This window comes from Asterias rubens, chromosome 2 (genome assembly GCF_902459465.1).
Source record: "Asterias rubens chromosome 2, eAstRub1.3, whole genome shotgun sequence".
Classification (NCBI taxonomy): domain Eukaryota; kingdom Metazoa; phylum Echinodermata; class Asteroidea; order Forcipulatida; family Asteriidae; genus Asterias; species Asterias rubens.
This window is the reverse complement of record NC_047063.1, coordinates 21,710,405-21,854,583: the sequence shown is the minus strand read 5'-3', so window position 1 is coordinate 21,854,583 and position 144,179 is coordinate 21,710,405. Positions and strand designations below refer to the sequence as shown.

The 144,179-nt window shown below is 39.3% G+C and overlaps 6 protein-coding genes and 1 long non-coding RNA gene across 9 annotated transcripts in view; 3 read left to right on the top strand and 4 right to left on the bottom strand.

The window, feature by feature from the left end:
- LOC117305522 (sperm-tail PG-rich repeat-containing protein 2-like) overlaps positions 1-10,624 on the top strand; it is a 19,540-nt gene extending 8,916 nt beyond the window's left edge. The window contains exons 8-13 of the mRNA XM_033790396.1: positions 369-470; positions 5,981-6,106; positions 6,693-6,797; positions 7,559-7,663; positions 8,577-8,672; positions 10,348-10,624. Of these exons, the coding sequence (XP_033646287.1) occupies positions 369-470; positions 5,981-6,106; positions 6,693-6,797; positions 7,559-7,663; positions 8,577-8,672; positions 10,348-10,505 (692 nt within the window). The 3' untranslated portion in view covers positions 10,506-10,624. The remainder of the gene's footprint in view (positions 1-368; positions 471-5,980; positions 6,107-6,692; positions 6,798-7,558; positions 7,664-8,576; positions 8,673-10,347) is intronic.
- A 3,021-nt stretch (positions 10,625-13,645) lies between these two features.
- LOC117305513 lies at positions 13,646-47,398 on the bottom strand. The gene is made up of 8 exons (XM_033790385.1): positions 47,287-47,398; positions 45,589-45,670; positions 44,813-44,980; positions 25,008-25,109; positions 23,528-23,646; positions 21,366-21,705; positions 17,554-17,627; positions 13,646-15,539 (listed from the first exon to the last, which is right to left on the bottom strand). The coding sequence occupies exons 1-8, from the start codon at positions 47,396-47,398 to the stop codon at positions 14,350-14,352; spliced, it is 2,187 nt and encodes a 728-aa protein (XP_033646276.1). The 3' UTR covers positions 13,646-14,349.
- Positions 47,399-53,318: 5,920 nt separating this feature from the next.
- On the bottom strand, positions 53,319-54,731 carry LOC117307444. Its single transcript, XR_004521092.1, has 2 exons — positions 54,122-54,731; positions 53,319-54,039 (listed from the first exon to the last, which is right to left on the bottom strand). It is a non-coding gene; the product is annotated as an uncharacterized LOC117307444 (long non-coding RNA).
- Positions 54,732-56,205: 1,474 nt separating this feature from the next.
- Positions 56,206-82,087, bottom strand: LOC117306943 (E3 ubiquitin-protein ligase ARIH2-like). Of its 2 annotated transcripts, none has more exons than XM_033791530.1 (13): positions 82,004-82,087; positions 77,802-78,024; positions 76,686-76,826; positions 75,373-75,523; positions 73,200-73,321; positions 72,040-72,149; positions 71,442-71,559; positions 67,319-67,369; positions 62,141-62,186; positions 61,177-61,304; positions 59,910-60,053; positions 58,275-58,427; positions 56,206-57,916 (listed from the first exon to the last, which is right to left on the bottom strand). In XM_033791530.1, exons 1-13 carry the CDS (start codon positions 82,024-82,026, stop codon positions 57,845-57,847), a joined length of 1,482 nt encoding a protein of 493 aa, XP_033647421.1. In that variant the 5' UTR covers positions 82,027-82,087; the 3' UTR covers positions 56,206-57,844. The 2 variants fall into 2 exon arrangements, with proteins under 2 accessions (XP_033647421.1, XP_033647422.1); XM_033791531.1 differs by lacking the exon at positions 82,004-82,087 and adding an exon at positions 78,363-78,444.
- A 174-nt stretch (positions 82,088-82,261) lies between these two features.
- On the top strand, positions 82,262-112,267 carry LOC117306808 (RNA helicase Mov10l1-like). 2 transcript variants are annotated; one of them, XM_033791332.1, is made up of 21 exons: positions 82,262-82,372; positions 83,744-84,597; positions 85,282-85,425; positions 86,404-86,601; positions 87,469-87,693; positions 88,804-88,918; positions 90,148-90,246; positions 91,683-91,820; positions 93,027-93,118; positions 94,741-94,799; positions 94,989-95,231; positions 95,936-96,139; positions 97,374-97,483; positions 98,457-98,534; positions 99,638-99,859; positions 101,291-101,455; positions 102,578-102,757; positions 103,528-103,677; positions 107,616-107,723; positions 108,501-108,641; positions 109,306-112,267. In XM_033791332.1, the coding sequence occupies exons 2-21, from the start codon at positions 83,768-83,770 to the stop codon at positions 112,222-112,224; spliced, it is 6,420 nt and encodes a 2,139-aa protein (XP_033647223.1). In that variant the 5' UTR covers positions 82,262-82,372; positions 83,744-83,767; the 3' UTR covers positions 112,225-112,267. The 2 variants fall into 2 exon arrangements, with proteins under 2 accessions (XP_033647223.1, XP_033647222.1); XM_033791331.1 differs by having other exon boundaries at positions 95,915-96,139.
- Positions 112,268-114,846: 2,579 nt separating this feature from the next.
- LOC117306787 (conserved oligomeric Golgi complex subunit 5-like) lies at positions 114,847-135,793 on the bottom strand. The gene is made up of 20 exons (XM_033791297.1): positions 135,682-135,793; positions 133,976-134,115; positions 133,333-133,445; positions 132,142-132,211; positions 131,353-131,473; positions 130,585-130,715; positions 129,087-129,252; positions 128,692-128,804; positions 126,941-127,018; positions 126,122-126,203; positions 125,458-125,638; positions 124,783-124,944; positions 123,912-124,011; positions 122,434-122,607; positions 121,527-121,630; positions 120,332-120,469; positions 119,590-119,698; positions 118,420-118,623; positions 117,832-117,911; positions 114,847-116,512 (listed from the first exon to the last, which is right to left on the bottom strand). Exons 1-20 carry the CDS (start codon positions 135,716-135,718, stop codon positions 116,380-116,382), a joined length of 2,436 nt encoding a protein of 811 aa, XP_033647188.1. The 5' UTR covers positions 135,719-135,793; the 3' UTR covers positions 114,847-116,379.
- Positions 135,794-135,857: 64 nt separating this feature from the next.
- Positions 135,858-142,209, top strand: LOC117306786 (ragulator complex protein LAMTOR5-like). The gene is made up of 4 exons (XM_033791296.1): positions 135,858-135,976; positions 137,985-138,046; positions 139,730-139,847; positions 140,728-142,209. The coding sequence occupies exons 1-4, from the start codon at positions 135,942-135,944 to the stop codon at positions 140,789-140,791; spliced, it is 279 nt and encodes a 92-aa protein (XP_033647187.1). The 5' UTR covers positions 135,858-135,941; the 3' UTR covers positions 140,792-142,209.
- The last annotated feature ends 1,970 nt before the right edge of the window (positions 142,210-144,179 follow it).

Genomic DNA, 144,179 nt, shown 5'->3' with positions numbered 1-144,179 from the left:
GCTTAAGCACAAAATTTTGCTTAAGCGAAAAAAAAAATCATTGCTTGTAAAATCAGATTACAAGAGTTCAGTCAATTGTTATGCTAAGTAAACACCAGCTAAATACCAGTCACAAGCAATGTATATTGCATACAATTTTGGCAAGAACTTGTGTTAAATAAGCGAGCTATTTTCGTGCTTAAGCAAACTTTTTGCTTAAGCAGCTCTATGGAATTGGCCCCTGTACACAACCTTGAATAACGTTGTACTACTTAAGCATAGCGAAGATGGTGCATGCATTATTATTTCAAAATCATCTCGGGATTTCTGATTTCGATTATTTAAGCGATATTAACACTTTTAACGTTGTTTTTAATTGCCTTCTTCAGAATACTGGGTTCCAAGTCCAAATACGTACACCCTGAGAGATCCGCTGAAGAATTCAAAAGCAGCATTTGCCAGCATCACCTACCGGCCATTCTCACCAACACGTGAGTGCCAGGAATCAAATAAAGACAGACCCATTTCTTATTCCATTTATTGCACACAAAAGCCTATGTTGACTAGCTCCACTGTGAAAACGGGCAGTTGGAGGGGTGGGGGGGGGGGGGACTATGTGAAATTCTGTCTCCCACATTTGGGACACGCTGATCTCAGTATCGATGTGCCGGCAGCAGCTTCTGCTCCCCCCCCCCACCAGTTTGAGGCACACTGACACCAATAACTATGTGCAACCACGTGACCAAAGAAAATGGCTGTCCGCGTCGCAACTCTATCATGGTGCGTTCGTTTAGCTTCCCTGGGTCAACCCCGGTGTGTGACGGTTTTTTTTCCGAGGACGAACGTGGGTAATTATCTGCACACGTTCATTCTGGAAAAAGAACACGCCACACACCGGGGTCGACCCTGGGAAGCTAATCGAACGCACCCATTACATAGACCTTATTGCAGATAGCAAAAATCCGACGTCCCGCAAAGGATTGTGGGAGATATTTGGCACCTCCAGTTGTTATACGGTCGTCACGTATCGTGTTCTACAAAGTTTTTTTGTAAACAATAAGTTTGTAAACATTGACATTGTTTGTGGTGGACGGTCATGCTTCTGTGGCGGAAGACAGTTTCACCAACGAATGGGTGTACCTCCATGCTTTATTTAGCCATGTCAGATGTGTATTATTAATATAAAAAACTACGACAATAATGCCATCGGACCAGTGTGTGCCTTTGCGACTCAACGGAAGAACGAGGGAGTGTACATGTACGTACATATGTAGGTAGGTCCATGCATGTTCTTTTGACTTTGAATGAACACAAAATAGTTTAATAAAATATCAATAAAGCTTGTTGATGATTTAATCATGACCGGGTCATGATTAAATCATCAAGCATGTCAAACCAACAAGCTGTAGGCTACAATTTGAGCATTGTATAGGCTAGATTTATGTGTGATTGGTGGTAGAAACTAAAAAAGAAACATAGGCCTATTCAATTATATATTCCTCGACATTTTTTAGAGATAACAGATATTGATATTATATTCAGAATATAATATCAATATTCTGATAATGATACTGCTCATTAATTAGCTCATGACTGACTTTCAGGGCAGAGTGTTTGGTTATGATTTACAAGGCAAAAGATCATTCATAAATGCCTCAATCAGTTTCGCTATCTGCATTCCTGTTGTGGTGGAAAGCGCTTCACGTGGGGTCAGGGTGTTTAAAGTTAACGAGTGATAAAGACCAGCTGGAGCTGTTTATAACCGGTTGTTTTCGGATATGTTTATGCATAATATGTGCTGGTCTTGGTGCTAGATGTTTCACCGATACGGGGGATGTTTGTGAGTTGGCCGCGCTGGGTATGAAAGCAAAACAAGAAACATCTTGCACCAATACTAACTACGCACACACCACACAGTGCATCCGAAAATTGTCTCAGTCATTAAAATGCAACACATGTCAGGTCATCAAATAAGATACGTAAAAGAGGAAACAAGGGCTGAACGACCACGACCCTGCCCGTTTTAAACGCCTTTTTAAGAACTTGTAACCACTCATTTATTCCCTTAGTTTTTGTCTGCTTTATCTTTCAGATAATTACTTGTGCATCAACATGCTTCGTGACAGGACTCATATTGGAAGCAGTTATTCTCCCAGTTCTGTGTTCACTCCAAAGATGTGATCTGTACTGTTGTTTTGTGGACTCGACCAACCACATCCTACTTCTTTTGCTGCAGGAGAGCTCATTGACCATCTTCTGAATTGACTAAAGGCTGTGTGTGTGTATGTGTGTCTTCATGCTCTTGAGGCCATTTTTGACTGATGACACGTAAATTGGCGATGAAAAGATAAATGTCAATTGCAGAGTGAACTGTGACGCAAGCGTTCTGTCAGCTGTTGAGCTTTGAAAACACCTAAAGGTATCGCAAGTGCTTCTTAATATGCCTGTGCGTGGCGTCCTGCGGTTGTAGGCTACAATTCTCAGAGAAAGTAGAATAATACAATACAATACAAACAATAACACTGTCCAAACGTCCATTTCCACTGTCTTGAAGAGTTTAAAGCTTCATTTATTCTGGTTACTTAAATCATACAATAATACTTCATAATGCAAAGATTTAAATAATACCAAGGGTTGCAATTGCAAAGATCTAGAGGGTTGTAGTTAACCGCCTCAGTACAGTCAACATGAACAATACCTGAGGCAAACAAGGGTAGATAATAATTGAGTAAAGTAAACTGCAATGTAAGTGTTTTTAAGGGGCCATGAAAATACCAAGTGTGTTATAAAGTTAATATTACCAATTTAAATATTTGAAGAAAAAAAATTAAAGGATGGAAATTGTAAATAAAAAATTGTTTGTAAACAAATATATGGAACAAAAAGTGTGACAGGTTTGGATTTATTTTCAGCAAGAGTTAAATTATGTGTACCCACAGTTATCAATGAAACCTTTAAACTCTCACCATAAAATGGGTCAAATAATTACAGATGCTTGTTAGATTGTGAACAATTGTTTTTACACCAACCCCAGGAGTTAAATTCACAACATGCATGATGTAGCATTCACAAACTAGAGTTTGTCATAGGTTTTATACATAGCTGCAGTTTTATCATGGCACAGTCATCTTTAGATTCCATTCCAACCTGTGGGTGTAGCAGATAGTCTGACCCCTCTTCTAGAGTCTTTTTGTGAACAAGGACTCTGACATGCATGACGTGTTTGCCAAAGGTGGCTGCAGCTTAATAAATATCAATTGTTTTAATAATGGCTTTGTGAAGTCATGAGACAGCTTAATACATAACAAATTGCCTCTGGCAGTACTGAACCCATTATTAGTGGGCCCTGAACCACCTGACCACAGTGCCAGTCTACTTACTTGTTAATTTAAATCCAAATTTTGAAGATGCAGAGTTTGCAGAGAATCACATTTAAGTGCTCACAATACTTCTTCTTTGATGGCAAGGTTTGAAATGACTTTTCACCCACTTAAACTACACAATGAGACCTATCAGTATATAAGTTTAGAATCAGGTTTAACAGATGTACAAATATAGATTATTTATAAAGAATATAAAAGCGAGTTACTGTATAAATAGTCTTCTCAATATGGCTTTTTATTAGTCTATCATAACCAAAAATGTATTAATTGGGATAGTTGCCCCCAAAATAATAAAGTTAAATGGTGACAATTTCCAAGTAAAACTAAAAAGATTTATTTTTTGAGTATGCCCAATGCAGAATCTATTTTTTTTATTGAATAAATCAAACTTATTTGAAAACAAACATTTAAAAGAAGTTATATTCTTTTTTCAAATTCCTACCTTAAGAAGGGTTTCGCTCATGTGACCTAGTCCTTGCTTTTCAAATTACAAACCTACAAAAACTCATAGTCTCATATCATATGATAAAATTATAGACATAACAAACATACCATTATTACAGTACCAGTAGGGTCTAACAATAAAGCTTACAACTTGATGCTTTATGGTACAGTGTACTAAAAGTATCATTTTTGTAATACATGCACAAAACAAAGCACAAAGTATGTAATTATATTATGCACAGAATCATGTTCGTACAATACGTGTACATCAAACTTGTATAAACTGAACCCTTGAATAAAAAATGTTTATGCAAGGACTACTTCTAAGTTCTAGAAACTAGAAGTATGCTAGGACCTACACCAGAACCTTGTCGTACTTGTCATGTCATGATCTACGGTATAACCATGGAGGTAGAAATAGATTTATATTAATAAATATAAGTATAAACCACAATTACTTAGTCACTTTTGGTCACTGTAATTTTGAACCATATCAGTGGTAGACCTAAAAAGTTGATGGTGTGAGAAATAAGGAAAAAGTATCATCTGCCACATAAAGTTTTAAAAATGTACAACTACCAAGCTATTCTATTTACGTCCACGTCATTGCTGATTAGTGGCATACAATTACAGATACAATCGAATCAAGACAATGTAACCATTGATGGGCTTTATTCACAGAGCTATATCTAGACTCTATCTAGACCAGGAATAAGAAATGTTTTTATTTTTTGTAAAACAGTCATGACAGTCCTCGATCATCATGACCTTGGCAATGTTTCTCTGTTTTGTAACAGAACAAAATGTCTTACTTTTGTCATGGAGGTCGTCCATGCTTTTGTCGAAGTATTTATCAGCACAAATCGGAGTCACTGGTGGGAAGTTTTGGTTGTTATTTCCGATCCTTCGAGGGTGACTGATGGTTGCGGGAGGGTCACTGATCCGTGTTGCAACTTTTCGCCATTGACCTTGTCAATGCAGTCTTCCGACGCCCTACAGACGTAGACGGGCAAACCTAAAAACAGTAATTTTATCACGAAAAAATGTCGCCTTTGGAGTTTGTCTTTAACTACTGTGTCTTGGCACATTCACTCTAGCTAAAGATTACCTTAGTTCGTCTATGCCAGAACTATTTATTCTATCAATCAGCTCTTTCTCGTTCACTCCTGCCACATCCATTTTGCAAACCGATCGATCGTGTACGAACGTTGAACGTTGTTTACTTTTTTGAGCGAGGTGTCAAATTTTTCCCACAGACCTTTGCGCGCACATGCGCAGTTGTTCAAAGTCGCTATCTGCAATAAGGTCTATAGACCTTATCGCAAATACCAATGCGCACGCGCAGACTGTTGAATGAGGTGCATTGTGGGATATATATGGATCAAATTTGGATACCAGCAAGACCACAATGCACCTAATTCCTAGCTTTACGCGCGCGCCCCGGTATTTGCGAAAAGGTCTATAGCTCTGTCTGATTTCGTCTGATAGCGCCCTCTTTTGAATAATCTTCCTTATACGGCCCTTGTTAAATTTACGGTATGGGGGACAACGGTTCACCAGACCTTTCTTTGTAATTTATTTACTCAGCAAACATCTTCATATTGATTGGGCGAAACTCATTTCCTTGTTGGTGTGCTCGACAAAGATTGAAAATATAAATGTTCACATATTTGTAGATAACTGATGAGGTAGCCTATACGGATGTTTGAAAACCATTGGTCTGGTTTAAAGGATCTGTGTACCTTTTCAAAATGTCAATAGATTTACATTAAACTTACAGGGTTGAAGGTAATGATAGTGGAAAGCTTCCCTGAAAATATTATCTACTGAGGTGCTGTAGTTTTTGAGAAATGAGTAAAACAATGTAATGAAAATACGTTTGTGAATTATCAAAATAATTTTTGTCTCATGAGACGAACATTATTTTCATGACATTGTTTTACTCATTTCCCAAAAACTACAGCACCTCAGCACGTAATATTTTCAGGGAAGCTTTCTACTATCATTATCTACAAACTGTGTAAGTTTAGTGTAAATCTGTAGACATTGTGTTTTTTGTCCTACAAAAGTTACATTGACCCTTTAAATCAAGCATCGTTTATAGACATTTGTTATAAATCTTGATTTTTATGAAAACATAATTTGTGTAATATAATTTTTTGTGAGTTTTACAGTGAAGACCTGGCCAAGTCCTGCGCACTACAAACCCTCCGATGGTAATTTACCGAAAGCCTCCAAGTTTTCATGCAAGAAATTCTGCAAACCATGTTTTCCTGATATACTACAGTACCCCGTGCAAGGTTTGTAAAAACTGCTGTGGTGACAATTTGTGCCCTTACTTAAATAATGAGGTTCTTGTACATTTGGGATGACCAAGATGACGTCATTCGATTGTATCCCGCACACTTGCTCTGACGTCACAGTGTCTGTCCAGTGTAGGCCATTTTGGAAAGTCAAAATGCATCTAACTGCCCGTGTGTCACCTAAAAGGCAACACGGAATCAGACTCCAAAAATGGCGCGAACAATATTTATTTGGTGATGACGTTTAATACTCTTCAGGACATTGTACGCTTACACAAATAGCCACAGAGACTGGACTTTCTACAGGCAGAAAGTGTTAACTGCTCAATGAAAGTATAAACATAATCTTACATTTTTAATTGTGGTAACAGCGTATGATTTTATTGTTTGATATCAAAGTGCCGTACTATTCGTATAGACGTTATACACATGACGTCATTTGAGAAGACCATAGAGGTAATAAAAAGGTTGCTCCTTCGCCCATTCTGTGTGATACTGTATGTTCAAGCGCCTTGAGTACCTTATCGGTAAACTCGTGTGCTACGACCAATTACAAATTGACTGTTGCTTCTTTTACTAGCAGCGCTTGATCCTACACCGGGACCAGGAACCTACCACAGCGAGAAGAAGTTCACTGATAACGATAACCCAGCCTACTCCATGGGGTCAAGACCAAAGCCAAAGACGAGTGAGTTTCATCAAAACAAATCACAAAAGTATTCATCCCCCACACAAAATGCTTATAATGCCTTTACTTGCACAGTATGTGTATCTTTTTATGCCTTGAGTTGTTGTCTGCACCTGCTAGTTTGCACCTCAACCAATGTGCGAGTATACTCCAGGAGAGGTTTCTGCACAGTATAGGAAGATGATGATGATGATGATGATGAAGGACCTTTGTCCGCTTCGCCCCTGTAGACCTTTCTATAAGCCTTTTTGAGATATTGCGGACACAATGCTTCCAGCGCTTTGTCAGTACACACCCATCAGACCAAACAGTGCACTCAATAGTGTTCGCCATTTTCTCAAAAAGGCTAAATGGAACGTCACAGCCCGAGTTTTAGCCAAACCGACACACGTTGAAGTGGTGTACTGGAAACTAAAACCATGTCACGAAAACATTCTAAACATGCATACAGAAGGTGGTGTAATGTTTTCTCCCCCAGATTGCATTTAAAACTTGGAAAGATCCACAGAAAGTATAGGTTAAAATGACATGGCTAAACCTGGCCCTGGCGTTCGTACACTTTCGTATTATTACTACACCGGGACAAGAAACAGCACAGAGGAAGAGTCATATAATAGGGCTAGGCTAAACCAATAGGAAATTAAAAGAAACGCTAGCGACTTGCTGATAAAAAGAACGACCCTTGAATTTTGAGAAATGCATATTATAAGAAAGTTCAGTTCACGATCTTGGATAACTTTTATACAACAATATCATTACAGATGACGTACCCGGGGCAAACCATTACAAAATTCGCGTCAACCACCGACCAGATGGAAAGAAGGCGCCTGACTTCTCCATGGCGAAACGCTGCTACCCGCCCAACAGTGAGTACTTAAAATAGTGCGCCTTTCGCCGTACTATACAATACGGTCAATAAAAGTCAGGAATCATGATGAGGTACAACTCTTTTTTCCCCCAAAAAATTATAAAAAGGCCCTACTACTGGTGAAGGACCCGTCAACTTTGTGATTGTATTGGTATTATTATATTGTCTGTTTTGGTGTCTATTATTATATTGTCTGTTTTGGTGTCTATTGTGACAACACCCGTGTCAGGTTTTACATCCCAGCAGTGTATAGCCTACACATAGTGCACAGTGGCATTCACCCTTTACACTGTAAAGGACGGAAGAGTCGGCGGTTTGTGGCTAAAGGTTTTCTTCTTCTGGAATTGACGTCAATTGGCCTCACGTGCTTCTGGGTTTCACTTTCTTGTCACATCATTCCTTTGCGGTTACCTCCTCCGAAATGATGATTGTACGCTCCCACGAGACGTTTCGTTACCACATCACGAACTCGAAAAGAGTTCATAGAAGATTCAAGACGATGAAGAAGAAGAAGATAAAAGCAGAAGAAGAAGGCTTTTCTGACATTCCAGTGACATCTTTGATTCAAAATGATTGAAGTCACTTGTATTTGAATGCACAAGTACAGGTAAGGCTATAGGCTATTCGTTGAGAACACAAAACACTAACCCGATTGAACAATAATTGGAAACTTTGGAACGCTAGGTGGCAGCAGACTTACCAGGTAAATTTCCATTGTTTACGTAGTTCTGAGCATGCACACATTACCGAGAACAATAGATTTTACCTGGTAAGTCTGCTGCCACCAAGCGTCCCAAAAGTCTCCCCGCCAGCAGCAGAGACAGAACCCATGGTCCACCCCTCCAATAAGAAGGAAGAAGAAGCTTCGAAGAGAAGTAGAAGAATAATTTTGTGTCTATTTTCTCCAACAGAGAACGAGAATCCAGGTCCCACAGTATACAACCCAACTCTTGACACTAACGACGGGCCTAAATATAGCATGACCAAGCGATGGAGTAAAACCACAAGTAAATAAACCAATTTCTTATACACGTAGGCCATTTTTTATACCTACTTCAAAAAGCAATTAAACAGGCAAAGTTAATTAATTATATTGCTATTAAGCGCAAATAAAATCCATTAATTTTAAAAGCTGAGCGGTTAAGAGCACCAGACTCCATGCAGCTCTGTTATTTCTGACCAGCAGAGTGTGGGTTCGAGTCCCTTTCGATCTCGGGTGTTTCTGGTTAACAGCAAACACTCTTCGGGTGGTGGCACAAAACTTATAAGGGGGTCTTTTAAAAGAGTGGCAATACAAACTTTGTGTAAAAAAGCCTACAGCATGCTTTCGTTAGCATAGGATTAAGCATTTGAGAAACAAAATCTCAAAAACAATAACATCTTTTGAATAAAAATGTTCACATATTTTTATTTCAAAGGCCTACATCTACCCAAGGTATACCCAAAGGTTTCCATTTAATTTTCGTGGACTTGATAAAACTAACAAGTTCCTTTCCTACTCTTGGTAGCCTTCGCGCCACTTCAATTGAGTTTTCACTCACCAGTGTGCTGATAGACCAATAAGGATTAACCAAGGCTAATTATTGTCTGCCATACGCGATAAAATTAGAGCCGCCAGGCCCAGAGCTGTGTATGGCTCTGGCCAGCCAGGCCTGGCCAGGCCTGTATCACAGCGCCCTCAATCATCACCTTATTGTAAAAATAACTCATGTTGGCTCGAAGTGGGTGGGAAGTAGGAATTAACAGTGCACCCCGCCCCTCCCCCTAAAACCCCGAGTGAGCAAACCACAATCTGACAAGAGAAGCCTATGGTGGCCGATTACGCCTTCTTCCTCGTCCCCTTGAGGCATCAGTGAATGTCAGTGAGTGTGGTATAGGCAGCATGACTCGTGACATCATGTTCATCAAAAAAGAAAGAAACACAAATTCCGGACTTTTGCAAGCACATCACAAAGAACACCTCAATGGGAGAATATGAAATGTTGAAATTTTACAGTTTGCGAAGCTTAGATGTTTTTATAAGATACTTTTTAAAATCATCTTCTGGATCAAGAGAGATGTCACAACCCCAAAACTGTTCAGCTTTTATTTTGACCATTTCTTGATTTTTTATGGATGTAAATTGTCCCTTTTTGAGCAACCTCGCCTGCTCAAATTGGAAATGGCACCGGCCCCAGTTTCATAGAGCTGCTTAAGCACAACCGAATCATGCTATATACCAGAATAAGGTTACCAGCCGAATTACCATGTCACATGTCCAAATTGTCACTGGTATCCAATTTCATAGAGCTGCTTAGATGCCAATTTTGTGCTTACTGTGCGATTTCCATTTCATAGTGCTGCTAACCGTAAGCACACGAAAAGGCACGCTAACCTTCCGGTGCTTACCGCACAAAAATGAATGACGTCACATTGCAAATCGACGGTGAACGCACAATATGACCGCCTAATTTTTCTTGATAACCTGTGAAATACGCTTTCACCTTTACCACATTTTTTCTGCTAAAGCACGAAAATCTGCTTACAATTGGGCGCTGCTGATTTCTGCCGGAATTTTGTTTTGTTAGGCCTTAAGCTCTGTGAAATTTGGCCCAGGTCAGTCGTTTTGTAAATAAGGGACATGATCTATTGACAGAATCAGGTGAACACACCGGTCTCATTATGACCCCTCTTATTTTGCAGAGAAAGCCTCCCCCGCTCCTAACTCTTACGACGTCACGAATGGCCAGACGAGGAAAGGACGCTCAACTGGACCATTAGCAACGGTCAAAGGTCGAGCTTCGTCATACCTATACGCGGGATATGCCTTGCAGTCGTCCGTTAGGCTGTATGATTCTTAAAGGGCCTGTATACGACTCCAAAAATTCATGGCAGCTGTGACGTACTTGGCTATTACTAAGAAGTACAGCAACTTTTTTGATATTATAGTGCATTCTGAGAAAACTGTCACTTTAAATTAGGCCCTATATACTGCTGTATTGGAAAAAGATATCACTTTTTATCCCACTACAAATTTGAATCTGAGAAGCGTTACAGACAGTTAGGTTTCTCAGATTGTGTCTTCCAATTGCAGACTATACGCCTCTCTTAATATTTATGCATGAGGTACGTCACAATGCTAACTCAAAACGAGGCGATGGGCGCAGCAGCTGCAAGTGATAGGGGACGTGCGCCCATAGCCTCATTTTGGGTAAGAATTATGACGTCATGCATAAATATTAAGAGAGGCGTATTCTTCGCGTGAACGTAACCGCTCCAGCTACTCTGCATGCAATATCTCAAAAACGCTAATAGCTTTTGAAATGAAATATTCACAGGTTAATTTTATGGTTTATCTGTAATAACTGCATAGGATTGAAGCAAACAGTGGGTTCCAATAGGGGACTTTCGGGACGCTTGGCGGACTTACTTACCAGGTAAAATCCATTGTTCTCGATAATATGCAAATGCTCAGAACTACGTAAACAATGGACATTTACCTGGTAAGTCTGCTGCCACCTAGCGTTCCAAAGTCTCCTATTACCAAACGTATATAATCCCTTTAAACTTTTGTGAATGAAAAAATTCCAAGCTTCCTATGATAGTTATGCCGATGATATCAGCCAGAGTGTGTTTATAGACCATGCGAGTATCGCACGTACTGGAATATACTTTGCAATGTGGCCACTTTGGTTCCACATGCTTTTACGCGTGAAGGAAACAAACTCAAGCACTTAAAAGATACTGGACACTATTGGAAATTGTCAAAGACCACTCTTCTCACTTGATGTATCTCAACAATATGCAGAAGAAAAAAAAAACCTGTGAACATTTGAACTCAATAATTGGTCGGCGAAGTTGCGAGATAATAATGAAAGACAAAATACCCTTGTCACACGAATTTGTTTGCTTTCAGCAGATGCTTGATTTCGAGCCCTCACAATCTAATTCTGAGGTCTCGAAATCAAATTTGTGAAAAATTACTTTTTTTTCTCGAAAACTACGTTACTTCAGAGGGTGCCGTTTCTCACAATGTTTTTTACTATCAACATCTCTCCATTGCTAGTTTCCAAGTAAATTTTTATGCAAACAATTATTTTGAGTAATTACCAACAGTGTCCACTGCCTTTAGAGCTCGCATGGTTTAATACGCGAAAGACTTGCGCAGTATATTTACAGAGTTCCGAGAACTAAAGTTTATAAGCTTTTTTCGGTCCCAAATCGCACAAATTAAGCAATTATTGCTTTTCAATAAGCCTTTAAGCTATAAATGAGACTATTATCTTAAAGGATGACAACAAGTTCATGAAATTTTCTTCCGGTTATTTATAGTTATTGATGGTTTACTCACAAATCATGGGCAATATTAAAAATTTACAAAGGTTTTTTTTCTCTTACAAAATTATAATAATATTGAACAATGTTTGTCTCTGCTTACCAAAAATATATTTTATGATCATGAAATTTATTAAATTTTATACAGTGGCAACGTCATCTATTTCAATCTACTTTTAAAGGAAATGTACAGCATCGATATTTATGACTTGATTATACAATTGTTTAATAACATTCAATGGAAACTATCTTCTTCTGTCCGTATTTTTGGACAAACCAAAATAAATTTAAACTGCAGCCTGATCAAGTGGAAAAGTCATTTGAAAATAAAAATACTAATGCAACATATTTTTACAAATTCTTGTGTGTTTTTGTTCTTCCTTGGGATTTAAAGGGACATCTCACATATAAACTCATGTAAGTATTCATGATTTTTTTTGCCCCCAAATCGCATATGAATATTCACGTTAATAATTATTTATAATAAATTTGAGGCACAATCGTGAATCGATTTTGGGCACAAGGAGACTTACGGTGAATATTCATGTACATTAGTTGAATATTAAGATTTCCCCAAATCGCAAATACAAACGTAAATATCTACGTGAATTTAGTGATTTGAGGCACGAATCATCAATGCTAATTGTTTACGTCAATAATATAATTATGTCAAATCTTTTTTCAAATCTTTTGAAAACATTATGTCCATGAAACAACGGACATCCCAATGACATCGCAAAAGTACATATTTTGAGCAACGTACTAAAAGTATAAACCAAATGTAATCAAATTCTAGAAAGCACTCTTGATAAGCTGTCGACAAGATGACTCCGGATTAACTCTTAAAAGAGTGATGTGGAAATCCGCTGGATTAGGATTAGATAATCCCTTTTAAACCCACATCATCAATCTAGATTTTAGTAGTATTAACACATTGTTTTTGGCCAAGTGCCACATTGCAATCAAGCCGCTTCTTTCAATATTGAAGCCTATTAAAGAGCCGTGAGCTTAGAATTTCCCCCAGAAACTTTATAATAATCACTGATTCTTTAAAGGGCAGGTGATACTATTGGTAATTACTCAAAATAATTATTAGCACAAACCTTACTTGGTTACGAGTAATGGAGAGCTGTTGATAGTATAAAACATTGTGAGAAACTGCTCCCTCTGAAGTAACGTAGTATCGAGAAAGAAGTAATTTTCCACGAATTTGATTTCCAGACCTTAGAATTATAATTTGGGGTCTCGGAATCAAGCAGCTGAAAGCACACAACTTCGTGTGACAAGGGTGTTTTTTTCTATCATTATTATCTCGCAACTAGCACAAATTTTCACAGGTTTGTTGATTTATGCACATGTTGAGATACACCAAGTGAGAATACTGGTCTTTGACAATTACCAAATGTGTCCAGTGCCTTTAAAGGGTCTATGTACTTTTTTTAGGACAAAAAACACAATGTCTACAGATTTACACTTAACTTACACAGTTTGAAGATAATGGTAGTAGAAAGCTTCCCTGAAAATATAACTTGCTGAGGTGCTGTAGTTTTTGAGAAATGAGTAAAACAATGTCATGAAAATAATTTTCGTCTCAGTGATCATGAAACGAAAATAGTTTTACATGTGAAAACGTATTTTCATGACATTTTTTTTACTCATTTCTCAAAAACTACAGCACCTCAGCAGCTTTCTACTACCTTTATTTTCAAACGGTGTAAGTTTATTGTAAGCAGTTGTAAGCAGTTGTATAAATGTTAGGCCTATTTATATCAATATTAACAATCGCTGTGTCAAATGATGAACAAACATTGCTTGAGTTTGTCGAATACAAGATCTGCAAAGAGTTACTCAATTTTTTGAACAGCTTGCAAAGACGAAAATAAATGCTGTAAATAATGTGCACATAAACTATATTACCATAACACATACGAGAACATTCGAACAAGGCAATTAGTTCACAAGATTACACAATTTGTAAACAAACATCAATGTACATACAATTCAACAGAGAAACTGTAACCCACTCCTTGCTATGACATCACATACCATCTCTTTTATTTTGAATATTAATGTAATAACTCTTAATGCATTTATAACTTTACTTTGTTTGGTTCAGGTTCATTGCTGTTAGACCATTGAAACTTCGTAAACTGTTCAAAATGTGTTCCGATTCTTCATTTCAAGCTTTGCGCAGCAGTCGCAGCCGTCAGAGAACCAATCACTGAAATTATTGTTTTGTCAAAAGGCGCCATTTTGTTCATCACCATAGCTTGTTTTTGTTTGAGCTAATCAGCCAACACGAACTCATGACGTCAGCAACCCTTTCCTCCTCGCTCATTGGTCAAAAGTAATCAACCCATAGAGGGCGTTTCATCCAAGGGATATACACTTGGAGGTTTGCTTCTTGGCCTTGAGTGCCACTGGAGCCTCAATGAACACCAGCTCCTTCTGGTTGTGTCTCGGTGTCCAGACGTACCTTTCTTCCTCGACCTCCTCAACCTCCTTAGCTAGCTTTATCTCTGCGACGCCCTCAGGGGCTAGATTCAAGTATGCAAATGTAACATCTGGCAAAGTGTCGCTACTTCGGCTTAGGTCCGGTGACCCATCACGGGAAAGTCTGTCGTAGTTATCTTCATCTTCAACGGTGAGACCGCTTGTGGAGGTACCTACGGAGGGCACCGCGTACTCCGGTGGGCAGTTCTCCGCAACTACGGGAAAGTTCTGCCTGTGCCGCTCTAGCTTGTCGTAGCCGTTCCCGCTAACCCGGTGCGGGAGAATCTGGTTAGACAGGGAGCAGTAGCCGACACTCGAGCCTATTGATGAGGATGCCGGTGAATGTGACATCATCCAGGGGTCATCGTCGTCTTCGTAGCACTCGGTCCCCAAGGCAACGCTGACCGCGTCGGGTTCAAGGGTCACGTAGACTGGGCGTGCATTTTTCCTCTTGTTATCCAACTTGACGTTGACGTAGGTCGGGCTGTGTTTTCGGACTGCTGCGTCTCCGATGGTGACGTCATCATCGGGTTCCTCCAGGATCAAGGACTCGGTGTCTTTGTGGGGCGAGATTATTTCGATCGGGGATGACTTCATCCAATGTTTCGATTTCTCCAGGGATGTGTATGAGTAGGGGCTCGGGGAACGCTGCTGGCGGACTGGGGACGAGTATTTAGGCTGAGATGGTTGGAGGGTCGAGTTGGTAGATCGTGGAGTTTGATCGTGTGTGACGTCAAGTCGACAAGGAATGGGAGGGGAAGGTCGACTCGTCTTTGGAGTATGAGGGAGGTTGTGTAGCGGAGCGCATTTCTTTTGCGTCAAAGTCGACACTCGGCCGGATTCTGTTGAGTATTTCTGAGATGACAGCGAGGAGGAGGTGCTGGAGATTAGACTTGTCGTGTCCTTCCAGCATTTTTCGTACACCACGTGCTTGACGATTCCAGAGTCGTCGTCATCGATGAAGGTCACCCCGCTGCAATCGGACATGCCGGACTGACCGGATTGGTCGGAACCGGAACGTTGGGTACGCTCGGAAAGACCGGAACGAAAACTGTCGTCGTTGCAATCTGTGGCAAAGAGGGGGACAATTCAACCATTATTAATTTTTATTTAGATAAGGTAGCCTTGTCGGTTTCCAACTGATACCCTTAAGGCCATTATACACTTTCGGAACAGAAAAAATAAATAAAAGTTCACAGATTTACAAATAACTTACAGGGTTTACAGAAGGTAATGGTAAAAGATTTCTCTTGAAATATTATTCCATGAAATGCTTTACTTTTAGAGAAAACATTAAAACAGTATAAATTCTCGTTAGGGAGAATTACGGATTTATTTTAAACACATGTCATGACACGGCGAAACACGCGGAAACAAGAGTGGGTTTTCCCGTTATTTTCTCCCGACTCCGATGACCGATTGAGCCAGAATTTTCACAGGTTTGTTATTTTATATATTAGTTGTGACACACGAAGTGTGGGACTTGGACAATACTGTTTACCGAAAGTGTATAATGGCTTTAAAGGCCATGTGTGTATACAGTACGAATTAAAATAATAAAGTTGTAATATACAGAGCAGAAAGTCAAGTAAATTTAAAAGAGAGGCAAATGTAAAGAGATAAAAGACTACGTTTGGTAGGCCTATAAAGCTAGAATAAACTAGAATAAATAGAAGCCAATAACCGTTGAAATGGCAAGATGCGGGCTCACCAATTCACATATATACACAAATTACTGTACTCTAAAATTGTGAAGCGAGCTAAAGTATTGCACAATGAACGGTTTAAAAAAAAATACAAGAAAAATAAATATACAGGGTACAGTGACACTGTAAACTACAAGGATTATTTAATATTCATTTATAGTCATCATGATTAGATTAAAGATTAATTTTACAAACAATCTCACAACTAACACCTTGTTGATATTGTCTCATAATCCAAGAATCAATTAAATACGGTTTTTAACACAGTTTTTTTTTTTTTTTTTAAAGTGCACTTTAAACGACGGCAGAAGCGTAAATTTTGGACCGTGTCCTATCAGGCGGCTATGGCTCACTGCGTCACCATGCGTTGAAGTATAGAACGTCCTTAGCAATAACCTTAGCAACAGGTGTAGCCGTAGTCGTAGCCGTCTAGTCAAATACGGCTTCGATGAGTTGAATTTGAAATGGACAATTTTGAAGCGAAATATCCAGGACGTTGTGTCCCCCATACGGTCAAATAGCATGGGCTTATTAGAAATGGGTATGAAACAACGCACATCCCAACCCACGGGTACCCCCAAAATGGACCCCAGGAGTGCGTTTTGGCGACCCCAACCAAAAACTGTTTCTGACGTCACAACCAAAACGGTAACCGAGCTCACAACTCGGTTGTCGTTCAGTCTGAACAGCAGAACCAACGACCAACAACCGAAACAGTTTTTGGTTTGGGTCGCCAAAACGCACTCCTGGACGCATCAATTCAGCAGGGTGTGGGCACCACTTGACGTGAAAACATGGCGGCGCCCACATCCAAAATGGCGATTTAACGATCATTATAGTAGGGGCCTTATCACTCAAGACAATCTGAAATATTGTTTAATCACTGCTCACTCTTTTATCAGCTGGTAAGAAGGCAATGAAGAGAAAGTCCAAACAACTTGCCAAATCTCTAAGTCGCGCTGCAATTCTGGCCTCAGAATATGCTGTTTTTTTTTACTCAAAATTTGACAATGGCTGGTCCATCGAGTAACATGCCTTTTTAATTGTGGCAGGCCGACTAACCAAAACATTTGTATCAGCTTTTAACCCCTTCTCCCTCTCTTTTATTGTCCTTTTTACCAAAACTCCGTTTGTCTGTATTTCCAATTTTGTTTTTGTCTGTCCTGGATGGCGGAGCCGCACGGAAGGAGATTTTCTCCAAATTAACCCGTTTTCTTGTCTGGATTTTACAATGTTACATTTTTAAACTTCTGTTTAAATCTGAAGTTAATAAATAAATTATAGAAGTTGATTTGAAAGAGGCCACCCTTACACATACATATTTGGTGAATCAGTCGATATTTGGGCTGGGTAATCGATAATCGACAATGCTCACCTTTGCTTATTGTACTGATAGCGCAATTTATCTGGCTTGCTTCTTCTTCGATGAGATTTTCTCCATTATTTAACCTTTATAAGAATCGACAAAACACACACAAACTAACATCAATAATCAATACATGTTAATAACCGATCAGTAAACCAAAGTTAAACTATCAATAAAAATGGATCTTAAACACCTATGCTACCAGTGTTAAGTTTGTCAACAAGATAATTTTCTTTAAAAATAAAGACATCCAGTTAGAAATGTGTTTGACTTGGGGGCCATTCAAAATATTCAATTTTAAAATATTTATATTTTTTTCCAAAATTGTTTTGTACCTACCCACAAATATTGAACGGCTTTATTACATAATCTATACAAACTGAATTTCGATTCTCAATTATTTCAGTAAAAACAAAAAGAAAAAAGGAAATTTTTAAAATTTACTATTCTGAATAGTCAATGTATTACTCGCTGTATATTATTGGATAACTCAACCGATATTGCTAGACTTGCCACAAGGCTAAAAAAGGTGCTAACCTTTTAAACTTGACTGTATTTAGAGCAAATCACTACGTGTTTTGGCTGGCTCTATAGCCATGTAGGTATACAGGCCAGTCAATGATAACATCAGCACAAGAAATGAAGACCAAATGTTTTAAAAAGTCACAGAGCCAACTATTTTTGTAGATGTATAACGGGTTATCGCTGCTATCAATTTAGATATCCCGCGGGATTAAGATAGCAAATAGACGTTTACAACACTCAAACTCCCTGTGCTGTTGTTAATGTAGTTGTAGCTGTGCTATTATTGGTATTTTCTCCACCAAAACAACATAAGTACATTAGTTAAGTGAGTGAGTAACATAAAGAAATACAGTGCAGACAAAACAAATTAAAGAACAATATGTAAATAAAAAGGCCTTATGTTTTACAAAATTAAGTGTTGCTGAAATTGTTGTTGTTGACTCTGTAGTCGATGTCGACAATGTCGTTATTGCTGTCGATGATGATGTTGTGATTGTTGGTGTTACTTGTGTTGTGTCGTTGATTATTGTTGTTGATCAGCACCAACAACAATAACACCACCGACAACATCAAGCGAAACAAAGACAGCAGCAACCAGCAATTATAGAGTTACACTTCTTCGACAAAATTAACAACAATTATATTGAAAACAATAACATAAATGGACTGTATCGACAAAACATGATGATGTTGATGTTGTTTGAGTTGTCGCTGTTGTTGTTGTTGTTGTTGTTGTTTGAGTTGTTGTTGTTGTTGTTGTTGTTGTTGGTGTTGTTGAAGGTGTTGTTGTTGTCTTTGACTTGTAATAGTTGATTTGATCTTTTTAACGAGTTGTGACTCTTTGTTGGTGATGTAGTTGCTGTTGTTAGTTTGATGTTTTTTACTTTGTTGCTGAATTGTTGTTGTACGAAAATTGTTGTATTTAATTAAATGATTGTTCTCCACAGCAAAACACCGATACAATTCTCTGAAGAGCTTGGGTGGGGCCGGGTGGGGGTGGGGGTGGAAACGAATGAGTATCTAATAATATCCATTTACTCATCATTGTTATAGATTCATAGCGTCGTAATTCGACCGTCATGAATTAATGTCAAAATAATGTGATTCATGCACACGACTGTTATTACAAAAACTCCACATCACTCAGATTGTGTTGACATGTGTCGTGAGCCTATGAAATAACTTGAAAAAATATAATGGCCTGAAGTTTTTACCCTGTGGAACAGTCTTTCTCGAAGGCTAAAGAAGTTGAAATAACAAACGAGAGTATGCCATCGGAAACCCTTGTAGATATTTGGGGAGCGGTAAAATTAGGGCAGATATTTAGGGGGGCACAAGGGTACACACAAGTTTTCTCGGGGCACTTTAATAGTCAATTTAAGCCGTGGTTTCCGTTCGCTTTTTCCCTGATGTCGGCGCTCTTGTTAGCATTTCATGATTTTGTTTACAAGATGATATGACGCTGAGGTGAAAGTTCAGATTTTAAAAAGCTTAGAAATGTGCTGCAACCCCCCCCCCCCCCCCCCACAGGTTTCCATTTTTTTACAGGTATCCTGAAAGCTTTGATAAGCTCAAGATGTGTAACCGAATTAGTCTGCTCGGGCAGCTCTTTAAAATTTGGCACAGGTCAAGACATAGTAGTGTGTCAAGTGGGAGAGCTTCTGCTATTAATTATAAAATATCCACAGGGGTAAAACATTAAGGTTTTGTTCTCTTTCGTTTTTATAATTAGGATTTGCTTGCTTGATTGCTGAAAAAATTATGATAGGGAACATGCGTCAGTCATCGAAGAGTGAATAGACGCAAGCGACCATAACACAATTTGTTGAGCTTGCGCCAACTTTTTGTAAGTTTCAATTCCTGTATTCCCAGCACACCCTGTGTGTTGCGGAAGTCTGAGTAATGTCCCACTTGCTTCATGTACAACTTGTCATTTTTTACCCATCAAGAAATGTTTTAAAGGGGCGCCCATTATAAAGAGTGGGGGAGGTGAGTGTGATTATAGACCCACTGTGAGGGTAGAGATGGTTCATGAGTTTGATTTAGCCGAGTTGCGCATAATTTTTGTTGTGCAAGCTGCAATACTTCCCAGGGAGCTGAGTCGGTTTAAGGAATGAATTAAATGGCCCACCGGTGAGCAGGGGTAGTACTTTAGGAAGCGCTTTGAGACGCCCTCCGGGTGTGTAAAGCGCTAAATAAAAACCGAATAATTGTCATCATTGAATTGTTGTCCGCCATCATTGATGTCCAACAAGGGAAACATCATGCACACGGATCCTGTTTGTGGGTCCCGCTATTGTTGTTCTATTATTCCATTTTGTATCAAATTCTCTTGTGGGGTCCTGGGGCCAATTTGCAAAAGAGCTTAGGTAGGATGAATACATAAATATGAATATAATGTATCTATCAAATTCATGTCATAATGTATATTAATCCTGAAAATTGTTATGTATGTATGCCCTTTACATGTATACTAGTGTGGAAATGCCAAGACGGTGATGTCATATGCCAGTGGTCTCATGACCCGACCCACTTGTAGGTTTTGGCTGTGGCTACGATCAGACCAAGGCACAAGCCTAGTCGTCAGCCGTAGTGCATAAGTAGCCACTGGCCATAGCCGTAGACGCTTCGCTTGGACATCTCCACATAGTCACATTGAACTACTAACAAGAATCAACGGTAGAAACAATGTATTGAGGCCATAAAGAAACTTAGTTAGGTTTCTATAGCTCAAAAATAGTTTTAAAAACAAAATCGAAAATTCATTTAAAATATTACTGAGATTGGCGTTAATATAAAAAGACCACGGAGTACCACGAACGCCTGAGTTTCGGTTGCCCTGGTCTTGGCATCGGTGCCCTCTTCACATGTTTTCATAGATTATAAGATTTCCCAATGGAAGTGCCCTTTGTCAAATGAAAACGATCCTGCCCTCTCAAAGACAAAATTCCAGTCCCTATTAATATAACCATGAAGAAAAATGTATGAAAACATGTGTAGCTATATTCATCATCAACAGGCCTATCAAGGGAGTGCATTTTTGTTTGAAGAAAAAAAAATGCGTTTTAGATAGTTTGTTTCATGTTTGATGTTGTTTTAGGTAAATGGTAGAATATTTATTATGCTTGTCACATCTCAGTAAAAGTAGGTCACCAAAACATTCTCTCGGTAACATTGTTGTAACAAGAGTGTTATTATGTTTGGATAATAATATGTCATAGCAATATTGAGCTACGTATTTTGTGTTGTATTCCATTCATTATTAACAGATCACCTGTGTATATTGCTATACTCACTTTGGCACACGTGGACCTCCCATGCAACACACCGGCCTGCCACCCTGTATGTGTTTGGCGAAGTGAGCAGCGTAACTAGCGACTGCAAACAAGACTATCAAAAGGATCAGCACCAGTAAGATGATGAGAAGTTTCATGTCAATTAGTCCGTGGGGCGGATTCTGATCCGGCTGAGGGGTGTGGCCGGAGTCAGGGTACTTGGTAATCCGGGGCGGGACGTTGGAGGGTGAGGTGCGATCCGGACCGACAGTGAGAAAGACTCCGGTGAGTCCGGGCGAGGATCCGGGCGTGTTTGTTGGGAGTGCGCCCTCTGGAACATCTTGAGTCGGACTAGGGGAATCTGTTTTGTCAAGAGAAAACAAAGACCTATGAAAATACAAACATAATCTCATATTAATGAACGGTCCTAAAACCCCAATCCAAACTTTATCGAATTGTGTTCTGGAAAGCATTTGGAGTATTATTGTCCCTGCACTTAACAGTTTCCCATAATCTTTATAAACACAACTCCTTGTGGAGCACCCAGTCTTTAGAATGTCCATTGGAGAACTTTCCTCCTTGCTTTCCAGAAGGTATCTAAAATAAGCCCGTCCTGAACTAAGATAAGATTTTTTGGTTTGTCTGCTGAAAACCTTAGGACGAGTCTGAACTTTCAAAAACCAATCATGTGATACAGGATTAAACTATGGAAAGGCTTGGATCTGGTCATGTGAAAGTCTTCACCACACACTCTCTGATGGAAAACACCACAAGGCATTTTTGTATGTAAATAAGAATTCTGCCAAGGTATTACGTTTATGTGATTCATTTTGGGCATGAAATTGTGGTCTAACTTGAGGCCTGGAAAAAGGGGGTCACGCTACCAAAAAGGTCGCTAGTACAGTTTTCCCCTATTGGGACACACTGTTCCTGATTCTTCTAAATGCAGTGCTAATGTGTTTCCGTGTAAATTATGTCCAGGTGGGTGAATAGAAACCGTACGTTAAAGGATGGGGGTATTTTTTGTAACACAAAACACTAATGTCCACAGATTTACATTACCTTACGTGGTTTGAAGATAATGATGTTACTAGAGAGCTTCCCTCAAAATATTACTTGCTGAGGTGCTGTAGTTTTTGAGAGAGTAGTAAAACAATGTCAGGCAATACGTTTTACATACTAAAATAATTTTCGTCTCACAGAAAACTATTTTCGTGACTTGTTTTTACTAAATTCTCAAAAACTACAACACCCCAGTAAGTAATATTTAAAGGGTAGCTTTCTACCATCATTATCTTCAAACCGTGTAAGTTTTAAATGTACGTCTGCGGACATTGTGTTTTGTGTCCTACAAAAGGTATTCACTCAGACCCTTTAAAGGAAAATTGGTTCTAAGAACCGTTCGATTGTTTTAGTCCTATGTAAATGTATATAATTATAGTTTGAGGCATTGCATGGTGAGGTATCAATTTATATTTGGTTTGCGGTAACACCATGTGTGTATCTACTTGCCAGGTAGAGTTTGTTCATGGAGAACTGTTTTACCTATTCGGATAAATCGGATGTTCGGGAGACTTCTCAGTTCTGAAAAAAACTGTCCTGCTTTTTAACTACTACCCGGGCGTAAGGTATAGAAACTACTACTTTAGCTGATATGATTGTAATAGACCGATCCATTAAGCTCCGCCCATTGCGTATTGACCAATCACAACGCAACAAAGGTCCCATGCGTGCGCGTATCTTGGCGCGCGTGGCAGAGTTGTGCAGAAAGGCATTGGAGAGCCCCACGTGTTCTTGCTCACACGTGCGTTGTGGGCGGAGCCTACTGGATCGGTCTATTAACTGTACTACCAAGGAGTCAGTTCTTGTTTAAATGTAGATGTTATAAAATACAAATAATCATGTGAATATTTCATGATCAAATAGTTAGTGGCCTGACGTTTTGACCCTGTAAAGTCTTTCTAAATTGCTTTTATTGACAGCACAAAAAACCAGTACAGGTGTTCTGGTGTAACAAAAACAGTCATGTGGTAAACGATGATAGGTGAAAGTGAGGAGGTTAAAAATAGGGGTTGGTTTAGGGGAAGGGGCTTGTTTGACCACAAAAGGTAGAGAACATAAAATGTTGTTATTATGGGGCGCCCTCTTTTGACCATGCCTCGAACCTATTCAATGATGCGCACCTGTTATTGATCCTTCTGGAACGCACACGTTCCCTTGCCGCCGGTAACCAGCGCAGCACATGAAGCCATGGACGTACACAGTGCGAAACGATTTCCTGTAAATCGGTGAGAATACCACCCTAAACAAAAACAACAACAACAACAACAACAACAAGGTTATTAAAAATCAACAATTTCCTCCAAAATCAACCCCTCCAATCTGACGTCTTTGTCAGGACTTAAACAGCTTACACGAAAGGTAATCCTGGATTTAAGAGACTTTCTGTGGCTGTCTGAAACCGCCTCAATTTCGCTTTAACTTTTGGAAAATCACTGACGTTTAATTTGAGCGATACCTTGGTACAAAATAACCCAGCCCATAATCCCAGTTTCCTCGCCCTTGACCCAGAAAGCAAATCTCTTATAACTTATTAAGACACAATTCTTGACGGTGTTGTTGACCCGACCCATTTTTTTCTAAGGAGCTTGTATTAAAAGAGTTGGTTCGCACTTTTGAAAGTCTGGCTTGGTATCTGTCTGTGATCTATTACTCTTTAAGAGTGAAAGTATTGAGAGTGGACAGGTATACTGCAAAAATGGGGTGTTAAATTGACACCATGGGTGTTGCCACATATTATATACACAAACCAAAGAATCAAAATGTACACCATAAGGGTGTTAAAAAATAACACTAGTTTCAAAAACAGTATTATTGGTGTTATGTTATTCACCTCTGGTGTTAATTTCGATACTCTGTTCGGTATCTATTTTGATGGTGAAAAGACCCATGGTGTCAATTTTAACATGCCAGATTTGTAGTCCGTGCTCCGAGTAAAGTCTCACTCTTTGCGTGTGGAAAATTAGGCTTGTGTCATCGTTACATTTAGCTAAGACACTAGACACTATTGGTATAATTGTCAAATTAGTCTTCACAGTTTGGTATATCTCAACATATGCATAAAATAACAAAACTGTGAAAATTTGAGCTCAATCGGTCGTCGCGAGATATTAATGAAAGAAAAAAACGCCCATGTCGCACCCTTGTCACACTAAGTTGTGTGCTTTCAGATGCTTGATTTCGAGACCTCAAATTCTAAATCTGAGGTCTCGAAATCAAATTCGTGGAAAATTACTTCTTTCTCGAAAACTACGTCACTTCAGAGGGAGCCGTTTCTCACAATGTTTTATACTATCAACCTCTCCCCATTACTCGTTACCAATGTAAAGGACCCGGATCTATAAAACGCACACTTGTAACTATAATACTAACAGTTAACATTAAAAACACATCAAAAAACGGCTGTTGATGTTACAAGGACTAAGATGGCGGCTTGATGACGTCAACTCATAAAGTCCTTAATCTGGTAAGAATAACTTTGTTGGTTAGCTACTTTTGTGCATAAATCAGCTCTGTGAAATTGGGACCAGTGTGTAACATTATCATGCAAATGTCTAATTTACATGTTGAATAATGTAGGTATGACTAAAACATTGTTCATACTTGTATTGTTGGCATCCATTCAGTTGCAACCACGTGCATAAGCCTCCTCTGACGTTCACCAATGAGCTCTGGAGTTTCGACTCGGTGAAAGATTCAACTTTTCTGAAAGTAAGAAAACCAAATAATTAGCAAATGGTATCAGTCAATACCAACCATTATAAGAACTTTTACATTTCTTTAGCATGGTATCAGTCAATACCAACCATTATAAGAACTTTTACATTTCTTTAGCATGGTATCAGTCAATACCAACCATTATAAGAACTTTAACATTTCTTTAGCATGGTATCAGTCAATACCAACCATTATAAGAACTTTTACATTTCTTTAGCATGGTATCAGTCGATACCAACCATTATAAGAACTTTAACATTTCTTTCGCGACGTCGCAGCTTTGCCAAGCAGTGGTTGGCAAATTACGGGCAGCCATCACTATTCTTAAACATTTATAAATTTCGTTTTTTTTACCTGTAAATTGAAGTTAAAGATTCATTTATTAGTTTTATTTTGCCCGTTTTGACCAGCCTCATGCTGGCTGGTGACTTTTACGAAATTTAATTAACTTTAGAAAAAAAGGGGGACCTATAGGGCTTCACGTCCCGTCCAGATGAGGAAGCAATAGTGGCTACGTTTATTTATGTCCTGCTAGAAGGACCCCTGTGTCAAGACCGGGACTCGAACCCACACTCCGCTTATCAGAAACATTAGAGCTTGCGTCCAGCAGTGGACTTGGCCACTCGGCCACGACACGGTAATTATCGTCTCGGCATAGCAAATTTGTCAGCCTCTTGATTAGGAACCAATTTCATAAAGCTGTTAAACAAAAAATACTGCTTGGCAAGTTTCATGAGTGGGGCACCAGCCACAGAAATTTAAACTTAATGTAATTTTGGCTGGTAATCTGTTTCAGTGTGCCTATTCAGGGTTGTTGAAATTTAGCACAGGTCTTGTATGGTGATCGGTTTTGGGTGGGGGGGGGGGGGCAGGTAGGGAGGGGAAGGCTATTTAGCAGTTTCTTTTATAGGCCTATAAGACATTTCCCAAATACATGAATCAGTCGGAGGAGTGCAGGTACGAGGCGTAATGGCTGGCGGTCTCTAACGCCGATCGATCGGCCGCGATACTCACGGGACTTCCCGTCATACCCCAAGTATGCCATAGTTACACCACAGAGATGGGTTGTGTACTGTAAACTGTCGATTTCTGTTTTTAGCTTTAATAGGAGAATATGCATTGCAACGCCTTGTGACATGAAACTCCAATGGGAGAGGTGTGACCGGCTTTCTTTCTCTCTTTTTTTGAAATAATCCTCCAAGATGGAAAATTTGCATAACGGCGTTATTAATAACGTAGTCTCATCTCAACACAGGAATTGGCAGTGGGGCCATGTCACACAAGGCAATTTACATGCAACCAGTTCCAGGCAATCTCAAAGAAGAAAAAGCATTCACATTTGAATATTCACTTATTTTTCTTGTGAATCGTAAGACAATGTTTGAAACATGGCCCATTTGCTACCAAAGTGGTAAATGTAGTATATGCACTGCAGTTGGTTGCCCCCAAGTTGCCTGCAAAAGTTGCCTCGTGTGACAAGGCCCGACATGTACAGAAATATCCCATAGAGAAGTTCTAACAGCCCCAAATCTTGTCAATCTAAGAAGGGATCTTTGATGAAGATTCATGAATCGAAAGATCTTGACATTCAGACCAGAGTAATACACGTGTAGCTGACAGTTTCCGGTGTATGCGAGATCTTAAACAGGTGTTGCTATTTTGCCAAACGAGTCATTCTTATAAGAGAGACCATGCGGGGGTTTACTGTCAAATTTCCCGGGGAAAAATAATTAAAGGTATCATTGGTTTATGGGAACTCTTTCTATTCCTTTAAACTCATTCTACAACCAATTTGCAACCAATATTTATTGTATTTCTTCGACCAACAGCAAGTTTCACGTCTTTAAATTGCAGCTTAAATTCTGCAAAGGCATTGGGGGTAATTCTAGCAACACAAAAGTTTAAATGCCATATTTTGTTGTAAGAGGCGAGCCGTTTTATTGCTTATACGACATTTTGCTACTGAAACAATATATGTTGTTTTCTCGGAAGAGCATTTACGGGCACACTGTGTGAGCACAGTGATGACGCCAGGTTACTTGGGTCAACATGTTTGTCTTTGGCATTTTTTCCCCGGCAGAACGGATAGTGCTTAAAAATGTTGCTTGCTTAGCAAAACCTAACAGGACAGCTGTGTACGGTTACTGCTGTGAAAATATTTTTCGCTAAATTAGCAAAACTTGGACCAAACTGAACTGTCAAAAATAAGCAAATTTTTGTGTTTGCTGTCGCAGACAATGTTGCTAAGTTGTAAGCGTATTTCACAGGTTAAACACAATTTGGCGACCAACTTCAGTGGTCACTGGATTACGCTATTCAATGTTTACGGTAAGAGCCGAAAGGTAAAGCGTGTAAACCTTACATGTTCTTACGGAATAGCAGCACTATATTCTGAAAGTGAGCACAACACTATAGCCTCATTGAAATTGAGGCCTTCGCCGTGCTCGGAAAATCAAAATGCTTAACAGCTTCATGAGATTGGGACCAGCTGTTCAAACCCCGCATAAAAATAAGACCGGACACCCGTAGGTGATCCAACCATAACTCAGATGTTTTACTTCATTTCCACATGCCCTGCTTTTAAAACTTCATCATACGTAGATAAAATATGACACGGGGGATGGAGGCCTCGAAGCGGCGTACAATCGGAAGCGGCCGAGGGTCCAGGGCCGCGCTATCAGGGGCTGCAAAGGCGACTAGCTTCCTTCCATATCATTTTGAGTCACACCCTCTTATGGACAGCTGAGCGGAGGGGTGGGTGCATGTGCAAGGGGGTTAATGGGTTATACTTGTAAACAAGTCGTTTATGGTCCCACGCGGTGAGATAGTCACGAGTTGCACTGGTCTTCTATTTCGCAATTCTCTCAGCTTTTGATTCTGCGCTTATACGGCCCATAGGAGTACAAGAGCACCACAAGCGTATGCTGGTTTCATAGAGCTAGGACCGGTCCTAGCTCTATGTTGGTATGCAGTGAATAACTATTGGACCCTGTTTGCAAAAGCATTACGTAACAAGCCTGTATGTTTCTTTTTTGAAAGGACAAGAGCACCAAGGCATTTTCTCCTTGGTATTAAAAGGGCACCTTATGAGGAAACTGTGAATTTCTACTGGAACATTTTAAGGGCACCAACGCAATGACCAGGGGACATGGAGGCAATCACATTTTGTTGCCTCCATGAAGTATCAGGCCTGACGTAAATCCTCGTTATTGCAAAATAAAAACTCCTTGTAACGGCTACTACCTTGTCCATAAATCCAACCAAATTTCCTTTTTGGGAAAACTTGATTACTCAGATCACGGTCACGGGCCCAGTCCACCCTCCCTGATCCCCCTGCACGTGAACTTGATCACTGTTTGCTAAAGGAAACCTACAAACAACGGTGCTTGATGTGATGTGAACCAGAAACGCAGGGTTTAACCCCAAAACTTTCATGATACGTGTTATTGGTTCTTGCACCACCAATCATATAGCACAAGGGACCTACGCCTTAGTGCCCCACCATTCGAAGGAAAGGGCAGGGTACCACGACTGGGACTCAAACCCACACTCTGCTGATTAGAAACACCAGAGCTCAACGCTCTTAATAACCGTTCCGTCACGATATGCCACAAACGAAAGATAGAAAGGTAATCAATTTAAAGGATTGTATGCAGTTGCAATTAGTGTGAAAAACAAGATGCCAGGACGGTCATTGCGGTCATTTCAAATACCAAGTTTGGGCCACGGCCCCACTTGGGATACGTCATCAATGTGGCAGCAGTGTTTTGCGCAGTGCTTCAAGACCAAAGCAGATCCCGAAGCTGGACCATACAGTTCAGGGGGTGGACAAATGCCCAGCATTTGAAGTCGAGCCCGTTTTGTCCCATTCTAACTCCATTATTATTTCTGCAGGGCTTGAATGGAAATAGACTGGCCCCTCTCGAATCTTGATTACGACCGCTTGATTATACACCACTGGACACGCTGGGATCAATGCACATGGTATCGTCTATTTTAATACGGGAAACACATGCATTAACTTTGGTCACGTAATATTATACTTTGCACGCCAAGAAAAGGTGAACCTTATGTTTATATATTCCCAATAAAAGACACGCCCAACTCTGTGTAATCCCATGCCAGATAGTTCCTGTTCCCCTGTAACTGATTTCTTCCCGTTCAGCCCTCTTTGTTAGCGCTTGATAAAGAGACTAGCGACCTTGGCTTCACGCCTGCAAGACTCTGATATGGAGCAAAAGCCATGTATACATTGAGTTGCCTCAGCTGCCTCGATTCAATTATCAGATAGTCTTTCTTCAAAGCTTTAGGCCTACAGCCTTTGCTTTATTTTGGATTTCTGAATTTTTTTTTCTTAGCTTATACTAGGCTTGCGTTTCAAGTTTGGTTGTGTTTACGTTTTCGTTTGTATTTAGTGCCATGAACACTTTGATGGATTTGTGCGTTTCATAAGTGCAATATAAGGTCGTGAACGCGAATTTTTGAATGTTTTTAAATAAACACAAAAAATCTTATATTTTGTTCTTATTATTATTATTTTGTATAGGGCTCCATGGTTGCAGGCTTCATTAACTACTTAGATAGTATTTACTCAGTGTGTTGCTTGCAGGCCAGGATTAAACGCCAGTGACATCGTGTCCAGGGGTAAGTCATCCATCATGATTCGTCATCCGTGAATTTCTTTGTTTAGCTTCTTTGATTAATAAAATGATTACAATGATCTTATCATGCTTGTTGCTAAGCAGTTTTCCTATAAATGGTATATCTGATTTGTCTTATGCCAATAATGCAATCGTAAAGTTGCGAATTTTATGAACTAAACTAATTCCAGTGTACGCTGTTAAAAAAAAAATTAACATTTGCCTATGATCTTATAAAGTGTTCTTGTGGCAATTTTAGTTGAACATACATTAATTTGCAAGACGGCCCTCCTATCCAGGTATACTAAAGACTGTCACAAAGTACCATCTTCTTCTGTTTGCACACGAACAGCTATGGTACCACAGTCCACCACAAAGTACCACATCTTCCAGGCTATAGTAGTGGACAGACCTACATGTTGTTTCAATCTGTTTCTACAGCCGCGACACTGGTACCACACACTGCCACAAAGTACCACATCTTCCAGGCTATAGCAGTGAACAGACCTACATGTTGTTTCATTCTGTTTCTACAGTCGCGACACTGCTACCACAGACTGCCACAAAGCACCACATCTTCCAGACTAGCAGTGGGCAGACCTATGTTGTTTCATTCTGTTTCTACAGTCGCAACACTGATACCACAGACTGCCACAAAGCACCACACGTTTCAGCATTGGGTACATGGTGTTTCTTCTTTTTGAACATGCATGGTAGGAAGGAAATTCATGCTGTAAAGCTTGATTTTACAGTCTACCACAAAATACCACACATTGCGGGCTTGCATTGGATATTGGTTTCGTCTGTGCCTATTAATAGTGACTTTTCGTTTTCGACGACGGATGGTTCTGCGACGGTAAAGATGACATTTGGCGTCATCTGCGCATGCGTCGGCTTTGAGGACGGTCGTCCCTCAATTTCTACGACAGTACTTGGGATGAATCTTCGTTGTACTGAAAACGACAACGTTTAGGTGAACAACCGTCGCAGAACCATCCTTGTTCTTGTTGTCGTCTGCAAATCCCGCCTTCAAGCGCCCCCTTTTTTTATTTCTTTTTTTTTATGTAGTGGGATGGGTGGTTTTTAACTATGGGGTGGGTTTCAGGGGACATCCTTTGTGGCAGGACGGCTTTGTAGAGGTGCTGGTCACTCCTCCTCGCCACTCACTGGCTTGGTATTTTTAAGCTTTTTTGATTCTTTGTTTCTTTATGTATCGATTTGTATATTTATATTTTTATGCCAGTGTAAAGTTTAATAAAACTAAAACTAAACTAATCCGTCGTCGAAAACCAAAAGTCCCTAGATTGCCACAAAACAAAGTTCGCTTTACTTGTTTTGCACAAGGGGTGGATTTCATAAAAAACTAGTCTTATCTCGAGTTAGGACGAGTTACTCGTCCTAACTTGGGACTAGCCTTAGTTTTCAATATCTCATATAGGACTAGTCCTAAGTTAAGACTTGTCCTAACTCTTTGTGAAATCGACCCCTGGTAATTTTGTTTCACGAAGGGTCACCATGCGGTCAAAAAACCGCATATCTTCTGCTGAGCCAATAATTTGCCAGAAGCTGATTATTTTTCTGCTTGATTTTATTGGACCCCTGATTTGATGTCTCACTCTTCACCACACGCCAAATGGTCAGCAGTCTCCACATTGTACCATCCACTCAGTCACCTGCGGTTTCCCGCCTTTTCAAAAATTATTTCAAAGACCAAACACACCACGGGAAATGCCGTAATGCGGTGGCGGGATGTGCGTCATTAATGGTCCCCTCAAAATGTCCCTAAAGTATACCCGCTCGACAATGCCTCAGGGTTTGTTTATCGCTGCCAGTAAACAGTCTTTGGCAAAAAATAACTATTTTTATTGTCATCATACCTGGGGAGGGTTGTCAAAAACTGTAACTGGCTTTCTGGAGGGAAAACCTGGAGGTCACTTGAATGGCAACTTTTTTTAGAAGTTGGTGGGCTGGACTGTAAGGGTGTGGCTTTTGAAAGTGTTCGTTGTTGTACGAGCAAAAAATAATGTTTGAAAGCTCCCGAGTAAAATCATTTTAAAGTGGAAATTAAAATTGTAGTGCTGATACATATCATCGAGTACAGTGTTGGTCCTGTATACTGCATGTAGTATTATGTATACTGTTTCTGTAATGTTCTGTGTACTGCTTCTGTAATGTTCTATTTACTGCTTCTGTAATGTTCTGTATACTGTTTCTGTAATGTTCTGTATACTAATTCTGTAATGTTCTGTATACTGTTTCTGTAATGTTCTGTGTACTGCTTCTGTAATGTTCTGTATACTGTTTCTGTAATATTCTGTGTACTGCTTCTGTACCGTTATGTATGCTGCTTATATGGACACCCATACTTTTACCAACCAGGGTCACTTGGTGAAACTAGTGGCTGTGACGTCACAACAGAAATGTAAATAAAGACGTTTTAAACTAGACTTGAACCCAAGGCTTTAATTGCTGTAATTCGTCCAATTTCCCTATTGGACTTCACCACCCCCCAGCAAGTGACAGTTTAAATGGATTACGTCGTTTCCAACTAAGGTGAGTTACTGTAACCATCGACGACTTGAATGCAAGTCTAACATCTACAGTAGATGTATTTTTATCTTGTTTTAAAGCGATCAAATTTCAATCAGTATACCATTAGTGAGTATCATCTTTAAGTAAGTTCGTGCACACATTTTAGTCGACCACTAGCTAGCAACGTACACGCGCCTCATACCCACTTGAGCGACTCGATGAAAGTCTACCATCTGTATGGTATTTTGAAGTTTTCATTTCCACCATTTTGTTTTAGTGTCGCTGGTCCCCTTCTGTTCTCTACACGGGTTAGCATGAAACAAGGCTATACCGGTACCAGGGAGAAACCATGGTCATGAGGCTGGTTTCAAATGGTCGACCACAGTAGTTAACCAATGGTCGACCAGCCTGGACCAGCCTGGGTTCGAGTCAAAATAGTCAACCTTTAGTTAACCATGGTGCACACTCGAATTTGCTCTTTAGTGTCAAGGTTTAACGCACCCATCGGTGGGACTATCCACTTCCTTTTGATGGTGACAGTTCCTCAAGTTGGGGTTTAACTGCTTTACAGACACTAATTAGGGGATTACAAAGGATCTGTAATGAGTCGCTCACAACCTTGTTCGTTAATCCGTCAATCCCGTAGAGTGGTTTAGTACACTGTGCCATTATTAAAGGGTGATTATGAACAATTATAGGAACTCAATCACTAGAGTGCCTCATGATGAAATATAAAACACGTTGAGGGTCCACGAGGGAAATATTGTCTCCCGTTAATATAAAGGCATTGGACACTATTGGTGATTACTCAAAATAATTATTAGCATAAAAACGTACTTGGTAACGAGCAATCGAGAGCAGTTGATAGTATAAAACATTGTGAGAAGCGCCTCCCTCTGAAGTAACGTATAGTTTTTGAGAAAGAGGTAATTTCTCACTAAACAAAATAAAGACTTCTGGCCATAAGCCATTTATAATGCATCTGAAAGCACACGTATTTAATATGCAACAAGGGTGTTTTTCTTTTCAATATACCTTGCAACTTCGATGACAAATTGAGTCCAGGTTTTCACAGGTTTGTTATTTTATGAATATGCTGGGATACACCAAGTGAGAAAACTGCCACTTTGACATTTACCAAAGATGTCCAGTGCTTTTGAAAGGTTGATTCCTTTTATGTTTTTTCTGGGCTCAATTTCATAGAACTGCTTAGCACAAAAAATTTGCTAAGCATTTCTTCCCAGATAAAAAACAGGATTACCAGCCAAATTTCCATTTGTTGCATAGTGCTTGTTACTGGTACTCAGCTTTTGTTTGCTTATCCCGAAAGTCACATGGACATTTGGTTGCCGTCCGGTTTTTTATCAAGGAAGAAATTTCATGCTTAGCAAATTTGTGTGCTTAGCAGCTCTATGAAATTGGGCCCTGATGTAACACTTCGAGGCTCCTTACAGATAAAGACAAAAGAGATCGTGTCCAATCAGTATAGGCCTAGCTTTCCCCCATCATCATAAGGTGCGTTCGTTTACCTTCCCGTATGTGGCGGTTTTATTTTCCCAGGACGAACCTGGGTAATTATCTGCACACGTTCGTCCTAAAAAAAAAAAACCGCCACCACCGGGGGTCGACCCGAAGAAGCTAAACGAACGCACCCATTGTTATGAAACATAGAGTTGCATATAGTCATCGTCACACACTCAAAATTGAAAATTGATACTCTAGCGGATTAAGCAATGGGATATGTGGGATTCTATAAAGAATGGACATCACAGACAATGCAGGAAGTCATTGTGGTAATGTTTACTCTTTAGGTTTTCAAAAAATTCATTTCTCAAACACTGATGTGCAATTTGTCATTCAATTCAAAAATTCAAAAATTACAGAATTGTAAATGCTAACCACCGAAACAAAACCAAACTAGCCACTATGTACAAAATAAACAGGCAGGCGTGGTAGTCAAAAGACGGACAGCCGAAAAAAATCTTCATCACATGAAAATATCCTCACAAACAAGAATATATATATATCATTAAAGACGTAAAACCAGAAACGAGGAAAAAGCTTCAAGAGCTTTTTCAAACAAAATAACTACAGCGACAGAAGACAGCTTTACGTCAGCTTTAAATACATCAGTAGCGTGAATGAAGTACCTATTGTTTATACAAATAATGCTGGTATAAAAAGGTTCTAAAACTAGTTAAAAGACTTACAAAAATACTTAGAATTTACTAAACAAGAGGGTTGTTGGCACAGAACCGCGGGACGGGTGCAAGTTTTAACCAGCATTTTAACAGTCATGACCGCTTCAGAGTATAATAAACTTCCTTCGTAAATCGACATATCCTGAAGTAACAAAATACTCTGATCAACCTCCTTCATGCCAACTGGCAATGAGTAACAGAGACAGCTATTTTCACAGTAGTTAATTTTTTAAGAAGAAGAAGAGTGCAAAACGACAAAGGCAACCGTTCCGAATAGTTAAAGGGACGGATGGTGTTGGCAAGCCGACAAGTAGGCCCTGATGTCCGTTGACAGTTTACATTAGCACACACCCATGAGACAGGCGCCTACCGTGTCTGCACAAGGGAAAAAGAGGCACTCTGTTTTCAGATTACCATGAATTGGTGACAGAAATATACACGGATTTTAATAATCTGCCTTCAGAACCACCCCATCCAACTCATTTGAGATAGTAATTATACTTGGTGTTACCGCAAACCTTTCCTTATCGTATTTCCATCATGCATAGTTTCAAATTATACTAATTAACTTTGTACTCAACCTTAAAACAGCGAAAGTGTTTTTAACCAAAACAAGAAACTCGTCGAATAACTTTGAAAAAAGAAACATGTTGTATGCCTATAATGGATGCATTCCGGAACATTGGCAGACCAGGGGTCAGTTTTACAAAGAACTTGTGTTAAGACTAGTCTTAGGAGATATTAAAAACTTAGGCTATTTAGTAGTCCTATTTTAGTAACTCGTCCTAACACGTCGGGATAAGACTAGTCCTGACTCCTTGGTCCCCCTTTTTTTAAGGATAAAGACAGGCACTGTGGTTGATTTCACATAGAGTTAAGGCATAGTCTTATCTCGAGTTAGGACGAGTTATTCGTCCTAATTTAGGACTAGCCTTATATGATTGGTCCGAAGTGATGTAATTTGCCAGCTTGCACTTTCGGTCGTCTGCATGCAGCATGCATATATTGTTTTGTATCACAGTGTTGTTTTATTCACTATTTCGTATTTGATTTTGAATGCTTACAACGAAGTAACTTTGTGGTACATTTTCAAGACGAAGTTGAAGTACCTTAATTCAAACCCCTTCCCCCGAAACATCTGGGTATTTCTGTACCTAAGAAAACACTGGAGGGCTTTAGGCCTATCTGGGAACATGGTTCTCATACCCTCGACTGTTTCCTGTTGGCTCCTTTCTTGGTATCGTTTAGTCTGCATCTTGTGCCAAAGAGGACTTTACTTATTGTACAGCCTTGAGGCAAACTCCACAGAGATTGTAACTCAAAACCAGATTTGCTCAGCATGTAGCTTTTTGCTATGCAGGTTACCTGTGTGACATGTTAAGGTACACTACCCAAGACTGGTATCCCGCTGTTTTCGTGTGCTTAGCACAGTGGTTGCTGTAAGCATGTTTCCCCCCTGATCGGCAGCGCTATGGAGCTGCGCCCAGGTATGGTTGATCTAGCCCGGGCAGGCGGATGCCAGACATCCGCCATGTCCCGCAGACATCACTAATCTCACGTTCACATTACACACCGAAAAGGAAACCATAATCTTGAAGCAAATCCAAGCCATGTTTTGACTATGTTGATAAAAAAAGGTTCTCCTTTTTGAGAGGCAAGGACCTCTAAACTACCCCCGGATTTGAACCCCCAAATTCAACCAACTGTTTCTCATTAAGAGGTCAATCCAGTATACCACGTAGTCAGGGTACCAGTTGTTAAAGATGTTAGAATGACAAAATAAGCACAGATTCTAATGAATAGCGTCTGCAGGTATGTTTTATGAAATGCTCCTTGTAAAACTTCAAGAGCACGGAATGAACGATGTACCTCCCTAAAATCTTAAATAAGGCCTACATTAAACAGAATAACTAAGATGCTTTTAAACGGAGAATACGAAGATGTTCTAAAATTTCGGATTTTTATGATTACTTCAGTGAAAAAACAGTATGATTTGAAAATAGCAGTTTATGTTTTGCTTCAAAGCAAAACATCTCTTGTCCTTGATGGATAGTACCCCCCTCCAGTAGGCTTGTTTTAAAGTGAAATTATTCATAACAAATCCTTTATACTACCGAAAGCTGCGGTAGACTACTTCTAACCTAGTAGTATAAGTTGTTGTTGTCATTAATTTAAAGCGAGATTACCTAAACGTAAAACTTTCTTTTAAGTTTTAGTTTTAGTTTTGTTATATTTTACACTGGCATAAAAATATAGAAATACAAATCGATACATAAAGAAATAAAGAATCAAATTAGCTATAAAAAATACCAAGCCAGTGAGTGACGAGGAGGAACAGGTGACCAGCACCTCTACAAAGCCGTCCTGCCACAAAGAATGTCCCCTGACATCCACCCCACAGTTAAGAACCACCCATCCCACTGTAAAAAAACCCACAACTATGCAGGTTTATTTTTCTAGTTACATGGCAAGCTGATTGAAGAGTCGCGGGACAAGAACCGAACTTCCTTTGACTCTAATGACTGTGAACCAATACAGGCTGTTACAAACAGGCACGAGGGGAGGGAGCCAGAGGTAACCCCATACGCTACTCACCGTCTAGTTAGACGGAAAGTAAATAATATCATAAATAATAATAATAATAATAATAATAAGAAGAAGAAGAATGCATTTATAATGCGCCATCTATCTAGTGTACAAGACCCTATTCCGAGGCGCAGAACAAAAAAACATACATATATGTATTATATCAACAAAAAAGAAATACATACATTAAAAAAACAACAACTATACAATGAATAATGTACTGTCAAGACAAGTAACGAGAGCTAAGTGTATGAGGATTTAAATAAATGAGTTTTCAGCAAGTTTTTAAACAATGGAAGAGAACTACAGCATCTTGGCCCAATTTCATAGCGCTGCTTAGCGGCCGATTTTGAGCTTACTGTGCAGTTTCTAGTTCAAAGCGCTGCTAACTGTTAGCACACGAAAAAGCATGCTAACCTTCCGGTGTTTACCGCACGAAAATAAATGACGTCACAATGTAAATCCACGGTAAACACGCAATATGGCCGCCCATTTTGTCTGCTAACCTGTGAAATACGCTAAGGCTTAAGCAAATTTTTCTGCTACAGTAAGCACGCAAATTTACTTACTGTAAAGCAGCGCTATGAAATTGGGCCCTGATGTTATTAGGTAAAGCGTTCCAAAGTTTAGGAGCACAAGCAGAAAAGGCACGATCGCCATACGATGAGGAAGTTCTATGAATAGTTAAAAGGGACTTAGCAGAAGAACGAAGACACTATACACTATTAATAATTGTGAAAGACCAGTCTTCTCACTTGGTGTATCTCAACATAATGCAATGCATAAAATAACAAACCTGTAAAAATTTGAGCTTAATTGGTCGTCGAAAATGCGAGATAACCATGAAAGAAACACCCTTGTCCCATGAAGTTGTGTGCTTTCAGATGCTTGATTTCGAGACCTCAAAGTCTAGTTCTGAGGTATCGAAATCAAATTCGTGGAAAATTACTTCTTTCTTGAAAACCATGATACTTCAGAAGGAGCCGTTTCTCACAATGTTTTATATTATAACACCCCTTGCAAGTATTCTGCCTGCTCATTGGTTTAGAGCGCGTCACATGACATGTCTTAGTTTTGCTAGACGACGGCCGTGTGATAGTGCGTCGGTTTGCCATGCGCTAGTCCGAAGACTAGCACACGGCGTGCAGTACCCAGACGTCCGTTGCGTGTACGAGGATGATAAATTAATAGTCTGTAACCATTTCGGATTGCACGACACTACATGCAGCACAGTAAAAGTGTTTGCAATCTGTATTCGCTTCGTCCGTGGATTGTAGCATTCAGGTCTGTAACTTAATACTAATAGTACAGTATTTATAAATGTTTGGGGTGTTATAAAACAAATATTGACTGCTTTTACTCGTGCAATGGTTAAAAACTATGAATCCCTCGGTGATCCCTGGAGCGTTCTATTTTCCCTCGGCTTCGCCTCGGGAAAATAGAACGCTCCGGGGATCACCTCGGGAGTCATAGTTTTAACCGTAGCACTCGAAGCAGTCAATATTTGTATATTATAACACCCCTTGCAAGTATTCTGCCTGCTCATTGGTTTAGGGCGCGTCACATGACATGTCTTAGTTTTGCTAGACGACGGCCGTGTGATAGTGCGTCGGTTTGCCATGCGCTAGTCCGAAGACTAGCACACGGCGCCGTGCGCTAGTCCGACAGACTAGCACACGGCGTGCAGTACCCAGACGTCCGTTGCGTGTACGAGGATGATAAATTAATAGTCTGTAACCATTTCGGACTGCACTACACTACAATGCACACAGTAAGTAAAAGTGTTTGCAATCTGTATTCGCGTCGTCCGTGGATTGTAGCATTCAGGTCTGTAGCTTAATAATAATAGTACAGTATTTAGAAATGTTTGGGGTGTTATAAAACAAATATTGACTGCTTTTACTCGTGCAATGGTTAAAAACTATGACTCCCTCGGTGATCCCCGGAGCGTTCTATTTTCCCTCGGCTTCGCCTCGGGAAAATAGAACGCTCCGGGGATCACCGAGGGAGTCATAGTTTTAACCATAGCACTCGAAGCAGTCAATATTTGTATACTATCAACCTCTCCCCATTACTCGTTACTAATAAGGTTTTATGCTAATACTTATTTTGAGTTAAAGTACAAACAGTGTCCACTGCCGTTAATGAATTTGTTTATACTAAAGTAACTTAGCATAAACTGCGCAATATTCTATTGTTAATTCTATAGACCTTTATCACGGTGCAGCCATCTTGAAGTTCTCCCATTGTTATCAATGTAACCAAACCGAGGCTGGATGAACAAAATAGTCTGGTTCCTTCTTGCAAAATGATTATTAGCATTCATCATTGTTATTTGTTTATGAGGAACATGACCAAGATGGATGCAACATGATAAAGGTATATTGTCTCTCGAGACAGACAGATGCCAAGACGGTAACGCAAGGTTTGTATCTACGAGCTAAACTTAGTGATCTTTTTCAGTGAAGAGTGAGGTCATATTACACATCACTATGGTAATACAGACAATTTGTCTTGCGATGCATTTTAGGTTAAGTATTGAGTCATATAGTTTTTATACTGATTGTGCACACTTCTAATTTGGCCAGTGGATGTCAAGTTTCTATGTTTTTAACTAATTAAAAAATAAAAAAATAATAATAATTCTAATTCTATCATTTGTGTATCTACTTGCTGGGTATGTTTGTTTTAAAGAACTGGTCATAATGCTTTACATTAAGCCCATACCGCGAATACGATTTTTAGAACACAGAAGACATATCATTTCTTAAAAGGAGACTTTCCAGATCTGCATAATTGAAAATCTGAAATTCGACTCTGCGGTAGTAGAATATCAATCACGACAAGTTCCTAAAAGAACATACTCAACATATTATGGCAAGTAGATATCCAAACATGGTGTTACCGCAAACCAACTAAAATAATTATATTGAAGCCTCACCATGCAATGCCTCAACCCCCATGATATCAATTCAACCTTTGGAAAATTATATCATCAAGAAAGGCATGACAAAGGATAAACTTTGATTGAAGTCGAAACTAAGAGTCTCCCGGTCTGGTGACAACATTAACGTTACGGTCAATTGGATAGTGAGGAAGAATAAGATTTTGGATGGGGGACATGGTCTGTGCTTTCTCCCCGGGGCCATCGAAGCGTTTGACCGCCAAGCTCATGGCTCAACTGGACCGTCACAGACCATGAACAACCACGGAACATCGCTATATAATTTTTAGTTAAGATGACGCTGCAGTGGTCTATGTGTCTCGTATAATTGATTGCCCTAATTAGGTTCCTAAGGGACAAGGGATTTCCCTCCCCGGGGAGCGATCCCTATCTTTGAAGGCATGTTCACTCGTGAGTGAAGAAGACTGAGGTGAGTTAAGAAATTCTCTCATTGCACTGAATATATCAATCAGAGTAGGTAAATGATAATGTCTGTTGTGAAAATAGTTTTCTTAAAAGACACTGGACACCTTTGGTAATTGTCAAAGACCAGTCTTCTCACTTGGTGTATCTCAACATATTTTATGCATAAAATAACAAACCTGTGGAAATCTTTAGCTCAATTGGTCGTCGAAGTTGAAAAGATAATAATGAAAGAAAACACACCTTTGTCACACGAAGTTGTGTGCTTTCAGATGCTTGATTTCGAGACCTCAAAATCCAATTCTGAGGTCTCGAAATCAAATTCATGGAAAATTACTTCTTTCTCGAAAACTACGTCACTTCAGAGGGAGCCGTTTCTCACAATGTTTTAATCTATCAACCTCTCCCCATTACTCGTTACCAAGTAAGGTTTTATGCTAATAAATATTTTGAGTAATTACCAATAGTGTCAACTGCCTTTAAACATAAAAGACTGATGCTACTTTACCCAAATGTGACCTTTTGTTAGAAAAGAAAATTAATTACTTATTAAAAACATATTGACAATATTGACAGTTTTCAAAGATAGTGACCTAACAAAAATAGTATGAAAACATTAACAACTTGTAAAACATCAATTCGTCGGCCTCACAAGAAATAAAGGAGTAAAAACAATCGTATCATTTATATTTTGGAAAAATTATAGCATTACAGGTAACACAAATTTAAATGGAAGTTTCCCCCCGACACATACAATGTAAATCTATGAGAATTTCTATTTCACACCCTTTGTGCACACCCCTTGAATGCTACACTACTCGACTTGCAGTGTAGTGTTTCAGACTGACATGTTACTCTGGATGACCGTCACTGATCGAATAAACTTCATAATTATGTCAGCTTCCGGATTTGAAATTAATAAATTCTCGCTAATTTCCAGCTCTCTGTATTGCCCTTTAACATTAACAATATTAAGCGCATTTCTGTATGCTTCAGAATGATAAAACATGGCATTTCAAGAACACGTTGTGTGCCAATCTCAGTCTCTCAGATTATGGGCTGTGCGTGTGTACAAACGCGGAAGGACAAACCCAGAAATCGGCAACAACCCGCAACCCCTATAATCCCTTTAAATTCATTCTGATAGATTTGTTTTTGGAGGGTCCATCCTGCGGCTTAAAAATGATCTGAAATCGAGAAGTCCTATTTATACAGCGACTGGAAACTAAATATTTAGGTCTGTTTCGGTTCTTGAAATAGTTCCATTGCACACTTTTGCCAAATGCAATATTTCCGCATGCATCACACAGCATATAGGGATTATGCGTAATTAATTCCAGATATGAAAGAGTTTAAACATGCCCGAACCATCGAGGATCTACAATAGACCCTCATCATGCTGTCACCACCTTGGTCATGTTACCTGTTCCCCCACAATAGTAATGAGTCATAACATTCATTGTATGAAAAGGAACCAGACTATTCTCATGCCAGTCTCGGTTTGGGTTGCATTGTTTTGAATTGAGAACATCAAGACGGCCGCCTCATGATTAGAGTCTATAAACCTGCCAACTGTGCCTTTTAAAAGAAATGTGTGGTGTCTGATAATATTTCTAGTAAATGCACTAAGGTAAATGTATCTTAGGAGGTGCTCCACAGTTTGTGGCTCCGTATTTAGGCAGGTCACGTCTTCAAAGGTTTGGTATACCAACTTCTTGAGAAGCAAGATGCAAACAATGACGAGGGCAGTAAAGAGTTGGGGTACAGGGAAGAGCGAGTTATATGTGGGGACATGAAGCGATAAAATCACAGCGATGAATAAAGAATATGGTGATAGAGGCAGGGGTAGAGGGAAGGGGCTGGTTTCGACCACAAAAGGTTGGGAACACATCAGACAAAACCAGTGGTGGGAGGAGGGTGACTAAAACAAGTGAGTTATCTGTGGGGACATAGAAAGAGATGAAATCACACAGAAGATACCACAAGCACAATGAAGAGAATGATACAGCGTGGGAGGGGGGGGGGAGGGGCAGGGGTCGAGGGAAGGAGCTGGTTTCGACCACAAAAGGTTGGGAACACATCAGACAAAACCAATGGTGGGGGGAGGGTGACTAAAAAGAGTGGGATACATGTTTTCCTCTTTTTATATTATTTTGCTTCACTCCTCGTCACACTTCACGGAAGCCAATGTTAAAGTAGGCTAGACTTGAACAGCCCCTTAAACATTAGACTTGTAGACAAGTCGTTAAATCGGTCCCACGCGGTGAGATGGTCGAGTTGTGACGGTGCTCTCGCGAGATCACTGCTCTCGCGCGAACTGCTGGCTCCCCAATTTCTACTCCTCACTGCGCGAACTGCTGGCTCCCCGATTTCTACTCCTCACGAGGAGTAGAAATCGGGGAGCCAGCAGTTCGCGTGAGAGCAGTGATCTCGCGAGAGCACCGTCACAACTCGACCATCTCACCGCGTGGGACCGATTTAACGACTTGTCTACAAGTCTACCTAAACATGAGCCCACTGTACATTGATCCGTTTCCCCCTAAGCATAAGGAATAGAAGATGTGGAGGGGGAAATACAAATTAACTCACGAGTTTGGAATTACACGTGGGAACAAAATGATGTATTCCACCTGCTGTAGAAAATAAACTTGTTTCTCAATACGATGACTGATGCAGTGTGTGGGATCAAAAGTAACAATTGTTATGTAGTCTAAACCTTTCAAAAACATGCAATATTTTTGAATTTTTAGAACTCAATATCTCAATACTCACTAATTGTAATTTTCTTAAGCATTCTTAATCTGTTTATATTAAATTTTCCATTATTGTTCTTATACTTGCTTAAATTAGTCGTTTGTATCATCATTCTTAGGCATTCTTAATTTTTTTCTTCTCTTAACTTGATTAATATTTGTAACCTTTGTGAAGCGCCTCGGGGCCCTTTGTGGGTTAAGGGCGCTATATAAAAGCCGTTTATTATTATTATTATTAATAATTTGAAAACCCTGCAAAGAGGTACGTCGTATGATGACATTATACAAATATTTCCTTTGTCTTAACCACACATTGACACTGATTATAGCGCATACGCCACGATATCCTAAGTTAGACCGAGCCACTTGTCCAAGAGAGGTTGTCAATCATTGCTGGACAGTGATTTGGTTAGAAGGGTAGGATGAACAAATTTGTGTGCACAATTTGTGTATCATTTGTTAATTAATAAAACCAAATTATAAAGCTTAACTAGTTAAATACAACCATTTCATTTTCGTGCACGCATTATTTCGTTTTTCTCATTCAGATTCGTTTAAAGGCACTGAACAGTATTGGTAATATTGTCAAAGGCCAGTCTTCTCACTTAGTGTCTCAACATAATATGCATAAAATAACAAACCTGTTAAATTTGAGCTCACTTGGTCGTCCAAGTTGCGAGATAATATGAAAGAAAAAAGAACCTTGTCACACGAATGAGATGCTTGATTTCGAGACCTCAAATTCTAAATCTGAGGTCTCGAAATCAAGCGGAAAATTACTTCTTTCTCGAAAACTACGTCACTTTAGAGGTAGCCGCTTCTCACAATGTTTTATACTATCAACCTCTCCCCATTACTCATTACCATTTATGGTTTTTATGATAATAATTATTTTGAGTAATTTTTTTGACCAATAGTGTCCACTGCCTTTAAGTCATCCTATTTCGTTTATAGGCGTTCAAGAATACTTTGACCATTCGTAAGTTGAATGTCTACAACCCATTTACAATTGATGAAGTTAAATGGATAACCAGCCCTTGCCGCTGTTAAAACAAAATAAAAAATTGAATGATTATTGCGGCGCAATGAAATTAAATGATATAATATTTGACAAGTGAAAGCTTAACTGTTGAAATTGAATTCACTCCTCTTCACTGTTGAATGCTGATTCAACGGAGCATGTTGTACAAAAGGTCCGCAATTCAGACTGCTTTCTCCATCAGAAGACGATCAGAGCATACTGATCGAAACGTCGAGTTGAAACCAACGGTTCCTTTTCAGAACCACCCCAACTCATTGAGAGGTAGTCATTACATGGTGTTAACGCAAACCTTTCTATATCGTATTTCCACCATGCAAAGTTTCAAATCTTTGCATCACAATGAGAGCAATAAAATGATTAATCAAACCAATAGTATTACTTAATTAGTCTGTAGGGCGCAATAATCACCCATTCTTAACACATACGTAAACCAATCTAAAGAACAATAGCCTTGGAGCAACCGAGAACTTTGACAGCCGCAAAAAGTGACACACAACTTTTGCCGCCCATTTTTTTTTTTTAGATTAGTCCTTATTAGTTAATTCCAATTGACTTTATACAGGCACTCACCTTATGATCGAGCGGCACACCCCAGGTATGCGCTGCGATGGCTTCGTAGCCGAACCAAGCCTCGCTATCAACCCAAGAAACAGTACACATCCAATGATGACACTACCAAGTCCCCAGCAAGGTCTGTGGTTTTTGCAAACGACCCTAAGCAACATGGCGACAGACTGTCTTTTAGATGAACAAAAAACAGACAAATTGAACTGAAATCCAAGCTCTTGAATAGCCCAGCTGTACTGCAGCAACAACCATAAAGACTAAGTCAGCAACGCACGTGAATCGTGTACCCCTTTTGGTCTCGCTATCTAATTTCACCGGGTATGGTTGAAGTTGATGAGATCTGACTGCTGCCTGAGCGCCGCGGGAAGTGAGCACTTAAACTTTACCCGATGGCTCGAGCTACCTTCAACTTTATGTTTCAAATAAGCTCTCAAAGAATCACAGAGTACGGAAGCGTTTCTTCAAGCCGAGTCCAGTAGGCTGAACGAGGTTATCATGTATGTTTCGCATGCTAAAGTTGTTCATGCTAACTCAGGCTAGCACGGCCTCCTAGACCAATGTGCACTGCAAACTGGGTGAAGTTACTTTTTTTTGCCGCTCTGCTTGTTGGGGCGGAGTAATACGGATGCATATAGGGCAAACAAATATTCGTGATTTGCAGTTAACTTTCTGCGACTGTAATCATCACGTGGCGTAGCATAGTGCGTTCAGAATATAAAAGGCACAAACTTGTAAGTTTAACTGACGCATAAAAAGTTGCAGGCCTAAGCTTTATATACAATTCGTTGACATGATCTTCCCGTCGAGGGAACTCGGCAAACTCCCGAAAGGGGATGTAAACGCCGCATGACAGCAGAAGATCTATTTAATACAAACATTGGTTACAAACTTCTGTTATGAATTGCCCAATAAAGAAACTGGGGATTCAGTATTGACTAGACGACAATACTTTATTCTAGTCATTGTGAAATCAGCGGTTAGCTCAGTAGGATTCGAACCCACAGCCATGTGATTGCAAGTCCAGCAGTCTAACCACTAGAAAACGGTGACATATAAATTTACCTATATAATTATCAAAATTAGAAAGATGCCCCATATTGAACACCAAATACTCCGTTTGGTTTCGACCTGCACTGATTTGAATCAAAAATAAACAAGATGGCGGTTACATCATAGTCACGTCATAGTCACACGAGGCTATTTTTTGCAAGCAACTGGAAGGCAATCAACGGCAGTGCATGCTGCAGGACCACTTTGGTAGCACATGTCTGCGTAATTTTTCAAAAAATGTCTTACGATCCCAAAGACCAAAGAATGTACAATCAAATGACTAAATTCTCCTCTTGGAGATCGCTTGCGGCCGATTTCAAGAATTGATATGATAAACAAGATAAGAGATGTTAAATTTGCATCGGGGACAAAGAATATTAATTTTTTGTTTTTACCCATACACCGTTGTGTGTTTTAATAGCACTGTATACTCAGTGCTTTCCCGAGTCCTTTGAAAAAAACATCACAGGCATGTTACTCGGGTGGGATTCGAACCAACGACCCTTGCAATTTCAGAGCAGTGTCTTACCAACTAGACTACCGAGGTTGCCCCGGTAGCTAGAAGCAGTTCGAATGCTATGTTTTGGCAGCAGGTACCGCAACGAAACAAGAGATGTTAAATTTGCATCGGGGACAAAGAATATGACTAACCATATCTCAAGGTCCTAACTTAGGATGGGTTCAATGCGTCGTAACGTCTATGGTGGAACTTAACTCGTTCCGAGTCCTAAGATTAATCCCAAGAAAGGGTGGGTTTGGTGAACTCGACGGCTTGAAATGGTTAATTGCCTGTAAGTTGCCTCACGCGAAACAAAGGTAAAGTGCCCAATCGCGAAGTACACACCTGGCGCTAGAGTATATGAAATGGTGTCATAATCTCCCATCATCGGGCGTTCACACTAACACACGTACCGTGGATACCACGGGAATACCAGGTGCGAAGTGGATTGTAACCGGTTAGAAAAGTTTGCGGTTGATGAGTGGTTTAAACCAGGTTCTTCATGCATTAAACCGATGTAACACCATATAAGACAGTGTTTTAAATTTTGGCTGTGGCTATTGCGGGATTCTAGCCGTAGCCAGTACTAAAGCCGTTAATATTCTAAGGCCGTATCTGATGTAGACTTGACTCAAGTCTAAACTCCGTGCCATCGCCGGAAAACTATATGTTTTGTGATGCTATTCATTGCTGTTGTTGTTTTTGCTGCTGCTGCTGCTGAGTTGATGCTGTTGTTACTGCTGCTGCTGTTGTTGCTGTCGTGTTGCTCATCAATGTCGTCGTCTTCGTTGTTTTTTGTTTTGTTTTGTTGTTCGAAAGAATAAAATGGTTTTTTATTCTGCGCACTTTTGCGCAAGGTCGACTCCACAAAAGTACACATTCTCCTTTGGCGTATTTTGAGCGTCGGTGGTGGGGCGCAGTGACTCACCTGTTGGAATATCGCTGTCAATGTCGCCCCCTAAACATGAACGTCCCACGTTCAAGGTCAACACAGTTATGGAAAGCTCAGCATGTCCCAAGAATCCCTCAACATGTCGCATGGAGGGGGTGGGTTGTTCAAGGCGCCCTACTTTAATTAAGAGATATCTTGTTAAATACACCATGAAAGGGCTGTGTTGAAAACTTACTCTCAGTCTGTATAAAGTTAAAGCGGCAGTTGTCGACATTCTGGCGGCAAAACAGTAGACCATGATATGACAAAAAACATTATCCAATAGAAAGTAGTGCGTCACAAAAAGCGCATGAGAAATGGGAAGAAAAAATACGAGTCTCAAAAATAATTGTTCGTCTCACTCTCAGTTACACGAAAATATGTTTGCATGTAAAAAAGTATTAACCAGTTATGGTATGTTATGGTAAAATACCGTAACTGGTTAATACATGATAAAACTGAGACTAAAATAGTTTTCGAAACATTGTTTTACTCAATTCTCAAAAACTACAGCACCTCAGCAAGTAATATTTTAAGGGAAGCTTTCTACTATAATGCTTCAAACTGTTTAAGTTTATTGTAAATCTGTGAACATTGTGTAAAAAGTACCCAGACCCTTTTTAAAACCGTGTTCAACAAGGAGATCCGAGGTTGAACTCCAACATGGGATCTTTTTTGAGGTTAAACACTACATCCACTGAAACTCCTCATAAAAGTCAATTTACTATCTTACTCATGAGCATCATCCGGGAGAGACAGTTGTGACGTCAGGATGACGTCACTTTAGTACCGCAAGATTTCCATTTTCAAGTACTCCGTGCGAAATGTCACGTTGGGTAACAAAGTGTATGAAGACGCCCAGGGCCGAATTACATAGAGCGGCTAAGCACACAAATTTGCTTAGCATGAAGTTTCTTCCTTCTGATAAAAGCAGGATTACCAACCAAATTCCATTTGTTGCATATTGTTACTGGTATTCAGCTGTTGTTTGCTTTTTCTGAAAATCACGGAGAAATTTGGTTGGTTATCCTGTTTTTTTCAAGGCAAAAGTTTCATGCAAAGCAACTTTTTGTGCTAAGTAGCTGTATGAAATTGGGCCCACGGTAAGAACTTCCCATCCACGAAGTGCGTATTTCAAATTGGGCAGTAGTTACATTTGTATTTTAGTTCATCCACTTGGATTTCGCTGACCTCAGTATACGGTATGTTCTTTACGTCACATAATGTATCCCCTATTGGGAGCGTGAATATTCCCCTTTTTAAAAATGCACATTTTGAATCAAAATTTAAATTCATATTCATGGGACCTAAATGACCTAACAGTATTTCGGCATTTCAGAAAAAAAATGAAAGATCCTCAACGCCTTTTACGGGATTCTGGTGCAATTTTTTGTTTACCGAGTTAATAGCATACAAATTATCTTGAATTTCTCTGCCCAATTGAGAATCCGTAATTGGGCAACGTCAACGAGTCTTGAGTCTCGTGCATGCAAGTGCCTGGCTAATAGTCGTATCAGCATGAGGTATGAGCCACCAATAATCATGGCACTCAATCTGGGCTTGATTTACAACTAGGTAATGGATACTTCCTTTAAGGGTTATGTACTTCGACAGCAAACAAAAAAAGTTAAAGGAACATTACAGAATTGGTGAGAAGAAAAAACTCGTCTACGATTACAGATGTAGGCCTACAAACACGCACCACGGTCTAATGATGATGATAGTAGAAAATACATCCCTTGAAATATTTCTGTCTGAAATACCAAATTTGATGAGAAATAAATAAAACAATTTTCCCGTTTGAAGTTTATCGCTCGGTGAGCGCTAACTCATTTTTTTTTTTGAATCGGTGTCGAGCAAAAAGTGTAATCGTTTTTCACTGTTTCCTGCTGGCCCAGATGACATAAAGTGCTTACACTGCCAGGAATGTTTTGTCAGCAAAAACCAATTCTGTACACTATTGGTATTTTTCAAAGACCAGTCTTCTCACTTGGTGTATCTCAACATAATATGCATAAAATAACAAACCTGTGAAAATTTGAATTCAATTGTCGTCGAAGTTGAGAGATAATAAAAGAAGAAAAACACCCTTGTCGCACGAAGTTGTGTGCATTCAGATGGTTGATGTCGAGACCTCAAAATCTAATTCGGATGACTCGAAATCAAATTCGTGAAAAATTACTTCTTCCTCGAAAACTTCAGAGGGAGCCGTTTCTCACAATATATTATCAACAGATCTCCATAGCTTGTTACCAAGTAAGTTTTTATGCTAAAGGTTATTTTGAGTATTACCAATAGTGTCCAGTGCCTGTAAGAGAGACGACAAAATTTGCAGAAGGTGGAAACTGTTCCAGTGGATTTCTTAACACGCGAGGTAACTTTCATTATCGAAGAGGAACTGGCTTGGCACTTTTAAGACCGTCAGATAATTTAATTGGATAGTTTATACGGTGTTTTAATTAAGTGTAGAATGACATGTTTGCCTATAATTGGCTTGTAGTTTTTAGGTTTTGAAATTTGACATAAAGACAGCGCAAAGAATTTTTTTTAGAGGCAGTGGACACTATTGGTACTTACTCAAAATAATTATTATCATAAAACCTTTCTTGGTAACGAGTAATGGGGAGAGCTTGATGGTATAAAACATTGTGAGAAACGGCTCCCTCCGAAGTGCCATAGTTTTCGAGAAAGAAGTAAGTTTCCATGAATTTGATTTCGAGACCTCGGATGTAGAATTTGAGGTCTCGAAATCAACCACCTAAACACACGCAACTTCCTGTGACAAGGGTGTTTTTTCTTTCATTATTATCTCGCAAGTTCGATGACCGATTGAGCTCAAATTTTCACAGGTTTGTTATTTTATGCATATGTTGAGATACACCAAATGTGAAGGCTAGTCTTTGACAATTACCAATAGTGTCCACTGCATTTAACTGTGTGTGTGGTACCATATGCTGATGTGTGTTAAAGTTAAATATAGGTTATTTTTTTAACCATTCGATTGTTTTCATCCAACACTTAAATAACCTGGACAATATTGGTAATTGTCAAAGACCAGTCTTTTCACTTGGTGTATCTCAACATATGCATAAAATAACAAACCTGTGAAAATTTGAGCTCATTGGTCGTCGAGGTTGCGAAATAACAATGAAACAAACAAAACACGAAGTTGTGTGCTTTTAGATGCTTGATTTCGAGACCTCAAAATCTAATTCTGAGGTCTCGAAATCAAACTCGCGGAAAATTACTTCTTTCTCGAAAACTACATTACTTCAGAGGGAGCCGTTTCTCACAATGTTTTGTACTATTAACATCTCCCCATTACTCGTTACCAATTACGGTTTCATACTAATAATTATTTCGAGTAATTACTACGTTTCTCAAAAATAAACAGTATTGTCCAAGTCCCACACTTCGTGTATCACAACTTATATTTAAAAGAACAAACCTGTGAAAATATAGGCTCAATCGGTCATCGGAGTCGGGAGAAAATAACGGGAAAACACACTCTTGTTTCCGCGCGTTTCGCCGTGTCAAGACATGTGTTTACTATAAATCCGTAATTCTCGCTATCGAGAATTGATATTGTGTTAATGTTTTCTCAAAAAGTAAAGCATTTCATGGAATAATATTTCAAGAGCAGTCTTTCACAATTACCTTCTGTAAACCATGTAAATTAATTGTAAATCTGTAAACTTTTTTTCCTTTTTTTTCTGTACGGAAAGTGTATAATGGCTTTCAAGCTGCTGTAGGCTTCCAACCAAAATGTGTTATTGTCATTAATTCTAAGAGTGATTTCGAAACGTACACATTCCCTTTAAGTTATGTCTTATCATAACTCCGTGAAAGTAACAATCCACTCACGGGATGGGATTCGAACCCAAGACCTCTGCCCCTTATAAAGCGATCATATCCTTCACTCAGTGAAGCTCAAGCCACTTCCAACATTCAGTATTTTCCTGCAAATTATGTGGGACTACATTTTGAATATTACCTATTCCTATCCACTATATTATCCACTATATATATACCACAAAGATTGCGTTCTAAGCCAACACCGGACAAACCGTGAAAGAGCAGAAACGAAAACATATTTGGAATTCGTTTGCTTATAAATTTATATGGTGTTTATTTCTAACAAATAATTATAGTTTCATACAACCAGAAAAAGGCAAAGACAACTAAAACATAAATCGACGCAACGCCCTCTTCCCAATGTCATTAATTTGATAACTATCGCATGTAGGTTACATTCCCACCACGATTCGAAAGTCATACCGGCATGTAACTTTTTACACCCCCCCCCCCCAACAAATAAAACAGGAGAGAAAAGGAACACAACAACGCATACAACACAAATCATAGTAAGAGCATCCAAAAGACTGCGAGGAGAAAACAAAACCCATAATAACATTGGAAATTGATTTATGCTGCAGAAGATTTCCCCAACTCTACGTTATAAAAAGAAAGCCGGCAGTTTTACATATTTGAATCCTTTGATTTAAGGCAGTGGACACTATTGGTAATTACTCAAAATAATTATTAGCATAAAACCTTTCTTGTTGAAGAGTAATAGGGAGAGGTTGGTGGTATAAAACATTGTGAGAAACGGCTCCCTCTGAAGTGAGGTAGTTTTTGAGAAAGAAGTAATTTTCCACGAATTTGATTCCGAGACCTCAGATTTAGAACTTGAGGTCTCGAAATCAACCATCTAAATGCACATAACTTCGTGTGACAAGGGTGTTTTCTTCTTTCATTATTATCTCGCAACTTTGATGACCAATTGAGCTCAAATTTTCACAGGTTTGTTTTGTTATGCATTATGTTGAGATATACCAACTGTGAAGGCTAGTCTTTGACAATTACCAATAGTTTCCAGTGTCTTTAAACCTTTCTGGGGAGCTGATGGCATCTGTATATGCCCACATTTAAGTTCAACTTTCCACACAAAGGAGAAAGACTTTGAATCAACTTATTTTTCTCTGCAGCCTAAACCAGAACTCTTAAAACCATTGGTAGGTTTGGTACCTCCATTGTTCAAATATTGCTTTCCTTTAAAGACACTGGACACCTTTAGTAATTGTCAAAGACCAGTCTTCTAACTTGGTGTATCTCAACACATGCACAAAATAACAAACCTGTGAAAATGAGATCTCAATTGGTCGTCAAAGTTACGAGATAATAATGGAAGAAAAACACCCTGGAAGTGGTGTGTTTTCAGATGCTTAATTACGGGATCTCAAAATCTAATTCCGAGGTCTCGAAATCAAATTCGTGGAAAATTACTTCTTTCTCGAAAACTACGTTACTTCATCAAAGGGAGCCGTTTCTCACTTTGTTTTATACTATCAACAGCTCTCCATTGCTTGTTACCCAGTTTTTATGCTAACAATTATTTTGAGTAATTACCAATAGTGTCCACAGCATTTAAAACAATTCCCTGTTGAAAAGGCAGTGCTTTAACCTCCTTCAAATTCTTTGTAGGATAACAATTGGACGGTGCAACATCACCACCCAAAACCAACCCGTAAATGAAGGACAACTAGTTGTGAAGTTTAACACTTCCCGACTAAATATAACTTGTAACCTTACTCAAAAACTAAACTGTTGCCACACAGCATTTTTTGAACGTCAAATCAAACAAAAATAAATGTCCCTGGATATTTCGACGACCTTGAAGATTTATCAAAAAAATTACAGGCAGTGTCAGTTTATTTGATATATTTCTGTCTTTTTAATAAAATAATCTTTTCTCTGTCAAGTTTGGATTAAAATAAATAACAACTCATTTCCAAGCTGCTGACTCATTGGATCAAATCAAGTTTGAAGAATTTACAAAGTTTGAAAAAAAAAAGAGAGTTCCATTTTGTCCCAATGTATAATCGCCCAATTACATAGTTGGGCCTGTCCCAGGTGTAGTTGACATAAGCCCACTACGAGTGGTTTCAATTTGGGACTGTCCAACTATACTTGGGCGTGTTGTTGAAGTTTGGGAGTATCACTTTAACACAGGTCTGATTTATCAGTCAGAAAATTCACGGATGTTTAATTCATTAAATCATTACAAAAATTAAATTTGAATTTGGGCATTCTAAACCTTATAAAACGCCTCAACATTTTGAATAAATTATTTGTAATTTAATACAATGGGCACCCACAACACAACAGTAGTTTTGCCAACATTACCAATGCTGTAACTTATCTTGATTCAAAGACAGTAAGCATACCAGTAGCAGCTGTAGTGTTCAGCCAACATTACCAACGCTGTACCTCATCTTGATTAAAAGACAGTGAGCACACAAATAGCAGCTGTTAAGCCAACATTACCAACGATGTACCTTATCTTGATTCAAAGACAGTAAGCACACTAGTAGCAGCTGTTAAGCCAACATTACCAATGCTGTACCTTATCTTGATTCAAAGACAGTAAGCACACCACTAGCAGCTGTTAAGCAAACATTACCATTGCCGCACCTTATCTTGATTCAAAGACAGTAAGCACACCAGTAGCAGCTGTTAAGCAAACATTACAATTGCTGCATCTTATCTTGATTCAAAGACAGTAAGCATATGCCAATAGCAGCAGTTTTGCTAACATTACCATTGCCGTACCTTATCTTGATTCAAAGACAGTAAGTACACCAGTAGCAGCTGTTAAGCAAACATTACCATTTCTGCATCTTATCTTGATTCAAAGACAGTAAGCATATGCCAATAGCAGCAGTTTTGCTAACATTACCAATGCTGTACCTTATCTTGATTCAAAGACAGTAAGCACACCAGTAGCAGCTGTTAAGCAAACATTACCAATGATTTACCTTAATAATAAGACCTTATCTTGATTCAAAGACAGTAAGCACATTAGTAGCAGCTGTTAAGCCAACATTACCAATGCTGTACCTTATCTTGATTCAAAGACAGTAAGCACACTAGTAGCAGCTGTTAAGCCATTATTACCAATGCTGTACCTTATCTTGATTCAAAGAGACTAGGCAAATAACGTACCAGTACCAGAAATAACTGTACTGAATTTGTACACAGCAGGTTTACCAGCCCTATCAGTTTGACCATAATTTACAAACGCAAATTTGAGCGTAATTGTATTTCCCACCCTGTGTACAAATAAAGAAAAGAGGGACAGTGTTTAGAAGTGCATAATGTACATTATTTGGCTGTGGATTGTTTAATATTAATATTATTAATTTTATATAAAATGTGTCATGTTGGCTGGAATATGTACATCTACATGTATATTACAATTTACTACCCACAATTTGTCAAGAATAATTCCCAACAATCAAAAAGACCTGATATAGCGTCTGAAGAAAATAACAGTAAATATTACCATGCAAGTCATTAACGGCTGGGTATACTTTTGGTAATTGTCTAACACAAGTATCACTTGGTGCATCCCAACATATGCATACAATAGGAGACTTTCCAACGCTAGGTGGCAGCAGACATACCGGGTAAATTTCCATTGTTTACGTAGTTCTGAACATGCGCATAATTCTGAGAACAATGGATTTACCCGGTAAGTCTGCTGCCCTCTATCGTCCCAGAAAGTCTCCCATTACAAACCTGTGAAAATCTGGGCTCAATCGGACATTAAAGTTGCAAGAAAATGATGAAAAAAAAGGAAGAAAACAAAAGCCCCCTCGTTTACACAGAATTGTTTGCTTTCGGATTCTCAGATTACAATTGTTAGGTGATAAATAACACACCTTTATAACTACATTACTTGTTTGTTTGTTTATTTCCAAATATCACAATGAATAAACATAAACTTAAAAGAGGGGGGTTGTTTATAACGATGTTTTATAAAATCAACAGCTTTCTAGTGATCTTTACCAAGTTAGTGTGTCATTTATTTTGAGTAATTACTTAAGGTATACCCTTCCTTCAAAGTAATTTTCTGATAAATATTGAATATTTTTTACAGATATCACTTGCAATCCACAACAAATCTTCATCTTCTAGGAAGAGTCAAGTTACCATGAGCTAGTCCAGGTGGACAAATTACAATGCGTCTTTGTTTTTCGATGAATTTTTTTAAATTTATTTATTAATTTTTTTTTTTGTGGTGGGGGGGGGGGGGGGGGGGACTGTTGGAGATTTTTTCCCAACCGAGCGAGCGACAATAGGAGGTTCCCTATTGCAGGTGTTTAATCACTTGGGTAAGTAGGTAGGGCGGGAATTGGGCTATTTGCGAACAAACTCCCCACATCTAAGTCTTTGGTCCCGAATTTCGACTAAAAACTGACCTACTCTAGTTTTGAAACATTATTTATTGATTGAGAGTTTTTTGCGTTCAAACCTTTTCCGGGGTCAGTAATAATGTCAACAAAAAAGAGGAGCATTTAAATTTGTACAGATTATTTAAAAGAACCTTGTTCTTAATAAGACCCACTACATACAGAAATCCACCCAACAGCGGGTTCTTGGGGGCTATTTACAAACCACTCTGGTGTGTTACAACAGACCGTATTGAATAACCCCCCATTCTGCTATGAAACAGCGCCATCTTGTAGGGCAAACCGTATGCGCGTCCAAACGCGTACATCATCGAAGCACGCAATGCTCCTGGTTTGATTTCTACGGCACATGCACGCACACACACACACGCACACGCACGCCATCTTGTAGGTCTATACGTTCTACAACTTAATACAAAAATATCATCTTCAAAAAATGTCTCCTTTTTTATAGACTGTACATCGAATGATCACGTTTGGGAAGAATCATCTTTGGGGGGGGGGGGGATAAGAAGCCATTCAGAGTTGCTTCAAATATCCAGTAATAAATCACAAGGGTACCTGACTGGGTAAATTTGAAACAATTTGCGGTTGAACAAAGACAAATTTACTAAAGCGGGATTTGAACCAACAGGCTCTGGATTAACATGACAGCGCTCTACCAACTGAGCTAACTAGCTTTATCCTGGGGGGTCTCCCTATTTTGAAAACATTTTTGTTCGGGGGTGCCAGTGAGTATCTCGAGCAAAAACGATGATGGTGATGATGATGATGAAAAGCTTTATCAAGTTGCCTCTTTAAATCATCTTCTATGCTCCCCAAAATTATGTGACGAGGAGACAGATATTGTCGTCCAGAATGACAGAAAATCCTTCTGGGTTACGTTGAAATGTCCATGCATCACAGGACAAGAACAGCTTGGAGCATCTTTAGTGCGTAGGTTAGTGAACAGGAAATGCGAGCAACTCTAGTTTTATGTCACGACAACACGACCATAAAATCATGTTGGATCAACAAAAGTAAACATTTTTTTAAGTAAACAATAACTGGTCCACTCAGCACTGTGCTAAGAAACTGGCTATTGATAACCAGGGATGTGATCATGCCCGGTAGGCTGGTTCCAAATATTGACTAGAGTAGTCCAACTATCGTTGACTAGACAGACTCCGGGCTTACTAAGTCACACAATGGTCAACGACGGTTCTTGCGCCAAACTGGCATTGGATACTTCCCACCCAAATGTGCCTCTCTCCAGCTCCAATTAAGCCTAATCATCATCAGTAGTCAAGAATTCTCCTGAAGACCAGCAAAGTATACTGATCGAAACATCGAGACCACACCGGCTATTTTCAGATCAAACACTCCTCCCTAAAGAGATGTTCATACACATGGTTGTGCCTGCAGGTCTAGCAAATATAGTTACTTCTTAAAACTCGCTTCTTGTCTCTCATGTTCACAAGATGGTCACAGAGATAAATTTTCAACGAGGAATCTATTTGAAAAAGAATTCTCAAAACACCATCCTACATGTAGCTTTCATCCAAGTTTATTTAGCAAAGATGAAAGAACCCAAAACAATTTTGTACATCTTCACAATGATTCAGGGGCGATAAAGATGTTGACGATCATAACTCGTTGCTGATGAGAATGCAAACGTCACTTCCTAAAGGAATCATATTTCCTGCATCACCAGTCCTCTCGTCTCTAATCAGTTATTGAAATAAACAATGACGGTAATAATAAGAACATCAGGCTTGGAGAGTTCAAGGCGATTTTTAGTCTGTAAAGGCGCTTTCATTGGAAAATCTTAAAGTCTGTAGAAACTTTTGAAAGGGCACAAAGGCCAAGACTAGGGGCGCAAAGGCCAAGACATCGACCATCGAGGGCCATGGCCTGCTGTCATCCATGAATGTTCCAAGAATGTTGGAATAAACGTCTCCCTGCAACTCCTTTTGTTATTTTTTTTTCATCATTTTCTGTCTTTCCAGCTGTCGATTTCATCAATCTCTTCCTAACTTAGGATTAATCTAAGGACTTAGGACGGGTTTAGTTCCGTATCCGAATACGTAGCACGAATTGAACCCATCCTAAGTTAGGACGGGTTAATCGTCCTAACTCGAGTTAGGATTAATTCCAGCGTTTCGTGAAATCGGCCACAGCACTGTCCAGTTTCTCGCCTCCGATCTGCCAAGAATGTTGATGCTGAAACATCAATGAAATAATCTCCTTCAACGACAAGATGTCTTTTCCTCTTCTTGTGTGGATGATGACAATCTTGGTGATGACAAGAACATCCTCTCCTACGAGGGGAAGAAGTCCTTCAGCATCGTTTGTCTTCTCTTCTCGGCTACATTCATCTGATTTTCAAGATCCTGATTAGAAAAATGAGGAGAATAACATTGTTTGTCAAGGTCAGTTGTTTAACCAGCAAGTCTGTTTTACTATCTAATAAGCTGAAGTACAAATACATTGTAAGTGATTATAGGAGACTGCAATATTTAACTGTTCAACGTCCTTAATAATCAGAAACTCACAATTACATAGTTAATGTAAAAATAAAAAGAAAACAAGAAATAGGGTAAAATTTTAGGGGGGGAGAAGGGGGTGCCATTTCTGGCAGAGTTTCCGTTTTCAAAAAATGTGGTTTGTGGGTGCTTCGATCTGGAGAAGATAACATACAGGACGAATAAACGCCTTGGGAGAAGACTAGACAGATCAAGACTCGCTTACCCCTCGATCGTAAGTAGCGGCTCTTTCAACTTTCCACGACAGATTCTCAATCTCTGCCTCTAGCTGAGCTTGTTGGTACTCAAAGAGTTTCTTACGAGGGCTGGGGTCCAGGTAATATGCAAAAGGATACGTGTACTGCAGGGTGTAGCGACACTGTCAAACAAAGAAATTATTATTATAATTCCATCATTAGCCTTTGTCGTATGTTTTGTTTATCTAGTCTGTCGTGTTGTACACATTTTTATCTTCTGTAGTGTTTTCTGTTGTTTGCTGTCAATAGGTTAAAGCTCAAATGCCACAGCTTCACCTCTGAAACCTAATTGTTGTCTCGCTTATTTATACTTATTGTGTATAACTGATCAATACAAATCAGTGAGAATAATCTTAATTTACCATGTACTACTGTGTATAACTTATAATTTGAACCTAATTGACAAACTTTGCTCGAATGTAAGTACAGCAATTAAATAAATGTATGTATGATGGTGATGATTATTAATGGATCATTAAAAATACTGTTATACATTTGCTAAAAGCCAAGACGTACAGCTTACGAAAAGTCATTAAAAAATTATTACAATCATTAGTGGATTACACATACAAACAGAAATGAAAAATAGTGTTTCAGAAATAGATATAAAAACACTCTTTAGTGAAAGTACAATATTAAATAAAATTGACTTAATAAAAATCAACCCATTGCTCGTAATCCGTATAAACATTTGTATTATTATTATTCGACCTCAACAGTACAAGTACAGAAAATACAAAACAAGGCAACAACGTAAGGGAAAAAACCCAATACAGAAACAACTCAGGTAAAAAAAATAATTAAGAAAAAAGAAAAGAAAAAAAAAAAAAAAAATGAAGAAAAAAAAGAAGAAAAAAAATATAAAAAAACAAATAATTTCAGTCAACAAAAAATTGCTTCACTTTGCCATCCAATATGGCTAACATTACAGCTATATTTAAACTGAAGCTCTGCTCAGTTGAGACCCCTTGCATAACACGCAACGCTACATAGACGCTGAATTCACGCGCACGTTTTTAAGCACAAAGAACAGCTATCGTCCAGTCATTTGCCTCTTTTTGATCCAGTGAGGGTGCTTTTTGACCCCAGTGAGGGCGCTTTTTGACCCCAGTGAGGGCGCTTTTTGACCCCAGTGAGGGTGCTTTTTGACCCCAGTGAGGGTGCTTTTTGACCCCAGTGAGGGTGCTTTTTGACCCCAGTGAGGGTGCTTTTTGACCCCAGTGAGGGTGCTTTTTTACCCCAGTGAGGGCGCTTTTTGACCCCAGTGAGGGTGCTTTTTGACCCCAGTGAGGGCGCTTTTTGACCCCAGTGAGGGCGCTTTTTGACCCCAGTGAGACGCTTTTTGACCCCAGTGAGGGTGCTTTTTGAGAATGTGACGTCACATGCAAGGGGTCTAAGAGGAAATACAGTCAAAGGTCTCAAGTTCAATACTCACTCTAGTCAATTTTTCCTTACTCACTCAAAAACAATTTATGTACAGTACGGAAAAAAAAGAAGGCAAAAAATTAACAAAATTGCTGAACAGAAACAAGGTACCAGTCGAGACACCTTCAAATATACATTACTAGTGACTGGTATCCCATCTGAATTTGCTATTAAAATACCTTGGCTAGTAAGGATGCGGCAGCGAGGAGGAACTGCCAATCGATCCAGGTTCCCATCTTATTCTCCACTTTCTCTTGGATCCTCTCCTGAGACTTCCTGAGTGTTTCCTGTTCAAGACGTAAGCTCTTGGCGTGGTTGTCCCACTGAGTGAACGACAGGGGCGAAAGTAAAGAAACTTAGTTAGTATGGACTGCAGGGTGCGATTCAGACAATAGCAGTGTTACAGTCAAGTACATGTACTCTTAGGCCTAGGTTAAAGGTGGTCGATTAGTACTCGACGCAACATGCTTGCCCGGAATCAACCATGAATGAATGGCCATTAAAAAGGAAAAAACAATTGTAAAAAAAACCTGTTAAGCTTAAAAATTCTTAACCTCTACATTTTATGCACAAAAAGAATCAAATAAACAATTGGCATTCTAATCAAACACTAACACTCTATCATAATTTACATTCAAATATTCAATTCAAAACTCATTTCAATTCTTCATGGAAACTTCCAACCATACATAGCCAAAACATTAAATCGAAAGGCAGAAAATTAATTAAATATGTAGGCATCATCTAGAAGTCGAGGCTTGTGGTGAGATGCCTGACGGACAGACAAACATAAAATAACCACATAGACAGGTAGAACACAGACAGAAATTATGAAGAGGAAAAAAAAAACAAAAAAAAAACTGTAGTAATAAATTAAATAGGTTTTCTCGGTCAATTTCGGCAAATAAGCAGCCAATTTAACCATCAAGCTATTTTATTTTGTGTGAAATCGAATCCTACTGAAAAGGGTAATTTGATTTTGTTTTATGATTAGTCAAATTTTATGTTGCGTCATTCGATTTAACAAAATAATCATTCAATTTAACAATTCATCAAAGAAGCATTCAAATTTGCAGACACTTCTTGAGGCGTGTGTGTCACGAAAAAGAATGACGCAACGCTAAATTGCACAGAGTGCTTAAGGAATTTGACTCGACTCAAAAATGAAATTGAATGGCCGAATTCTGAATTTAAAACACAGTAACAACTGGAGAGGCAAAACAGCTCTAATCTGAGCGCATGAAAATGAAATTGGCTGCTCATTTGCCGAAATAGATTAAGAAAACCTATAATAAAGTAAATGAAGATAAAAATTTGATAACGAACAATATTAAAAAAGATAATATTTGCAGAAAAAGCCGTTATGGGAATAAACTAAGTCAGATACTATGAGAGGAGAGCTCTTTTTAAGTGATTCTAATGAAATCACTGACAAATCTACTTTACCCTTTCATAATAGAAGAGGTACTTCTTGAGCGCCTCGCGGGCTTTGACGTTGGCAGACTCGTTAGCAATGTTGGGATTCTCTTTGTATCGACTACACTCGTAGTACTCGCTACCGTGAGTCTTCCAGTCTGAAATCATGACAATTATCAAGAGTCAAATCACTGAAATCACTATTGACTGAATCGTTATCAGTATTCAAAACATTGAAATCATTAAAAGAATTGAATTCATCATTATCAGGATTCAAATCTCTGAAATCATGGAATAAATCATTATCAGGATTCAAATCTCTGAAACCATTGTATAAATCATTATTAGGATTCAAATCTCTGAAATCATTGAATAAATCATTATCAGGATTCAAATCTCTGAAATCATTGAATAAATCATTATCAGGATTCAAATCTCTGAAATCATTGTATAAATCATTATTAGGATTCAAATCTCTGAAATCATTGAATAAATCATTATCAGGATTCAAATCTCTGAAATCATTGAATAAATCACTATCAGGATTGAAATCATTGAAAGAGTTTAATACATAATTAGCAGGATTTAATTAATTGCCCGAATTAATAATTGGGATTGAAAGAATTGAATATCAATATCAGGACTACATTGTAGAATCATTGAAATCATGGAATACATCATTATCGGGATTCAAATCATTGAAAACATTGAAAGAATCTTACACATAATTATCAAGATTCAGTACTTAACCATTTTAATAATTAACCATTCTTATATTGCGCAAAACACACAGTGATTAAATATGTACCTATGCGCTCGAGAGAAAAAAGACAACAGAACACAAATACTTTCAAGACGTACTACATGTTAGTATCAAACAAAAATGCAAATGTTAAATACTTGCGTCTTGAAAGCGAGAAAAGGGTGTGGACTGAAAACCTCAGCCAAATTGCTGAACAAGCAAAGTTGTAATTTTGTTTACAGCGAAACTTACCTCCTAAACACATCCAACAAAAGTTATGCAGACATTTGGAGCATTGCTGAAATTAAACAGAAGGAATACAAAATATTGATTACTACATTTTAACGATGGTTAGAGTCTGACTAAACTAGATTTACACGTAAAGACTATTTGTAATTACTCAAACTAAGTGTTATCATAAAACTTACTTGGTAACGTGCAATGGAGAGCTATTGATAGTATAAGAAATGGTGAGAAATGGCTCCCTCTGTCAAAGCAACGCAGTTTTTGACGAAGAGGTAATTTCTCACTTAAACATTTGATTTGAATGAGAGACCTCAGCTGAGGTCTCGAGTTCAAGGCATCTGGAAGCACACAAATTGTGTGACAAGCGTGTGTTTTTTCTTCCATAATTCTCTTGCAACTTCGACGAACAATTGAGCCCAAATTTTCACAGGTTTGTTACTTTATTCATATGTTGAGATGCACCAAGTGAGACAACCGGTCTTTGACAATTACCAAAGGTGTCCATTGTCTTTAAACAAAAATATTTAATTGCAAAATATTAAGACTGAGTATGTTTATAGGATTTGAGGCATTGTATGGTGAGGTATCAATATATATTTGGTTTCCTGATGATGACTAGAGCAAGCTAGTCGAAACGTTGAGACCAATTCAGAACTGACTCCGCGGCAGTACAGTTAATTACGATCCTATAAGCTAAAGTAGTAGTCCAGTCTAATTTCTATACCATCCGCCCTGGTAATAGTTAATAAACAGGACAGTTCTTTTCAGAACTGAGAAGTCTCCCGACCCTCCGATTATCTACTCTGCGGCAGTAGAATAAAGCAAGACAGTTCTCTAAGAACAACTCTACCTGGCAAGTAGATACACACATGGTGTTACCGCAAACCAAATATATACTGAGTATGTTGTATGCACACTGAGCGCTGAGTATTAATTGAGTAGCAAACAAATATTTTTAAGTAGCCGCAGACAATTTTTGTTTATTCTTTGGAGCTCTGCTATATAGGAGTCAATATTATTATGATTACAGCAAACAAATCTGCTTAAAGACACTGGACACTATTGGTTATTGTCAAAGAGAGCTCAATCGGTCATCGAAGTTGTGCGATAACAATGGAAGAAAAAACACCCTTGTCAGATGAATCTAATTCTGAGGTCAAAAAATCAAAGTCGTGGAAAATTTTCTTCTTTCTCAAAAACTATGTTACTTCAGAGGGAGCCGTTTCTCACAGCGTTAAAACTATCAACCTCTCCCCATTACTCGTTACCAAGTAAGGTTTCATGCTAATAATTATTTGAGTAATTACCAAAAGTGTCCAATGCCTTTAACAACTTCAATGAAATTCGGGACAAGATCCTAAGGATATATACACAAATTAAACTTATAAAAAACCCTATACTATATATAAGTTTATAAGTCTCAAAAGAAAAAGAAGACGCCACAACCTCAGCTGTACAAATTGCCAGGCTAATCTGTTGAGACCAAGCCTTAAGCAAACTAACAATCAGTGTTTTTCTCTCGAGTCCAGTGGGAGATTCCTGTGGCTGTATGTCCTTAGGACATGCGATACTGTGTCCATATCCTCTACCTGACATTTAGGTTCAGGAGAGAGGAGAGGGGGGGGGGGGGACTTGAGAGAGAGGGGGAGAGAGAGGGGTACCGGTACATTCAAGCCACCTGTCCCTACCTGGCTTTCATTTCCATTTTATCTGGACAGGATGTGGCTTGGATCTCAATCATGTTACCATGGCAACAGGTACAGGTTTACCGACTGATAACGGAGAGCTCAATTACAGAACTGTCCTTCTGCTTTAGTCAAACATCACCAGATCAAACAAATGACCGGCTTCCTTTTCGGAGACCAACTCAATTTGAATACCAAAATTTCCCGGGGTTATTTGGTCTTGACTGCTATTTTTGATAAATACTTAAAAACATCATAAAAACCGTGGTCAAGTGGTTAGACTGCAGGACTTGCAATTACAAGGTTGTGGGTTCGAATCCTACACATGTACAAAGCTAACCACTGATTTCACAATGACTAAAATAAGTATTGTCGTCTAGTTACTGAATAACAATTTCTTGATTTGTGCAATTCATAATCATAACGATTAATTCAATGTCTTATGAGAGTTTTTTTTCTTTTTTTCCGGGAACACATGCATATATTAATTATTTATTTAAATAAACCTATTTAAATACAATAACTAAATGAGATGGCGCCAAGGGCTGAGCAATCTCATCTCAGGGCTCAAAATTAACACTGGACCGGATGACATAATTCCAGAATCGGGCCGAGAAACTAACCACCGTACAAGTCAGTCTTGTGTTTTTTTTTTTTTTTAAATAATAACACCTCACTGCATTTTTTATTGGTAATTGTCAAACACCAGTCTTCTCACTTTGTGTATATCAACATATATGCATAAAATAACAAACCTGTGAAAATTTGAGTCGATAAGTCGTCGGAGTTGCGAGATAACTATGAAAGAAAAACACCCTTGTCACACGAATTTGTGTGCTTTGAGGTCTCAAAATCAAAATCGTGGAAAATTACTTCTTTCTCGAAAACTACATCACTTCAGAGGGAGCCGTTTCTCACAATGTTTTATACTATCAACCTCTCCCCATTACTTGTTACCAATTGAGGTTTTATGCAGATAATTATTTTGAGTAATTACCAATAGCGTCCACTGCCTTTAAACTGATTTACAAATATCTCGTAATTCATACAGTATTCATAAAAAAAAATGATAAATCTTCCTCTTATACTAGTGCTTGTTCCCAAAACAGCCCAAAGTGTGAAACTGTACAAATAAACCAGTATTCTTCTCATTTTGATTCCAGACTTGTAACACATTTTCTGGTCCAGTAAAAATGTTGATCTAAAAGCCCTGCAGTCTTATGAATTTCCCCAAAAAATTCAAGCCCTATTTCCTTTCCACTCTATATTAGCAAGGGACTACATGTGAGTGATTTGTACAAGCACTATTAACAATCAGTCGTTTTTCGTGTAGCAGTGGCAAGCAATCAATTAGCAAGCCAGACTAGTTGGTCAGAATTCAGACTGGTCCTCGGGTGTTTTAACTGGCAATTATTTGGCCAGCGGACCACCGTTAGGGGAACGCTGTAACCTGGGAAATTTTGTTAAGAGTTTCAGGAAGCTGTGAGGATTTGTCAAACTTGTGTAAGTCGCAACGTCCGAAGTGCCACTTTCAAAACTATTTTGAAACGAAACATCTGCCAAAGGTCCTGACAAATCATATCTGTTTCCGCCCCAGACAGAAACACAACAAAATATCTGGCAAGGGTTGACAGCAGAAGAAAAACCTTAAGATGACAAAGCGACAGTAAAGAGACTGGTCAAGATCAAAAATGAAGTCCAAGGGCAATTTGGTTTAGAAATTTCAGACAAAATATTGCTTAAAGTTTGATGTACAAGGATATGAGTTTACTCTGGGGGTATGCTAATTGTACTGTACAGGCATGACAGGGACTAATTTCAAAGTGCTGCTAGTGCTTTAAAGACCTACAGGAACATGTACTTGATAGAAACGGCAATAAGTGATCTTTGCTGAAATTAATTTAGAATGTTTTCAATAGATAAGGAAATTATGTAGTTCACATCCTGGGATTAACAAATTTCAATTGTTTACAAAATTATCGTTTTGAATACCCTTCTAAGGTGCTGTTCAGAAATGACATACATTTTTTTTTGTCATTTTGACACATGCCGTCAACGGCAGAAGTGCTTCTAGTTTTTCAAAAGCTTGAGGTTGGGGCCTAATTTTCGACAACTAAACAAACTTCAGAAATGTAGGACTATAAAAATGACATCAAACACATTATAAACAAGTTTTGATAGCATTCAAGCACTCAAGTACATGTAGCTGTTGAAGCACACATATTTGCTTAATAGCACAGAAAAGAGTTTAGCAGAGAAGGACTAAGCGAAAAGATCTTTATACTGGTCCATGGGAGTTATAAACCAGCATTTGGAAAGTGAACTTCTGCTCTTTTAATGAAGAGATCATGCCTCAGTTGTTTGAAACACTTTAAGGTGTTATTAGCGTTGGGTGCATTAACCTTTGATTTACTTTCCCTGGATGACATTTCAGCAGAGTCTGGTAAACCCCGATTTGTTTTAATTGAATTCGTGGAGCAAGGGCGATTCTCAGTGCATAATAAAACGGAGGGAAAAGCCTCCAAGGCATTTTAATGTGTAGGTATGCGAGATCATCAATGTGCCAACTGCCTCCAATCCAATTCACAACATGATTCATCTCACCTTCCAGCCAGTATGGTATCACCCACTGAGTAAACAACCCAACATCCTGTCCCACTCCCACTGTGAGAATAACCACAGGTGGACTATACCAAGCGACCCACCAAAGGGGTGACTAAGCCAAACTCTGGGATAGATGGGATGGATAGGGTTACAAGTCAATTAATTAAGTTCACCTGCAGGCAATGCCTACACAGAGCAGGTGCCCTCGAGATATGCTATCCCGAATACACAAACTTAAAAATAGCGGAATACGCTGAAAGACGAGGCCTCCCCCTGGTGCCCAATCCCTCCCAAAGGACAGACCCTCCTTTTATGCCATTAATTACCCCACCGAGGTGCTGGTACCCTCTTTTAGTTTCGATCATACTGAACTCGTTGGAAACTGAAAATTCAGCCGGTCGGACTTCTCCGATGGTGGTGAAAACAAAAAGCACCTTTCATAAATTCATGGAGGTACTTCATTTGGCGGAATTAGAGCCAAGTTTAATCTACTTCGCGTGTGCAGCCCCCCCCCCCCCCTGCTGCCAAGGTTTGAGACACAGGAACTTCTTTCGAGAATTCATAAATGACATCCTGGATCCAGATGTTTAATGCGAGAGGAGGAAGTCTCCTCTTTGCTTAAAAGGCAGGCTTGACCTTTTGGAATTGCCTGAAGTACAAATCTCAATAGCTTCTTAATTGGGATAATAAACAGTTGCCCATTATTTCAACTCACACTTGGGGCTTGATAGATGGACAGAAGACCTAGATGGCCGATCGATCTCAAACTTCGACAGGTTTATCAGTTAATGTATAGGGTGGATTCAGCAACTGTTTTGTTAGCAAAAACCAATCCTGCAATGTTCCTTTAATCAATTAAAGAAAAATAAAATGTTCAGGGGAAGACTCCACTCACCATATGGTTACATCCACCATTCTTCTCGATACAGATGCTGCATACTGGACACTAAAATAAAACACACAGATAAGAAAAAACAGATAACAAAAAACCCTCAATGTAACACACCACAAGGGAAACTTGCATTTACATGTAGGTACTCCACCTTCCAGTAGAGGCGTCCTTAGAATCAATGTCTCTCTCTTAGTTTTGATTTGAAACAGATCTTTAGGGTTGAACAAAGATGAATTGAATAGAGCAGGATTTGCACCTGTGACCTTCGGGTTAAATGTGCCGACGCTCTACCAACTGAGCTTTTTGTTTATTTATTTTATTTATTTATTTATTTCCAGGCAAACAGTACATACAAAAAATCGCCAATACAAATAAGACTACACAGAGAACAAGCCTGCGGATAACCAAAATCGTAAATAATTACTATCTCAAGGCCATCCAGACAATTAAAAATAACAAAGGCACAAAAGGGAACAAAGACAAAAATGTCATAAAAATTTGGAAAATAGCACATCAAATACCATATCATATATAATAGCGCCATGCTGGTGGTCTCCCTATTTTGTCCACATCAGGGGTGCCACTTAGAAGCCATTCAACCTGTAACTGCTGTATGGCTTCTGACCGGCACCAAACAAATAACAAATATATTTACATTAGAGTGAAATAGCTCAGTTGGTTGAGTGCCAGCACGTTATTCCTGACGTTATTCACAGGTTCAAGTCTTGGACTAGTAAATTTTCTTTGTTCAACCCAAATTGTAATAGAAAACCCACCCCACAATCAAACTAACCCCCCCCCCCCCAAAAAAAAAAAAAAAAAAAAAAAAACTAAAAAACAAAGGACAGTTCAACTCAATATGGGACACCAGTCAAAAGTCAGAGTTCAACGAACTGAACAGCACAGGAAGACACTATCAAGTAACACCTTTAAGACCAAACGTAATTTTTACTGTAATTTGGCCGTTGGCCACGAGTGTAAAAAGAAACAAAAAAACTATCTAACATCACCATTTAATCACCCTCCAAAGAGTTTTCAGTTTGAGCTAATTTTGGACATTTGGGCGTAATTAGCCAACTGCGTCCTCCCCCCAGATTTTAGTCCACGATACGGACAAACCTTAACACTGTTGTCCCCTCAGTGCAAAAAAAAAGTGGTTAGAAATTCCCACGGGAAAAGAAAATGACTTGGTGACATGTTCAAGAAAGTGAGGGGTAATGACAGTGAATTATCAAACTAAAGTTACCAACTCTGTCATACTAGATTACTTCAACTATCTGGGCCCAATTTCCTAAAGCCTGTAAGCATAAAAACTTGCTAAGCACAGACAAATATTGCTCAACAGAACAGGTTACCTGCCAAAATTACACTAAGTTTACATAGTTGTGACCGGTGTCCCAAGTCAATTTTTGCTTAACAAAGAAATTTTCAAGCTGTCATTTCTGCTTAACAGCTTTATGAAATTGGGCCCTGGTACGGACTACATCTAGTAACGTCATTTCTATTTGGGGAGTTACTTCTTTCTCTCCACTTAGTCCCAATTGACGGTCACGCTACCTTGCATGCAGTGCCCAGCTATGACACGTTCGGCAGGAAACAAGCCTGGTGCCTCCCATATCCTTCCCTTAGGTCAACTGAATTACACTAACTACAACTCTGCATAAACTTTCCCATCAAAAGACGTATCCAGGGGCTATGTGAGTCAGGGAACCGTTCATAAAAAAAAAAACCTTCTGGAGGTTTTCTTTTCTAGGTGAAACAGGGCTTCACAGAATCATAGGTTATAATGAGAACAAGGCAAAATTTGCTTCACCGTAGAACTAAGACGTACCGTGTAAGTGGTGAAACATTAATGAAAAGTTGTTAAATTTTGGCCTAATTTAAATTCTGCACAGAAACAAATGCTGTCTACTGAAAGACATCTCGAAATAGTCACTGAACTACGGGCTAGCCCGTCATTGGTCGTCGAAGTTGCAAGAAAGTAATGCAAAAACAAAATATACAGTGCTAACACACATCACAAAATCAGAATTCATATTGAGGATATTATTATACTCATTTTGGTTTTATACATATAGGCCTACATGTACACTGAAACTAATCAAAGCCCCTTTTGACTGTCATTAGCCCCCCCCCCCCCCCCCATCTCAAGCCATGTCTACTACCAGGGTTCCCCTCTAATGCTCTTATAGGTAGACCAAACCTAAAGCATCACTACCCACATCACGAATCCTCTGATCAGTTCCCCCCCCCCCCCTGTGTAAGACCTTTTAACCTGACCTAGAATGACCCCAACAGCGCAGGTGCAGAAACAACTAAATGTGGTTTACTGACACAGTTTAGTGTTGCTGGTTTTAAAAAGTAAAGAGACGGATAGAGAAGAAAAGAAACTTTGAACCGAGAGTTAATTTGTAGAATACTGAGGAAAAGCAACAAATATTTCAAACTATTTATCCAATGTTGTCATTTTTGAGAATGCTGATTACATGTACACTACAGGCATGCTAGTTGGTCCTTCGAATATGATATTAAGTAGCTTGAAATATATGTAATGTAAAGTATTATTATAATAATAGAAACTCTGAAACTATAGAGGATTTTCATACAACTGCCACTTCCATCCACTGATCATGATTGTTACTTTTTGTACAGTAATCAGTAATACCCACTTCAAAACACTAAAGCTCAATCTCGTAAATTTGCTTGGAGCGAACATTTTTGCTTAACAATGTTCTGCTGAGCAACAACATTCATGAAACCAGTCAAAGACAGTAAATAAGGCATGGTATTTTGGCTGCCACCCTAACGCCGGTAAGCAATTATTGTTTTGAGCTCATCTACTTGTTTTTGCTTATAAAGCAGGTCTATGCAATTAGGTCCAGAAAGCTATTTCACACAGGTCAGGTACCCTGACTCAATTTGACAGCCTTCAATGAATTCTACCTCCACATATTCACACTTGAACATTGTTCTCTGCTTCATTAATAAATACAATTAAATATAAACTTTAAGTCATGATGCTGTCTGAGAGAAGGGGGGGGGGCGGCAGTTTCGATCTGTCAAGCGAATGACGCAAGTAATCTATAAGCGGTTCTTTGTGGTGAAGCCAGACTAGTCAGCAGGTCAGAGTGGTTTGCAAACTGCAAGACCTTGGTTTACCACAGCCGCCTGTGGTTTTATTTCCCCATATTCAGCTCAAGAAGTCAGGGTCACAAACTATGTATAACGTTTGTCCTTTAGGGGAACTTTGAAATGCTAGGTGGCAGCAGACAGGGCAAATCTCCATTGCTTACGCGAGCATGCACACATTTTGAAGAACAGATTTACCTAGTGCATTGTTCATAAGTTTGCTACCACATCCCCAGAAATCTCTCATTACATTTCTGCCATATCTTACTTTGTGTTGCTTTGCAAAAAAAAATCAATTTGTGTAGAGGCTTTTTTATGATAGAGTTAATGAAAAAAAAGAAAAAAAAGTCTGGTACTTTGAAATTGAAATGAGAATCATAACTCAACATTTACAGGTGTACACAGATAGAGATGACCACACCATGGTAAAGATCAATTAAAAGACATTTCCATAACCAAAACCACCCCCACTGAAACCCCAAATTAACAAACAAAAACAAATCAAAGACCCCACCACAAACAAACACATCCATCTCACTGACATATAACATATAACCTTCCAGGCCAAATTTCTTCCTTCTGATTAAGCACAAGAGTAGCTAAGCAAAACAGAATGAGGTTACCAGCCACAATACCAAATCTAACATCTATGACTGGTGTCCGGCTCATTTCGGCTTAGCAGAGAACGGTCAAGCAATATTTTCTGCTTAAGCAACTCAATGAAATCAGCCCAACGAGTTGAAACCAACGATTCTTTTCAGAACCACCCCAACTCATTAGAGATAGTCATTACATGGTGTTACCGCAAACCTTTCTATATCGTATTTCCACCATGCAAAGTTTCAAATCCTACTCAGCCCAAGGATTGGCATGATCGCTCGGTGTCCTCTTTAAAATCACATGAGCCAAACCTTTAACTGAATTACGCCACACGCAAACAAGGGGCTTTATCAAATAAACATTTTGTACCACCTCTCTCAAGTTCAAGATTACTTACGTCTTTTGTGTGGGCACTAATGTAATTAACAGTCTCGGAGTCGTCGGCGCATTTGTTCAACCAGCGTTTGATGATTTCACAGTCCGCCGGTGCGTGGTAATTATCACAACATGCACAGCTGTTGAGATAAATCAAATCATAAGGGGCTATTGTTAGCTGTCTGACATTTTGAGGTAGTAGATAATGGTTTAAATACATTGCAGAACACAGTACTTATTATAGGAATAAGACTGGTTTCTTTTTCACCATGTGAGCTAGGTGGTGTCTGGCGGTTAAAGTATCTGCTCTAGATTGCCAAAGGTCGTGGTTCCATAGACTGTACAATTTTCGTGCGTATTCAAACATCGGAACCCAAGCTTGTTTCCTTTATGCTTTAAAGCACAAGTACGCTGTACATAAGTGTTCCCGAAAAAATAAGAGCGAGATTTGCCCAGTCAACAACAAAACACCAAGCAAGTCGACAATGGGGGACAGGAAGGCTTGGGGAACCATCGTGATTCGAGGACACCACTCGATTTAAGCAAGTAAGTAAGCACACAAAACCTGGGACCATTGAGGAAAGATACCACTAACCTAAACCAACCACTCGTCTACTTACCACCAGTTACTCTTGCATTGTATACACTCAACTCTTTTACTTCTGATCGTCTCTGCATAGAACACGATGCTGCAGTCGGCACCAGGACAAAACTTTAACTGAAGATGGTTCTGAATCAGATTGAGAAAGTACAGTTTAAATGCTTTTCAAATGGTGTTTGAAAATCAGCTTCCCTTGTTATTAATATTTCAAAATTTTTTAAATTTTTATGCAAGTCGCCAGACACACAAGGCCTGAAGGCCGCTTCAAGGTGTGGGCTACAATTATTTTTTTCCAGATGCCAGAGGCCATTGCCACCTACTCCTAGGGCTGAAACAGGGTTACCTCTTTTACAGTTCATACGGATGTAGGCTTGGGTATCATCAGTCCGAAGCCAGGCCGGTAGAGCAGAAAGCACTACCTCCCCAATTTGAATATTACTTTATATTTTATGTCAAAAAAGCTACATGCTTTTAGGGTGATCCCTTTCCTGCCGCTTCCCAGGTCATATCGTAAACTTTGGTGTGATCCCTGGCTACACGGCAGTTACAGGTTGAAAGGCTTCGGACTGGCACCCTCTTACAAAAATATTGACAAAATAGAGGGACTGCCAACACTAGTGCTAGATTGCTCAGTTGCTAGAGCGCTGGCAAGTTGATCCGGAGGTTGCAGGTTCAAATCCTGTTCCGGTACATCTGTTTTTTGTTTAACCCAAATATTTAACATATCTCCAAGGTCAGTTTCCCTTGAGGCTTAACAAGAAATTTTGTTGCCGTGATTTTTGGGGTTGAAAGAATTGAGGAGTGGGATTCGTACCAATGACCTCTGGATTAATGTGCCAGAGCTCTACCAACTGAGCTATCTAGCCCTATGTTGGCGGTCTCCCTATTTTGTCAATATCTTTGTTCGGGATGGCAGTCAGAAGCCAAAAATAAGTATAATAGATTATTTGGAAGGAATGAAAAGTTAAATGAGCGGCAATTCGAGGATAACTTCAAAGCTTTCCAGGGTTGTCTGGGGTTAAACCGCAAGTTAACTCAAATTACCACTGCTTCAATTCTGCGTTTCTCCCTTACATTACTAGGTAATGAGACACAATAAGATGAAACTAATGGAATGGCGGGTAAAGACTGGGACAAAGAGGTCGATCAGATTTATATTTATCCTCTTCTTGCTTTTACCTTTACACAATCTTTGAAGATGAAGTCGTCATACCGAACTCGACTCCGGTCTGACGTAAGCAGTGGAACAACAAACTCCTCTGGCGCCCTCATTAGACACTTCTCAGCCATGCACTGGATGCCTGCAAGAATAAAAAGTTGATTTTTAAAACTGTGCGAAGAGCGTGTTGATAGAACTAACTAGATTATGAAGACTAATACAATAACTTGTGGCTGAGCGGTTAAGATCTCTGGCGTTTCTGATTAGCAGGATGCCGATTTGAGTCCAGGTCATGGCACTTGGGTCTTAAAGCTTATGATATTATTAAACACATTGCAACTTTGTTTTGTTTTGTTTTACGTGCAGTCCAACAGCATTGTGCAAGCCCAAAATAGCATCACATCGAACATTTATACTACGTACAGATCATTTTTACAAAAACAATTTTGTATCATAAATAAACAAATATTTATGCAAGAAAATGCCAACGTCTCCTAAATTTTAGATGTTTTTTCAAATACACTTTGGCCATGAAAATCATATTTTTGAGAATAACTCTCTCTTTTAATTTAAATAGATACAAACAAAGTAATGGGAAAAGGTTCAGTATGTCTCCTAAATTCATCCTGGGCAAGAAACATTCATTTATTTTAATAAACTTACTTAAAACATACAGCTTCACAACATCAAACAGTGTGTGTCAGAACGAAAATAGTGTTTACAAAAACACTTTGTTGTGCGTACATCGAACATGTCGTACTATGTATGTACATATGTACATCGTACACCCCACTTAATAGAAGCAATGGTACCCCGTTTTACGCTTGTTTTACTCTAGGGACCAGTGATGTTGCAACTACACGCTTCAAAATAAAATATCCGTTTGAAACCGTGTATTTGGTGATACTGTACAATGCACGGCGACTCCGAATTGTCATGTACGGTGTACACGTCGTACGTATAGACACGCAAGGAAAAGTATCCTGCACAGAGGTTACTCTTGTGTTTTCTTTGGTTTTTTGCAAACCGTTTTATCAATTATGAACAGGTATTTTTGAATATTATCATTATTTTTGTATTTTATAATATCCTGACCGATGTTTGACGTCGTCGCCGGGGGAAAAAAAATTAAAAAATGTGTTTTCCCAATTTTTTCTTTCTTCGAGTTTTCATAATTTCGGTCGCCGCAATCCGTAAAACAACTTATAAAATTGGAACGGCCTTAGTGATTGCTTTGTACTTTAGATGGGACATTAAGCCATATGTCATGTGTACAAGGATTGGCTTTGCACGTGCAAGAACCTAAAACCTACATCATTGAAGAGTAGGGGTTAACCCCGAGTGTTTCTACATACATGTAGAGAGAATTCCTGTTCACAACTTTCCTCAGGCTTGTGAGCTGCATTGTTTAAGTTTATTAACAAATCACAGATGTCTTTCAACTTTTGTAGACCTCTCGGATCAATTTAAAAAAAAACCCCCAAAAAACCAATAGAACATGTAATAGAGCCACAGAGACTGGACTCCAAGCAGCAAGATATGGAAAGTTCGAGGTATATGTAGTAAAGTTTTGGTGTAAGACCATGTGATGATAATCTCTCAATGAGTTTAGAGGTATTTTCCATGTTTTAAACCAAATGCTCTTTAGCTTTTACATGTTTTAAGGGGTATTTCTTTTTGATTTTATGGAAAGTTGCTAACCACAAGGTCTTTAAAACAGTTCACTTATGATGGGTCTTCTACATGTAAGAGTACACTGGATGCTTTTGGTATACAGTACACAGACAGGTTCACCAAAATCAAATGGGGCGTTTAAAATGTGCTCCCAACATCTCAAAATGACTCAAACTACATGTACATGTATCTCACGAGAAAATAGAATTAGCTGTTGCAATCAACATTATACCGACCAAAAGGACTGAGGGTTTAAATGCAACAAAATAGTTAACGACCTGATGTTTCGGCCTAGCAGAGTCTTTCTCTAGGGTCAAAACAACAGGCCGTTAACTATTTCAAACTATCTAAAACAGACTAGGGCTAAGGTACTGTCCCTATTGGCAACTACAGCTACGGCTATGGCTGGAATGCCGCGTCAACATGCCTTGAAGTATAGGACGTCCTTATCGACACCCTTAGCAACAGCCATAGCTGTGTAGCCGAAGTCGCTTATTCGCATACGGCCCCCCCACTCACCTGTTGCTATGCCTTCATTGATAAGCGCATTCAAATGTTGCGACCAGCAAGTCTTGCAGAAGAAATGACCACAGAGTAAAGCTCTAATCTGATCACTGGATTGTTCCTCTATACACACAGGGCAGCAGTAATTTCTAGGTGGGAGTGTTTCCTGAAAAAAACCCAGAAGAAACTTTCAGACATGAGGCAAAATTTTGACTCCACAAAATAACCGACCATGTTTCTTCGCGACTAAACATGGAAACCGTGCAATTTCGAGGCATGTTTGTCTGGATCACTATATTCTACTTTTAAATTATCTATCCAACCATATGCATTTCAAAACTGGATTGATCCAAGGCAAAGTGTTCCTTTAAACAGCTTCTAGAGAACATACCTTATTTTAAGGTAGGGTCATAGATTGTTATTTTGTCAACATAATTCGTTTTTATAGGCAATAATTATAAAGAAATACACAGTACAAGTCACATGTGATAGATTTACACGTAGCTGACGCAAGTGTCTACTTGCTGAGAAAACATCAACACATTATCACGGTATTTTAACAACAACATTGGCTTTAGCATTCAAAAACAGATGTAGACCTCCACAAATCTGAGAAATCATTCTTTCAGATTTCAATTTTTTTGGATGAAAATCTTATTACTTTGAAAGGAATCCCTTCTCAAAATAGTTTACACTATCGACCGCTGCACTGCTTCTCACCAAGTAAGTTTTTAAGGTCATTAATAATATGCACTATTTACCAATCGACACATGACCCTACCTTTAAGAATAGACAATTATGATTTTAAGAAACATGCATCATATTTAGCCCATGGGAAAATAGCAGGAAATTTCTGTTTAGTACATGGGCTGACCTACATATGATACATGTACATGTCGGCGATTTTAATACATTTTTTTCTGAAAGCTCTGTAATAACGTTTTTGCTGATTTTTTTAAGGTAAATCAGCCAAAACAGACTTTGACTTGATTCGTGGCCTGGAATTTTGCATGTAAAAACGTCTTAACCAGTTATGGTATATGTTATGGTAAAATACCATAACTGGTTAATACGTTTTTACTTGTTAAAACTGAGACTAAAATAATTGTTGTGACATTGGTTTGGGGTTAGGGTTAGGGTTAGTGTATAGCACCTCAGCAAGTAATATTTCAAGGGAAACTTTCTACCACCATTATCTTCAAACTGTTTAAGTTTAATGAAAATCTGTGGACATTGTGTAAAAAGTATCCAGACCCTTTCAACATGTTCAAAGGTGAATGGTTTGATTTCATGGAGAATGATCACAGCGACCTGCCCCAGCGGTTACCTTAGTCAGGCTGCTGTCTGCCGATGGCAGGATCCCACACTCTACAAGGAGGTTTGCGATGTCTTGCTTTGTCCTACTTCTGATGTCATCCAAGTTCCAACGGTGCGTCATCAATAGAGCCTTCGCTGCAAATGACGGCACCTGTAAACAGAACCAACCCACATTCCACCTTAAAGGATTTGGGTACTTTTTGTAACACAAAACCCAATGTCCACCGATTTACATTAAACTTACACAGTTTGAAGATAATGATAGTAGAAAGCTTCCCTGTAAATATTAGATGCTGAGGTGCTGTAGTTTTTGAGAAATGAGTAATACAGTGTCATGAAAATACGTTTTCACATGCTAAAATAATTTTCGTCTCATGATCAGTGAGACGAAAATTATTTTCATGACATTGCTTTACTCATTTCTCAAAAACTACAGCACCTCAGCAAGTAATCTTTTCAGGGAAGCTTTCTACCATCATTATCTTCAAACTGTGTAAGTTTTAAGTAAATCTGTGGACATTGTGTTTTTTGTCCCCCAAAAAGTACATAGACCCTTTAAGTCAATGTCATTTCTCGTTCGGAAGACTACGCATAAATTGCTACGCAGGAAACTCATAGTTGTCTGATGTGAGGATGTCATAATTCAGGCCTTGAAATAACCAACGGAACACACAGCGATTGCCATAGTGCCCTGGGGTGCCCTCCGCAAACTTACATTTTCCCCATAGAAGTGCCCCTGACCAGATGAAAACGGTTGCCCCTTCAAGAGTGAATAAGTTTATAAAGGCTTGATAATCTACATGTACCGAGGTTAAACCAGTTTCTTCCCTTTACCCCCACTGTGTCTCCCTGCATTTAACATTTAAACCCATGTCTAAGCAGTTTGCAGCAGCTACTTATACAATGTGACAATCGAGCTGCTTAAGCACAGATAAGGCTTAGCACAACAAAATTATGCTTATCAGAGTATGATTACCAGGCAACCTACTATGTCACAAATACAATCTGTGACTGGTATCATGCTCATTTCTGCTATAGCAGCAATGTGTTAGGCAATATTTTGTGCCTTTAGAATCATAAAATTGGGCCCTGTTTACCTTCAATATACATAAAGAGGCGTTTTTACCTTGAGTACCTCACAAGCCTTTTGCACCTCCTTTATGAGGAATGTTTTAGTGGTGTCCACATTGAGGCATGTATACTCGTAAAACTCCGGGTCCGGTTCCCTCTCGTCTTCCGGTTCGATCTCGTCCTGTCCCTCTGCGTAGTAGTCGTCTACGTCATCATCGTCATAGTACTCAAAGTCGTCATCCGACTGACTCTCCATTCTGTTCACTGGGGTCTTAAGTCTGCAAGAAAAAAACAAAGAAAGATGCGTTGGACCTTATGCAGTGACGTCATCAAATTGGCCAATGGAGGCGCCCAACCCAAGTGACTATACTTTGATCCTTCCTTATAATTATTACACAGACAAAAGCCCAGACAAAAGCTCAGACAAAAGCACTTCACAATTTCCTGCTTTAGCACATACGTATAAGCAGGGAAAACTCGCAAAGTATACATGTTACATGTTATTTAATAATAATAATACTGACTTGTAATTTGTACATGTACATATCCACCCTGCTGGGTGTTCCAATATTGCCTGGTAAATATCTCAATCAATGTACACATTCTCAAAACATACTTTTAACAACAACATCTGTCTCTAGTAGTTCCCACAAGATGACCAAGGCACGTTCCTGGCTGATTAGAATGCAAGAGGCTACCCACCCTGTCAATAGTGAACACTGGGACTCTCATTGTTGCCGTTCATTGTAACCCTGAAAGGTTCATCCTTGATGTAGCATTAGCATGATGGAATTGTTGCACAATCCATAGGCAAGGTCATTTTAGTCAACAATCAATGTTTACACTCAGCTATGCGGACATTGCACAAGTTCTGAGCCCAATATTCATAGTCTGCTTTGCACCAGTGTTGTAGCCATGGTGTAGGCAGTGCCTACTCCTAAAACTATGAAGTTTGTTCCGCAATCGTCTCTTCAGGGAGAGAATAGCGGAAAGAACCTCATAGCTCTAGGAGTAGGCGATGCCAGGCTAGCCTTATTTTGCCCAGCATTCTGCTGCCCAGCACAGATTTCCCCCATATTGTACTTCAGCAATGATGGCCCCATATCTAGACATGAATAATTTTGTTGAACAGCTCGCCCTTGTCGGTCCTGATTGAAAATAGACTGTAGAGCCCAGCACTAAAATTGGTTTAGCTTCAACACTGCTGTGCACATGTTGCTTAATACATGAACAAGAACACGGTCATTTTAGTCAACAATCAATCAATGTTTAGCTTTGGGAGACAATGCACTAGGTCTGAGCCCAACTTCATAGAGTCTGCTTCTAAAAGTACTAGTAGCAGAGCGTACATGCAGATAGCAACCTCTTGCTTAATACCAGAAATGTTACCAGCCAAATACTGTGTCATGTGTAATGTCTGTTATTATATAACACCCAAGCAGATCCTTGCCATTTGATTGGAGGATTGTCTGTCACGTGATAGCAAATAAAAGTACCATTGCACGCTGAGTCACTCGCCAGCGTGCAACGGTACTTTTTGGATGGAACGAAAAAGCTGAGTAAAAACATCACTGCGTGCGCGTGTCTTTGGTAACGCAGCAGGTGTTACTGCAAGAAGGCATAGTAAAATTACTAACATTCGGCTTCTACAGTTGAAATTGTTTGTTGAGTGAAAGTTGTATCTTTCAATCAAAATGACAAAGATCTACTTGGATGTTATATAAAACAAATAATGAACGTTTTTCATTCGTGCAATGGTGCGAATATGTTCATTCGTTGAAAGCTGGAATGTTCCATTCAACTCGGCTCCGCCTCGTTGAATAGAACATTCCATCTTTCAACTCATGAACATATTCGCACCATTGCACTCATAAACATTCATTATGTGTATACTAGTGAAACTGATATCCTGCAAATTTTTGCCTACTAGGCAGAAAATTGTAAAGCAGTTATTGCTGCTTAAAAGGCACTGGGGACACTATTGGTACATGCTCAAAATGATTGTTAGCATAAAAAAAACTACTTGGTGACAAGCAATGGAGAGCTGTTGATAACACATTGTGAGAAACGGCTCCCTACGTAGTTTTCGAGAAAGAAGTAATTTTCCACTCTCAAATATTTGAATTTGATTTCAAGATCTCCGAATTAGATTTTGAGGTCCCGAAATCAAGCATCTGAAGCACTCAATTTCTTGTGGCAAGGGTGTTTTTTCTTTCTCAATCTCTCAACTTCAAAGACCAATCGAGTTCAAATTTTCACATGCATACACCTTTGTTGAGATATAGCCTACCAAATATCTGCAGTTACTAGTTAAACTGATATCCTGCAAATTTTTGCCTTCTAAGCAGTGACTTGCCGTGCAACTATTTGTTATATCTAATTTGTCACTGGCACTAGCCAGTTTGCTTTTTTAATGTACATTATAAAAACATTTCTTTATGGTTTTTCTGTAATTTCTAACATCAATTTTTTATGAATCTCTGTATTTTAAACTCAATTCAGCTTGTAGCTGCGATGTTTAAATATTTTTAAATAAACCAATAATAATAAATATAAAAAAGTGAGAAGACTGTTTTTTGACAATTACCAAAGGTGTCCAGGTAAAAGCAGCAGGTACAAAAACTGTGCAGCCTACATGTACAAATCACCAATTTTTTTCCCCAATTTCACATGTGAATAATAATTGTTTTTTAAATGTACATGTAGGCCTACACTTTCATAAATTTTTTAGTACGTCAATGTTAATAAATGTAACTTCTTAAGTCCAATGACCTGGTTGTGATTGCACTATAATAGGCATACATCATTGAAAAACACATTATGAAAATTAAATTTTAAAATCTTGGCCGCTAGAACCACCTGGGGGGGGGGCAGTAAAATGCATGTGACATTTTACTAGCTCGGTGGGCTGATTTACAAAAGTTTTAGCACAAGGCATGAGTGCCAATTGTATAATCTGGGAAAATTTGAAGTGTCCGACTTCTTTTTAATATCAACATATTAAAAAAAAAAACTAAAAAAGGTGACAGAGAGTAGTGAAGGTCGGATATGGCAAAGTCTGATCAAGAGTTTTTTCAGGGCTGGGATTATAAACGATTTATTCCATGAAGGTTGGACTCTTTTTTTTGGACCGCAATTAACCCAAGTTATTTGAACAATAATATATTTGTGATTTATTTTCGACCAAACATTAATTTCCTAATGGTTTTTTAATTGTATCTTGTAAAATGCGCTTTATAAGTCTTGTTTATTATTATTATTATTATTATTAATTAGTAGATTTTGGATATTATTTATTATTCTTTTAAGTTAACTTGATGATCCGTTAACTTGAAAGTTTTTATAGAACTGTTTTTATATTATTAAATTTTAAATGTAAGTTAGAAATCAAAGAGGATTCAAGTATTAATGTTTGTCAGTTAATGAATTGTTGAGAGCCACAGAAAACAATACTCTGGTGGAAAGCAAAGAGACATTTGAAGACATTTTTTGTGGCCAACACAATCGATAATTTTCAAAAGTGAATGTTGAATATAGAAACAAATGGGTCGCTATTGAAGGCATCGAATATTATACCCCGAACATCGGTGCACACTTATCCCGTTTCATGTACAAAAAACATTAGTTGTTTTTTTCCAATTCAAGGAAAACATACTTCCCGTCAACCACAGGGACCGAGTTGACTTGGGACCGAGTTGACTTGGGACCGAGTTGACTTGGGACCGAGTTGACTTGGGACCGAGTTGACTTGGGACCGAGTTGACTTGGGACCGAGTTGACTTGGGACCGAGTTGACTTGGGACCGAGTTGACTTGGGACCGAGTTGACTCGGGACCGAGTTGACTGGGACCGAGTTGACTCATATAACCCACACAAAGTCCTGTTATTATGTTATTATTGCCTTTTCTTTAACAGAAAAAGGCTTAATAGGCACCAAAAAGATAGTTAACAAAATAAATGACAACAAAAACACACCTTGCACACGTATCCCGAACGAAGTAGGTGGTGTACGTGTGGCATGCATGTAGATAGACCGTACACAGTGTTGCAAATGGGACGGTTGTCTTGAAACAAACATCCCAATTAAAAAATTAAAAGGCTTTACAAAACCACTCCATTTCAACAAAATAAACAAACCCTGCAAGCAATTAATCCACATTAAAATATACCGTATACTACAACCGTCATATCACAATAGTTTAAATCATGCTTTTCTAAATAAATATCACGTAAAATTCGATAAATGAAATGCCATACCTCGAAGGTCCACACTCAGCCATGAATTTCCAGTAAGTAATGAAACAAAGAATCGACTACTTTATATCCGAATGCAGAAGTCGGTTTCTTTTCTCGAGGTATTCTGAAACGAGAGACGCTCTGGGCAACCCGGTTTACTCTATAATCGATTATAAACAATTAGTATTCGAACTAATTGTGTTCTACATATTTTGCTGTATTCGGAATTGACGGGTCAGACGACGAATGAAAAAAAATAAAAATCCCCAGCCTCACCAATGTGTATAATGTGTACTGTGTGTGTGCAATAGTGTGTGACGGAAAAAGTACCACGGTGTTTAACGCGAAGGGAAGAAATGTGATTTTGTCTTCGTTCTGTCGATTGCCAAGGTATAAAAACAGCTTGTATTTAATCATATAACTCATTGTTAGAATTTAAGCGCATTGGACACGTCGATTTCTGCATATAATGTAAAATAAATCGATGTTTTTATGTGATATTGAAAAACCACATGAAATGGCCAGACAAGCCTGGTGCCATGCTTCAGTCCTGTGTTATAAGTTATGTCTGGCGTCTAGGTGTAATTAACAACTTTTTCTAAGATTTTGGTATTGAAAAACAATTTTTAAATTGAAATTGTTTTGGATGATAAAAGAATGCAAATTTGTTAAATAAGTTTTGATTTCAAAATGCAAAAACATATTCAGATACTAATAAAGTAAAATATTGCCAAAAGAATGGTAAAGGCCACCTAAAAGTCAAACAAAGTCAAACTTTAAACAAAACTAAATTAAATATATGATTGGCTTTTTACAATACATTTATGAGTTAATTCATAATTTAACTGCCAATTTTAGTATTTAATTAGGTATGTCTTTAAGTTTAATACAAATTTGCTTTGCTTTGCAATTTTTTTGACCTGTGTGCAATTATCAATCTAAGCTTATAAAGTTTCTTTTAAAAACCAGAAGCATGGAAATTGTTAGCCCTGGTAGGTACATGTAGGACGTCAGTCAGTGCCACTTGCATGCAACGGAGGAGTCCAACCCGGGCTAGGAAATTGTGCTTGCACAAAGCCCAGCAGTGTTACCCAATACTAACTCAACTGGGTGGGAGGATGGAGGTTATGTAACTTCACATGTTACACAAATATCTTGTTTGAATCCAAATCCATTGCTTTAAATGTTGTACTACGTGTAGTTGTCTTTGTCGTGTTTCCTTTTTTCACCACAGTAAGACAAAAGTCCCCACAGTTTTTAAAGACAGTGGACACTATTGGTAATTGTCAAAGACTAGTCTTCACAGTTGGTGTATCTCAACATATGCATACAATAATAAACCTGTGAAAATTTGAGCTCAATCGGTCATCGAACTTGCGAGATAATAATGAAAGAAAAAAACACCCTTGTCAAACGAAGTTGTGTGCGTTTAGATGGTTGATTTCAAGATCTCAAGTTCTGAACCTGAGGTCTCGAAATCAAATTTGTGGAAAATTACTTTTTTTTCGAAAACTATTGCACTTCAGAGGGAGCCGTTTCTCACAATGTTTTATAGCATCAACCTCTCCCCATTATTCGTCACCAAGAAAGGTTTTATGCTAATAAATATTTTGAGTAATTACCAATAGTGTCCACTGCCTTTAATAACATTGTGTCCGTAATTTTTGTATTTGTTCAATGCTAATAGACCTGTAATATAACTGCCATAAAAAAAACACTGTAACTGGATTAAGTGGCATTTTTCTTCTTCGTTCTTTGCAGGCAACCTGGTGAGCTCCGTCCACAATGCTGACTGCTGTCTTCGGGACAGTCAAAAGATTACTTCTTCAAGATGTCACGCCCAGTAATCAAGATTCGCCGACCCTACCAAGGAGTGATGATCCAAATGAGAAGACTGTCAAGCGAAGTGTGACTAGCCTGTACGATAGTTTAGAGTATGGTCAGAACTTTAAGGACAGTGATGAAGAAGATGTGGTTGCCAAGGAAACCAAGTCTTTCAGGGGTAAGGTGACGGATCTGCTCTATGGCTATGGACTGATAGACAATGACGTTTACTTCACCTTTGACTGCGTGAGCGGAGGGGAACGTCCTGATGTCGATTCGCGAGTCGATGTCGTCGCAGAGCGCGACCACGACAAAAGAGGCTGGAAGGCTACAGACGTCAGACTCATCAAATCCTCGGATTGGGACGAGGACGATGAGGCTGGTGACGGGCCGCAAGTTAACGAGATCATCGGAACCGTCACGAAAGTCGTGCAGGATTCTGGATTGATAAACGATTTGATCGTGTTCGATCAGGATTCGCTGGTATATGGTTTTAAACCTCACCGTGGTGATTGGGTGCAAGGGGAAACAGTCGCGGATTCGGAGTTTCAGACCGTCGCGCGCAATATCAGACCTCTAAGAGAGGATAAATTCCGAGGGATGGTAACGCATGCATTCCCCGGGTACGGTCATGTGAATGGAAGAATCTACTTCTCGTTTAAAGTGTGCGAAGGAGGGTGGCGACCCAAGAAAGGGGACGCGGTCGAGGGTAAAGCCATTGAATCCAGACAGAGTAAAGGAAATTGGAGAGCTATTTTCATGAAGCAAGACACAAGGAATACCAGACTTAGGTGAATACATTAAATAAGGGATCTTTTAGTTACAGAATTTGTTTTTGTGCTCAGAAATCAGCATCAATTTCTGTTTACGTCAGTGGGAAGTCTTGAGACACTTGGGTACAGGAATGAAATTACACGGATGCCATGGCTTCTTATTGTCCTGGTCCTGATTCCGTCGCAACAAAACTATGCTTGATGCCAGAAAAATTATACTAGCTAAAATACAATTTCACACAGAGCCGCAGAGCCTGGACTTCCTGCAGGCACGATGCCTAATGGAAAAAATCATAAAATCTTATAATTTATGGAGATTGCACTGTCTAATTCTTATCAACTGTTGATATGATGAAAGGGGCTGTTCTCAAAACTTGTCCAGCTTTTACTTTCATAACTCTTGGATTTATGTGGAAATTATGACACAAAATGTCAACTTTCCATATGACCAGTGTACATGTAGTACACGTATCTTGCCTGCCAGAATACTCAAAAAATGCACAAAAGGTCACACTTATTGTAAACAAAGTTCACATGGTCTATAATATCCTGCTTATTGTCATTCATGAGCAGAATTGGTTTGTGAGCAATATTTTTTGCTTAAGCCTTCGAGAAAGACTCTGCTAGGGTTGAAACAGGAGGTCATTGAAATTTTGTATGTATTTTCTTCAAATATACACAATAATTGTTTGTTACCCACAGGCTAGAAACTGCGAACAATTCACCGTTCCGTAAGTTCCAGGAGGAAGACTTAAAAAGCAACAAAGGAGGCATTGAGATTACAGACGAACTGGGTCTCGGCACAACTCTGATTGGCAACACCAAGAGCACTGTGGCTACCATACGGTAGGAGAATTTTAGGCCTGGCCTAACAAAGCAACTGCCTAAAAACAGTGCTCACATAGAGCTTGTGGTTGTGGCTCTCTGAAGGAGAATTTAAGCCTGGACTTACAAAGCACATGACTAACATCAGTGCTCACATGGCGGCTAGCGTCTCGGGCATGAGCCACTGCAAAGACACTCTGGGCCTGACAATAAATTTTAAGACAATCCAAATGGAGGCAGCTTGTTTACACTTTATAGTGACAGTTGTTTTAAAAAGACACTGGACGACACTATTGGTAATTGTCGAAGACGTCTTCACAGTGGGTGTATCTCAACATATATGCATAAAATAACAAACCTGTGAAAACTTGAGCCCAATCGGTCGTTGAAGTTGCGAGATATTAATTAATAAAAGAAAAAAACACCCTTGTCCCACCATGGTCACACGAAGTTGTGTGCTTTCAGATGCTTGATTTCGAGACCTCCAATTCTAAATCTGAGGTCTCGAAATCAAATTATTGGAAAATTACTTCTTTCTCGAAAACTGCGTCACTTCAGAAGGAGCTGTTTCTCACATTATTTTATGATATTATGCTCTCCCCATTACTCAAAGTCAAGAAAGGTTTTTGATAATAATTATTTTGAGTAATTACCAATAGTGTCCACTGTCTTTTAAGAGTCGTATACTAAAATTGCACAATAGCACTTGTGATTGGTCAGGTACATCAGGGATTAGTCTGGTCTGGCTGATATATCTGATCTTGCTGATTGGTCTGATCTGACTGGTAATGATCTGATCTGGCTGATTGATCTGATCTGGCTGATTTGGCTGATCGGGCTGATTTGGCTGATTGTTCTGATTTTGGTGATCTGGCTTGATGGGTCTTATCTGGCTGATTAGTCTGATCTGGCTGATTGGTCTCTTATGAACCACAAAAATGTATGCAATTTTTTTGACCAGTTTAACTTAAATATTTTTCTTTATTCCAATTACACCAGGAATATTGGAAAAGACTCTAAAACTCTCACGAGTTGCCGGGTGTGCTGTCCTACGGGTGAGGTCACCATTTCCTTCAGTGCTGTTAGTTGTTCTGGGTCGCCAAGGCAACCGCACTCAACGAGTGAAACTGTATCCACATTGCCTTTGACATTGCCTCCTCTATCTCTCATCACTGTCACAGTAGCCATCAAAGCAAAGTAAGTATATCAATCTTTGTGAGGTTTCATTGAAAGTTATCATTGGGTTTCATGTGACAAGATTTAAAGCCATTGGACACTTTCGGTAAACAGTACTGTCCAAGTCCCACACTTCGTGTATCACAACTTATATATAAAATAACAAACCTGTGAAAGTTTCTGGCTCAATCGGTCATCGGAGTCGGGAGAAAATAACGGGGAAACCCACCCTTGTTTCCGCACGTTTCGCTGTGTTATGACATGTGTTTACTATAAGTCCGTAATTCTCGATATCGAGAATTGATAATTGTTTTTATGTTTTCTCAAAAAGTAAAGCATTTCATTGAATAATATTTCAAGAGAAGTCTTTCAATGTTACTTTCTGTAAACCCTGTAAGTTATTTGTAAATCTGTGAACTTTTATTTTGTTTTCTGTTCCGAAAGTGTATAATGGCTTAAAAGTCACACTTTCTTAAGGTGATCCCCTGGCTGCCGCTCCCACTTCTTTGAAAGACCCATGTTGATTTCATTCTCTCAAAATGTACATCAGCAAACTTTATTCCCATGCTAATTTTAACCCCTTGATGATGTTATTAATCAGAAAGGAAGTCACCAATGTAAAATAGAGACATTTTGGCACTTGAATCTACAAATAAACAATATTTTGAAAATGTTACCCCTGTTGTCCTGTTTTGAATTGTTTCTCCGTAATAAAATTGCCGACATACGACTCATCTAGCTTGATCGCATCACATATATTTAGTATAACATATAATTGTTAGTTTTTCACCCATTTGCCAGTGGAAATCAAATTTCTATATTTTTTCAAATTGTGGACAACAAATGAAATCTTATCTGTTTACCTAATCTTATTTTATTTTTCAACAGGCAGTTGGGGCGATGCTTATGTCAGTTGACTTTTCATTTCGGGGAGTTTAGCATCGGACGTCAGTGTACTATGAATGCGCAGGACTCGCAGATGATGAAGCTCATGCCCGAAGGAAGCGTCTCGTCTAGAGGCACTAAGTTTAACAACAGGAGACGTGAGAATCGAGAAGTGACCATCGACAGTGAATTCGGGGGATATTTTTTCCCTGGGGTCAAACCTGAACGGTAAGTGTAGAAAACTTGGGATCAATTTCATAAAGCTGTTTAGCGTTAAAGTCTTTTAAGCAAAATTTATTTGCTTAGTAAAAAATGTTAAAGGCACTGTACACATTTGGTAATTACTCAAAATATATATTAGCATAAAACCTTACTTGGTAATGAGCTGTTTATAGTTTTAAACATTGAAACGACTCCCTCTGAAGTAACATAGTTACTGAGAAAAGGTAATTTCTCTTTAAAATAATAAAAGACTTCTGGCCAGAAGGTAATTTCTCTTTAAAATAATAAAAGACTTCTGGCCAGAAGCTTTTTATTCCTTTCTGAAAGCACACTATTTTGTATAACAAGGGCAATTTTTCTTTCAGCATTTTCTTGCAACTTCAATGACCGGTTGAGTCCAAATTTTGACAGGCTCGTTATTTTATGCTTATGTTGGGATACACCAAGTGAAGAATACTGGTCTGTGACAAATACCAAACGTGTTCAGTGCCTTTAATAAAATTATTAATAATAATACACAGTTCTTGTATAGTGCTCTATCTGAGTGTCAAAAAGTGCTCAATTTTTATTACCTTAATAATAATAATAATAATATTAGCTAGTTCTTATATAGCGCATTTCATAACTGAGAGAAATACCAATGCGCTTAAAACCACATACCTTCAAGGTATGTGGAGCTTTGTTTTTGAAGAACATGTATGAGACCTATTCCTTAACCTAGCACCATTTAATGTTTACAATATGCTGTGGGGCAATATGCAGCCAATCAGACCAGGAACACTGGGGCGGTTCCCTTCTCTTTACGATAAGTGCACTTGTTTCTTTTACATGCATTACATAACACACTAACTGACTGCTTTACGTCCCATCTGAAGGACTGAACAATGATGGTCAAGTGTCATGCTTAAGGACACAAGTGCCACAACCAGGACTCAAACCCACACACGCTGATCAGAAACATCAGTTTACTAGTACTCATTCCAATACATTCAGTAACTCAACACCCAAACTGCAGTCCTCAGCAGAGCGGATCTTAACATAACTTGCAGTTTGATTTTGAATGGTTAGGGTTGGTTACAGTTTTTATCGCAAACCCTCCCTTTTGGACTGTTTTAGGAACTTTGATTTCAACGTGCCAGTCAAGTTACCGCACTATCCAGTGCCGAGAGATTTAAAGGCATGTATTTTAGATGATGGGGAAGTCACTAAAGTTGCTCCAAAGCTCACGCAGGTATGTGCTTTCTATTAAGAGTTTTGTATAAAATAGTGCTTATACAATTTATTTACACCATTTCTTTTGCTTCCGTTTGAAAATGTAATCTTTCTGCATCCTTTACTTTGGCGTTTTAATATCATAATAATAACAACGATAATAAGAAATACATTTGTAAAGCGCCTTATGCAAAAGCCTCTTAGCGCATAAAGAGAACAATACAATTAGTGAAAGATACAATACAAGTAAGCAGATTACAGATAAGCAGCTTCAAACAAAATAATTTTTAACAGAGACTTAAAACAGTGTAAAGAACTAGCCTGGCGAATATGCACAGGAAGACTTTTCCAAAGAAATGGAGTAGCATAAGAAATGATCTTTGACCCTCAAAACTGAAGAAGCTCAATATTGTAGTTTGTAGTAATGTTGAGATGATCGTAAAGTCCGCGTAGGGGAGTAATGGTGACACATTTCAGACACATAAATAAGTGGGACATTGACACGTTGAGCTATGAAAGTTAACGAAAGAGTTTTATAAATTGTACAAAACTTAACTCGAAGGGCATGCAACTTAAGGAAATTGGGAGTGTAAGGGTTAAGAGTAATAATAATGACGTCTTCTATAGCGCTGGTATCCACAAAAAAGTGCTCATGGCGCTTGCTACAATTAACAAAGTTCCCTCTTGGTTGTCCTCAATCTATGTACTTTTTCCTAACACAAAACACAACAATGTCCACAGATTTACACTAAACTTACACAGTTTGAAGATTAAGATAGTAGAAAGCTTCCCTTGAAATTTTATTTACTGAGGTGTGCTGTAGTTTTTTAGAAATTAGTAAAACAAAAAAATTCCGTCTCAGTTTAAGCATGTTTTAACCAGTTATGCTATGGTTTTGGTATAATATCATAACTGGTTAATTGAGTTTTACATGCTTAAATAATTTTCGTCTTGCTGAGACCAAAATTATTTTGTGACTTGTTTTACTCATTTCTCAAAAACTACAAAACCTCAGTTAGTAATATTTGAAGGGAAGCTTTCCACTATCATTATCTTCAAACCCTGCAAGTTTAATGTGAATCTGTGGACATTTTGAAAGAGTACCCGAATCTTTTAAGTAGACGACTGATCTTATCTCAGGTGACCACAAAAATTGAAACAGTTGAAAGAAAATCAGCTTTCATGGAATCACTACAGCTGTTATGTGAATAATCATTGTTATATCAATTTTTTATTTTTTATCGGCAGTCCTTAAGTTTAGAGAATTTCAGTCGGCGTTTTTCAGCTCTCCTCCACCTGGAAGAGATTCGGATGGAGCAAGACATGAGAGAGTTTGATCTGGAGAAGGTAGGTAACATCTTTTGCATACTAAGGCCATTGGACACTTTCGGTAAACAGTATTGTCCAAGGCCCACACTTTGTGTATCACAACTTATATATAAAACAACAAACCTGTGAAAATTTAGGCTCAATTGGTCATCGGAGTCGGGAGATAATAATGGGGAAACCAACCCTTGTTTCCACATGCAGAGATACCAACATACACGATTTGGGCGTAGCAAATACGATTTCGAGCCTTGACTACGACGCTACGATAATACTCAATAAAACACGCCAAACAAGCCGCCCAATATAATTTTATTAAATCGTACAATACATGCAAACAACGAATGAACTATTAAGTGGAAATAAAAATTAAGAAAAATATCCAAATAATTGTAACAGAAAAGAAAAAACACTTTTAATTTTAGAACGCAGTGTTGAATAATAGCGGCGAATTCACTCGAACAATATACGTGTCTCGACGTAATGATTGTTGCGTGCCCTCTGATCCCCCCGCTGGCTGGCCGGATGAGTATTTTTACGCTAGTGCATTGCTGCAAGATTGTAGCGACGATGTCCAGACAATGCCCAAAATACGGACACGTATTTTTTGCCCAAAATCCGGACACGTTTTTTTTTTTTTCTTCTTCTCTTCTCTCTCCCAATAGCTTGTTGTTGCATTTCTGACCATTAAAACAAAAACATTTAAGTAAGGCCACCCTTTGTTATGTTGTTGAAACAAAGTCAGAAGATGAGTTTTTTTTTTTTTCCAGATTTTTTTTTCACTGGCCATTATAAACATTTGTAGCTGTTCTGGTGGTGCATACAGAGGTAATTGTTATTTCACGACAATGCCTGAAAATGAGCTAATTAGCATTGTAGAGAGTAAGAGAAAGATCGGTTTAGGGAGCCATAGCTGCGCTCGCCCTTGACTTTTGGGAGATGCTACTCTTTTTTAAAGTTCAATGTTGGCATCTCTGCACATGTTTCACCGTGTCATGACATGTGTTTAAAATACGTCTGTAATTCTCGATATTGAGAATTGGTAATTGTTCCAAAAGTGTCCAATGGCTTTAAAGACATTGGAAACTATTGGTAATTGTCAAAGACCAGTATTCTCACTTGGTGTATCCCAATGTATGCATAAAGTAACCAGTCTGTTAACATTTGGACGGTTGGTTCCATGTGTTGTGTAACACATGTAAAAGATCCCAGCGCACTTATCGAAAAAGAGAAGGGGTTCGCCCCGGTGTTCCTGGCTGTGGCTGCTTAATGCGTCGTAGCACCTTGTAAAATGCAGTGCTACATAATTGGGTCTCATAACTCATAACTTCAATAACCCTTCTTTCCGTATAATCTTTAGTGCCTTGAGTAATTTGTTTGGTAGATATGTGCACTTTATAAGACTTTGATATAATTCTTAATTTCTACTCATCATCTTTATTTTTGTTTTTTTCTAGGTGAGCATGAGACCTCGGAAGGAGTTCCTCTCTTTAGAGGTGCCTGGATTAGCGGAAGGAAGACCATCAGTCCTAACTGGAGACAAGATCATTGTGACTCACCCGAATTGTAATCGCTACGAGGGATTCGTTCATGAAGTAAGACATCAAACTTATAATAATAAGACATTTGTAAAGCACCTAATGCAAAAAGCCTCAGAAAGGCCTCTAAGCGCATTAAGAGAACGATAAAATATACAAAGAGAGAAAGACACAAATTACAAATGAGCAGATTATGAAAAAGTAGCTTCAAATAAATGAGTTTTCAACAGAGACTTAAATTATGGTAAAGAACTAGCCTGGTGTATACGCACAGGAAGACTATTCTAAAGAAACAGTGCGGCATATGAAAAAGATCTGTGGCCATAACAAATTTAAGAAGCTCTAGTAGTTGATAGCAATGACCGTTGAGATGATCGTAAAGTCTGATTAGGTGAATAATAAGTAGGATTGAAACTTTGCATGGTGGAAATACGATATGGAAAGGTTTGCAGTAACACCTAACGAGTTGGGGTGGTTCTGGAAAGAACCGTTGGTTTCAACTTCTAGATAAAGCTTTCTTTCGAAGACGATCAGAGCATACTGATCGAAACGTCGAGTTGAAACCAACGGTACTTTTCAGAACCACCCCAACTCATTAGAGATAGGTGAATAATGGTGAACAAGTTCAGATAAATAAGCAGGAGATTGACATGTTTGAGCCTTGAAAGTAAACAGAAGAATTTTGTAGACTGTGTGAAACTTTACTGGGAGCTAATGTAATTTCATTAGTACTGGTGTAATAAGGTGAGAACGAGGCAGGCAAGAAACGAGGCGAGCAGCAGTGTTTTGTACCAATTGAGTTTTAGCAAGATCTTTATCAGGGAGTCCATACAGAAGTGAATTGCAAGAACCAAGTAAAATCAAACTAAAGTCTGTCCTAAGCCAATATGGCTCATCAGGTCCGTGTTAATATCCGGTTCTTGACATTAAATGATTGAGAATATTTCTATTCCCACTGGACAGGATGCGAGTCCATCGTAAGTTACTCCCCAGCTCTTGCTGGTACCCATTTCTACTCCTGGGTAGAGAGAAGCAATTATGATAAAGTGCCGTGCTCATAATAAAGTGAGAAAATATAATTAGCCGTTACAAACAATTGAGGGCGGTGGACTCGTTCTTAAACTGCCGTTTAAAACGGATGGCTGGGCTTCATCGCATGGCCACGACCCTGCCGTTTAAGAACTCGTCGCTACACTTTTATTCCCTTATTGAAATGAACCCCTTATCATTTCTCAATTTGTCCTTAATTTATGTAACTTGTAGGTCTATGGGGACGCTGTCCTTCTGAAGTTTCATCCCTCGTTCCATGATCTCTACCAAGCAGAAGAATGCAGCGTTGTCTTCACATTTTCGAGGTAAACAAAAACAAATATTTGTTAAGATGCAGTTTTCCCACCATGTTCAAAAGGCGCTTTCAAAACGTGAATACGAAAGCAGCAATCAAATGTTAATTTGACCTCCATTGGTATTAGAAATTACAATGTTCATTTAGCTGTGACTGTAATCGTAATAATGATAACAACAGCAGTGCTCTTCTCTACAGTCTTCCTAACAACCAGATTTCCAGACTTCAATGGCTCCAAAATACTGCTGCCCTCATTGTGACACTGTCTAAGAAATCCTGTTCTATCACCCCCATTCTGAGACAACTACACTGGCTCCCTATTTCTCAACGAATCATCTTCAAGCTGATGCTCAGTGTCCACAAAGCTCTTAATGGCAAGGGGCACCACTATATTTCTGAACTTCTCTGACCGTCTCTGAAACTCTCTACCACTTAATCCAAGATCTTGTCTTTGTACCACAACATTCAAATCTCTTCTCAAACTTATCTTTTGTCACAGGTTTTTAAGGACTAGTTTTGTTCTGTATGTTTTTCTTTGTTTAGTCTGTTTTGTTTGTTTTATTGGTTTTTACTGTGTCTTGAACCACCCAGCAGGGTGGCTTCCTTTACTCTCTGCAGTCCTTGGGGAGTATTCATCATCGGGCTGCTGTGGCGCTCTAAACGCATTTTCAAACACAATTCAGCGGTGCGGTGTGGTGTGGCCGAGCGGTCAAGTGCACTGGACTCAAACTCTAGGTTCTCTGATGAGTAGAGTCAGGGTTCCAGTCCTGGTCATGACACTTGAACGTGCCTTTGGCTTTGGATGTTACATTTAAAAGAAAACTTATGCAAGTCGCCAGACGCACAAGACCTGAAGGCCACTTCAAGGTGTGGGCTACAATTATTCTTTTCCAGAGGCCGTTGCCACCTACTCCTAGGGCTGAAACAGGGTTACTCCTTTTACAGTCCATATGGATGTAGGCTTGGGTATCATCAATCCAAAGAAAGAGAGCAGAAAGCACTACCTCCCCACCTTTATGTAGCAAGTGTCACGACCGGGATGCGAACCCACACTCTGCTGATCAAACACCAGAGCTTGAATCCGGTGCATTAACCGCTCGGCCATGACACGCCACAAAAAGCCATAGGCCCCTTGTGTTGTGCAATGCACGTAAAAGTTCCCAGTGCACTTGAGGCTAAAGAAGGGGTTTTGCCCAGTGTTTCTGGCAGTGGCTGCTGAATGCGCCGTAGCACCTTAACCCTCACAAGGTGTTGGGTCTCATAATTTAAAAACTAAAAAAATAGTTAATGGCCTGACGTTTCGACCCTAGCAGAGTCTTTTTTGAAGGGTAAATGACAACACAACAAACATGAACAGGTGAGTTACCTTTTCATGTTTGTTGTGTTGTCATTTAGCCTTCGAGAAAGACTCTGCTAGGGTCGAAACGCCAGGCCATTAACTATTTTTTGCATTTATACCATCGGTCCATTTGGTTGGTAAGGTGTTTGCAACAGCTAATTTTATTTTTCTCAATTTAAAAACTTGTGACGCCTGTAGATAAAGTGCTATAATTATTTCAGTTGTGGTTGTTCAACATAATGGTTTCTATTTCACAGATAAAATGATAATTTTTCTTATTTCATATCTTCCAGGACTTCCCTGAGAAGGTGCCATCAAGCGTGTGAATTTGTCAAGAAACTTGGCAATAAAGGTACAATACCCTTCAATGTTTATCTTAAGTTTCTATTTGACTTTTGTTTACATCGGTAATTGCTTTCTATTGCTATTGACAAAACTTTTGCTGCAAATTTATTGTTACATTTTGTACTTACAAATTTTACAAATGTTCAATGACGTGAACCATTTGAAAAAAAGTGTTTTTACTTTTGTATTTTTGTAGTAATATTTCCGACTATCGTTGAGGCCAAGCCTCCTCAAGTCAGCGTAACCTTCCGAAGCCACGCTGATAAACCGCACAAGGTACCCGTCCGCATAAAGCCCTCCTCCATCGTCAAGCTGCCAGGCTCCAAGAAGCCGTTATCATCCTACAAACCTACGAGCAAACCACCAATAACAACAAGCAAACCTCCGATGATAAACGGTCAAAGAAAGACAGAGACCCAACGGTTTACAAATAAAAAAGGTGATGAAATTTATCTGTTGAACATTCACAAAAACGTGTAACTATTTTAAGTTGGGATGGTAGTCAGTCTGCTCTACCAGCCAGGCTCCTAGTGGGTCACGCCCATGCCTTCATCCTAACGGACAGTGAAGGGGTTAACACTGTTTTTTTGCAGCCCCAGGAGTAGGCGGCAACGTGCCCTCTGGTGACAATTGATCTAGCCCTCACCTTGAAGTAGCCGCTGGCCATGTGAGATGGGTGATTTCTCATGAAAAAAACGTAAAAATAAAAAAGGACTCGAGCAGTTATTTTTCTGTACAGTAGAGTGTGGGTTCAAATCCTGGTGTCGACACTTGTGTCCTAAAGTAAGACACTTGACCATTACAGCTACGTTCTTTGGATGGGAAGTATATGTAAAGCCGTATATCCTGTGTGTTGTGCATAAAAGAACCAAGTTACACTCATCTCTAAGAGAAGGGGGGGGGGTGTTGCCCCGGGTGTTTCTCGCTGCTGTGGCTACTGAATGTGCTGCAGTAAATTGACTAACAATTCCAAGGTGTACATAAATTGGTCTCAAAATAAAAAAACTTCAAAATAGTGTCTCCAAATAAAAAATATTATTGTGCCTTTAAGACGCCCGTGGAGAAGCCCGAGAAATAAAGTAGTAGAATTTGAAAACTGTTTTTGTGATATTTTTTTGACAGAACTTTCTTCTTCATCTGCAGGATCACTCAACAAATCTTCTGAGGAGGAAGTGAAGTTTATCACCCCAAGAATCCAAGATATGAAGGTGTCTCACGTAGCGATGGACGGCAAGGAGATGGCGGAGTTCTACAACCCACGTCTGAATGTTCGTCAACAGTCTGCCGTCATCAGGATCTTACAGGGAGAAGGCAGACCAATGCCTTACATCATCTTTGGACCCCCTGGTTGGTGTTTTTCTTTTACTTCTGAGCCCGAAACTAAGAAAGTTTTTAAAGACCTGCTTGAATGAAAATGTCAAGGCTTTAACTTTGCTGAATTTCATTTAAAATGTTTTCAATCAATAAGGAAATCAAGTCATGTGACTATAAATAGATTTTAATTGTGTCAAAAAAACAATAATTTTGAATTCCCTTATCCAACGCTTTTCTGAAAGATTCGCAAAAAGCGCTGTTACGTATTCACTCATTTTACGTCATAGTTGGAAGCTCCAATTTGTATAGCCGCTTTGTTGCAGCGTGGAGGTATAACAAAGCAAACTCTTAGACACGACGTCAAAGCATTGTGATTTTGAAGCCCGCAGTCAACAGCAGAAGTGTTTTAAGTTTTTCAAACCCTAGAGGTTGGGGCCTAATTTTTTAAACGATAATAAAAAAAATCTCAGAAGTGTACATTTATCAAAATTACATTTGAATGGTGAACAAACGCATTATAAACAAGTTAAAATAGCATTTCTGTTAAAAATGTTCCGCTCAAGTACACTAGCTATTGAATAGATGTTTAATTTTGCATCAGGGATAAAAGAAGTTTGTTTGTTTTCACCAATACACAGATGTGTGTTAAGTGCTGTGTATACTCTATACTTTAATGAGTCCTATGAATTTATGTGAAAGGTATTCAATTAGGGTGGGATTCAAACCCTTGACCTGTGCCATTCTAGAGCAGATGTCTCACTACTAGACGACTATATTTAGTTTGACCCTATTGGCATATTTCTCAGGAGGGATTCGAACCCTTGACTTTTGCCATTCTAGAGCTCAAGCTTGACCACTAAACCAGTCAGTTTCCCTTGTGGTTTATAAATTGAAATTGTTATTATTATTATCTTTAAAGGCACTGAACACATTTGGTTATCGTCAAAGACCGAATATTTGGACTCAATTGGTCTTTGAAGTTGCAAGAAAATGCTGAAAGAAAAAAAAACCTTGTTGTACAAATTAGTGTGCTTTCAAATAGTAATAAAAGGTTTCTGGCCAGAAGTCTTTTATTATTTTACCTCTTTCTCAAAAACTGTGTTACTTCAGAGGGAGTCATTTCTCACAATGTTTTATACTATTAACAGCTCTCCGTTGATCGTTACCAAGTAAGTTTTTGTGCTAATTTATATTTTGATTAATTATCAAACGTGTACAGTGCCTTTAACATCAATTTGTTTACAAGCTCATCTTTTCGTTGCTCCAGGTACCGGGAAGACAGTGACTGTTGTAGAAGCCATTCTTCAGGTCCACTGTCGTCAACCCTCTAGTCGCATCTTGGCCTGTACGCCATCCAACAGTGCTGCCGACCTTCTGGTAAGACTTCAATCTCGGAAAATAAATAAATTATAATAATAAGTCTCCAGAAATCCCCCAAAACCACTCTCCGCGACAGTAGAAACAAAATTAAGAATAACTTAGTCTCATATAGCGCATTTTACAATAACAGTATCAATGCACTTTACATTAGTGCCCAGGGCTCAATTTCATAGAGCTGCTAAGCACAAAAATTTGCTAAGCATTTAATTTCTTTCTTGATAAAAACATAATTACCAACCAAACTTCAATTTGTTGCATATTGCCTTTTGCTGGTATTCTGCTTTTTTTTGCTTATCCTGAAAATCATGTGAAAATTTGGTTGGTAATCCTGTTTTTATCAAGGAATCAATTTCAAGCTAAGCAAATTTTTGTGCTTAGCAGCTCTATGAAATTAGGCCCTGGTCATTGGATGGCCAATGACATTCTTGTAATCTTTCTCAGCTCCCTCGGGGAGTATACAGTCCTGAGCTGCCATGGTGCTCAGAAGACTTTTTCAAACACAATCTCAACCTTTACCTTAGCAGGTGTCCATTTATACTCCTGTGTGAAGAGAAGCAATTATTGCTCAGTTGTGATGGCTAGGTTGTTAGGGTGTGGGTTCAAACTCCGGTCGTTACATCTGTGTCCTTGAGCAAGACCCTTGAAATTGCTTCTCTTCACCAAGAAGGTAAATGGGTACCTGTGAGGGCAGAGATGGTTCTTGTGATTGATTTAGCTTGGTGTGCTACATACTTGGCAGCACAGGCTGTATACTCCTCAGGGAGCTGAGATGGTTAAGGAATGAAATAAAAGGCTTAGTGATCATAATGTTCATGTGCCATGAGCATCAAGTGTTTCCAATCACAAATATTCAAACAAAATTTGCTTGTTATCCAAATAAATGTTCTGAGGAAGTAATGCTACGTTGCTCATCATTAAATGCCTGAACTACAATGACAAAAAATGGATTTGATTAATTTTGATATGGCAGACGGAGCGTATTCACGACAGTAACAAGGTGGACCCGGGTGCTATGGTGAGACTCAACGCTTTCCACAGATCCCAGGAGGTAAGTCTGTATCAGTACTCATCCAAGAAATAACCTAACGAGCCCTAATGAGCCCTAACATCACAATGCCGGATGGCCACACTAAGGTGAGGGCTAAACTGATTTGGGCTGTCGACCAAAATCAACTGTAACCAGAGGCACGTTACGACCTACTCCTGGGGCTGAAACAGGGGTACCCTCACAGTCTGGATGTAGGCATGGGTATCATCCACCAGGGCCCAATTTCATAGAGCTGCTAAGCACAAAAATTTGCTTAGCATGAAATTTCTCCCTTAATACATGTAATAAAAACAGGATTACCAACCAAATTTTCTCATGATTTTCAGGATAAGCAAACAACAGCTGAATACCAGTAATAAGCAATGTGCAACAAATTAAAATTTGGTTGGTAATCTTGTTTTTATCAAGGAAGAAATTTCATGCTAAGCAATTTTTTGTGCTTAGCAGCTCTATGAAATTGGGCCCTGGAGCCTGGCCGGTAGAGCAGACGGCACTACCTTCCCAGCCTTGCCCATTGGCACAAGTGTCATGACTGGTACAAACCCTCGCTGCAGGTGTCAAATTCACACTCTGCTGCTGACACTACCAGAGCTTGGGTCCGGTGAACTTGACCGCTCAGCCACAACATGCAACTGGAGCAATGCTGACTCTACACTGAAACCTCTGAACCCCTTTAAATACACCAGCATCTCAAACACTCTTCTAACAATAACATTGAATTTTAGTGAGAACTTATTCTGAAACAACAAAGTTGACAATGCGAATTCCCCTCGCAAAAGTAGTAGTCCCTAAATTCCTACCATCCGCCCAGGTAGTTCATAAGCAGGACATTCCTTTTCAGAATGAAGTAGTCTCCTGAAATCCAAAATCAACGCCGTCAGTGGCATAAATAGCAAGACAAGTTCTCAAAGGAAAAATATACACAGCAAAGTGGATATATACACATGGGTTACTGCATACTGAATAAGCAATTAAGTGAGAAACACTACTGGAACTGCAGATGTATTCGACGTAAGGGTTGACATGGGCCAAGATGCCTTGATGTAAAAATCAAAAATCAAAAATCAAGTTCACCAGTCAATTTTTATTTGTGATTGTTGCAGAGTATTCCCTCAGCGATCTTACCCTACTGTAAGGACGGTGAGAAACTGGCGGTCATCTCTCACCAGCGCATCATCGTCTGTACATGCAGCACGGCCGGCAGTCTCTACCAGCTGGGTCTCACTGCCGGACATTTCTCTCATGTGTTTGTGGACGAGGCTGGGCAGGCCACAGAACCAGAGTGCCTGGTACCCGTCGGGCTGTCCGTCGGACCCGAAGGACAGGTAGTATTTGTGTTTTTGTTTTTTCATGGCAATCGTAAGATATTAGTTAAAAGTATGATACATTATTAGCAGTGACTGACACAACCCTTAAAGGCAGTGGACACTATTGGTAATTACTCAAAATAATTATTAGAATAAAACCTTTCTTGGTGGCGAGTAATGGAGAGAGGTTGATGGTATAAAACATTGTGAGAAACTGCTCCCTCTGAAGTGCCATAGTTTTCGAGAAAGAAGTAATTTTCCACACATTTGATTTTGAGACCTTAGATTTAGAACTTGAGGTCTCGAAAATCAACCATCTAAACGCACACAACTTCGTGTTACAATTGGGTGTTTTTCCTTTCATTATTATCTCGCAACTTCGATGACTGATTGAGCTCAAATTTTCACAGGTTTGTTATTTTATGCATATGTTGAGATACACCAACTGTGAAGGCTAGTCTTTGACAATTACCAATAGTGTCCACTGTCTTTAAACAACTTGTTTTAAAGCTGGGAATGTTCTGTTAAGGCCTAAGAGCTTGATACCATTGTGTAAAAAGCACTGCCGTCGATTTCACCAAACTCTTCCTAACTTAGGATTAATCTTAGGACTTAGGACTGGTTCAGTTCCGTATCCAAATAGTACGTAGGACGCATTGAACCCATCCTAAGTTAGTACGGGTTACTCGTCCTAACTCGAGTTAGGATTAATCCTAGCGTTTCGTGAAATCGGCTGCTGTATACTCAGTACTTTTCTGAGTTCTGTGATAAAAAATAATTAACAGGCAAATCACAACCTTTGCATTTCTAGAGCAGACGTCTTAATACCACTAAACTACTGAGCTAGCTCTGTGGCTAGAGGCATTTTAAGTCCTTTCCGCTGCTAACACATAGGATTCGATTTTTTAGGTGCAAAGTTCTCCTTTTCCTTAAAACTACAATACTCCAAAGGGTGTCCTTTCTAACAGTGATTTATAGTATCAACAGCTCTCCAGTGCTCTTCACCAAGACAGCTTACACTAGGGAATAATTAAAGGCACTGGACACTATTGGTAGTTACTCAAAATAATTGTTAGCATAAAAACTTACTTGGTAACAGGCAATAGGAAGTGGATAGTATAAAACACTGTGAGAAACAGCTCCCTCTGAAGTAATGTAGTTTTCGAGAAAGAAGTAATTTTCCACTTAAATACTTGATTTTGATTTTGAGACCTCAAGCATCTAAAAGCACACAACTTTGTGTGACAAGGGTGTTTTTTCCTCCATTATTAGCTCGCAACTTTGACGACCAATTGAGTTCAAATTTTCAAAGGTTTGTTATTCTGTGCATATGTTGAGATACAGCAAGTGAGAAGACTGGTCTTTGACAATTACACAAAGGTGTCCAGTGTCTTTAAGGAGATCATAGAGGGAATCTAGTCTTAACCTCAACATCTTCTCCTTACCCAGATAATTCTTGCCGGGGATCCGATGCAGCTAGGTCCAGTGCTGAACAGCCACATTGCTAAGGAGTACGGACTCGGGCAGTCCTTTCTTGAGAGGCTCATCTTGAGGAAGGTGTACAGGAGAGATGCAGACAAGTTCAGAGATCATGGATGCTATGATCCGTTATTGGTAGGTAGTGGGTGAAGATCAGGACCTATCTTACTGAACAGAATGATATACGTAGTGAACAGAAACTTAATAATAATAATAATAACCCATTTTTTATATAGCGCTTTTCACACCCGGAGGGCGTCCCAAAGCGCTTCACATTATTACCCCTGGTCACTGGGCCTTAATTCACTCCTTGAACCATCTCAGCGTCCCTGGTGGGGAACCAAGAGCAACCTGTGCAACATTAATATGCGCTACTCGGCTAAATCAATCACAAGAACCATCTCTGCCCTCACAGGTACCCATTTACCCCTGAGTAGAGAGAAGCAATTATAGTTAAGTGTCTTGTTCAAGGACACAAGTGTCACGACCGGGATTTCGAACCCACACTCTGCTGAACAGAAGCACCAGAGCTTGAGTTCGGTGTTCTTATCCACTCGGCCAACTTACCTCTTTTGAATGTAATATTAAAACCCACCTTTTTAAAGCTGCTTTTGTTGTGTCTTTCTTCTATGGTCACCTTGCCAGTTAGTTTAGAATTTTAGCATACATGTAGATAGGGTTAGAGGCGTCTGTTTCCTGAAAAGGTCAAAACATTACCGATGCCAGCAGGGATAGGCCTATGTAATAAGTAATTAGTTAGTTCTCTGTTGGCGGGACAGACGTATCCCCAAGTCTTATTATTATTATTTATTAATATTATTATTATTACCCATGATAATAATAATAATAAAAGAGTATTTATATAGCGTCAGGCCTCAAGGCGCTTTCCACTAAAATACAATATTTTAAAAACAACACTAAATATAGAAAGGGCAGTTTAAAACCACAAGAAGGGTATACAAATTTTAACTAAACAAAACCACCAAGAGCAAATCATGATTAAAAAATACTAGAGGTGAGAGGTTACCAGCACCTCGCCCTAACGTCAAGAACCTTAGCAGCAACATACATAAAAATACTAAAAATATTAAAATACAATGACAAAATTTAAATACAATAAAGAAGACAAGAATTGCAAAAGTTAATACAACAGAGAGGCAAAAGTATGTAGAACTTTGTAAAACTTGTAAAACCCATGTACTACAATGCACCATAAAACTTATTCTCTATCCTCGGTGGTGTATTCTCAAATCTTAGGTCACCAAACTCGTTGAGAACTACCGATCTCACCCGAGCCTCCTCAAGCTATCGTCGGAGTTATTCTACCACGATGAGTTGCACCCGATGGCAGACGCTAAACTCACACATCAGTTGACTGCATGGGAAATGCTACCTAACAAGAATGGCAACTGTCCACTGCTCTTCCATGGGGTCTTGGTAAGTACATGTAGTTCTAATGATAATAAATTGGGTGTGATCCCTGGCCACACAGCAGTGGAGGGTTGTATGGCTTCTGACTGGCACCCTGAACAAAGATATTGACAAAATAGGGAGACCGCCAACATAGGGCTAGGAAGCTCAGTTGGTCGAGGGCCGACATGTTAATCCGGAGGTCGTTGGTTCAAATCCCACTCTATTAAATTTTTCTTTTTTCTGTCCAACCCCAAAATCATTTAAAAATTTACCCAGTCCGTTTCCCTTGTGGTATATTGATAATAATAATAGTAATAATAGTACACTTATAATGCACACATCGGCGGAAAATGATCAAGGGGGATAACACAAAACTTGAATGGCAATACATCTGTCGATGCCTGGCCCTTATCCGGCAGGGCATTGCACACATCGTGTGGGCGCCGCGCCAACAGAAGGCTCAAGTTTATCAGACATGGGACGAGTGCCTACTGGACAAGGGCAATAAAATTGCTTAGTATTCGACCCCATCTATGTCATGGCAGCGTGCGAGACACTTTTATTTGTGGCTGTGACCATCCTATCGTGCAATCTTTTGCCAACCTCAACACCCAGGTCAACATCCCTCAACACCCAGTCTAGAAAATCACACCAGCAGCCCGGCCGTTTTTGATACTTAGAGTATAACCACTGACTTTTCTATATTATTTATAACCAAGTTTATTTAAAGTATTATTTAGGTTTTCTGCACGGGGATTGATCACAAAACAAAGAGTAATTTTTTCTTGTTTTAGGGAGATGATATGAGAGATGGTAACAGTCCGTCGTGGTTCAATGCGGTAGAAGTCGTTCAAGTGATCAAGTACATCCAGGGATTGTTGGCTTCAACGTCCCCAGTGATTGGTCCAGATGACATTGGCGTCATAACACCCTACAGGAAACAGGTCTGAACCATAGAGTTATACATGAATATAAGAACTCGAGGGCACACCGGTGATGCTGCGTGCACAAACGCAACAGGACTGCAAGGAGACATGCGTGCCATTTTGTTAGAACGTTGTATGCACATTGAATATGAAGTACAAGTTGGTGTGCTTGTGTTATGATAACGCTATGCGATGCTGTTTTGTCAAACTTACAAAATGGCCGCACACCGGGCCGCGTATATAGGTTTGTGTACCCTCTAGTTCTTATACATGTATATAAAACTCAGTCTGAACATATATTTTATTTACTCATTTACACGTAATGCAAGTAACCCCAAATCCTCCATATAAGCCATGCCGTGGTTTTTGCTTGAATTTGATGATTTAGTATAGATTCCTCAAACCACCCAATCCTAGTATGGGGTCGGGCTTCACACCTAAATTTGGGTGTTGAGTTGCCTTGAAGTGAAACGTTTTAATGGGTGTGGAACAGTTTCAATCGTGGTCGTTACATTGACATGTAGGGTGGAATGGTTGTTAACCCTCCCAGACCATAATTTTAAAGGAGCGCGATCGCGCTCGCGCTCCTCCGCGCTCCTTAATGTTTTCCAAGGAGAGCAAAAAAAAGCGCTCCTTACAAATTTAACAAGAGCATGTTTTTTCAATACCCTAATTGTTGATTAAAATAAGCCGCTTGAATCTCGGAGTTTATAAGCCTGCTGCCACTTGAATGTTGCGAGTTGGCAGTGGCAAACGAGTCCTATTATAGTCTGCTCTGACTGTGTTTGCGTGCGCGCGTGCTTGATGATTACCGCAGCCGGTCACACAGACGAATGTGAGCGATTCCACACTGGTTGTGTTTTTGCGCGCACGTGCTTGATGTTTACCGCAGCCGGTCACACAGACGTATCTGTGTGGGGCCTATAGAATTCCACACTGGTGGGCGGGCTCTTACACTAAAGAGTGGTACCGCAAATACACGCTCATGATTGGTTAAGTATTTTGTCATGATAAAAGTATGCCGTAAAGGGGGGGGGGGGGGGGGGATCTCCGGCCACCTGGCTGGACAAACGCATTTTGGAGTAAAAACAATTGAAAGGAACTGGGATCATGCACAGTAAACTACAGTAAGAGCCCCATGCTGCTCGACGTGAAAATTTTGTTTGCTTATGCTGGATTATGACATCAAGATGTCGAGTGTTCAATTATCAACATTCTTGAGGTGGAATTTGGAAAGTTATGGTTACGAGACGGCACCAATAAATGACAGGGTCATGGTAACCAAAATTTGGTGTAAGGTTTGTCGGACATATATCGACAAAATCAAGCAGGATAAAAGAATTCGTGGACAAGCCCAAGACATGAGCTAGATAGAACGCCAAGGGACAGCCGACCGGAACTACTCCCATTTTGTGCATTTCGTCCGATACTTTTCGTGGATTCATGAAAACATCGTCAAATAATTATTCTCAAGATATACCTGCAACTTTAAACACTTTTACAACCCCACAGTGATAAAAAGGTACACTGATTCGAATAATAAATACTTGTTGCTCACAAAAACGCTGTTTTAATGGCGAAAATGTGTGTCAAACTTCATAAAAAATGTCCCGCTGAATTACACACAAAATGGTGGCCATTGAGAAAGTTTTCGCCGTTACGTCATGAACTTGGGTCTCACTCGGGCCCACACAGCTTTGACGTCAAAGCTAATCATACGCACTGGGGATGGTCAGATCTGGGTCGACCCGGGAAATCTAATCGAACGCACCCGCAAGTAATTGTATGCCCCCCCCCCAACCCAAAGGATATTTTTGGCTCCAATTCAAGTCCCGCCCGCCCAGCTCTCGAGCCCAGCCCTCAAACCCCTCGTACATTTTAAATAGCGCCATTGCAACAACTACTGCCAGCGCGCGTCCTTCATTCTTGGCGCTTGCAACGCCGGTCCAATCACAAGTCACATAATCGCGTACTGATGCATATGGAAGATCCCACGTACTACCCATTGTATGCAGATATTTTTCCAGACCAATCACAAGCACACATGGTGTTGTAGCTCATGCATATGGATAAGTTTGCACTGTGTATAATAATTATGTACTGCATGTCCAGTACAAGTGTACAAAAGTATGGCCCGTGGTCGGCCCTGTGTGCAGTATGTGAAGCTGGCCGTACCAAGGCAGGCTAATCAGTCGCGGTCGTTTTGTGGCGCGATCGACGATCGGCAGCAGTCGGTGGTTCCCCACACTGCTTCATAATACCATTACGGATTACGCTGACGTACATGTACACACTACGGTGCCGATGTGCACAGCCACAGACAAGAATGTTTCTTTGCTCTGGAGAGAGCTACAGACAACTACAGTATTAAACAAGCCCCAAGAAATAACAAAATAATTGAAAAATAGCGGACACAATTTTTTTTTTGACAGTTTTTCTGTTATCTTTAGGCAAATTCACAAAAGATAATTACTATAAAGTTAAGACAATTTCATTCTCTGCCATATTTTGTACTTAGGCCTATTCTTTTTTTTCTCAAAGGGTGGCAACATTAACAGCGGATAACCAAACTTTTTATTTTTAGGGGGGGGGGGGGTGCCTGGGGGATATACATAATTGTGGGGTCTATTTAATTTATCGAAACATTCATTTTGATTGCAAAAAAGTTGTTTCATGATTAAAGTAAACTCATTAAATTGAGTAAGAAAAAGTTAAACAACTGGTGAACTTTGTGTTCATTTTCTTGAGTACGTGTTCATTAAACTTGGGTTTTGTTAGCGAGAGCAAAACGCTCTCCTTAATTCATTTTCTTGAATTAAGGAGAGCAATTTACAGCTCTCCTCGGATTTATTAAAATGAAGGCCTGCCCTCCTACTGTCTGGCCATTCAATATCATCCACTGTGGTTTTGAGCGCCATTAAAAACCTGACAAGCCTGCAGTGGTGAATGCATGTACCAGTACACACAGTCAACCCTCATACTGTCTGCGCTTTTAATATCAACCACTGTGGTTTTCAATGATAGATAAATTATGTCAGGTTTGCAGAATGGTATCATGTAGTGAATGCGTCTACACAGTACACAGTCAACTTTTCTGTGTACAGTAATACTCACTTAAATAATTTTAAAAGGTTGTTCCCCTCTCTGAAGAATTTGACCAATAGTATTATAATGGCTAGATCAATCTGGTCGAAATGTTGAGACCAATTTAAGGACTCACTCCGCGGTAGTGCAGTAAAGAACGATCCTATGAGCTAAAGAAGTAGTCCCAGCCAATTGTCTATGCCTTCCGCCCAGGTAGTAGTTATAAAGCAGAACTAAGTTCAGAACTGAGAAGTCTCCTGAACAATCCGATAAATTTACTCTGCAGTAGTAGAATATATAGCTAGACAGTTCTCTAAAGAACAAACTCTACCTGGCAAGTAGATACTCACATGGTGTCACTGCAAACCAAATACATATCGATAAATAGAACATCTCATTTCTAAAGAATACAAGACCTCGAAAAGATAGAAATAAAACTAGAAAAAGGGACAACCAGGGGCAGTCTGGTATAAGAGGCATTTTGTTTACTTCCTGTGTTGATTTCACGTGATTTAAAGGCTCAGGACCCCTTTGGTAATTGTCAAAGACCAGTCTTCTCGCTTAGTGTGTCCCAACACATGCATAAAATAACAAACCTGTGAACATTCGAACTCAATAGGTTGTTGGAGTTGTGAGATAACAATGGAAGAAAAAACACCAAGTTGTTTGCATTCAAATGCTTGATTTCGCGGGACCTCAAAATCTAATTCTGTGGTCTTAAAATCAAATTCATGGAAAACTACTTCTCAAAAACTAAGGTACTTCAGAGGGAGCCGTTTCTCACTACATGTATCAACAGCTCTCCATTACCTGTTACCAAGTAAGTCTTTATGCTAACAATTATTTTTTGTCTTTAAATTTTGTTGTTGCAGGTTGAGAAGATCCGGATGTTGTTGAATAGCTTAACGTTATATGGAATCAAAGTGGGATCCGTCGAAGAATTTCAAGGTCAAGAGAGGATTGCGATGATCATCTCAACGGTTTGTCATTAATTTTTTATGTTGTTATTATTTTTTTGTATTTCTGGTTATTTAAAAAACTGGTTTTTTTTTATGCAAGTCGCCAGACACACAAGGCTTTAAAGGGCCACTTCAAGGTGTGGGTTACAATTTATTTTTGCCACCTTCTCCTGTGGCTTAAAAACAGGGTTACCCCCTTTACAGTCCATGCATGTAGGCTTGGGTATCATCCATCAGAAGCCTGGTTGGTAGAGCAGAAAGCACTACGTGTACCTCCCCAACTTTGCGAAGCAATCATGGTTAAGTGTCTTGCTTAAGGACACAAATGTCACGACCTGGTAATGAAAGCAAGGATGCCTCATTAGTGAACTTAACCACTGTAGCTTACAAGCACTGAGTATAAAGCACCGAGTATACAGTGCTGGAAAAATGACTGAGTATTCGGCATTACACCAGAAGCTTCATTAAAGAAAGAGGCTAGAATAAAAACATCCTTTTCATCTTACAACTCACACCTGTTATCTCTATGTAATTCCTTTTCCAAAAAAACTGATTTAATTGGATCATGCACAGACCAGTTGGGCTGCTGACTGCCCAGGCAGATTAACTGCTCGTTTAATAAGTAATTCAAGGTCAAAAGGGTGTATAATTGCCATGTCAAGTTTTTGAGGCGAAACTCAGAAAGTGCCCAAAACATCAGTTTTTGGTTAAAACCAAATAATAAACAATGTGAATTTTTTAATTATTTTTTTCCAAATAACTAATTGTCTTTTCATTTACCTCATCTCAATGTCTCAGGTTCGTTCAAGCGAGAACCTTCTGGGTTTCGATGTACGACATCATCTTGGTTTCCTTAGCAACCCAAAGCGTTTCAACGTTGCGATCACCCGAGCCCAGGCTCTTATGGTGATCATAGGCAACCCCAACGTCCTCGCTAAGGTGAGTGTGGATTGGATTGGATCAATCGCTGTACATCAGCGAAATGATAATAATAATAACAATAATAATAATGTTGTAGTCTTAGATAAGGCAAAGAAGATGTGTCATCTCATTGACATAGCTGTGTCGGGAGATTTAAGGGTAGCTTCGAAGGAGATGGACAAGATCCAAAAGTACCAAGACCCGCCGAGGGAACTTCGTAAGATTTGGCAGGTGAAAGTGAAAGTAGTACCTATCATGGTTGGGGCACTCGGCACCATTTCGAAAGAACTGGGGAAACATCTTGATGAAATAGGGACAAATGTGAGAATAGATCTGTTGTAGAAGGCAGCGCTGTTGGGAACAGTGAGGATCCTAAGAAAGACCCTTGAGATCTAAAGAAAATATGATATTTCTTTTGCATGCTGTGACAAGATGAAATAATAATAATAGTAATAACAATAATAATAATTATAATCAACAGCATTATTTACAGCAGAAAAAAGTTTAGAAATATTCTCTGCATAAGCAGCTCTTTGAAATTGGGCCCTAGTAAAAAAAAAAAGTAAACCAAAAACTGAAATTTATCTAACTACGTACTCCTTCAAGAAATGCTCTATGGCTAAGTGTTTTCCTCAGCACCTTAACTTCTCAGGTTCAAAAAGGATTTTTTGTTTTATTTCAGGATAAACACTGGCGTGCCTTGTTGAATTACTGTCTGGAGTTGGGCGCTTACACTGGTACCCAGCCACCTGTCTTAACACAGGACAGTGATGCTGATGTGGAATCTCTAGACGGGGACGGGGGAGCGGGCGATTCTTCGCCTCGGCAACAAGATGGTGAAGCAGGCACAGTGGATGAAAGGCTGCCTACAGCTACTGACTGCGTACTTAGCAACCGTAACACTGAGAACCAGTGTGAAAGGGTACCAGCTGTAACAAATGGCAGTGACTCAAATAAAACATTAGAAACTGAAAAGAGTGTATTAAATGGAAGATCTGAGGATCATAGCAAAGTGGTTTTAGTTCCGCTAAAAAATATAAACAGTCATCACCAAGAACAAAGCTTCTCCCTGCAAAAGCTAAATTCAAATGGAACTGACAGTCTCAAAACAACTACTAGCGCCGATGAAAAGCCATCGTTGGTAGCCAATGGAAGCGCATCATTGACAGCCAATAAGAAACCAGCATTGACAGCCAAAGAAAAACCAGCAATTACAGCCAATGAAACCCAATCGTTGATGACAAACAAAACATCATTGTCAGCCAGTGGAAACTCCCTGTACCATCCGGAAAACTACTTGGCTTCAAGAACTGAGACGACCCATTTATCACATGTCCCTGTTTCACACCATGATCAGAAACAGAACAGTGCAGGGGACAGCACTGGTTATCACGAAAATGCCTCGTCCATTACAGACGCTACAACTGAATGTCTTTCAAAGCTTGCTCTAACAAACCCCTTTTCTCCATCAAGGGCGAGGCCCTTAGTGACCGCACCGACAAAAGCGGGGTCCTTAGTGACAACGCCCAACGCTGAAAAGTTAAACCACAGTGCTGAGAGGATAAAATCAATGTCCAGTAATGAGCAGAATCTCAAGAGTGGAGATGCAGTTGAAGAAGTATGTTTTGCCAGGGAGGATGCCAATACAGTTGAGTCGTCTTTAGAGCTGAAATTTGGGCAACAATCACCCCCAAAGGATCAAGATTCCGATAGTCGGGACCTTTCCAAGGACTCGAACAAGACAACCAGATCGGCCATCTCTTCTTATGATCACTCTGAAAACCTGAAACGTCAGTTGTCATTTACACCCTCCTCAAATACTGATGACACGTTGGGTTCGTTTCTTCAAGATGAGCACGACCTCGGTCAAAGTCATGCTTTAAAAGGTCATATTAATGGAGCAGGTCAAATCCAAGAGCAAAATGGGGGCGTTACTGCTACTTTTCAGATGTCTGCGTCAAGTGGAATGATGGAACCCGACAAAGCATCTGTTCATGAGGAAGCTCAGCATGACGATACCCAATTGTCTTCGCTGAGTGGGAGATTCACTGAGTCGGATGCAAATCCCGCTGTACTCGCCTCGGCCCTGCGAATATCGCAATCATTTCAAGAGAATGAACTCGTTGAGAGTTGTATCCAAGATGATAACTGTTTGAAAAACTCTGGAGGGAGTGCACCATCACAACAAGACGCCGGCCAAGATGAAGATGAAGAGATTTGGGATGAGGAAGTGAATCTAGCTGAGGTTTATCAACGAGGAGGAGGTACCCCACGAGCAGGATTGAAGGAGCAGTGGGACAACTACTCGGGGGACGGAGGACAAATCTTTGGATTCAGCCATGCAGAACAAAATCCCACATCTCAAGAAAAACGCGATGATGAAGGTTTTATCCAGGGAGCGAGCCATCCTCATCAGGAGCCTGGAGCACAACAGATTTCTGGAACTGATTTTGTCGAGGATGATCCAGAAATGCCTTCTCTCGAGGAGTGGTTTCAAGACTTGAAGATGGACACCTTAGTCTTGCCAACGGATACCTTGGTCTTGCCATCGGATACCTCGATCTTGCCGATGGATACCTCGATATTGTCGATGGATACCTCAATTTTGCTGACGGATACCTCGATGCCGAGTGACACCTCAGTTGCGCCAGCAGAACAGAGGTATCCTAAAGATAACCGGGACGGAACTGTTGATCATAATGCGAGGGAATACTTGGCAAACCATTCAGTACTTCATGAGGCTACTGAAGGCATAGGAGGCTACATGAACATGACTCAGAGACCAACTCATGAGGCTAGTCCAGCAGAACAGAGGTATCCTGAAGATAACCAGGAGATGGCTGTTGATCATGATGCGAGGGTATACCTGGCAAACCATTCAGTACTCCATGAGGCTACTGGAGACTTAGGAGGCTATATAAACATGAATCAGAGACTCACACCTCCAGGTTTAGGACGAGGTATTTTGTCGAGTAAATCCAAGAGGCGGTCATCCTCGAGACCAAGACCTTCTAATAGGGCACACATGATCGGTGCGCCGACTTACAACAACCCGCCACGACCGAGCCCCATCACATGTCCTCATCTTACACATGAGGGTATAATGCATCCGCACGAGGCTAACAATGAGGTTATGAATAACCCTCACGATGGTGTATACACAGACTATGACCTCGGGACCGCTGATTACACCCATCGTGATCTGAATTTGAACCCTGAGGAGGTGAAGGGTCAAAATGAGGCAATGCTGCCGCAGGAATCCAGTCATGGAGAAGAGGAGTGGGTCGGATCTGAAAACCACTTCTTCTACAGGAAGCCCTTGTCCCAGAATGCTGTAAAGGCGCTTAGCAGAAACACCCATGCATGGGAGGAGACAATGAGAGGCTACCAGACGAGGTACACCACCGACGAGGATTTCATGGGCGACTATAAACCACCCGCGGCGCCCGTGTATCAGGACTTTCCCGGGGGAGGTGGTTACACAGGACCTGATGGATCCTCGTATCTGGTGGCTGCTAATCTAGAGACAATGGATCAGTATGATGTCATCATCGAGAGTAGCTGTGAAGAAAGTAGCGATAACCAGGGCCCAATTTCATAGCGCTGCTAAGATATTTTTTGTGCTTATTGTTGCAGAGAAATTTGCTTAGCTGTAAAACAGTATTTCACAGGTTAGCAAGAAAACAAGGCGGCCATCTTGCATGTTCACCATGGATTTGTATTGTGACATCATTCATTTTGTGTGGTAAGCACCGGAAGGTTAGTATGCCTTTTCGTATGCTTACGGTTAGCAGCGCTATGAAATGAAAATCATACAGTAAGCACAACATTGGCCATTAAACAGCTCTATGAAATTGTCCCCCAGACAGGGCAGGACCTCGACCCAGTTATGGCATGTACGGCAGCTAGTCCCACAAACCACATCATTGATATTTGTATCACTTCCGGGGGTATACACGGCTATTGTCTGCAGAGTTTTAACATCGGCATTCTGTTACTTCTGTTAAGTTCTGTTCTGGTAAGTATTAGTTGCTTTTGAGGTGGAAGCGGCATCTTGAGAGTCTTGCTGTCCGTGATATGATTTCTTGTGCATTGTGTTCCAGTCTTTCATAATGGTTTTGGGTTTGAATGGATATACCCCTGGAAGTGATAAAAATATTCTTGAGAGTGTCATAGAGCTGCTTAGCATTCAATTATTCCGAGTAATATTATATCTGCTTTAAAAGAACAGGACCAAATTTCATAGAGCTGCTAAGCACAAAAATTTGCTAAGCATGAAATTTCTTCCTTGATCAAAACAGGTTTACCAACCAAATTTCCATGTGATTTTCAGGATAAGCAAACAATAGCTGAATACCAGTAACAAGCACTATGCAACAAATGGAAATTTGGCTGGTAATCCTGTTTTTATCGGGGAAGAAATTTCATGCTTAGCAAATTTGTGTGCTAAGCAGCGCTATGAAATTGGGCCCTGGTTACCAACCAAAACATTGTTGTGATCAGTAATGCTTGCAGTTGTATTAGGCCCTATTTGATAGAGCTCCTTAAACAGAAAATATTGCTTGCCAATTTTCTGCTAAGCAATGGAGAGAGCAGGATACCAGTCACAATTTGTACTTGCCACATGGTAGTTTGTAATTGGTTGGTAATCTTATTCTGGTCAGCATAATCTTTTTTTTTTTGCTTAAGCAGATCTATGAAGTTGTGCTATGGTCTCTTTAGCCAGTGAAATCACACTAAAATAGCCTCAAAGTCTGGACCTCCTGCAGGAACAAATTGTACACAATTCGTCAGAAGGAAACACAAAAACATACATTTTATGGAGAGTGCGCCTTAAATTGTTAACATTTTTACTTTGGTTATGAAGAAAGGGGAGACATTGCCAAATTTTTATTTGAGATTTCTTTATTTGATGTGGTATGTAGGGCACAATGGTAAAATGTATCCCTACATGTGGCAACTCTTTCAGTACACAACTCTGGGGTGGACCAGTGGCAGGATCTTTCCTACAATGAAATGTCAAGTCACTCTGTTTGTGACCAGCATTCAAAGAAAATAGTGTCACTTTGTTTCCATTTTAAAGATCGTAACTTAATTTGCCAAAAATAGTTTCAGATGTCTTTCAGTTGTACAAACCTTAAAAATTGTAATGTGTGACTCAAGTTTTAATCTTAATATTTTAAACTGTTAAAAAATGTAATTTGCCTTTTGTTGCCTAAGAAATGACTGCACACTGTAACAAGCAAGCTTTTTAAAAGTTTGAATTTGATTTGGTATGTAGTGTGAAAGTCCTCGGTGCCAAAGGGTACAAACACTCGCCACAAAAAACACAAACAAATGAAATACTGAAAAAGAAAGATTATATATACAAGTATTTTTATTGTGATAAATCCAGTTGTTCCAGAGATACATTCTTCCTACAAAGAAAGTAATAATTTAGAATTGCATAACTATAAAATATTCTTAACTTCCAATCTTGTTAACTTTTTTGTTTACTATTCCTGTGGGTTACTGTTTCTATTTTAAATAAATTGCGGAAAACAAGGTGTAACAAGTTGCTTGCTAGATGTGTGTTGATGTAACATGAATTCCAAGTGCAATCTACAGTGAGTAAATCAAGGTCCCAATTTCAAAGAGCTGCTTAGCGGTAAGCAATTTGCGTACTTACTGTATCAAATCAATTTGCTACGTTGTACCATATTTCACAGGTAAGGCGGCCATCTTCAAAATTCACTATGTATTTGCATTGCGATGTCATTTAGTTTCGTGCAGTAAGCAACGAAAGGTTAGCATGCCATTTCCTGTGCTTACGTTTAGCACTGTTAAGGAATGGAAATCGCGCAGTAAGCACAAAATCGACCAGTAAGCAGCTCTATGAAATTGGGCTCATGTCTTTTCACAAATGCCGATTTACACAAAACTGCTCAGCACAGAATGAACTTTAAAACCACTGGACACTATTGGTAATTGTCAAAGACCAGTCTTCTCACTTGATGCATCTCAACATATATGCATAAAATATCAAACCTGTGAAAATTTGAGCTCAACTGGTCATTGAAGTTAGGGAAAAAATGAAAGAATAAACCCCTTGTCAAACGAAGTTGTGTGCTTTCAGATGCTTGATTTCGAGACCTCAAATCTAATTCTGTGGTCTCGAAATCAAATTTGTGAAAAAATATTATGTCACTTCAGAGGAAGCCATTTCTCAGAATGTTTTATACTATCGACCTTTCCCCATAAAAACATCTTTGTTTAATTTTAGACTGAAAGACTACTGATTATGAAGTTCATACTAAAGAACATTTTGTTTCCGTGAATTAATGGGTTGATGTGGCTGGCAGCTGAATGCGCCCTTGCGTGCCTGCTTCTCGAACACGTTGTAGCCGCGTCCTTCCCAATTCAGCTCTAGCTGCGAGTAAGGATGATTAGCCCCCCAAATTATTGTTACTTATAGGACCCTTTGTATGCGCATAACAAGATACAATTAGAGGAGACCAGTTGATCTAAGAAATGATGCCTGTTTTGCAGGCTATCGTACTTGAGTGCACCCATACAGTCGATCAGCCACAGGCCTATGATGCCTGTTTTGCGGGCTATCGTACTTGAGTGCACCCATACAGTCGATCAGCCACAGGCCTATGATGTCTGTTTTGCAGGCTATCGTACTTGAGTGCACCCATACAGTCGATCAGCCACAGGCCTATGATGCCTGTTTTGCGGGCTATCGTACTTGAGTGCACCCATACAGTCGATCAGCCACAGGCCTATGATGTCTGTTTTGCAGGCTATCGTACTTGAGTGCACCCATACAGTCGATCAGCCACAGGCCTATGATGCCTGTTTTGCGGGCTATCGTACTTGAGTGCACCCATACAGTCGATCAGCCACAGGCCTATGATGTCTGTTTTGCAGGCTATCGTACTTGAGTGCACCCATACAGTCGATCAGCCACAGGCCTATGATGCCTGTTTTGCAGGCTATCGTACTTGAGTGCACCCATACAGTCGATCAGCCACAGGCCTATGATGCCTGTTTTGCAGGCTATCGTACTCGAGTGCACCCATACAGTCGATCAGCCACAGGCCTATGATGCCTGTTTTGCAGGCTATCGTACTCGAGTGCACCCATACAGTCGATCAGCCACAGGCCTATGATGCCTGTTTTGCAGGCTATCGTACTCGAGTGCACCCATACAGTCGATCAGCCACAGGCCTATGATGCCTGTTTTGCAGGCTATCGTACTCGAGTGCACCCATACAGTCGATCAGCCACAGGCCTATGATGCCTGTTTTGCAGGCTATCGTACTTGAGTGCACCCATACAGTCGATCAGCCACAGGCCTATACGTACAATGGTCCATATACTGGCAAATTCTAATTCACCACTTCCAGGGGTTGTGAGCGAGCGAACCGGGAAAAAAAGACGTGGCAAGATTGTCACCTCGGGAACAAGGTCGCTGCGACAACTTCTTAGTGACTCCTATGACCTCCCAGTGTAGGTCATCATGGTTTAATATAAGAAGGAATCCTTTCCAACTGCATGTACTACTACAAATGTCGTCTTCAAAAGGGCAGAGATTTGTACAAACCCATTTATACATATGTTGATACTCAAGCCACCCGTTCAAAATAGTATTCAAAAGAAAGGCCTATAACTCTGTCTGTACGTCTTTGAAACCATGGTTACAGCTGCTTGTCAACTATACATCTTCGTAACCATAGCTACATCTTCATGATTACAGAAACGACTTCCACATCTATGTGTGCGTCATATCAGATCCAGATGCCTGCGTTCCCCTCTGTAGTAAGTCAAGCATTATTGGATAGATTGGAGCGAACTCCTTGCCTTGTCTTGATCTGACTGACTGGACGTACGCCTCAAGGGTGCCCCTGCAATCAAACAAATAAAGCAAGAGTTCAGTTTGGATCATGATGAGTAATAAAATACAATAAGCCTTTTTGAGGTATGGCGGACGTGATACGCGCGCGTCACACGCCCTGACTGATGCCACGCTTACCATGTTGGTGGTCATTAGGTTTACGTGTAAACGCCGCGTCACCTTAAAATGCGCATTTCACTGAATAACATACGTTCTATTTCTATGGTCAATACGCACAAATTTACCACAACTTTACAGTGTTGTAGCATTGTGTCCGCCATACCTCAAAATGGCTTATGGAAACTGACTTGGTAAATTTTTTAAATGATTATGGGTTGAACAAAAAAATATTGACTAGAGTCTGAGAGCAGGACTTGAACCTGCAACCTCCGGACTAATGTGTCGGTGTGGCAGGAGATTCTGTGTCCCCCCCCCCCATAGGGCAAACTGTGTACAAACTTCTTCTAATAGCGCCCTCTTTTGAATAATCCTCCTTGACATGCTTGAGCCCATTTCAATTTCCCATATGGGGACAGAATCTCTGGGGAACAGATTTCCCTATGACAACATCACTCTACTAAGTGAGGTCTTTTTCTTCAGCCGCGCCACGCATCTGGAACTCTCTACCACTTAATCTTCGATCTTGTCTTTGTACCGCAAAATTCAAGTCTCTTCTCAAAACTTATCTTATGTCACAGGTTTTCAATGACTAATTTTGTTGTGTCTGTTTTTCTTTGTGTTGTGTTTTGTTTTTGTTTTTATTTTTGGTTTTACTGCGCCTTGAACACCCAGCAGGGTGGATATGTGCGCATTACAAGTCTTATTATTATTATTATTAGTATTATTATTATTAGTATTATTATTATTAGTATTATTATTATTAGTATTATTAGTATTATTATTATCATCTAGATATAATTTAAATACTTGGTGTAAAATTAAAACTCGTACATGTATCACAGATTCTAAGAATTTTTTGGGGTTGAAATTCATCTTTCTAAAGAGTTGGGTGGGGTAGGGGCTTGAGGTTGACGCGGATCAAAAAGGGATTTCCAAGGATACCTGGACCGAATTTAACAGAGCTGTTCGGCACAGGCCAAAACTACTTAAATACATGTAACACAAATGGGTTACCATCCCAAATTCTATGCGAAGTGTACATTGTAGCACCAATTTATGTAGCACCTTATAAGGGTTTACAAGGTTCAGTGGCAAATGGAGAAGTAAAAAAAAAAAACCACTTTTCCAGTATCTTGCCTACCAGTGCCTACCACTATTCTAAGCCCCCATGAGGGCGCTGTTTGAATCGCAAGTGTGGCTTAAACTCACCTGATTAAAGCGAGTCTCTCTTTTTCTGAGCAGTGATCACTCAGCCATTGCGAATACCGTGTCGTTGACCAACCAGCCACCTGAGATAAAAAAACGAAACAAGTCAAAATTTGTCAAGCATAAATGGCAGAATTGAACAACAAGTCAATACATGGCAGCACTGGCTGTATACTCCCCAGGGAGCTGAGATGGTTTAAGGAATGAAGGTGACCAGGGGTAATAATGTGGAAGTGCTTTTAACACATTCAAACCAGGGACCTATAACAATAGAGGACAATATTGAGTCCATGGTTCGAGAAAGGTCTACAGTTGGGAAACGTGTACAAAACCATTGGAAGCTGTTCCAAAAAAGTTATAAAGGGACAAGAGGATGTCCATGGTTGCAGGCATAATACACACAAGGGTAAGTTTGTATTTCTACCATTATTTATATTTCTATCGTTGGGAAGTGACCCTTTCAGATGTTGGTGATTTCGTCTGTAAATACCAACAAGTAAAACAACATTTTGGAAGGGATATCGGGATATCTATGAAAACAATTCCTGAAAATGCCTTTAACCCACAAGAATACTAATTTTGACCTCTGACCTCATGAGGTGACATCAGCTCAGCCGGAGCTCTGGCAAACAGGAAATGCAGCGCGGTGGAGTATGGGATGATCTCACCGAGGGCGGGGCTCGATGAGATGTGCTCCGATGTCTGGAACAACAGAGGACGGAAAGCTCTCAGGAGCTTGTAGGGTCGGCCGAGATCAGATACACGACGACACATCGGGGTGACTGCCAACTCCATCTGGAAGAAAAAAGAACCGTTGATTTATTATTCTTATTATTACTATTCATGTTTAATTAAAGCAGCTGCTGAAAGCAGAAATGTACAGTTTTGCAAAATAACAGTTGGTAAAAATATTACATATATTACATTAAACAAAATGAAATATCAAATAGTTGTTATTTAGAACATTTCATTACATGCAACAAATTTGTGACAGTATTATATTTAAAAAAAAACAACATTTTTTTGATTCATCCATTGTTCATGATCCAAAGAGCCTGACCACAAGATAGAACGGGATGATTTATGGCTGTGTCAAGATATGACAAAATGGAAGAACATTACAAGATAAAAACCACAAATAATTATAAAAATCACACAACAACTCTAACAGTTTCCTTTGTTCAACCCAAAATTAATTGTTGAAATTTACCCAGCTAGTTCAACTTGTGGTTCATTACTTGCTACAATAACAACAAGTCCATACAAATTACACATGTTAAAATCTAAGAGTAGTTCTACTTTGCCGAGAGTTAAGAAGAATCAAAGTTTTAACATGTAATAGTCAATTCAATTCAACTCAAGTCAATATGGCGTTTATTTCATACTCTTTTTGAAAAATAATTCAATATGAGAATTTATCAGTACACAGAAAGGTAACAAAATCAAAAGCACATATAAATGTAAGTATAACAAAATTAATGCATTGTTAAAACAAACAAAAAATAACTAACTAGGAATGAACTATGTACAAGAGAGGAGCGAGAGCATGAGGCTGTTAGAGTAAGCCGAGGCTTGTAGAAGACAGCCTACAAACAGACAAACAAACAGCGAATCACAAAACAAAGGCAAGACAGACAAGACGAACAATGACATTACAAAATGCTGACGACAAAATACAAAGAATTAAAGTACTAGGCTAACTGAAGACGACAAAAGTAAATAGATAAGTAGTGAAGGAGAGATATAAAAATGGAGATTCACTTGGGCGAAATCAGCTGCAAGTCGCATCTTCCCTCCCTCCCCAAGTGGGCGTATGAGGCTGGCGTGACGGACAAACAACTCAATTGCTTCACAAGCCATTGGGTGTACACTGTGTAAACAAATAAACAAAGAATAAATAAAAACAGTTTACAACATTGTTTTGTTTGTTTAATAAAGAGAAAATAGTAAGAGTGTCTTCCTATACAGCAGTCAAATTCCTCACTTAGTGACGCTAATGGCGCTCCAACTGTTAAAGGTTTTCCTGCAAGGTATGTGGGGCTACGTTTTTGAAGTATGAGATCTTTTTACTTCACATAGCCCCATGTAATGGTTTACAAGGTGCTGTGGAGCAATATGCTGCCAATCCAGCTAGGAATACCGCGGCAAACCCCTTCTCTTTACGAAGAGAAACTTAGGTTTCTATTAGACACTATTGGTAATTACTCAAAATAATTATTAGCATAAAACCTTACTTGGTAACGAGTAACGGGGAGAGGTTGATGGTAAAAAACATTGTGAGTAACGTAGTTTTCGAGCAAGAAGTAACAACTTCGTGTGACAAGGGTGTTTTTTTCTTTCATTATTATCTCGCCAACCAATTGAGCTCAGAGTTTCACAGGGTTGTTATTTTATGCATATGTTGAGATACACCAAGTGAGAAGACTGGTCTTTGAAATGTACCAATAGTGTCCAGCGTCTTTAAATTAAAAAAGCTTTTTACAATGTATAATTACTCTCTCACCTGTCAATGATGAAGTCTGCACATCTAAAGGATAACAGGTAATCAGTCTGTGCCCTGGCAATGAAACCTTGTAGTTCTCTCATGTACAGCGAGCAGGGTGAATCAACGGCGTCTTTACCCGCTCCACTTACTGGACCTCTGAAATCAAGGACATTCCAAATGAGGAGGTTACGATTTGTAGGGTGTCATGGCTGAGTGTTTAAGAGCATCAAATAAACGTTTACTTGGAGCAAACACAACTCAAATTAATAGATTTGGGTTACTAAACTAATATTTTGTGCATCTAAACATGATCATGCAAATTTGTTTCTCACAGAGCTACAGTGGCTCCTGGTGAAAGAGCGCATTCAATTTAAATTATTGGTGCTTGTGTATAAATGCTTTAAATGGACTTTCACCAGCATATCTTGCATCTTGTTTTTCTTTTTACATTCAAACTAGAGCTGGGCTTCGCTTGGCATCAGACGAAACGTGTCTTGCTGAAAATACACAAGCAGCAAATCTCTTCAAATTCCGCTGCATATACATGTAAACCATTTTCTTTAGCCGCTTCAGGACTGTGGAACCATCTTCCCATCACCATATGCACCTCAAATTAATTGCCTTTTTTTCAGAAAGTGCATTAAAAAACTTATTATTTGCATTGCTATTGTATGTCTCAAGCGCTGTGGTCTATAATGAAATGGCGCTATATAAAAGCCCATTGTATTGTATAGAATTTCAAGTCCCTGTGGTTAAGTCATCGGAGTGTGCTTCTCTTCACCCAGCTGTGAGGGTAAAGGTTGATATCGAGTATGAACAATCTTTGGAGCGCTACAGTTGCCCAGGGTTGTATACTCCCCAGGGAGCTGAGAACAATTAAAAAAGGAAGGTTATTGGCCTAATGACCAGGGCACTAGTGTAAAACACATTGGTTATTAGCCTAATGACCAGGGCACTAGTGTAAAACACATTGGTTATTAGCCTAATGACCAGGGCACTAGTGTAAAACACATTGGTTAATTAGCCTAATGACCAGGGCACTAGTGTAAAACACATTGGTTATTGTATTATGTATGATGCATTATGTATTAGACCAATTGAGCTCAAATTTTCACAGGTTTGTTATTTTGTGCATAGGTTGAGATACACCAAGTGAGAAGACTGGTCTTTGACAATTACCAATAGTGTCCATTGTCTTTAAGACAAGACTCACCCCTTAAAGTCTTCATTGTGCATGGTTAGAATGATGGCATCGATGGAATCAAAGATGGAGCTCAATATCGGCTTGATGGCGTTGCTCATTAACGCTACTACATCCTATAGACAAACAAAAGTGGTAGAATTGTTGTAAGTTTCTCTTTTTGTTTCCAGTAATGAAAACCAATGGACCCTGAAAACTGATTAACATTGCAGCACAAAAGATACGAGCAGAGTATACTGATCGAAACGTCAAGACCAAACCGGCTCTTCTCAAAGCCATCACTCCTTTAAAAGAGTCTTTACCCATGGTTGTACGCGCAAGTTTACTATTCATATTTATATTTATAGTTACTCTTATTCTCCGCACCATGCAAAGCCACAAACACCACTTACAAAAGACACCTTTGTAGATATAGATACTGTGTTATTGTTTATATTACCCATGCACCAATTATTTTGAAACGCACTGTATACATTGTAGCATTTTGCCAAATCCTTTGAAAAAAATCTGCAGGCATATTAACTCAGATGGGATATGAACCAAAGACCTATGCCATTCTAGAGCACATTTCAAAGAAGTGGTTCAAATCGTATGTCTTAATACCAGGTGCTGCAACAATTTAATAGACGTTAAACTATTGGTAGTTACTCAAAATGATCCTCAGCATAAAAAAACTTACTTGGTAACGAGTAACGGAGAGCTGTTGATAGTATACAACATTGGGAGAAACAGCTCCCTCTGAAGTAATGTATTAGATTTTGAGGTCTTGAAATCAAGCATCTAAACGCACACAACTTGTGCATATGCTGAGTTACACCAGGTGAGAAGACTGGTCTTTGAAAATTACCAAAAGTGTCCAGTGTCTTTTAAGTAAACAACTTTTCACTTGAAATGAAATGAAACTAAATACCACCAGTACCTGGAGAGCAAGCTGCACAACTTGGACCGCTTGACCAGGGAAGTTACTCATGCTGTCCACCACCTTGCACACCGCCTGGTGGAAGTGGAATAGCGAGTTCACCAACGCGACGTTGCGCATCTGACCGGACGTCGGCGACGCTATGACCTGGGTGGCGTCACCGTCCGTGGAGAGCTGAGGGTGAGAAAGGATTTGTAAAGTTGGTTACTCCAGCTGCACCAACACTTTGGACTGGTTTACCATCAGACATTCAATGGACCCTTCCCATGAAATATGCTAATTACATTCACGCATGCGTACAGACCCAGTTGGTTGGCAAACACCATACAGTTGTGCACTAAGCAGACGCGCAATCGCTTGTGCGTCACGCACCCATTAGCCGTGTACAAAAAAGCACGATGTTCCCTCATTTTGCCAACCAAAACGTTAGTGCGCACGCGCTATGTGCAACTTACATATTTCATGGGAAGGGTCTATTAATACAGTCTCTTTAAGTTTTTAAGGCTAAGCTTAAGACTTTGGTTTTTTTTAAAAAGCTTTTGGCTATTTTTAGCCAAAAACATTTCAAGTTGGACTTCATAAATTGGACTTGGATAAAGGCAGTCGTAACTTAAAAACTACAACCCTAAAGCGATTGTTGAGCTTTCGTTTGGTGTGATGTTCAACACGGGGTGCTATTGAAATGTTTTGATAAAAACACGGTTGAAAATGTTCTGTTGTTGCTCTGTGCACAAAAAGATTAAGTGCATTACAAAACAAACAGGACCTACGGCCTGATGGCTTTTCATCCCATCCAACATGGCCGAAGGAAAGAGCAATAATTGCCAAGTGTTTTACTGAAGGACACAAGTGTCATGACCAGTACTTGAACCCAAACACTATAATCAGGGGTGAGAGTCATTACTAACAAAAAGCTCTGAAACTGGGATACAAATTCAAAGGTATGTTGAAGTGATACCCTTTCTACCGTTTGGTAACCACTGGGGTTATAGATTCCAAGGAGCTTTTGGGAACAGTATCCAAAGCATTAGAGAAGTAGACCAGTGAGCAGGATTTTGTTTATTTGTGGAAAAAAATATTGTCCGATTTTCTTCACCAGGCCGATATAAAAAGTCTGAATTCAGATAAAAGTGAACAATCTCATTCCTGTCTAATGATCAGAAACACCAGAGCTCAAGGCCGGTGCTTGAATCCGTTCGGCCACGACACACCGCAAGACTACCAGGCTTGTCGGGTCAAAGGTTTAGTGCCCCGACAACAAAACTGTGGTCCAGTGTACAACTCAAGCCTGATCAGACACAACCGAGTTTTGAGTCTGGTATGCTTGACAGCTTTAGCCATAACACGCTCTCGGGGAACGCCCAATGAGGTACCACGTGGGAAAACAAAATTGATCGGATCAAAGAGACAAGGGATGATTCTGACAACCACGCTTTCCGAGTTTGGGATTCTGTTGAATTTAATAAACCCATATTTACCAGTTGTTCGCACTTTGCAGAGTACAGCTTCACTGTTTTGGCCACGTTACGTGCAACTAATAAACTCAATCCAACGTCGACGCTTGCCACATTCAACTCACTATATATATATTAAAAAAATAAAAATACTCAACGTTGGGTGATGAACATAAATCTAGAACAAACAGTAACCTTTTGTGGCAATTGTTCTTAAAAGAAACTAACATTTTGTAATAATTGTTAAGGAATAAACAGTAATGTAGGTAATGGTGACATTGCAAATAACAACTATGATGATAAAACTTTCCTTGCTCTAAAAAACTGCCTTTGAAGGCGTCCAAGTCAATGCAAAAACACGAACATTAAATAACTTTTTATAAACAAGGATCAAGAGCGAGAACTTGAAAAATATCAATAGTTTTAAAATTTACAGAAATTACCAATATAAAGAGAAGCCGATTGTTACATGATAAATATGAAAAAACAACAGTCATAAAATAAATTAATAAATATGCACAAATGAGACAATGAGAGAGCAACAAGCTGACAAAAGTCTTGATAAAGTATACAAAATATGAACTTTCAGTTTCATCCTAAAAACACACGGGGAAGTGACTTCTATTTTACAAATTTATTTTAATTAATCGACTTCAACTCGGGCCTGTGAGTGGAACATTTAAAAATAAAAAACGGGAACAAATCAAAGCAGGAATGAAAACGGGAGCAGAGCTCAGCCTTGAAAACTTTTAATAGTTGCTCTAAAAACTGATGTGTATTCGGAAAAGAAACGGAGTATTGACATAACATGTGCAATGAAAACCACCACATTACCATTAATTTTATTTTTTAAAGACTTTTTACTAAATGTGTACTTTCCCTTTTTAGTTTATACCTGGATATTGATTTGACGATGCTCTCAACTTCATCGTCTGACGGTGGGCTAGAGGCTCCGCTCGGGAAAACCAGATTGATCGGATCGAAGAGACGAGACAACGACCTCGTCAAGTAGGCATTCTCAAAGGTCGATAACGACTCCTTCAATGCCTTCTCGGAACTAATCACACACAACAAAAGTGAAGGAAAACAATGTAAATTACAAGAAAGACGACATTAAAATTAAAGGAACGTTTGAGAATTGGCAAGAAACAAAATTCGTGAATCTCACAGATTTACATAAAACTTACACGGTCTAATGAAATGATGATGATAGAAGAAAACATCCCTTGAAATATTTCTGTCTGAAATTTTATATTTGATGAGAAATAAATAATCTAATTTCTCGTTTGGAGTTTATCGCTAAGTGAGCATTTTATTCATTTTTTTTTTGGCATCGATGTGTAATCAGTTTTTCACTATTCTTTTGTGACCCGATTTTGTGACTATTCTTTCAGTATGTATATGGTGGATTACATAATGTGCTTACACTGCCAGCAACTGTTTTGTCAGCAAAACCAATTCTGTAATGTTCCTTTGATGCAAGGGAATAAACATACACCAGAGGACTAAACAAGAAAGTTTAGCAGGTAAAATTAAAATCAAAATAAGCAAATATTTCCATAGCACCCACCTGTATCCTTCGCTCTCAACCTCTGAGAAGGTGTGAGCCTTTGCCGAGGCCAGGAACGAAGCGTCCCCGCTGGCTGAGGGCGCCGTCAGGCTGAACTGCTGAAGACGCTTCCACAACTCATTGAAAAGACGAAGGAGTTTTGGATACTCACCCTCAAAGGCTTGCCTTATAAACGTTGAGGCTGTGTTGAGTAAAATCAGAATTTTTAATTTTTTTATTTGATTTGATTTGAAATGGTTTAATAAAATAAAATTCATTTTCGCAGCCAGTAGGCTGAATTACGTAATTTGTACAAACATCAAAATATTAAAATACATTAGAGATATTGACATCAAAAGTAAAAAGAACAAACAAATCGTGAACATGCGAATTAAGTTAAGAAAATATACAAAGGCAGCAGAATAGAAAAATGGAATCTGAAAATCAAGAAAAATAAATAAAAAATTAGTAATTTAAATCAATTCTCAACGAAATGCATAGTTTTTATCATCCATTTAAGTTGAACATCTATTACGATACTACAAAATATAGTTAAAATTTTGGGGCAAAAATTAAAAACTGGAAACTAGTACATCACAAACCACACATCCCCCCTAGGAATAAATTATATGGATATATCTAAAAATTTAAAATAAATAAATTAAAGGAAATTGAAAGACGTTACCATTGGCTATTTCAGCAAACTCTCCCTTCAGCGTGTCCGTCAGACACTTCCAAAATGACATCATGATATCTGTTTGCCCTTCCTGAAGGAAAACAAACAAATATTCACAATCAATCGCCGCCTTACAGACGCTGCCATCGCAATGACGGACACATGCGAGTATTTATGCAACACGCACAACTAGGTCTTCCATTGACACCCAGCGGGGCGTTGCTTCAGGTTGTGAAATTGTATGTAAGGGGTTTATTTAAGTAGGATTTGAAACTTTGCATGGTGGAAATAAGATATAGAAGAGTTTGCGGTAACACCATGTAATAACTATCTCTAAAGGAGTTGGGGTGGTTCTGAAAAGAACCGTTGGTTTAACTCGACGTTTCGATCAGTAAGCTCTGATCGTCTTCTGGAGAGTGCTGGACTCTGATGCTGCATGCTGCTTAAGTACTGGGTGCAAATTAGCTTGGTGATGCACGAAGGGTTTATTTAAAAAAAGCCGAGGACTCTCTGAAAAGCAAACCTAATCACTGTACTAGTAGCCAAGAACCCCCATGGAGAGAAGACAAGGAAGGAAGTTTCATTTTTCGGTGTGGAAGGAAAACCCCAAAGACTTATTCAGTGTTGTTCCAGGAAAGACCCACGCAGTCAGGTAGGGACTGAAAAGCCCCTAGCATGATTCGAACCAGGGTCCTAAAAGGTGGAAGGCAAGGAGCGATACTCCTTCACCAACCCGACTGTCCAAATTCTAAATTCTAGTCCTTCCCCTTTACTCATCTTGAGCTCAACTTTTATTTTTTTTCAGAAGTCACGATCGTCGGTCCTTACCTTTTGAAGTTCCTCCATGAAGCAAACGTGAGTGACTGGATCCCGTTTCTTGGATAAAACCTTCTGCAGGTGTTGAACCTGGAACAAGTTAATATAACAATCAGAGCGCCTGGTTCAACTAACCACCTTTTGTACAAACCTCTGTTTGCATTGTGGAAGTGCTTCGTCCTTCGGATGGGACGTAAAGCCGTCGGTCTTATGTGTTGTGTAATGCATGTAAAAGAACCCAGTGCATTTATCAAAGAGAAGGGGTTTGCCCTGTTGTTTCTGAAAGTTTGTATATTTTCAGCGCCTGGAGTACGATAGATACGTGAGCTACATGAATATAAGCATTTGATATTATTATTATTACTACTATTTGTCTTTAAAAATTCCAACTTCAATGCTCTTGTTGTGCTATTTAATATTTTTTACAAGACAATCTGACGCGAGTGTTAAAACAACAAGATAAATTGTCACTGTGTAAAATTTAAAGATGGTTTTAATTACACATTATGGAAACGATCACATATAAGCTTCTAAAATGTAAGATATTCCTCTGGGCATTACTTTTCTCAAACGTCCAGATCTCATATATGGGGGGGGGGGGCACCCGAGGGGCCATGTGCCCCCCTCCAAAAGTTACACTATAGTCAATACATGTAGATGCAATCTTAACAGGTAACTTTGGCTTTTTAAGAGTTCTTTGTTTTCTACGCAGCCAAGTGGTTCACTGACCAATCAAGCGAGGAACTTGATTGAACTTCCGTATTTACTACAGTATTTAACACTAGTGTACATTCTACAATCTACTTATCCTCATTGCCCGTATAAAGATGGCAGACTTTACACTGTGTGACATACAGTGGGAACCGTCTATAAATAAAAGTAATAATAATAACAATAATAGTGGCTTCTTATACAGTGCTCAAGTCCATCACGCAGTGACGCTCATGGCGCTTCCGACATTATTACCCCTGGTCACTGGGCCTTAAATCATTCCTTAACCCATCTCAGCTCCCTGTGGAGTATACAGCCTGTGCCGCCAAATATGTAGCGCAATCAAGGCTAATCAATTACAAGAACCAATTCTGCCCTCACAGGTACCCATTTACCTCTGGGTGGAGAGAAGCAATTATAGTGAAGTGTCTTGCTCAGGGACACAAGTGTCATGACCGGGATTCGAAAAAAGTCTGTATGTTGTTGCCGGTTGATGACACAGGCAAATAAGACACTTTTGTTATAAACAACTGTATTTTTTTTTTCCTTCAAGTTAATCTACAGCTTACTACATTCCTCCTGTCTACGATTCATACATGTATGTAGGAGAAATACAATTGTATAAACTTCAATCACAGCGGATGTTTAAAGGAACATTACATAATTGTTTTTTGCTAACACAACAGTTGCTGGCAGTGTAAGCACTTTATGTAATCCACCCTAAACATAAACTGACAAACCTGTCGAAGTTTGAGATCGATCGGCCCTCTGGGTCAACAGAAAAAAGTGAAAAACCGATTGCAAACTTTGCATTGCATCGATGCCTAAACAAAAATGAATAAAACGCTCACTGAGCGATAAACTCCAAACGCGAAATTAGATTATTCATTTCTCATCAAATGACATTTCAGACAGAAATATTTCAAGGGATGTTTTCTACTATCCTCATCATTAGAGCGTGTAAGTTTTATGTAAATCTGTGATCTTTACGATTTTTGTTTCTTACCAATTATGTAGCATTCCTTTAATGTAAATGTACTCTGCTTTTTTACCTGTCCACATGTAGCATATATCTGGTCCATCAATTTAGACAAGTTGGTCCAGAGAGTAGCTCTAAATGTTGCCGTGTTACCCGTCATTGGCATGGACGCCCTGCCCGGTCCACCTAAAAAAATCAGAAGAAAAATTATCATCATTCGGCACAGATTTACATCTGTGGCCGCCTCATCGTCAAACTGTAATGTGGGCGCAATCCTAAAGTCGCCGCCATCACCCGTTCTCTTTCAATCGCTGCTCTTCTCAGATCTCCGACACTTTGTCACATCGTTCTACCCACGTAGCTTAAAAACAAGTAAGGGCGAGCTCTGTCATTACTTGTACATGTACCCATAGGCAGACCATCTGTAAATGTGTCCAGGTGTCCAGTGTCTTTCAAGGGTTTACAAACCTCTCCCTGGTTGGAACTGCGGCTGGTTTGGTGTCTGGACGGCCAACGCATCCTGGACATTCTTCTTGACGGTGTCTTGGCTCTCGACGACGATTTGATTCACCGTCTCGTGGAGGCAGCCCAGATTGTGGAATACCTGCAGAGAGGTCGCTACCTGGGTCTGATTCTGTAAAGAGTGTGATAATAAGATTGCAAGATATCAGACTCAAGAAGTGCTGATATCTCCTCCGATAAAATTTAATGTATTCCGTCACGTATCTTATTTGTGACCGCTTCGTGAAAATGAGTAAGATGTTGACAATTTCAAGAATTGAGTTGTATGCATGGCTCGAAAGAACACACCAGCAGCAGTAATTTGGTATATGTCTAAGCTTTGGGGTGTGTCGCGTTGCTGAGTTACTCCCGTTGAAATTAGCCAATACATCATTTTTTCTGAAAAACGAATTACAAGTAAAGTGATGTTTTAAACTACCATTTCGTGCAAAAGGATACAAATTAGACGTAAGTATGATCACAAAATTGTTGTATTCATAGCTTTATTGCTAAAAGTAAGTGTTCTAAAGGTTAACCATGCAAATAAAGATCTTAAAAAGTAAAGTTTTTTTATATTTTTTGTTATCCACATTAAACTATCCATAACTTTATAATGCATTAGGCGACATCTGACTCATTTTCACATAGCGGGTCACATTTTCACATGTTCTGCATAAGCATAATCTTATTTGCATATTATGCCCCAGAGTATGTTTTTTTTAAAATCCCTTTTAGCATTGTTATTCATTAGCGAATTGTATTGGGTCATAAGTCATGTGTTCAGCCAATCAAATCTTGGCATGCGTTTTCTATTTAGTAGCACTTGGGTTGTTATTTAAGACAGGGCGTCGCCTTTCGCGGCCACTCCTCGTCTTTGTACTAATTTATTTGTAATGCAGCACCTGTATAACACTGCAGTTCAAGCCGCTTGCGACTGCCACGACCATTTGATAATTTTGGGGAGGGTTTTAAGGCAATGGACACTATTGGTAATTGTCAAAGACTAGCCTCCACAGTTGGTGTATCTCAACAGATGCATAACATAACAAACCTGTGAAAATTTGAGCTCAATTGGTCATCGAAGTTGCCAGATGATAATGAAATAAAAATAACCCATGTCACACGAAGTTGTGTGCGTTTAGATGGTTGATTTCGAGACCTCAAGTTCTAAATCTGAGGTCTCGAAATCAAATTCATGGAAAATTACTTCTTTCTCGAAAACTATGGCACTTCAGAGGGAGCCGTTTCTCACAATGTTTTATACCATCAACCTCTCCACATTACTTGTCACTAAGAAAGGTTTTATGGAAATAATTTTTGGAGTAATTACCAATAGAGTCCACTGCCTTTAAGACCTGATGCCAAGTATTGTGTAAAAGCCGGAATTAAATGATTTGTTTTCAGGGGTGCAATGTGAACCCTCCGTACCCCCTTAACCCACTCCTGTGACTCCGTAGTGACGTACCTGTGTTTCCATTCCTTGATGAAGCATTTTCTGAGCCTGTCTCTCTACATCACGCCTTGCTTTCCTGATGAATAGCGTATCCTGCTCAATCACGTCAATCCCTTTCAGGTCTACTCCGTCGTACAGAAAATCTGAACGAGAAAAAGTGAAAGTGACAAAATTTTCCTAAGGAACAGATGAGGGCAAGTGTCGGAGAGACGTACAAAGGAAGTCCGGGGGTGAATTTCACAAAGAGTTAAGACTAGTCTTATCTCGAGTCTTAAGTTTTTCATCATCATCAATCGTCGTAGGATGCTGCCCGTTGACGCAACAACCGTCTACTTCTCCTGGGTTGTGTGGCTGGTGCAGGGGTGATTTTGGGTCGCTGTAGGGTCGCCGCAGTTAGTTCAGCCATGCAGTTAGTTTTTAATAACTCTTAACTTACGACTAAGTCCTAAGTTAGGACTACCTTTGTGAAATCCACCCCTGGTCTGACAAAATCTAATATTTCTTAATTTAGTCCAATTTATAACACATTTGTGTTGGTTTATTATAACACACCACTTTACCTTAAAAAGTGACCTTAACAATTCAAATTAAGACCAAAATAAAGTTGAGAAGTCACCTTGAACTTGTGTTCATCTTGACTGCAGGCACTCTTTCTCGAATTGTATATTTACAATTTCAATCTTTGACTGACACAGAGACAAAGATTACAAACCACACATTGAGATCTACATAAATTAATAGTTTGAGACTTGAGAGCAAGGCTATGAATGGTCTAGTTACCTAACTCATTGAGACTCTGAGCTGCTTTGGTGATCTCCCTGGCTCCACCTTGTAACTGACTCTGTAGTCTCTTGCTCAAGTACAAAATGCGGATGATCCTTCGTAGTAAGTCACATGCTTCCTGAGGTTGAACAAAAAAACTTCACTGCACATGACGCCATTGACCGCCATATTTGATGACAAACAATGGAAACTGCAAATGCGTACACGCTTCGCACGACTCTCGGCCAATAAAAGCCTTTCACGCATGCACGTGTTTCATCAACGGTGGCGCCAATGCAAGGGGGGTCTGTAAAAATCTTTCAAACTTTTATGTAAATGAGACTTCCACTACTACTTTTTGTCACGCACGTTTACCATGGCGCACTTTCACACTGTGTCCCTTTTCCGATTACACGATTTCAAGAACACCCCAGGCTTTTACCACTACTCCAGAGCAGGGGTTGCTGTTCCCAGTGGTATGCCCTTTTCCTGGGGCATACTCGTGGAAGTCCAGGGATAAAGAGTTTATAGTGCACTACAGTGTGAAAAGACCGGCTGTAATCCCCAGCATAGACCTTATCGCAAATACCAATGCGCAAGCGCAGATTGTTGAGTGAGGTGCATTGTGGGATACATATGGATCGAATTTGGATACCAGCAAGACCACAATGCACCTAATTCACAGCTTTACGCGCGCGCCCCGGTATTTGCGAAAAGGTCTATGCCCAGGGGACAACCCCAGGAATAGAGTTAGTGTGAAAAGGGAGACCAAAGCACAATAAAAAAAAAAATTCTGATAACACTTACCTGAAGTCTCCTTAGCTGAGACGTTCTGGCAACGATTTTGTTGTAAGGGTCCATGATTTTACTTTGAATTCTGTACAAAGATAGGCAAATTGGCAACATGAGTCCATTAAAAAGTCTTTTTGGATAACATTGTTATAGATTTTCGTGGCCAATTTCATCAAAAAATCCATTCATTTTAACTACCAGTTGAATGTTAATATAATAATAGTGACTTCTTATTTAGTATGTTTATCCATCACTCAGTGATGTTAAAGGCCCCTTAACATTATTTCCTGCAAGGTATGTGGAACAACATTTGAATTTAAGGTTACAGAATTGGTAAGAAGCAAAAACCGTGATGATCACAGATTTACATAAAACTTACACAGTCTATTGATGATGATAGTTAAAAACATCCCTTGAAATATTTCTGTCTGAAATGTATTTTTTGCTGAGAAATAAATTATCTAATTTTGCGTTTGGAGTTTATCGCTCAGAGAGCGTTTTATTCATTTTTGTTTTGGCATCGATGCAATGCAAAATTTGTAATCGGTTTTTCACTATTCTCTTGTGACCCAGATGGCCGATCGATCTCAAACTTCGCCAGGTTTGTCAGTTCATGTTTAGGGTAGATTACATTAAGTGCTTACACTGCCAGCAACTGTTTTGTTAGCAAAAACCAATTCTGTAGTGTTCCTTTAAAAGACCTACTCCTTTTACACAGCACCATGTAATGGTTTACAAGGTGCTGTAGCACAAAATGCTGCCAATCAAACCAGTATTACTGGGGCGAACCCATTCTGTTTTCAATAAGTGCAGTGGGTTCTTTTACATGCATAATACAACACACGGGACCAACGGCTTTACGTCCCATCCGCAGGACGAAGCAATTTTTAAGTGTCTCGCTAAAGGACACAAGTGTCATGACTGGGACTCAAACATAAACTCTGCTGATCAGAAACACCAGAGTTTGAATCTGGTGCTTATACACTTGGCCATGACATGCGACATGTTCCCTTAAATCAGCTTTCAACAGTCAAAAGGGGTAATCCAATTTTACCAGTTTAGCATTCGCTGGTCAAATAAGATCACTCAATTTCTTAGGCCCCCAGAACCAGCCAATTTCGTAACTAAACGCCAGCAACTTCAGCAAGAGTTTTTTTTTTAACATTTAGGAATTGAATTACAAATGTAACAGAAGATTCTATGTACCTTTCTACTGCAGCCTGGAGAGAGCCAATTCTCGTATTCATCATTTGAAGCACGCCCTCTAGTGTTTCGATACCAGTAGCCTGCGAAAGCAGGTCCTCATGATGCGCAGACACCTACAGAGTTTGATGGAAACATACATGAGTCAGGCATTGCTCAAAATACATTCTTCTCGACACATGCATAAAATAACAAACCTGTGGAAATTTCAGCTCAATCGGTCGTCGAAGTTGCGAGATAATAATGTAAGAAAAAACACCCTTGTTACACGAAGTTGTGTGCTTTCAGATGCTTGATTGTGAAACTTCAAAATCTAATTTTGAGGTATCGAAATCAAATTTGATGACAAGTACTTTTTTCTCGAAAACTACGTCACTTCAGAGGGAGCCGTTTCTAACAATGTTTTAAACTATATCAACCTCTCCCCATTACTTTTATGCAAAACTATTTTGAGTAATAACCAATAGTGTCCACTGCCTTACAAGCCATTGGACACTTTCGGTAAACAGTATTGTCCAAGGCTCACACTTCGTGTACCACAACATATATATAAAATTACCTTCCGTAAACCCTATAAATTATTTGTAAATCTGTGAACTTTTTTTTTTTTTTCTGTACCGAAAGTGTATAATGGCTTTAAAGTTACCTGAGCATGAAGTTCTTTATCGAGCAGGCTGATTCCCTCAGCTAGCTTAGAGAGCTGCTCGGCTATTGCCATGCTCTGCATCACCTTGTTGGTGTGTTGTTCGACGTTGAAATCATCTTGAAGAAATTCTTGCAAGGTTTCTGAAAGATAAAGATGTGTGAATTTCAAAGTCAAAGTTTGTAATTTAACAGTATCTACCCAGCCAGTAGATTAAACACATGCAAATCAACCTCACCATGCAATCCCTCAAATTTCATAATATAACAACAGTAGCCTATCATTTCAAAGAATTTAGAAACTAACTTGATTGTGAAAGACCGAGATAACTCCAAGAGCTATCTTTACACACTAGACTCTGGCATACATCGTAATAAAAAACTGCTCTGTGGGCTTGTAAACACCACTTCTCAACTTGCCCTGTCGTCTACTTAAAAGTGTTAAACCAACTTTTTTTAAATGCTTATTATTTCCACATTTTCATGTGTGAATAAATAGACTTAAAGGCAGTGGAGCAGGACACTATTGGTAATTACTCAAAATAATTATTAGCTTAAAACTTTTCTTGGTGACGATTAATGGGGAGAGGTTTATGGTATAAAACAATGTGAGAACAGTGCCATAGTTTTTCGAGAAAGAAGTAATTTTCCACAAATTTGATTTTGAGACCTCAGATTTAGAACTTGAGGTCTCAAAATCAACCATCTAACCTGTCTAAACGCACACAACTTCGTGTGACAAGGGTGTTTTTTCTTTCATTATCTCACCAGTTCGACGACCGATTGAGCTCAAATTTTCACAGGTTTGTTGTTTTATGCTTATGTTATGTTGAGATAGACCAACTGTGAAGGTTAGTCTTTGACAATTACCAATAGTGTTCACTGTCCACTCTAAAATCTTCAACTATTTGAGGCTCTTGAGTGGGAAATTACTCCAATCTTGTATTGTAACATACAATGTTGGGCGCAATCGGTCATCTGCGCGATCAACCGATCGCGTTGCGCTACTAAAAGATCAATTGACTGATCGCTCTACGACTATTTTTTTACGCGATCAGCCGATCGTGCAGATAGGGCTTTGCGCGATCGACCAATCATGCAGGAATGGTTTTGCGCGATCGATCGATCATATGGCTTTGCACTATCGTTCATTGTACAGGAATGGTTTGCGCAATCCCCCTATCGTGCATGAGTGGTTTTTCCACCACAATCGGTTGATCGCGCAAAACCTCTGTTGCACGATCGGTCGATTGCGCAAAACCATTCCTGCACAATCGGCCGATCGCGCATGTTTGTTGCCAAATGTTGCGTGATTGACCGATTATTGCGCGATCGACCGATTGTTGCGCGATCAACTGATTGTTGCGGGATCGACCGATTGCTGCGCGACCAATAGATCTTTCAATCGCGCAGCGCGATCGGTAGATAGCGCAGCAGCGATCGGTAGACATGCACATGTGCTAAGATAAGAAAGCTGAATTTAACTAACACCGAGGAAGAGTGCTGGCCACTGCCAAATTATACTCCTCTGGAACCGGGATTTATCTATTGCTTGGAAGATAGATATAGATAAGCTAGATCAAGCTCAAGAAGGCAGTCAAGCTGAGCCGAGTCAAACAAGTTTTTTATTTTTGTGTCTTCCATCATAGAATCCGTTTCGAAATGTGTAATTGCGAAGCTAAATTAAGCTCTAGACAAATAAATACTTGCCATCGTCATGTAACCTGTCCTGCAGTTCAGGATCCATCCTGATTTCAGAGGATTTCTGGTCAGAAATTTGCAGTTAAACGTGTCAAAATCTGTTATGACATAGCGCCACCAAGCGGAGGAGAGTCTTTTTTTTTTACCATTTAATTACGATTATTTATTTGTGACCAATTGGTGGCGCTATTTATTTTCCGGTGTTATTGCAAAACAGACGAAATGCGAGGATTTCATGCAACTTTTTAGGACCAAAATATTTGCCGACAATGGAGAGTAACTTGGAACGTTTACTTGAAGAAACGTAAGAGTTTTTTAAGCTTGGTTAATTGGTTAAAGTTGCCCCTTTGAGTTGATAAAGTCGCCACCTACTATTTGCTACTTGGGGCATCTGGCATTGGGTTGGGGTGATAGGATCAGAATTGTTTATGGAAAAGTTTCCGTATGGCGCCACCACTTTTTCATTCGATATGGAATAATATAGTATGCATCTAAATCACTTTTAAATTTAAACTGTTGAACATTTTGTTATTTTAACTGTAAAGAACGTGTTTTTACCCCGAATTTAGTAGCAAACGGAAATATTCGCAATGTCTTTCGACGTATTTGGACGATTCTATTACACCGCATGGGGCATGGGTAATTTCTGAGGGCTGAGTTGTATATATTTTTTGGGGGGTTTTAGCTGTTGTTTTTTTTTCTTTCTTGTTAGTAACTAAGCCGACACTCTGGAATTCATCAATAAAAGGGAAGATTTAAAAAATAATATTTTTTAAAAACTCTTTGGGGACTATGACTATATGAGAGGCACATTAAATGGTAAATAATCATCTTGCATATTGTATCACCCCTGCGGTGTAATGGAATCGTCCAACGGTCCAAGTACGTCGAAAGACAACATGGCGGATATTTCCGTTCGTTACTAAAAAACACTTTTTGTACACTTAAAAATACAATTTTTTCAACAGTTTGAAAGTGAATTGGGTGCATATCTGGTTGACTTATGTTCAAATGTTCTGTTAAAGTGCATTTAAAAATTGTTGTCGTGAGGGGTCGTGAGGGGTCGTGAGTTGTCGGTATTTAGTGCGACCCCTTTTAGCCTACTCCTAGAAACGGTTTCGTCCGGCTATCGTCTTCCGTTACGGGAGACGATAGCCGGACGAAACCGAAATAGTTCTAGGAGTACTTTTAGCCCACCTTGTTGAGCTGTTAATGGCCCCCTTTTAACATCGGTCTCATCACTGGGCATGGTGACAGTGATGAGACCGATGTTAAAAGCGGAGCCATTAACAGCTCAACAAGGTGGGCTAATTCACTTTATATCCTGATTTTTAGATTGAAGAAGTCCATGTAATTGTTTAATTAAATTTTAATAAACTAACATTCTTTATTCTTCAATTAATATTAGTTTGTAATGATTGTCTATAAATTGTCTTATGTGTTTAATTACTTCAATGTTGGGGGTTGTAGGATGTTTTTATTTTGTTTACATTGTTTATTAAGCCTGTTAAAGCCATTATACACTTTCGGTACAGAAAAAAAAAAAGTTAACAGATTTACAAATAATTTACAGGGTTTACAGAAGGTAATGGTGAAAGACTTCTCTTGAAATATATATTGGTCCACGAAATGCTTTACTTTTTGAGAAAACATTAAATCAATATCATTTCTCGATAGGGAGAATTACGGATTTATTTTAAACACATGTCATGACATGGCGAGACGCACGGAAACAAGAGTGGGTTTTCCCATTATATTCTCCAGACTCCGATGACCGATTGAGCCTAAATTTTCACAGGTTTGTTATTTTATATATAAGTTGTGATACACGAAGTGTGGGACTTGGACAATACTGTTTACCAAAAGTGTATAATGGCTTTAACCTTTTAGTTTTAGTTTTTAAAATTAAACTGAAGTAATTATTGCAAACATTTTCTTTATACATGTAATTGCAATTTATTATTTACATATTTGCTTGTCAAAAGTTTGTTAAATTGTCTCAAATTTCAAACCCTACTGATTTTTGTTCAACTTGAATAACCTGTTTGAAATTGAAGTATATAATAAAGGCCGATATAAATACTTTTATTTCAAACAAGTAAAAAATAGGGCGGACTATGTCGGGGGGGGGGGGCAACACTGTCAGGGGGCGACTTTGTGAGGGGCGACTTTGAGAGGGGGCGACTAAGTGAGGGGGCAACTTTGCTTGGTGGCAACTTTGTAGTGGGCAACTTTTTAGTGGGCGACTTTGCTGGGAGGTGAGTTGACTGGCATTCGATAAATAAAACCACATCATTTATATGTATTTACAGCATGACTGGTCCTGGCGTTGTTGGAGTGTTATGTGCAGATAAACAAGGCCTTTGTCTTAGTGGTAAGATATTTATTGTTTCAATTGTATTTACCAACTATTTATAACGCTTACTGTTTTGTGTTTGTTCTTCTTGTAAACAAGAATTGGTTCGCCGCTACATTTTTTTTTTTTGGGGGGGGGTTTGTACTGGACAAGCTCTGCTTTTTCCTTTAAACTAAACACCTAATATAATTGCTTCATTGCTTTCTTCATTTTTTTTATATATATATTTATATTAGTTTTGTGTTTTTTGTTTTTTGTTTTCTTTGGGGGGGGGGGTGTCTGTACTCGACGAGCTCTGCTTTTTTATGGGCCCCCTCCAACTCCATCGTCATGTGTTTTGTATTGGGTTTATTAGTTTTTGTTTTCTGTTATTATATGATTGCCTTTGCTTGTAAATATTTGTTTTATAATTGTTTTAACATCATTATTGCATTTGCTTGTAAAATACTATTCATCATTCACTACCTTGTGTATTGTAAAACCTGAATAGATGGGAAATAAAGTAAATTGATTTTTTTTAATTTTTTTTTATCTGTCATTCATCATTATTATTATTTCTGGTAATGACTGTGGCCAGGAGAAAGACTATTTGTAGCCTGCATTGTAGGACGGCAAAAAGTAGCGGAGTGAAGTGAACAATAATCCAAGAAACAAATTGGATATTGCAACTTTGCATGGTGGAAATTACCATAATTTTGCGGATAAGACACATCTTATCTGAATTTTAAAGGTATACAAAAATCACTACCTACTATCTCCCGACGCGCCTTGTCTGATAACGATGATCACTGTGTGATAAGTTACTGCCTGAAATCTTACATTTATGTTGTCAGAGATTGCGATGACACAATGTAAATATCTCTGTTGAGTAGGCCTATACAGTAAGATTGGTTCTGATGAACTGTTGTTTAAAGACACTGGACACCTTTGGTAATTGTCAAAGACCAGTCTTCTCACTTGGTGTATCTCAATGTATACACAAAATAACAAACCTGTGAAAATTTGAACTCAATTGGTCGTCAAAGTTGCGAGATAATAATGGAAGAAAAAACACCCTTGTCACACGAAGTTGTGCACTTTCAGATGCTTCATTTCGGGACCTCAAATTATAATTCTTAGCTCTCAAAATCAATATCAAATATTTTAGTGAATTTACTTCTTTCTCAAAAACTATGTTACTTCAGAGGGAGCCGTTTCTCACAATGTTTTATACCATCAACAGCTCTCCATTGTTTGTGACCAAGTAAGTTTTTATGATGCCAATTATTTTGAGTAACTACCAATAGTGTCCAGTGCCTTTAATGACTCAACACTTTGATTAGTAGGTTCTGATAGTCTTCAGGGGAAACATTGATTTAAATAGTTTGATGATTTGATGATTTGATGATTGTTTGATGATTTAGCCCCCAAAAGATCATCAATACTAGAGGGTACTAATTACAAAAATCTGTATTTAGAAAATATGTTGATTTGTTGATTGCTGAATTAAATTGACAATTAGGCCCGTAACTGTTGTAGTTTTTATTCTCGTATTGTTTTTGTCATTTTTGTTTTTGGTCGATGACATTGTTATAGATTTAAAGTTTATGTTGGAAAATTTCAGTTATAAAGTTGATGTGATATAAATTTCTTAAATTAATAAACGCTACTCAATGACATAAAATTGACAGTGGACTATTCTCATGTTATGTTTATCCTCAGCCAAAGGAACAGCTCTGCCAGAGTCCGCTGGGCTAATAACGGCTTTGTCTCAGCAAGCCGCTCTCTTGAAACCAGAATCCACAGCAACGCCTGTCATCTGCCTGGAATCAGACAAAGGGTAGGTCATAGGTCAAACTCATCTTAATTTTGGTTTTAAACCCATAATACACCTATGTGTGTTAGCACTGTATACTCGGTACTTTCCCGAGTTCAGTGAATACCCACAACCTTTGCAACTGAACCAATTCTAGAGCAGCATCCTACCAACTAGACCACCGAGATTGCCCGGTGGCTAGAGGCAGATCGAATCCTTTAATAACTACTTTAGCAGCGGGTACTGCAATGGTTTAATAGACACCGCTCTAGAATGGCAAAGGTCATGGGTTCGAATCCCACCCGAATTTAACATCTATCAAACTCATCTTGTTGCATCCACAGTACGTCGGCATAGCGCCATCGGGTGAGAAGAGTCAGTGGAAATTTCATTTATCCAGGAGTGTTGTTGTCGGTTGATTTACTGATTGTTGTATTGATTGATTGATGATGTATTTATGTATTGATAACAAGTATCATTCTAAACAACATTTGATGATATGGAAGGATCAGACAGTGGAGGGTTGACTGTGTACTGTGTAGATGCAGTCACCACATGATATTAGTTTTCATGCTGGCCCAGTTTATGTACATGTATCATTCGAATCCACAGTGGATGATATTGGATGGTCAGACAGTAGGAGGGTTAACCACATACTGTGTTATGTGAGTGTGAAGTATTCACCACTCAATATTATATTCATGGCAGGCTTAGTTTATCATTCAAATCAACAGTGGATATTGATTGGTCAGACAGTAAGAGGGTTGAATGTGTACTGTACTTTAAACACAATTAAGTTTTTAATTGAAAAATCTTTTTTTGGAGTTTGCCTTCAATACGAAGAAACATCTTACAAGAATCTTCCAAGTACAAGACATCCCTATTCCCTTTTTTCCCCTCTCAGAAATATCTTGGTGAAGTCCCATGAAGACACAACATTGGTTATCCACAAGATGCCTGTGTACTGATTCCATTCCCTCACGACGGCATGATGAGAAATGATGAGACTGATCACGTCTTAAAGGAGTTTCTCTTCTCTTCTTAGATGGTGACGAGAGGCGGAGACATCACTGTCGTTATTTGTATATAGTCAGATAAATAATGTACTCAAAAGACTTTGGCCAAGCTCGCTCAAGAACTATCGTTGACCATTATTCGGCTGGGTTGGCCCAAACTCTGTCTAGTCGATGATAGTTGGACTACTCTAGTCGACTATTTGGAACCAGCTTACTGGGCATGGTCACATTGCTAGTCATCAACAGCTGTTTTCATAGCACAGTGCTGAATAGACCAGTTATCAGATAATGGAAACATTGAATTTACAAGACTAAAGTCTGTTCGCTCTTCTTGGATAATCTTGGATGCGCCATACTGGTGGGCAATGTCACTCTGTGCGCTATTCAGTGAAGTGTGTATTTTAGGCGACGCAGCGTTTACACATAAACCTATGCGCCTTTCTTAATATTTATGCAGGAGTTGGTCACAAGGCTAACTCAAAACAAGGCGATGGGCGCAGAGCCACTGCATATGAATGCGAATGGCGCCCATAGCCTCATTTTGGGTAAGAATTATGATGTCATGCATTAATATTAAGAGAGGCGTATTGCCAACCAAAATGGTGAGCGTGGCACAGTCACCGCGTGTGACGTGCCGGCAAGGGGTCACTATGTATCTCACTAAACAACCACTTATTAACTATTGGTTCTTGCACGAACTTGGCCGTAGTGCTCCATTTTTAAACCAGGTGGATTAATCTTTCAAATAATAAATAGCTTTATTGTCACCGCAGAGGCCAACTCAAATTTATTTTACAATAGCATAATGAATGAAATCGAGTCTTGGATCTAAGATAAAACTGGCACCAATGTGTATTTGTATAAGATCTAGTAGCAGTCAGGGAACCATACATAAGTATTAATGCTTTGGTTCATATTGATAATATCCTTTTTAGATTATTAAATCGATCTCAATACATATGTAAAAGAGATCAATGGGTTCTCGTTACCATTAAGTTGACCTCCCTAGTGTTCCAAAGTACATTATACAGCGTGTCTCTCAAGTGAAAAACTTAATTTTGGCTAAAATGCCCCACCTCCACCAACAGAGGGCGGTATGTATAGCATCAGATGCAGTTTGATTTCTGACTCCACTTGTTGAGAGACACAAGTCTAATTTAGGAACACATACAATTAAATTGAGTGTACATGTACTCCCACCAATGAGCCATAAAGGGTATTATCAGAGGACAACGCCTGGGAGCAAGACTACTCAAGCTTGGGCTGTAGGCCTAATAGTAATATTCTACCAATCGTAGAGCAAGGAGCTCCACTGTATTATTACAAAGAAAACACCCGATGTACATGTACATAAATTATCGAAAATGAAATGTGATATTATCTTGCATTATTCATTGTGTGTGGATTGTTGAGGGCCCGGGCCTTGCCTACTTTGGGTAGGGTCATCATGTTCCTTTGTACCTTTGAATTGACTCCTTGCCTGGCTTCCTGTGACAACACAGAGTTGACTGGAGTGGAGTGTTGTAGTATATTAAACTATTGCGTGCAGCTAGAGTTTGTGCAAAACTTCATTAGCCTTTTTGTAATAGGAGCGCACTGCATGTTTGATTTCGGTGTACACCAGAAAATGTACCCAAAAACCATATGAATCTTGGTGTAACAACCTCGTAGGTTCTTAAGACCCTTGACACTATTGGTAATTGTCAAAGACTAGTCTTCACAGTTGGTGTATCTCAACATATGCATAAATCAACAAACCTGTGAAAATTTGAGCTTAATCGGTCGTGAAGTTGCGAGAAAAAACATCCTTGTCGCATTATGGTCACACGAAATCGTGTGCTTTCAGATGCTTGATTTCGAGACCTCAAATTCTAAATCTGAGGTCTTGATATCAAATTCTTGGAAAATTACTTCTTTCACATGTTCACGAAAACTACGTCACTTCAGAGAGAGCCGTTTCTCACAATGGTTTATACTGTCAACCCCATTACTCGTTACCAAGTCAGGTTTTGTGCCAATAATTATTTTGAGTAGTTTTACCACTTGTGTCCACTGCCTTTAAAGGCTTGTATCTATCCGGCGAGGTGCATTATGACGTCTCGCATTTCCTAACTCATCCAATGTTAGCCTGAAGATCTGACGTCATACTTTGAGGCTCTTGAATAACGCCAGAGACCGGCCTCATACACCTTTGACCTACTTTCATTTCACATAGTAACGCAGTCAAATTCTATGGCGGAATATCTTGGCCTTTACAACAATTCGCGTACTGGATCTGAGTGGTTTCTGTCTGTATCTTTGCAAAGACAGGGGCCCAGTCTAATCCAATGTAAGAAATGTAAATAACCATAAGAGGGCGCTATACTTGACCGATGTTCTTGGTCGACCAATGTTCTTGGTCATCCAAGTCGATTTTAGAAGTAAGCAAAGGGACACTCGGAGAGAAGCGCTTGCTTGCTCATTGTCACGTTCCTTCCGTTTAGATTGCTATACTTTTTCCTGTTTGTAAGTTCACATAGTTTGATATCATTGTTGTCGGCTTTTCTCAAGCCATTAGTGCGGATGATCATATTTCCTAATTCAAGAAATCTTGCTATTATTGCTATTGTATTCGATGCTACCACCTTTCCTATAATTGACGACTATGTAAGAACACCAAGGTAAACTTCTGGTTTAATAGTCTACAAAAAGTATGATTTCAATGCAATTGTCAACTTCTCCGGATGTCTTATCTCTAAACTAACTTGTGAGTAGTTGATATAGTCATGTAGATGTTGAAATGTGAACGATACTGCCTTTTGAAAACAAAGTGTCTTAAAGACACTGGACACTATGGTAATTGTCAAAGACTACTCTTCTCACTTGTACAGTATATAGCAGAGAACCGATTTGCCCGTGTGTTATTTTACTTCTGCATCTCGCTTCACCTGTCTGGAGACAAAATCTCCACATATTTTTTATATCTTGCTCACCAGGTGTTTTAGAGAGGCTTCCGCAGGCTCAAATTTTACTATTCAGTTTTTTTTTCACCCGGGAATCTCATTCTTGACCCCCCCCCGCGAAAAAACAAACATAAAACTACCCCGAAAACACCAGCAACGCGACAACAACAACTTCAACAACTGATAATGCTATTTTCCCGAAGAGTCACACTCTTTGAGTTTTAAGTTTAATGTAAACGCTTGTAAAACGCTTAAATTATACCCCCCGTTTTTTTTCACCGAACAATCTGATTCTGTCCCCAAAACAAAAAAATACAAAACAGCAGCAGTAGCAACAACAGCAACCACCACAAAACTCGGTTCTTGTAGCGCTTGAGCCAAATTTCATAGAGCTGCTA

Excerpts from the sequence above, each read along its gene's own strand:
- LOC117305513 (XM_033790385.1), bottom strand. The coding sequence starts at position 47,398 with ATGCGACATGTTGAGGGATTCTTGGGACATGCTGAGCTTTCCATAACT. Across the intron at positions 45,671-47,286 it reads TGACAGCGATATTCCAACAG|ATCTTCTGCTGTCATGCGGC; the intron begins GTGAGTCACTGC and ends TGTATTAAATAG. Across the intron at positions 17,628-21,365 it reads GGAGGTCCACGTGTGCCAAA|GTTAAATAATGGAGAAAATC; the intron begins GTGAGTATAGCA and ends ATTCTTATAAAG.
- LOC117306943 (XM_033791530.1), bottom strand. The coding sequence starts at position 82,026 with ATGGCTGAGTGTGGACCTTCGAG. Across the intron at positions 73,322-75,372 it reads CAATGAAGGCATAGCAACAG|GCATCCAGTGCATGGCTGAG; the intron begins GTGAGTGGGGGG and ends TTATTCTTGCAG. Across the intron at positions 61,305-62,140 it reads TTGTTGGATGTGTTTAGGAG|ACTGGAAGACTCACGGTAGC; the intron begins GTAAGTTTCGCT and ends TCATGATTTCAG.
- LOC117306808 (XM_033791331.1), top strand. The coding sequence starts at position 83,768 with ATGCTGACTGCTGTCTTCGGGACAGTCAAAAGATTACTTCTTCAAGAT. Across the intron at positions 101,456-102,577 it reads GATGCTATGATCCGTTATTG|GTCACCAAACTCGTTGAGAA; the intron begins GTAGGTAGTGGG and ends CTCAAATCTTAG. Across the intron at positions 102,758-103,527 it reads TGCTCTTCCATGGGGTCTTG|GGAGATGATATGAGAGATGG; the intron begins GTAAGTACATGT and ends TTCTTGTTTTAG.
- LOC117306787 (XM_033791297.1), bottom strand. The coding sequence starts at position 135,718 with ATGGATCCTGAACTGCAGGACAGGTTACATGACGATG. Across the intron at positions 133,446-133,975 it reads ATAAAGAACTTCATGCTCAG|GTGTCTGCGCATCATGAGGA; the intron begins GTAACTTTAAAG and ends CAAACTCTGTAG. Across the intron at positions 121,631-122,433 it reads TTGTGCAGCTTGCTCTCCAG|GATGTAGTAGCGTTAATGAG; the intron begins GTACTGGTGGTA and ends GTTTGTCTATAG.
- LOC117306786 (XM_033791296.1), top strand. The coding sequence starts at position 135,942 with ATGGAGAGTAACTTGGAACGTTTACTTGAAGAAAC. Across the intron at positions 138,047-139,729 it reads ACAAGGCCTTTGTCTTAGTG|CCAAAGGAACAGCTCTGCCA; the intron begins GTAAGATATTTA and ends GTTTATCCTCAG. Across the intron at positions 139,848-140,727 it reads TGCCTGGAATCAGACAAAGG|AAATATCTTGGTGAAGTCCC; the intron begins GTAGGTCATAGG and ends TTCCCCTCTCAG.